Raw genomic sequence first — 144179 nt, 5'->3', positions numbered from 1 at the left:
CTCTTTGTAGCTATGGGGATAGATTTCCTCATCTGATTATGAATTCATCTGATGTTGCCCACATTTATTCTCTGTTATGATTAATGGCATCCATAATGGAAAATTGAGGTTATAGGTGTAATAAGGGCCATAAAGCAACAAAACGTTCTCCGGCCTGCCCAGCTGTGACCGTGATGTGCTTAGCACCGTGTATTGGCCACAGGTTTACGGGCTACCTCTTATAAAAAGCCCATATAGGTACATCTGTGGTCTTTCTATGGCAAAAAGAGGCATATCGTTTCATCTACTGAGAATAGTCCTCTAAAGAAAACTCACCATGTTATTCTTGAAAGATAATTGAATTTAGCTTCCACACATCAAATAATTTGTGGTTGTGTCCAAGTATATGAAAGACGTGAGTTAATATATTCTGGAAATTATTGCCTAGGGAGGTAAGTGTAAACAAATAAACAGTTCAGCTCTTCGCTTCAGGTGATCCCTGTAAACTAATTTATCCACGAAAACAGTTTGCTCCTGTGGGAAAACAATGCACGAAATCAGATTGCTCACCTGTGAGAAAAGCTCATCTATGAGACAATAGCTTACTCATCAAAACCCTTACTTCCCTGTGCCCTCCTGTCCTAATCCGTTATGTCACACATGCTGACAAATGTCAGTTGGTTCCCGGTATTAAAAAATCAGCGCTGTGTCATTGGAGCTCCTACCCTAAGCTCTGTAGATAGCCTTCCTTGAAATCTTCCTTCTGAGACACTGCGGTTGTTCTGCCAAGGCGGTGTTCTTCTCTGTCACAGTAAATCTACTCAAGTTAGCTTTTGAAGAGTTGCCAGTCAACAGGAGGGAGAAAAAGGATATTTACTGAGTATGGGTATAGATGTTTATTATGTGTCAGACGGTTGTATGTTGTCATCCATGTCCTGTGCTAATTTGTATAGAACACATTTAAGTCGGTGCTAAGTTATGCTGTGACTTGTAATAGGAGAGAGTAAAGCCTTATGTCTAGTTATTTATTCTATTCATAATGCAAAGCCATGAAGACTTCTTTACCATGAAAGAGTTAAAAAACATGGAAAGATTGTGAGGCCTGAAGCAAGCTGCCGCTTTGCACTTTCCACGTGCGTCTCCATGTTCCTCTACAAATGTTGTATCAACAGAAGTGGTGTGGGAAGCTTTGCCTTTTCACCCTGCTCCTGCCCAATGCCCACCTCTCACAGATAGCTTCTATTGCTATTACCTTTACTCAAAAAGCTAGCACGGCCCCATAATTCTTTGCTCAAGTCCAATGTTACAGTTTGAATTGTGACCCCCTCCCAAGAAAGATATGTCAAAGTCCTAATGCCCGGTACCTCAGGATGTGATCTTATTTGACAATGAGAGTCGTCACAGAGGTCATTAGGATGGGCCCTCACCGGATATGATTGGTGTTCTTATTTTTTACAATAAGATAATCAGGAGACAGAAAGAGACACACAGAGAGTGCAGGGATGTGAGGACCCTCACAGAGAAGACAGTGAAGCATCCACAAGCCAAGGAAGGCCAGAGATCACAGGCCAACGCCAGATCTACAAGAGGCAATGAAGGTGCCCCCTGGAGGGGCTGGGGAGAGCGTGGCCCTGCCCGTACCTTGGTTTCAGACTTCCGATGACCAGAACAAGTTCTGGCGTCCCCAGCCACGCAGGGCCGGCGCTGTGTTACAGCGGCCCTGGACAACTGACACACCCAGAGTCAACGTATCAAAGGAAAGAATGACTACACAAAACCTTTCCCTGCTTTTGTTACATGTGTAATTCACTTTCAACTGGTGCGTAATATGGTTGGAGGAAATGATAATGGGTAAAAAGAACTGGCTGATGGTTACCTAGGTGGACTTTTTACATTAAGTCTTAGAGAAATCATTTCCCTTTATAACTCTTTTTGGAAATAAACTATCTTTTCCTGAAATGTGACTTGGATGGATAAGGTAGACCCTACCTGGGTCTACTCCAAGCTAGGTGTTTCACATATATGACTGAAGTCATGGATGCAGTTATTGATGTAGTTAATACCTCTTTCAAAGATAGAAAAATGAGTCATTGATGTAGTCAATACCTTTTCTGAAGATAGAAAACTGAGTTTGAAAAAGCTAACTAAAAGCCTAAGGCCATATAACTGATACCTCATAAAGTCAGTCATGCTTACTAATGCCATCTTAAAGCCAACTCGGCCATTTCCTTGTTTCAGAAACTAAGCACAAAGATCAATGCACAGTAAGCGTTCATCCTAGGATCCATGTCCGACATCATGGAGGAGAAGGACTGTTTTGGAAAAACAAGATGTCAGTGGCCAAGATCTTTTCTCCAAACTTTCAAAGAAGAGTGTGTATACGGTTAATCTAGAAAGACAGATTAAAATCTACTAGGTGTCAGACCCTGAATTAGATACTTTCATAGATTAAACTTTCAACCCTTACACCAACAAAAAAGTCTATCACTGTATATTAAGATTATAAAGCGTTCATGTTAAAGCAACACAAATTAAACCTTACTGACAACAAGGATACTTACAATGTCTTCACCTTTTCCTCATTTGCTGCTAGAGATGGGTTGGATAAAGTGTTTTAAATGCTCCATGATGGGCTTCCTTGTGTAGCTTTCTTTAGTCTAGCTTGGCAGCTGTCAAGCTCTGACAAGGAAAAGGATTACCATACAAGATATGCATGACACTCAATGAATGCTAGGCTCCATGAGTCATTTGAGTGATTTTCAAAGATAACTTTAATTGCACGTAATTTTTGCCTTTGTGCTAATCAAACCAGGGGGTTTAATGTGCAATTTAATAGCAGTGGTTGTGATTAAGCTTCACATTTTGCACTGATTTTCCAGTATCCAGTGTAACAGGGACAGCATGGTCATAAAGAGCCCTAGACTCCAGTGTGTAAAGGCTGATGGGAGGGCCCAGAAGGGGAATTAGCGCTCTCCAGCATGGATGCAATTAGTGCGTCTTCACTGGGAAAAGTCTTCCCACATAAACTTCACTAGGTTTCTAAGTCGGTTGACCAGGAGATCCATATATAGATCCGAATTTTTGCCAAGCAGTTTAAATAGGATCTCATAACATCCTTAGGACAAAGGTAAAATGCAGGCTGAGTGATCATAAGGGGAGTTTCTAACGGACTGGAGGACCCCCTCTGAAGGGCGATCAGCTTCACTTTAGAAAGAAGTCACTGGTAGCAGATTGAAAGTTTACCTGACTTTTTGTTGGAAAATGCTTAAAGGTGACTGATATGATCAGAACAACATACATTTGTCTCCTTTGCAAATAATGTGATTCTGGGAGGAATAGCCTGTGCCCTGGATAAAAAATGGAAATCTGAAAAGAACTCAATAAATTAGAAATACAAGTCAAACCAAACACCATATGATATACTACAAATAAGTATAAATTCTGCTCTAGGATGCCTAGACCAAATATATAAGAAATATGAGCTTCTGTGGACTTCTTTTCTTTTCTTTTCTTTTTTTATTTTTCTTTTTGGTTGAATCATTAGCAGGAAGTGCATGGAAAACAAGGTGAACTTGATCTTCTTAGGGATAACCCAGAACAAACAGAGGATCATCAGACCTCTCTGACTGTGCCTGGGCCACTCCTCGACCAGTGGCATCATTTGAGGAAACAAGGTCTAGCAGAAATGGCAACAAACTCAAACAGACACAGGGAACAGCAAAGAGGAAGGTGAGAGCACTGGGAGTCATGCCACACAAGGACCCATCTGGAGGAGGTCCATACAGATAAGAGGGGAATTGGAGAAGGCACGGCAGCCGTCTTCAAGTATGTGCATGGCTGTCACCAAGAAGGAGTAGTCAAATCCATCTGCATAGCCCCGCAGGACAGAATCAGAAGCTGCAGGGAAATGTCACAGGGAAGTGGACTCCAGTTTGAAATTAAAAAGCTTCCTGGAGTTGCCAGGAATGAAGCAGGCTGTCCCCCTGCCCTAAACAGATTGAAGCAAGGCTGAGTGGCCACTGATTGAAGAAATCTGCCATCACTCACAACTGCCTACTTAGTATCCATCCTCTACTTTCTCCCTTTATAACCACACTTCAGTTTTATTTGCTGGTGAGCAGACAACCCAGTTCTAACCTCAGAGTAACTTAGACCTTGGAGAAATTCCATGCTGGGGCACGGGAGTGAGCTTTTGATTTCCTGATAAGAAGGAACAGATGAATGGCCTGCAGCCACCTCCCCACTGCCTTCTGCCTGAAGTGAAGGTGGGATGATAAATGCTGCAGAAGTGGTTTTGAATCCCGAGGACAAGGCCAAGGCAGTCAGGGAGAAGCTGACCTTCAGGTCTGACATCGCAGACTGCTAAACCAAAGGCAGCCACTGCTGGCTTCCAAGGACCCCGCTGTGTGAGAGAAATACGTTCTCATTTGCTTAAGCCAGCAGCAGTCAGATCTTCTGTTATTTGCAGCCAAATGCATTCCCAACTAACCCAGGAAAATGAAAGGCAAATAATAATGTCAGGGGGTTAGATGAACTCTAGAGTCCTACCAACATTAAGATTTCCTTTAGACCAAAAACTAAGTTAATTCCCTAAAGTTTTCTGTATTTCCCCAATAAGTATCCTTCTGAGTACTCACTCTATAGGCGGTAGTACACTAAGAACATGAAAACGCTCCCTTAGGTATATATAGTACCGAAACCTCTAGCTTCATGGCAAGAGTTCAATGGTACATAGGAACCTCTCAACAATGCCACTGTAAAGAGAGATGCTTTTATCTGTGACTGAGTTTTATGTAGCGGTTCCTATACAGTATTGTAACTTCACACTCAAGTCCATGTTTGTTTCAAGTTCTCACTGCCTGTGGCATCCTGGGATTTATGCTCCTTAGTTCAGGGTCTGTAAGGAAGGCTTTGGAGATTTCCAGTAGATCCCACACATTTGGGTCAACATCTCCCCCTGCCAGGAGGGAGAGAACGTGCTATATGGGAACTACTGTGGAGGGGTGTCCTGAAGAGACAGAGGTTCCCTAAGCTAGGAGGAAGTCTGTAGGCATTGCCCTGCTTCGGGGTATGGGGAAGGAAGGCTTCACAGAGGGTGAGTCTCAACCCCGGCACTTTGGATGAAGACTGCCCACGCCCACCCCCCCTACCTCCCCCAACACGCACACTGACTAGCTTCCTCTGGGGATGGCATAGCCATTTCTCTGCAGCTAGACCAGCACAACCCTGGTGCGCTGAAGATGAGGAGCCAACCCTCAGATTGAGGGGTCTTCTACACACCAGCTTAGACTCAGAGACACAGTGGACAGTGGTGACCCAGGAGCCCAGGGTTCAGTACCACCTCCGAGAGATGGTAGAGGCACTCGAGCAGGTGCCGGCCAGGGTCAGCAGTGGAGACAGAGGGGGTGAGTCTGGTTGATTGGAACCAGAGCTAAGGCCGATTTTAACCACAATTGGAGTCCAGTACCGACCTGGTGGCTTGGTGGTGTCCAACCAAAGAAAGACGAGTAGAAGGCACAGTTATCCTGGGGATGCTCATGTCTTGCTTTGCCAACAACATGGGTTTCCCAGGTAATTTGGAGGAGGGGAAAGAAACCACATCCCATTCTAAGAAATGGGAGAAAACCACCAGAAGCATAGCTGGGAAGCCTAGTTCACATTCCAAGACCTGTGGTGTGGGCTTGAGCTGAAGAAAGCCTCCATTGTAGCCCAGTTCTGCAGAGCAGTAGCAGCTGTGGCCTCAGAAATGAAGACGTTCCATATCAGATATCAGGTTATTTAATAATACTTTTCAAGCTGTGAACTGTGAGGCATCAGTGAATCATGAAATAAACTGAGTGGGTGTCTAACATTTAAAATTGATAAATGGAGTAAAATAGACTGTATAGAAAATATTACTGCACATCGCCTGTTGTAAAGGTAATATGAAACCTTTTAGAAGAGTGTGTGCCTGTACACGTATCACCAGATTTTGATGTCAAATATTGATGTATTTCTTCGTGTGGGCCAGGGTCAAAAATGTTTGAAAGCCACTGATTAAGAGGTTCACTGCCTAGGTAAAGAATTCATTTGAATTATATAATCTTTGGAACACTTTGTATCCTGTTTCATTTTTATGATTAAATGAACAGGAAGTAAAGTGGTGTAGGACATTGACCGATATTAATTAAATGAATGTCTCCTGATTTTGGAATGACATGTTCTGTTCTTCTGGCTCCTGCAAATCCTCATACTTTATTCAGCAAGAGGATTGTTTGTTCTTTTGCTGCTTTTCTTTCTTTCTCTCTTTCTTTCTCTCTCTCTCTGTCTCTTTCTTTCTTTCTTCCTTCCTTCCTTTCTTTCTCCTTCCTTCCTTCCTTCCTTCCTTTTCTTTCTCATCAACAGTGATTTATTTCCTGGAACATTCTCTACCTCTATTTCCATAATTTTGATCATTGATTCCAATATTCTTCCTTTTGATCTGATAAAAATTCTGTTTTTAGAAATTACACCATCTTTTCTCTTGAAATATTTTAAGAACCATGGAAGTGTTTGTTGTCCTTCCCTTTCTCAGCTGAGCAGGGTAAGGACCTTGCTGTTCTCTTTGATTTTACTAAGTGCTTGTGAAGATGTATCAAACGAGAACACAGCTTCCAGAACCCCCTGACAGATGCTGGTTCTAGAGGGGAAAGATTCTGAGAAAGAGGGGAAAGAGGTGTTCTGATCGAATGCATATTGTTTCCAGAGAAGTATCACACACTTTGAAATAGGTAGAGGACTCCTACAAAATGAGGAGATCTCAAGGGGCCTCCTAACCCGTCCATCTCTGGTCTGGAAGGAGCACAGGGAAATCCTGGATGGGTAAGGCCACCAATGCCCACATAGTCCCAGGTCTTTTAAAACTTGGTGCAATTTCATGGGTGGGACTGATAAGAACTGATGTTATCTCTGATACAAAAAAAGAAAATCAGCAGTAGAAAGCAAGCTTCCATCTGGCCACAAGACTCACTGGTCTCTAACCTTCCTGAGATGTCAGACTCTCAAGCCCAGTAAGACTGTCAGCTGTTGCTTTGGGGGTACTCAGTGCTGCGTCCTGCCTCCCCCTCCCCAAATTCACATGTTGAAACTCTAACCCCCAAATGTGATAGTATTAGAAGGTGGGGATTTTGGACGATTAAGACATAAGGACAGAGCCCTCATGAATAGGATTAATGCCCTTGAAAAGGGACCCCAGGAAACTCACTTGCCCCTGAGCCATGTGATGGGAAGTGACTGCTAATGGGTTTCTTTTGGGGACGATTACGATGTTGTAAAGTAGATTGTGATGTAATGGGTACACAACTCTTCGAATACGCTAAAAACCATTGACAAATAATCTCATTGATCTAGTCCTCAAAGAACAGGAAAGAAACCCTTTACCGGCTGACCCTGGATGTATTCAGAAGCAAACCCCTATGCCCCAAACTACTTCTTTAACATTTCTGATTGGATTTTAACAAATTAAATTAGTGCAATTTATTCCAAAGTAATGAAGCATACTATAGTTTAATTTCGAAGTCAGTCTTTTAGAATCCTGGTTTCATTCTATCTTTCATCCAGTAAAAGTGAAAGCTCCTATTTTCCCACTAAGAAATGGCACCTGCCCCTAACTTTAGAAATACTTCCTTACAGTTGATTATCAGCTGTATGTTGATCTTTTGTTCTCTGTGATCCATAGATCTGTTTTACATGTTAAATTTTGAGATGGAGACAGTGAACTACCTCATGAATATTTCTGAACGAGGACATTATCTGAACAAAAATGGCCCTTGGTGAGGACCGCCTTTCCCTTTGCTCACGCCCAGGCCTTCCCACTCCCCGTGGTAAGTAGGGCACTTGCTGCCTGCCGCCTCATTCGGGCTGGACTGTACGGAACAAAGGCACTCGCTCTGACTGGGGACGTTGCGCCTGGGCCCGCGTGCTCCCCACTGTGCACATTTCCGTGTGCTGCCCACAGGAATTTCTGCCAAGTCTTCAACAGTTGCAGCTGATGAGACGTGAGCCCCTGATGTTCACAACTTCTGTTTGCAGTCATTTCTGCAAACAGGCCCTTTCTGACAAGTATGAAAATCAAGGCCAAACACTGTCTTCCCATCTGAGACGAGGTTGCTAAGCACTTGCCCCCGCCTTCCAGCCCACCGTGCCTACCGCCTACCGCTCACAGCAGATCCGGTAGCCAGAAAGTGGCACTCTGGCTTTGACCGGAGGATTCTTCTGGTTCACCGCAGTCCTTCTCCCTTCCCTGAGTACAGAGGTGTCTGCCTTACAGCAGAGAAGGTGTGGATTCAGCACAAGACTGCCTGAAGACATGCAAATACAAAAACGGAATGACCATTTGAACAAACATATCGAGTCAATAAAGATGGAAAGAGGATGTTTGAAGGATTAGCGGGGGCAGGAAAGCAGGTCACCCGTGGAACAGAGAGAGAGGCAGCTGTGTTTTTCTTCTTGTAAAATCTGTTGCTGTTCAAAAAGAAAATTTCCCACTAGTGCGTAAGAATTCCAAAACGTGAAAAATATGAACTCATGGTAGACACTGCTGTGTCACTTTTTGGAAGCCCTCTTTGTTTTCTTTATTTCCAAAACAAAGCTTCCTTCTCCTCCTTCTCCTCCTCCTTCTCTTCATCCTCCTCCTTTTGCTTCAAGAAAATTGTATTTCCACACACGGTCAAAGTTGAAGAGGCATAAAAACAAATACTGTAAAATAGTAGGTCAATAGGATGTTAACTAGACTTATTGTGGTGATCATTTTGCAATATATACAAATATCAAATCGTTGTGTTATATACCTGAAACTAATATAATGTTGTGTGTCAATTATACTTTTTTTGCTTCAATTATACCTTAATTAAAAAAAAAACAGAAAAAAGTGCCAAAATACTTTCCTGGAAGCATAAAAATACAAAAATATTATTTAAAAGTTTCTACCATTGTCGTCATGCCCCCTTCCAAACACAGTTGCTATTACCAGTTTCTTGTGTAGACTCCCAGAGATAGTGTGCCTCAAGTGCATTCTGACATGTTATTCTGAGCCCTGCAAAGACAAAACAAGATTTGCCATCCAGTGAAAGACCATTCTTGTTTTTCCCAAGGAGAAGAGTGTGGTTATTATATGGATTATGTGAGATCGTGAGGCTCCCTCCTAAATTTTCTGACCCCTGCAGAGCTCCCTACAGCAGGATTGTCCCTGTTTTTTGATCTACAGGCAAGAAGACACTCCACCCCTGCTTAGGCTGGACATCCTAAAATAAGATCTCATTCAGAGTACCTCTGGTTCTAAATGGCAGGCTGCAGATGAATAGGTTATTTTGCCAGCAGCATCTAAATGGAGTCCACCTTTGGCCTGGAAATGTAAATCAGGCTCTTAGTGTATTAGCTTGACCGTCAAAACAAAATACCGCAGACTGGGTGGCTTAAACAACAGCCATGTATTTTCTCACATAGTTCTAAAGGCTGCAAGTTCAAGATCAAGTTGCCCACAGGGTTGGTCTCTGGTAAGACCTCTCTCTTCCTGGTTCACCTTCTGTTGTGTCCTCACACAGACACGGCATTTTCCTGCTGTCTCTTCCCCTTCTTACCAGATTATTTTTATAGATTTTATCCATTTTATTAGACTACAGCCCCACCCTTAGGACCTCATTCAGCCTTCCTTACTTCCTTAAAGACCCTGTCTCCAGACACAGCCACATTAGGGCATCACCTTACAAACTCAGTCCATACCCGTTAGCAATAGTGACAATTGGTTTAATAAAATAACAACAGCTACTATTTATTTAAGTACCTGCTGTGTGTCAGGCAAAGTACAGCAGGCTATCTGCATATTATTTACAGTTCTTAAAATAACTCCATTATTATACCTAGAGCGATGCTCAAATGAACAATGGATGTGGTCTGAGTGCTGGCCAGTCTGAACAAACATCGGCTGCAAACAACTGGAGGGGCCGTCGTTGCAGCGATTGCAGGCTAGAGACCAGCCCCAGATAATTCCATTCCAGGTACAGAAGGGGAGGTCTGGGCAGGCTGAGTGAACTGTACAAGCCCACAGCTGGTAAATGGTGGCGCAGGGACTGGAAGGCACGTCTGTCTGACTCAGCATCGTTATGTCTTGTTGTGGCCTTGCCGGGAGCTCTCTGCCGGAGATCCTCATATTCCCCTGCCTTGGTGAGCCTTTGAGTGTGTCCCAGCATGCCCACAACTTCATTTCAGTGCCTGTTATAAAAGACGTCGGCTGGGTGTGAAGGTCAGTTTGACTTCCGGCTGGTCTCTGAGCTGACCCAGACCTTGGTGCAGGGGTCTTCCTCGACACGACTCTGTGGCTCACATCTGAGAAGGTTTCTGAATCTGGGCCTTTGCTCCCTGGGTCTCTCCCAAAAGATGTGTGTGGGTCTCTGGTGGTCGTTTGTCTCCTTCCATGAATGTGGCCTCCACGCTCTGCCAGGTCAGGTGTGTGCTACTCCTACTCATGGCACAGATTACACATTTATCTAGTCCAGTCTCAGGGCCAGGACTTCAGTCTGATTATCCATCCCGAAGTACTGAACGCCAAATAAACTGCCTTCTGAGCGCTCCGTTTTCAGGCTAAATCCTTTCTTTGAGTAACTTCCACTCCAGCTGCAAATGCATTCCTTCATCGGCTCTTCTCCCTCTCCCCAATAAACTCTTCTTCCCATTCTAGGTGCTTCTCATTCTCTCCTTCTTTCTTTCTTTTTTTCTTTCTTTCATCTTCTCCCTTTTCTGTTTTCCCTCTTATTTAGGGCTGTGTCTACACATACTCAAATAAGCAGCCTTTACTCTCGATATTCAGGGCTTAAGAACATTCCTATCTCCTGAGCTGCCAGGGGCTCAGGTATCCCTGGGACATTATATAGAAGTCTCCATCCATCGGTCAGTCAGGGATATCTACAAGCAACCCAGAATTATCCCAAGTTCAAGGCCCTTTCATTAAATGTTAAAAAGCGGCCTCGTTCATCTCAAATTTTACCACCCTACCCCCAAAGGTCACTTTGTCCAGAGGAAAAAGGGAGTGCCCTGTTATTGGGGAATTTGCCAACACATTCCAACCTTACCTGGATGCAACCTTCATTTCTTCAACAAAGACCATGTGGTGGTGTCCTATGGTCCTACATCTTGCTGTGCACCTTGTTACTAGCATGTACATTGGTAGAGCAAGCAGAACTCGGCTCTGTAGATAGACCCAAAGGGCACTTAGTGTTCTAACAAAGGGGAAGCCATCTTTTCTTAGCTGCCTTCTGTTTGATGGCCCCTGGATGTTGTCTTCCGGGTCACGCACACTGTGCTGGCCCAGAGCTCCTCAAGATAAATCACCCCTTGGAGATGACTCTAGATTGCCTTTTCCTCCCTGAAAAGTATCCCTCTGCGGCTCCACAGTCCTGACCACTTTTCTTTTTTCGGCATAATCGACAGTGAAGACGCCAGCTTCACCGTATTGGAAAACTGCCTACAAACAGGAAGGTGTGGTGCTCCTGTGCCAAAACACCCACATGGAGGTGTGTTTTGCACGCTCAGACCTCAGAGGTGCTCCTGGGAGAGGACTCATTTCCCACATGTGCACTGCTGTGGTTGACACCAGAGACTGTGGGGCGTCTGGGAAAAGCAGTGTAGGTCCTGAACCGGAAACCTCAGAAGTGGTCCCAAGCCGTCCAACAGCTGCTGTTCACACCTTCATTTGTCACCCAGTGAACGTTAGCCGAGCGCAGCCCATGCGCCAGAGCCTGGACTGGGTGTGAGCGTCCAGCAGTGGGCACACGGGCCTGAGCACTGGTCTCAGGAGGCTGACAGTGTTCCATAATGTGCCCTTGGCTCCTTGCTGCAGCTTGTCACCTGGGCCACCGACAGGCAGTGGCGTGAGCTGCTGAGCTCATTACTGGGCTTTTGCAATGCCCAGCAACCTAGCCCCAGGGAGCCTCCCTTGGCCCCTGAAACACTCACTGTGGGTGAACCTCAGCTTTCGAAATCTATTCATTTTTTTTATCAATTACAGTTTATGGTCGATATTATTTTGTTTCAGTTTTAGGGGGCCTTGTCAAAGGCCTTGGCTATTTCTGGTTGGGGAAACTCTGACAGAAGCTTAAAGCAGGCACCCTCAATGAGCAGTTCTTGCTCCTGACATTACAGGAAAGACTGATCAGAGTGCGTGCTGGCGAGACTGTTTTTTCAAGAAGGCTTAATCCCGTTAGGACAGATTCTGTGACTCACGCTTGCTCTTCAAACCCTGAGCAAGTAAATGCAGGTGACATTTGCTCAGGTTAATGCTACCCAGATCAGTGCAAGAGTCACCGCCCACAAGCTCCCTTCCCCTGCAAATCATCTTTCCTGCAGCTTACCTTCCTTGGCTCCGGGAAATAAAAGCTCCCATTTAAGTTGTTCTTCCTTTTGAACTTAGTGCCATCTGCCTTCTGTGAAGAATTGTCCTAATATTGCTTTTGAAAGGAATTGCTTGAAAGCACTAAAAGCTAGCACCTCTTGGCCTTGTTTAAAAGGAAACAAACAAACAAACAAACAAACAAAAAAACCTCCGTTCAGTAACCAACCCTCTGCCTATTTACCACTACTGTTTATTTGCTTTCAAATAGTTATAATTCTTAAAGACAAGAAGACTTAGGCTCAGAAAGAGGATGATTAATGAATCATTCTAACTCTGGTGACTAAAACACAGTCAACTTCCAGTTTCTGAGTGGTGCTTAGAAATGTAACTCCTCTTCTTTTTTATTATTTTGATTTTCTAGATGATCTTGAAAGAATGGTGTGATCTTTAAAGAATAATATTCTACTGGGTCCCTCCAGATCCAAGCTGGTCTATTATCCAGTAAATACTTTTAGTCGATGCACTGAGAGGTGATTCAGTGTGTTGACAGGGGACTCAGCATTTCACCCACCTCTGCTTATACCTATGGGTCATGGGAGCTCAGGAATCCATGAGCACTTCTGGAGGTATAGCTGGGGCCCTGGATATTGCTTATTAGGCCCAGGTCCCCCTTAACTGGCCGGGTTTGTTCCCATCAGAACTGATCTTGCGTGATTGGAGAACACTTCAGCAGGAAGGCACTCGGGTCCCCAGTTATGTCCAGTCCACTCCCCAGTGCCCAGAGCCTCAGGTATGAGGTGGGATTTGGGTGCCAGGCAGGATGGGCCCATGGTCTAATGAAGCCTGCCAGCCCTCATCCTAGGTTCAAGGGTTTACAAAAGCCTTTTGCATTCCATCGTAGCCAGCACCCTAGGTTCTGGAATTGAAAGCTATGCGCATGGCCAGTACATCTCTGAGTAGTTTCCTCTTGAAGTGATGGGTAAATCGGCCTCCATGGAAAAATTCTTTTCTGCCATCCTAGTCAGGGTTTCCCATTTCTGAAGTCAGTTAACCATATAGCTACACCTTAAAATAACTTAATGATTAATTAACTTAAATGTTACTTCATTTTGTTGCATGGCATTACCAGTATAATCTTGGAACTCACATTCCCGTATCAAATGATTGTGTCCTTAATGGGGAAGACATTTCTAGTAGGTCTTACAGGCTGTCACAGTTTAATGCGACTTTGTGACTACTTTCTAGAAAGTTTTTATTCCATTAAGAGAAAGGAGTTATTTTCTTCATTTGAAGAAAGGCTAAGATGTTTATTTAAGGAGAAATAATAAATATTTTTTGATGTTGTAACTTTAGGGGTACAGTAAGCTGGTTATAAAGGATCTACATGGGAAATCTGGACTATTTTCTTAGTCCTAGTGAGAGTTGTGGGTGGTAGTGGGGGCAAGGGGTTGGAGAGAGCAGAGAGAAGGTCAAGTATAATTCAATGCACACGTGGTCAAATCTAATAGGACTGGAATACAAGCCTGTTTAGACTGATCTGCATGACTCCGCCCCTTAACTCACACAGTTGGCTGACCATGCTTGACATGTGGCTTTTATTTTCCTGAAAGAAGGCAAATCATATAGACAAACATGCATTATACCCTTTCACAAAAGGCACGTGCTAAGTAAGCTCTTTAGGTGAGTACAAACAAAAGATGCAGTCTTTGCCCTCTTTAAGGCCTTGCATTCAGCAGGAGTGAAGTTAAAACACCATTAGAAACAGCACTCAAGATGTCCGTGGTAGCAGTTAGGGGGGTCGGCAGTGGCGTTGGGAACGGTCCCCTCCCAAACCTCTCCTTGCGCTTTGTACATGTACTCAAATGAATGGGAATAGAGTAGCTAGTCAGTCCCAACATACAAAGGGCCCCTTCTCCCCAGGGCAGAGCTTCTCTCACGAGCAGGGCTTGGGCTCCGGAGGCTTAAGAGAGAAAGAATTCCCTCACCTGCCTTCCTAGCCTTAGTGGAAGGCAGGACACACACACGGAACCAACTCCAGGTCCGTGTCCCAGCCCGTTACCAAAAAGGAGCTGGACCGGGGAGTCTGAGGATGGCGCTCTTCAGAACACAGAGAACACTGGAAGGACTCCGCTCACCGCTCTGCCGCCGGGGCCAGGCACGGAGCGGCATTCAACAGATGCCGTTCACACGAATGATCCCATGAACGGACACATTCTTATTTTACGCCAAGGAAAAATGCAGCCTTATTGTTTCTTAGGCCAAACGTTAATTAGACGAATATTCTTGCTGCATTTATGTCACGGTCGCTGCAAAATTAATTTTAATTTCAGAAAACATTTATTCCCATTAAACCATAAAAATGTTTTTGTAATCTGTTTTTCTACAACCCTAGGAGGTTCATGTAGAATAAGTGCATTAACCAAGGAGACAAAATTGGGGTAAACTATTATTTTTTTAGAAACTCATCTTTGGATAAACTTTATTTTCTGTCACTTAAAAAAAGTAAGTATTTCTAATAGAATGTTCATAGTTTGGGACATGAAGTACTATATGCAACTTGAAACTTTAAAATGAAGAAACTTTGTTGCACTATGCAAATGTGAAGAAAAGAAATCCTGACAGAAGCTCTCAGATATTTCTAGTCGATTGTTTTTAGTTTAAGAATTGCCTCCTTGTCACTTATCTTAGTTGTATATCAGAATCTAGTAAACTGATTCATTGAAACCATTCTGCAGAACTAATGACAAGAAGTCGGTCAGCAGAGTGCCATGTCTAGCTGTTTAATTTATTCTACGCATGGCTACGCACTGGAGAGGAGGGGACAAGAAAGAGAAATTCGGTTTAGGGTGAAGACCATTTGTGTTAGAGACCAAGGATTCTTCCCAAGTCTGTCTTGTGAGGTGGTGGCTGTCTATAGCTACCTGCCCACTTTTGTTTGTTTGTTTTTGAGGTTCCTTATCTGTTTTCTAAGATAAAATATCTTTACTATTTTTTAGGACAATGTAACAAATTATACTAACTATGAAAATTCAGGTTAAGTGGAATAAAAAGTTAAAGTATCTTTACTCTCCAAAGGTAATCATTGTGAAGAATTGAATATGTCTGCTTTCTGGTTTTCTTTTCTGAGTGTTTTAGAAAAAAATCATAGTTTTAAAAAGTAACATAACATAGTACACATCAGGGGTGTCAAACTCATTTTTGCCAGGGGCCACATCAGTCTCATGGTTGCCTTCAAAGGGCTGCATGTAATTTCAACTCCTTAACAGTTAAGGAGCAGTTACATTTATACGGTCCTAAGATTATTTCAGCCCTTCAAAGTCAGCTGCGAGGCTGATGTGGCCCCCAGTGAGAATGAGTTGGACACCCCTGATATATGACACTCCTGACACTCCTGATATTTTGCAGTATTCTTTTTTCATTTATTATTTTTCCATGTCGATTTTGTCTGGAATAAATATATCATTATAAGTTATTTTGCAAGACTCAGATTATGGGCAAGATTATGACATTTGATATGAGCACAAGCAGGAAAATATTTCAGACACAGTAACATTTAGACATAAAGACAGAAATTACTGCCAATTTTCCCTAATCTAAGAATGGTTACTTTTCTCAGACCCTGTTTGGATAAAACAGACCAATTAAATTAAAAATGACAACAGTATCTTTGTTTTAGGTCTGCCTTTCCCTCCACTAATGGAGTTAAGTGGATACAAGTGACTTTTATGTAAGGGTTAATTTTATATATTTCATTTTCTGGTATTTATGAATTTTTAAAATATAAAAAATGTTATTACTATTAACAATTTGTTTTATAAAAGAACGTACTTCCTGTCAGTCTTTTAATTCCAATTTAACAGTGTTTTCGACTATCCTTATTAGAATATTTTTTCTTTTTTTAATTTAATTTTTTATTGTTGTTCAAGTATAGTTGTCTCCATTTTTTAAAATTTGTTTTTCTCTGATCCTAACATAGTGGAGTAACTGGTCAGTTTACTGAGTTGTGGTCTAAGAGGAATGACAGGCTTTGATATGGGAAGTTAGTGTTTCGAAGACAGAGAATGCAATGAACCACCCAAAGAGACACATGCCAAAAAATAGATCCCAGGCCATAGTTCCAGAACAACTGTGCCATGTTTCTACACAGTTGCCCTCCCCAGCTGGTACATCTGAGCAACGCCGTGCCTCCCATCGGCTATGACAGAGTAGCATATGGCCCCAGATTCTGATCCGTCTCCATTGTGGAGACGGATCTGAATCAGTTGAAAGAGCTGGGATTGTGCTAATATTTTGAAATCTGTGAAGGATGACTCTCTCATGTAAGTGTGGCAGGCAGCAGAACTCCACTCCCGCTTCTTTACCTGCAAAGCACTGTCTCCAGGTGGATCTGTCCCCTGTACCTCTTGCTCTCAGGTCCCTTCCTGGTCACATCAGCAGACCTGCGGTGATGGTCTGTGGGTGCTGGGGATCCTCACTGCGCTGTTGTGCTGGGGTCCTTGTGCAAAGGCCCAGGAATCAGAACAGAAGCTGAGTGCCACCCTCTTTGGAGCTCAGGGGCACGTGCTCGTGGGGACAGTCCAGCAGTTCATTCGTACCCACAACGACCCTTCTCATACTTCTGGCTGTGACTTTCACCACCATGTTGATGAGACCAAGTGCAAAGAGATTTCCTGTTAGAACAAACAGCCACACAGTCAGGACAGTTTCATAAAGCTGGCTACCTGGAAAAATGTCGTGCATCTGCATAATTTAAAATATTGTCCCAAGATTAAAAACAGTACTGGATGTGTATGTCGGCGAAACACATCATATCAAAATTAATATTCATAGCTAAAAATTTCGAAGATACAGACATTGTAGCTACATCTATACCCTTCCCACCTCTGGGTGAGAACTTTTATTAGTTTCATGCATAACTTTCCAGTGTTTATTTATGTACTAGCAAAAAATAAAAGGGCATATTTTATTGTCTTCATTTCCTATTCAAAACACTGCCTAATAAATTGAATGCTCTGCACTTTGCTCTTTCATTCAATATATCTTAGAGATCTTTTTATATTTCAGTGTAAAGAGAACGTCCTTATTCTTTAAAGAAAACAGCTTTATTGGGATATAATTCACATATCATACAATATGCCCATTTGAAGTGTATAATTCAATGGCATTTAATATAGTCGCAGAATTGTACATCCATCACCACAATCAGTTTCATAGCATTTTCCTTACTCCCCACAAAGAGACCTGTACCCCTTAGCTCTCACGCGCCAACCTGTCTACCCTACCTCCTTGTCCAAGTCGACTACTGATCTACTTTTTGTCTCTATAGGTTTGCCTGTTCTGGCAATTTGCAACAAGGATCTGGTCATTTTAGTACTGATGGTAATACTAAAGTTGTATACTATTAATCATAAAAAGTGGTTTTCTCATAACATGCACATCAAGAGGCCTATAACTTGTTTATTTACAAATTAGTTTGCTCTTGTTTTTTAGGTTAATTGAAGAAATTATGCTCTATTAACAATGCTTGTTTTCATTGGCAATGTGACTGCATTTATCATGGAACTGCAATTCACACGAAATAAAACGTCTATTTATAACCCGTTGAATCATTTCATTATATGTTAGGTGCCTGTCACCAGTCCCATTTGGAATATGCCAGAAAAAATAATCTCTAATACACCCTTAAAAAACGATGCCCTTCCTTTGAATATTTTCCCCTTTTCATTAGACATTTTATCATCGAGTTTTTTCATTTGAAACTAAAGTTTCTTTAAAGAATAAGCGAATCTATGTATGTTTTGATTAATTTACACTTAATATGTTGAAATTTGGAGACTTCTGCAGAAGATATATAGATCTATAGATCTATAGATTTCTTCTGCAGATATTTATTTTTCATATATATATCTCTATATAAAAATATAGAGATTTTTTTTATTAGCAGCAAGTCATTTGTCTCTCAAAGAATGAGGTAGGCATTGTCTAGTGTGCGTATCTGCCTAAGGCATCAAAGTAGGACAGCAGAAATTCTTGAGGGACTGACTCCAGATCTCCTGAGTGGAGGAACAGTGAGAGCAGGATAGGTGGCCAGGCCCTCAGGACCTTGCCATGAACTCTCAGAGCAGAACCAGAAGCAAGCCCGCCCTAATGTGTAAAGGGACTGTCCTGGTGCTTTTCAGGCCAGAGGCAGGAGAACTCCATCTAACAGGACTCAGGGGCTGAGGCAGCGATGAACTGCTAGCAGGCCTGGAGGTGCTCTTGAGGGTGCAGAGGGAGATATGGTGGCTTCCCAGGATCCGCAGCAGGAAGACATGTAAACTAAAGGTCAGACCCTCTTGTACAAGCCTAAAATCTAAGCTGGAATTCTCCAAGGGGCCGCACCATTTATTCTTAGGCAATGACAACAATGACAGCCACAACAATAATACAGTCCATCTTACTTATTTTGTGATGGTTGGTGTAAACACTGAATTAGCAATTACTACAAAGTTGCTGCAAACACTGAATTACTGAACACTGAACCATTGCTCCTAGCAGCAATGCAGGGTTAGGCTCCTGTGAGCCTCCGGTCACCATGGTTTTGTTAAGTAACTAACACAGAACCCTGCTTTATGAGTGCAGGCACCCACACTACTGTAACCCCAGGCCGAATGAAACTCCTCGAGTGTGTATCTGCTCAGGAACGCACACCATGTTCTTCCTGTACGTAGGAACACTAGATAGTGCTCCCACACTAGGCTTGGGGGCTATTTAAACAAGAACATCACCAACAAATGCACAGAAATGCCAAAGACGTGGACTTTAGTAGACCGTGGTAAGGACACCTGTTTCTAGTCTGAGAGCTAAAACAAGAAGGTTGAGTGTCACCTTATTTGACCTCAGCTGGAAATGTTGAGGAGGACAACACATTTTTTTTCTGGTCTGCACATGACCATAAATAGGATAAGAGCAGGGAGTATTCGTTTGAGGGTTACCATACATTGTAAGAGTAGGCATATTTGCAGGTAGGGAATTGGCCAAGAATGAGTTGTGACCGTTAATTGTAATCATTGAGACAAACATGTTCTGTCTTTGAGAAACATGGCCCAGGTGGCCAAAGCGGTGTGGCAGGTAAGCCAACCTTTGAAGAGAGCAGCAGAGGGGCCTTGGGTGGCCCCGGTGGCCCCAGCTTGAAGTCTGATGCTAATTATCCAGGGACCTCTGCAGACAGGCTGTGGAATTTCATTGTGCCTCAGTTTTCTCAAAAGCAGAACTGATATAATTTCTAACCTACTTCCTTCAAAGAGAAGTTTTGATGCTAAAATGTGGGAAACCCAAGGGACTGAGTAAATCAGAAAAAAAATACAGGGATTCACAGTGGTTATGTAACCAGAAAAGACACTGGCGTTCAGGCTGCCTGTCACTACCAAATCCTATAAGCAATGACAGTGATTGAATCTTTTATGGGCTCTTTATTCAGATGGCTGGCGATCGGAGAACATGGCAGGTTCATACCCTGACAAACCATCTTCCCTTTTCTTTCCTGCCCAGATCTTTTATAAGGGGGTGGGGGAGAACAAACTAGGTGCGGTGAGGGCTTTGAGATTCAGAAGCTGCAACATTCCTGTCCCGGGCAGTTAGCTGTTTCCGAGGGGGAGGAGTGGTCATCTGCTCTTCCTGGAACAAAAGTTTGGATGTCCCCAGGTGGTAATCTTCTGTCAGTGCCCCAGGAGGTTGGCTGCTTTTCCCAGAAGCCAGAATGGGCCTTATGTATAGTTTCTGAAACAAAAGCTTAACATACACATTACTTGCTAGACTTACAGCTTTTTACCTTAAGCTAAAATTTTCCAAGTCTTGAGTTCCCTATCAGTTATTTCTGCGTGACAGAGGTAGCGGTCACTTAAATTTTCTTCTTTGTATCTCTTTAAATTTGTCACAGTGATCACCATTGAGTATGATTCCGTTTCTAATCCAAAAGAAAAGATCTTTAAAAGGAAAAAACACCCATGAGAATAACATGAATGTGTGTGAAACGGCTTTGGAAAAGAATGGACTCTCACAGATTAGGTGGCGTCATTTTGCATGACATAAATCAATATGAACAATGGGGCAGTGAATGGAGGTGAGATTCCAACCTGTTCTGTCCTGCACAGAACAAACAAGTTTCACCTGGCTTGTGCGGTGAATCTGTCATCCGAGTCTTGTGGCTCAGGTCTGTGAGACCGTTAGGGAAGTTCCCTGCACCATGAAGGCAGACCCACTGTGCCCACCTGCCTGGTGAGGCTGCCAGATCCTCCCTGGCCTTCACCTGTCCTGAAAGAAAGAGAAAGGAGGCGGGTGTGCTGAATGAGTTCCCCCTCCCAACAGCAACACAGAATGTAAACTGCGGAGAGAGGGACTCGAGGACAATTTATGGAGACGTCAGCATGATGATTCACCTTGACGCAGTGATGCTGTTTTTCACATGCCACACTAGTTCCTCCTTTGGTGCCAGGAACTACTTTGACCCATTGTTTTAGAAGCACACACTGGATTTGGCCTTGTGAGCACAGAACAGGTTTGTTTGATTCAAAAGTACACTGCCTTCCATAAACAGTCGTTTTCTCGCCTTCAGATTCCTGCCTGTCCTTTCAAAAAGACATGAGATGCTTTTTTATTTTCTCATCTAAGCTGTCCTGCAGTGTGGCTGAGGGCAATGCAACAGCTGTGATGCTTGATGACAGAGATGGTCGGCTCTCCAGGCTAGGTAATGTGATCCTAAAATAGATTAAAGAAGAAAAGCTAAGCCCTTCAGCTCTGACCTCGGGCTTATGTAAAGCACAGACCTGGTTAATAGATTTTATCGATTCCTAAACAATGAGGTCCCTGCCAAATTCAGCAAAAGCATCACTGTTTGCAAAATGGAAAGACAACCTTGCGGAAATGATAAAGAATAACCACATAGTTATTATTTAGGACGAAGACATATGAAGTAATTAGTGTTCACTGAAGTGAGCGTTGTTTTAATATTAATTCTGTTTGCACGACGAACGTATTGTGTTAGGAGGGCTCAGAACATCCATGTGTCCATGTGGACTATCACATAAAAGCCTGTAGCTTCACGATTATCTTGCAAAAGGTCACTTAAAAGGAGCCCAGAAATGTTAGTTCACATGATGAGGGAGTAGAGAACAGTGGGAGTGTGGAAACCGGAAAGGCCAGTGTTCATGCTGCCCGTCACCGACCAGACCCAATAAGCAGAGGCAGGGAACGAATCTTTATGAGTGCTTTACTCAGATGGCCAGTGACCTGAGAAGATGGCGGGTTCATGCCCTCACCAATGGTCTTACATTCCATTTTAAACCTATTTTAAACCTACCCTTTTTATAAGGAGGAGAATAGTATAGGTAAGGCGTTTGGAATTCAGGGGAAAAGTTAATCAGGTAGAAAGCTGCAGCATTCCTTCCTCTGTGTCCTGGGCAGTGGTCTTTATCTGTGTCCTGGACAGTGGACTTGTCGCCCTGGGGTGCAATGGCTCAGATCCCATCTTGATTGCTTGCAGTCCTCCTGAAGCACAAAGGTAGGACTGCCTCTGGGTCTCCTGGAGTCAAGGTGAGTGAGTCATACACCCAGTTCCTGAAACAATAGCTTTGTACGTACATTGACCCCTAAGCTTCTTAGCCATTACCTGAAACTAAAATTTTTCCAACACTTGATCGCCCCATCAGTCTGGAGAAATTTATAGCCTAGATGACGTATTTTTGTATCCCAGACAGATTATTTAGAGGAATCTTGACAAGATCCACTCCTGGAGCTATCAAATGCATGAGACTTCGGGTGAGCCATCCGTAATTTTGTATCATGGGTTAATTTTGAGAACTTTGTTTTCTACATTTCTCTTTTGGGAAAGTAAGGTCTATTATTATGGTGCTATTAGAGGATCCCTAGAAAGGTTACATGTGGGAGGCAGTTATTCCTGATCTGAAAGAAAGAAATTTGGTTGTGACATCTGTAATACCCTTGGAGGGAAAGTGGGTTGGGAATGAGCCAAAACTGACGACGACAACCCTGCAGGAAACCAGTGTATTTTGACCTTTCAATTACTTTATATAGAAAGCCTATTTGAAAATATTTAGTACAATCAAGGTATAATTTCAGCATCTGAAAAGAGCCTCGAAGGCTATTGCACTCTCAGGCTGTTGGAATTTCATGAGTGAGGGGGAAAAGAGAGAGAGAAATAAGTGAAAATTAAGTAAATCAGGGGCCATCAGACAAAGATTTGGTTTCAAGGAACATTCACATACATATGCAGGCAGAGTCTCTTTGCTGACAAGTATAAAACGTACCTTTGTGTTAAAGCCTGGTGTCAAGAAGAGATCAAAGGAGGTAGCGTCTTGGGGTGGTCAGGCTTGGAGTGACCCCTGCCACCATCTCACCAGCCTTGTCATCTCATAGCTGGGGACACTGGAGTCCCAAGAATGCAGCAACTCGCCCAGCTGAGGATCTGTCCTCCACGCCTCCCTTCTCTTGAAAGCAAACACCTCGAAGATGTCAGTGGTTCAGAGAACCCCTCTGCGTTTCTTCTGTGGCCCAGACCCAAGCTCCCTCTGTAAATTTTTCTTAAACTTTCATGCTGTCTTTTCATCTCCTCTCTTCCTCTTATTGTCTATACTAATACTATTAGTGACTAAGTTTCCATGCCCAATAAGAACTGAAATGAACTTGAGAACGGAACATAAGGAACTGTTAAAAACTACACAAGATACGTCCATATTAAAGAAGAATAAATTAGCTGTTGAAATTTTAACCCTCCTGGCTGCCATAGCTCAGTGGATTGAGTGCGGGCTGAGAACCAAAGTGTCACAGGTTCGATTCCCAGTCAGGGTATATGCCTGGGTTGCAGGCCATGACACCCAGCAGCCCCACATTGATGTTTCTCTCTCTCTCTCTCTTTCTCTCTCTTTCTCCCTCCCTTCCCTCTCTAAAAAATAAAAATAAAATAAAATATTTTAAAAAAAGAAATTTTAACCCTAATAAACCTATCATCCTACCAAAACTATGTTGATTAGGGTATATAAATTCTAACCTGCTGAAATACGCTTCTTGACCTCAATGTCGCTAACATTCATTAGCAGGAGGACGGGGGTCTACAAGCATGAAAAAATAATTAAGGAGTCTTTGATTTTGTGTCTACTTTGTTGTATGACCTCAGGCATGTCACTGTACTTTTGTTGCAGCTTCTTAGTCTTTATAAAGGATATGAAAAGTACTTCCTGACATAACTCAAAAGAGTGTTCTGATGATTAACGAGTTCATTATGACCTACCCATCTCGGCTGAAAGGCAGTGTATACAGTGTAATGCCATTGTAGCTGTAATTACTGCTATTGTTCACACACAAGGAGTAAATATGGGGGCTGGTAGTCTATCAGCCACAGCTACAGAGAACTGCTCAAGAAAATGAAGGAGCTTATTGATATATTTTGGCTTCATTTGCAATTTGTTTTCAGGGATCATTATTTGAGTAGGATACACACCTTCACTTGAGTGACTGCTGCAATGAAGCGTTTTTAGAACCTGACATCCCAGGGGAGGCTGTGGAACATGTGGAACGTTCTCGTAGTCGGGACATGGCTCTCATGGCACCCATTGCATCTCAGCATCCACGTCTATAGAGTCCAGTTGTAGGTCTAGGTGATCGATCTCTCAGTGTTCTGCTCATGCTGAGAGTTCATGTTTCTACCACTCCAGAAACCTCCCAGGTGAATTCTGCAGCTGACGGAAAACAGAAGCCCCAAGGGCCGTCGCCATTACCCATTGGGGGAGGTCGGTTCTGGAACTGAGCAGCACCCTGACCAGGTTTCTGCAGGGGTCGGAGTCCGAGAGCTGTGCAGAAGTTCTTGTTCTGCCTCTTTCATTGAGCTTGTGGGCAGGTCTCCTCACCTGAAAATGGGGCTCAAACGGCTCTTCCTCTGTGCAGGGGTGTCTCACCTTTTGGCATCTCTGGGCCACACTGGAAGAAGAGTTGTCGTGGGCCACACATTAAATACATTGCCACACGTAATCACAGAAAGTTCTCATAATGTTTTAGGTAAATTTACGCTTTAGTGCTGGGCTGCATTCACAGCCATCCTGGGCTGCATGCTGCCCGTAGGCCTCAGGCTAGGCACCTCTGAGCCTTTGGGAGGGGTAATGAAAGGTGGAGAACAATACCTGTCACACAGAAACACTCAGTCCACATCAGATACTATTACTAAGCTCCAGGAAGTACACAGCACTGACATCCCTCATTTCACAATTTAAGCAAAGATTTTCTCAGGAATAGTTTGAATTACTATATTCATCCATATTATTGTTCTAGGTATTAGAAACTGTAGTGAACCCAAACACGATGAAAACATATTTCACGCTCAGGGCCAGGGCTACCAGAGAAGCAATAAAGATGGAACACAATGGAGAGGGAAAGAGACTAGGGGGCAGAGAGGTGGATATTTGCCCATTATGGGGAATTTCATACTGTATTTGACCTTGGCAGAAGTAGTGCCCCATCTCCCTAAACATTCAGCTCCCTACTCCACCCCCACTTGCTTGCAGTCACTGCTCAGGACAAGAGATACAAGTGGCTGCTCCTAGTAGGGATTTTGAATATCAGGTCATAAGGCAAAGAGGAGCTGGCTGACTTCATTGGCAGTTCCGGGGGCGGCGGGGTGGGGAGTGGGTTGGTGAGCAGCAGCACTTTGCTTTCCAGCTTGTTTCTGCTAAAAGAACACTGTTGTGTGTCCTGCTTCGTAGCTCTGGGGAGCTGCCTGAGTTTCTGGATTTTTCCAAGTGTGGCCCTCTGCCCTCCCATCGATGCTGGGAGCCCCTGCTCCCTTCCACTAAATTTCCTATTAGGATCAAAAAGAAGAAGGAAAATGAAGGACAATAACAGGGCTGCCACCCTGTTAGTGGTTCCTTATGCCAACCAGCACTGCCATCACCAAGGAAAGTATGTCAACCCCAAGAGGGGACGTTTGATTGAATGTGGATTGGTATATTAGGTGTTTTATGACATAACTCATTTTCTTAGGTATTTTTAATGGTTTTGTGATCATGTAGGAGAATATATTTATTCTTATGAGTGGTATACTGAAGTATTTAGGGCACCATGATATCTGAAATTGAGTTTGAAATGATTTAACAACAACAAGAAAAACCCCACCACATATCATATATATGCATATGTATGCTTCTGTGTGTACATATATGAGGTCTGTCCAAAAAAAGTCCAGCCATTGTTAATATAATGAGAATGGTTTGTGGGACATTGATGTAACCCGGCAGCCAAAGACGGTGGACTACAATGTATAAGCGTGAACAATGACGACTTCACTGTACTAGTCAGTGGGGGCGGTAGACGCTGCTGAGTGAGCATGCGTGCTGTGTGTTCCTCACATTCAAAATGACTGAGCGAGTAGAGCAATGAATCTCCATCAAATTCTGCATTAAGCTTGAACAGTCCTTGGGAAGCTATTCAGATGATTCAGAAGGCTTTCAGGGATGATGCAATGGGTACAGTGCAAATAAAGGTGTGGCACAAACACTTTAAAGACAGCCAAGAATCTGTTGACAGAGAGCCACATTCTGGAAGGCTTGCAACAGGCAGAACACCTGACAATGTTGAATGTGTACGGGCTGCAATTAACAAAGATCGGTGACTGACGGTGTGAGAACTAGAAGCTGATGTGGGGATTCTAAAAACTACTGTGTTTGAGATTCTGATGCAGGATGTTGGCATGAAATGAGTCATGGCAAAATTCATTCCACGGCTTCTGCTACCAGAGCAGAAGGAACACCGTGCTGCAGTTGCTAATGACTGGATTCAAACCACTACCAATGAACCAGACTGGTGCCCTGTGAGTTCTGGCTTGTCCCAAAACGAAAATCACCTTTGAAAGGGAAGAGATTTCAGATTGTTGATGAGATTCAGGAAAATACAATGGCACAGCTGATGGCAATTCCAACAAAGGATTTTTCGGAGCGTTTTGAACAGTGGAAGAGATGCTGGGAGAACTGGCTAAGGTCCCAAGGTGCCTACTCTGAAGGGGACTGAGGTCTCATTGTCCTATGAAGAATGTTTCTTGTATCTTGTATCTTCTTCAAGAAATGTCTCTATTTTTCATAATACATGGCTGGATAATCTCTGTATAGAGACACACACACACACATATACACATACATCTATCCATCTGTCATCTATCTATCTAGAGGGCAAATTGACAAAATGTAAACAATTGATGAAGCTAGGTAGAAGCTATACAAGTATTCATTCAACTGTTCTTTTGATATTTCTGTAGGTTTGAAAAGTTTGAAAATAAAAAGTTGGGGAAAACAAACTATAGCATATTGCACATTAAGAAAAAATGTTTCTGGGCTAATTCCTTATGTAAGCCAGGCCTCCCCAGATCTCAGCAGCTGGCGAATATAGCATATTAACTGTAGTAACTCACCGTCCCTAGCATGTCATTGGTACTCAGTGAATGAATACACGAGTGGGCATTTCAATGGCTCTTTGAAAGATTTGCCGCCACCCAACACCAACTCTTTGCGAAGTGCCTTCCACCTGCAGTCCAGGTTGGCTTTCACACCCACGTGCCTACAGCCATGGCCTGTTCTCAGAGTTGTCATCCGGCCATGGATCCACTCACCTGGGCACTCACTCGTTTATCCAACAAGAGCTTCCTGAGTCCCTGGAGCACTACGTTCATTGCTATGCGCCAAGACACAGTTTCGAATAAGACAACTCCCCTCAGGAACCTCCAAGCACATCTAAACTGCTTCCTCTGTCTTCTCCTCCCCTGGACCCCTTTTGTTTGTCTCCTGTTGCAGCCAGGGACCTCCGAGACGACAAAGCTCCCAAACCGGTGTTCATTTGGAAAGTGGAGAAGGCGCTCTCCTCCTCTTTATGTTGGCCACGGCTTGGTGCGTGTGACAGTGTGGACCGTCCTTAGTCACGACAGACATCACCTACTGAATGGTGTTCTGTGCCAGCCACGAGGCCAAACGCATGCTTCCATTATCTCATTCAATCCTACCCAACGAGGCAGGTGGCCCTTTTTGCCAGATGAGAAAATGGAGGCAGAGGGAGTTCCAAGTAGGTTGTTCCAGGAAGAGTAGGTGATCGAATTGGCATTTGGGGGGTTTAAAACCAGAAGTGTTTGGCTCCGTGTTGTCCCTTTGTCTCATGGAGGCTTTAGTAAAATGGTCCTTTGGATTTTACTTCGAGTCCCTTCTCTGCGCACCCCTCCCCCCTTGTCCTATAAGACCGATGGTCTCTGTGGAGAGGAGCTAGACACAGACATGAAGGACAGACTTGGGGCTGTTCTGGGGAACACTCCTCTTTCCTCTCTGGGGTTGAAGACTTGGTTCCCAGGTCACGCCTTTTGGGCAGGCACGGCTTCCTCTTTCCTCAGAAGATGTTCTTTCCCAGGATGCTCCCGGCCCTCCGTGCAAGTGGGCCTCCGGCAGGCAACTGCAGTCCTGGGCTGATATCACTGCCTTGCCCCGCCCAATCAGGCTACACATAGAGGTTTGAGGGATCTGGGTTTTCACTAATTCTAATAAGGATACCAGCAAAACATCTTCTTCACTACTGAGGTGAAAAAAAAACCCATTAGGTCACATTCCATTCCATCCACCCACACTGATTTCCTTCTTTTTTTTTTTTTTAATTTTTTAACTTTGTCTTCTCTGGGCATGACCTCTGTATGCATGTCTGCAGTTTTTGGGACAGATGAACAATTCCTTTCACCTTCCATACCCAGGTGCCGAAGTAGCAGTTAGCTTATATCAGGGTTGTGTCACTTCACCCCCTCTTTCTAGTGGCATGTATATATAGATGGGTTACAGAAAGCTGCTGTTGACTGGGAGAGGGAATCTTTCCATACTAAAGGGGCAGGCTTAATAATGTTCAGGCCAGCTCATGGTCCTGTGCAAAGAGTGAGTCAGAGTCAGCTTCCTTGTATCATAAATGAATGGGATTATGGCATCTGGCCTTTGCAGATTTAAAAAAAATCCATGTATATATAACTCACAGTCAAAGGCATACAGAGTAGAACTGAAGTATCTGTCTTAGAAGGAAAGTGACATCTTAGTAGATCTTAGTAGAATGCACCAGAGGTGTTTGCCTATGACTTCCAAGTGCCATACAGAAGCCAGAGAACCAGAATCCATCCTATCTGGGAGGAGGAATTGACTATTTTGGAAGACATGGACAAGTGCCTTTCCATTAAAATGTCCTTACTTCTCAGACTGGGAGCTATGTGCACCAAAGGTAGAAAGTGCATTTAAATCAAATACAAATTTTTAAAAATTGTAATAGAATAGGAAACAGTGTTCATAATCCATGTTAAGTGTAAGTGTTCTATGAAAACTCTGTACGTACACATGTGTGTGTGCGCTGGGTTGCACACACTCCTTTCTGTGGGAGGCGGCCCAAATGTTTGCAAGTCACTGCCAGTAACCTCAGTACTGACCCAGGCTTTTAAAGAAGTTTCTATTGTAAATTATTGTCTTGTCCCCCAAATGACCTTGGGCACAGATTAGCTTTTGCTGCTACCCATACTGGGTTTTTTCTTTTCTCTTTTTTTCCCCTCCATTTTTAACCAATATAATTTGCTAATGTTCACTGGTGGTTAGGGACTCAAGTTTTTCATTTGTGAGCAATGATTTTCTTTTGAAAACTCATTAAAAAGCTATATATTTTAACTGAAATACATAAAAGATGTGAACAAAAGAGAGAATATATCAGATCCTTAAATGCAAAGACTTAGCATTTAAATCTATTGCAAATTGGATCTCCATTTCTTCCTAAATAAACTCAGTTTTTATTTTTGTCCATTCAATCTTTCTACTGATACTTGGTTATTGTATTTAAAAGTCTCCCAGACTGGGGACTAAATGGTAATGGGTAAAAAAAATTTTGAAAAAATAAAATATCCCAGATTAGTAGTTATTCTTTTCTATGATATGCTTTCAAATCTTTCTGAAGATGTTAATTTATTATAAAATGTTTTTTCCTGTGTAACTGTATTTTCTCAGGTGTTTATTCTTTTGTTTGTTGCATTTGCTGCTTTTTTATGGTAGTGATTTTCCCCTAAACACTTAGTGATGCTTGGTTTCTTATTGATCTTTGTATTGAAAGTTTGTGGTCACCTGCCACTTATAGCTAATATCCTGGAGACATGTGGGAGCGGACAGAGGAAGCTATGTCGGCAGGAGGAGGGGTCAACCTTCAGCTTCTCTTCTAAGTATGGAAGCTTCCCGTGACCACAGGGATGCAAAATTCCCCAGATCTTGCCTCTCCAGTACCAGTGCTCACACACAAGGCTTTGTCCATGAGCAAATCCCCCAGCTCTCCAAATAACCCACCTGCTTCTCCTTCATCTCTCCTATTCGTCACCTTCACTGTGTGCTGCTTCTTACACCCATTGCCTCTCAGCTGAGTGCTCTTCTGGGACTGCTTCCAACATGAAGCTTTGTTTTTCTTTGGTAATTAATCTTGACCCTGAGTGCTGACCCTAAGGGCCCTCTATCATTAATTTTCAACTTCTCTGATGCATTGAGGACACCCTTGTGTTCCAAGGCTAAATTAATTCATTGCTGGTATAGATCAGGCTTAAACTTTTTTCCAGTCCCCAAAACTCAGAGTATTACATCAGCTATGTATCTACTGATCCAGTCTCTTATCTGTCTCTTTGAAGTTTAATATTAACTTTTCATGTTATAAACCATGGCCTCTCATAAAGTGGGTAAATAGTATTTTTATTATCAGTCCTCTCCTTTGAGCAAAGCGATAATATAGGTTTTTGCTTAGAAAAAGTAAAGGGGGAGGCCCCGAGTGTATAGAATTATCTTTTTCTTGTGGAATTAGCTATATCATTAATTTAAGCTGGGCCATTAAAATAGGCTGGGCCATAGTTAATGATTTGATATTTATACATCCATATCTCCCTCTGGTATTTTCTAGGTAATTTGTATAGTGCCATGTGACATGGTAAGTTTCAAATCCAGTACGTTGGTTTTTGTCTATATAATAGGTTTTTATAATGGGTGTCATTTTATTTTCCACAGGATTCTCAGGGCAGACACCTTTAGCAGACTTGCCTTTTACTGCTCCCCCCTCCCTCTAGTAGACAGAAACAAAGAAAGACTATTGAAGAAAGGGGGTCAAATGCCAAAAACACTTGTTTTCTGAAGGTTCAGGGTCCTTGGAACAGGGCTGGTTGCCTTCCTCTCTGTATTTCTGCAGTCTCTTTACATCTTAGCTTAGTTACACAGATGACTACAAATATCTCATTCAGGCAGAAAAGATCAAGTCTCTGACTAAAATTAATACTGACCTAGAACCAGATAAAAACTTCATATTGATAGGAGACCTCTCCCCTTACAGGTCAATAAGCTCAATCAACAATTGAGTACTTCCTCCAACCAAACAGGAAACTCCCTCGACAGTGAAGCCCATCAGAAACAAGTTTCAATAGGCCTAATTCCAAAAAATAGGAGATGACAAAGACCAGAGAAGCCATCAAGAAACCACTGTGGTGACAACACAAGAGTCATTACAGGAAGGATTTGGGGACATTTGCTTTCATTTCTCCTGGCATGGTAGATAAATTAGGTCCTGCTTTTCTCTGCAGCCCTGTACACAATAACCGTCTTACTTTTTTAGGTTGAGTGGATTTCACTGTGGTTTTAACCCCATTTGCTCCCACCTGAAAGTTACGGCTCATTCGATATATGTAATAGCCTCACTCTTTCATTTTTCAGGGGCACAGAACAATGGGAGGGACGGAGGGAGGGAGAGAAGGGCGGAGGGAGGGGGGGAGGGCAGGCTCATAAGGGGAGGTCTGAAATATGAGATGAAAGATACTAATGTTGGCAAAGAAACACAGGCTTTGCCGGACTGGTTTTCTGGAACTCCGTCTCTCTCTGCTCGGAATGTTGTCTCCACTCCATCTCAGCTTAAAAGTCATCTCCTCCGGGCAGCCTCCTCTGACCCTCCAGACTAAACATACCCTTAACTCTCTGTCTTTATCCTTCTTTATGAGCTCATGCAATCATGTCCTTTACTGGACCTTAAGATGACAAAGACAGTGTCTTTGTTTTGTTTGCCAGTGGTGCTGCTAAGATATCACAGAATGAAGGCTGGGGACTCAAACATTCACTCAGTGAGAGAATGGCTTCTCTCTTCCCCATTTTCTAAACTGAAGTTCCATTTGGGGGTGCGGGGACCCTGAGTCTGAGGTGCTGGGGCAAGCGTGCTCCCTGGCACTCTCCAGAATATTCTGCTTCTTCATCTCATCTCCACTTCTTCTCAAGGCTGGCTCCGAAAGTGCTAAATACGACTTTGATGACTTGCTGAAGGACTCGTGGCTTTTTATTATCCTATTATCTTCCTCACCCAACATCAGTTTTCTGTGTAAAAAACAGTAAGAGCTCAGCTTAGAAAGCCCCTTGGGTAAATGGGCTATAATTTTTATAAATTGGAAATGCAATATTAATGACGTTTGTGAGGTCAGTCATATTGCTATCACTGCAGAAAGTCGTGTCTTCTGAACTCAAACTTGTGACTTAGGTCTTTCAAAAAACCAAAATCTTATTAAAAGTAATATTACTAAAAGTAATTAGGAAAAAAGTTTTAAATGATAACAAAAAAGCCCAATCATCATTCAAAATAAAAACTGTGCCCTGGCCAGGTGGCTCGGTTGGCTGGAGTGTCACCCCAATATGCCAGCGTTATGGGTTCAGTCCCAGTCTGGGCACGTGAGGAAATCAGCCAATAAGTGCATAAACGGGGAGCAAAAAAGCAAAAAAAAAAAAAAAATCCCTGCCTCTTTGTCTCTCCCCCTAAAAAGAATTTGACAGCCTGATCATCTAATGTGTTCAGGTGAGGCATTATTTTTACAAAATACTTAAAATTGAGGGAAAACAAAAAATGTGTTTTCTCAGGAGCAATTTTTACCTGAGATATTTATTAAGTTCAGTGAGTTAACACCAAAATTTTTTTTTAATTTTTAAAAATTTGCTCCAAATGCTAGAAATGAGCAATATAGAACACTTACAGAATAACAGATATTGAAGAAAATTGATTAAACTAATTTTTTAAAGATTTTATTTATTTATTTTTAGAGAGTGGAAGAGGGAGACAGACTTCAATGTGCAAGAGCTATGTAGATCAGTTGCCTCTTACACACCCCCAAACAGGGACCTGGCCCACGACCCAGTCATGTGCCCTGACTGGGAATCGAACTGGCAACCTTTCAGTCTGCAGGCTGGCACCCAATCCACAGAGCCTCACCAGCCAGGGACATGAATAAGCTAATTTTAAGTTAATAATTCTGTTGCTGTAAAAGTTGGTTATAAGCATTTATTCTATTAACATCACATTAATAAAGTTTAAATTACCCTTTATTCATATTTTAACTCATTGTGATTAAAAATACATGAGTGCTATTTATTTTTATATTGAGATATAGTTTTGTACTGCAAAAAGAAATTTCTAGAAGCTTCTACCCAAGTAAAGTTCCCATATAAATGCATAAAAGAAGTTAAATAAGTCAATTTAAAGAAGTAGGCCATGATTAGTTTTATTTTTAAAGTTTGTTTTATCTGCTCGAAAACTTAAAATATAACTTATTTAGTTAAAATAAAAACATTTGGGAGAGAGAAACATTAAGGTATAATAATATAAAGATAGTATATATCACATATCTTTATTAGAGTTAAAGAGAAACAAATGTAAGATGTTGGTACTTAGTAGGACCAAGTCCATATTTAGCTAAATGCTAACGGCTTTCCAATGTAGTCTGCCCATGAGTACAGAAGGGCCAGTTGTATCTGAGTAAACAAACCTGTTTGGCCATTTATGGATCTAGAATACTGATAGCTGAAGAATATCTAGCACCTGCTAAGATCATAGCATTATATTATTTTAATAAGTATGGCTTGCTCTATCTTGTTTGACATTCAGATAAGCTCACGTCCCCCATAACCAAATAAAACATGGGAGTCCTCCTTGTTGTGTAGGAAGCCTGCTTTCTCCCTTGGGCCGCTCCCTAAACACTAACAGATTATGAAGGCCAGAGAGGCCACTTTTGTTCCAAACACCTTGCCAACAGAATCTGGAGAACCGGATTAGCCCACTGATGGGTCTCGTATTTGCTGAAGTTGTTGGTTCTGTGAATGCCCCTGGTTTGGGCTTATATGTTCAGCCACAGCTCCCCAAAGCACAGCTTCCGTGCCAGGCTAAACTGCACCTTCTGCTGGAACCAGCTGTCAATAATCCAAATCCTGATATTGGGCCTAGGCGTCCAGGCCAACGAGTCCTTTCCTTCTTGGCAAGGTTCCCCTTGAAGACCATCTCAAATCCCTACTAGAGAAGCAGAACTCCCAAAGGGCAGGGATTATACAATACATCTCTCTCTACATGTTCCCCAAGGCTCCTACTTTCCCACACAAATTTGCTCACCTTCACCTCACGACATACCCCTCCTGCATGCCGAGCCCTTTGGAAGGTGCATACTTTGGTAGACGACTGAAAACAAAACAACTCTACCCAAAAATAACAGTGAAGGAGCAATGCTTTTTTCAAACCAAGGCAATGTGCTTTAGATTAGATGCTGCTGCAATCTAAGCTGAGAGGTGAGCAACATTATTTAAACGGCAATCTCTCTGGGTAAATTTAAATTGGTTGCTAAGCCATAAAGCAATAACCAAAGTACATAGAGTCGAAAACCAGTGTATTGATCCCTTCTTACACTTCTTCTAAGAAGTGGGGAATCTTACACCTCTTCTAAGAAGAGGGATCTATGGATCCCTTCTTAATTTCTTCTAAGCTTGTGGGTAAATAATCTCTATTTTTGAAGAAGGAAAATTTTAACATCACTCTATAAAACACACCGACAAAAACCAGGGCCACCCTTACAGCTTTAAAATATGTATTTCATGGTACCTACAGCCAAGATAGAACTTAATTTTCTCTTTCTTATAATTTCACTTCCTCTATTTTTAAAATCCTTATTTAACTTCAAAATCTCTCTTCTTGGAAGAAAATTAGAAATCAAATCTGAGTTATCTGACTAAAATACAGGAAGAAATAATATGAATTTATTTCAGGTGGGCTACAATTTACTTCCTTCATGTTCCGCAAACCTTGGCATTCTGGACATAATCAGATGCAAACTTAATATCTGAATTAAAATCAAACTAAAAAACCTCTTTAGTTATCTTTGTGGCAATTTTTGACTATGATGTTTTTAGATTCTGCATCTTTGTGGAAGGGCCTTTAGATTTAAAAAAAATTTGTCTTTATTCTCTTAAAACTCATGCTTGCCCTCTTTAATCTTCAGAGCTGGAAGTTATTTTCTTCTACATCTTACAACTTAAAATTTTATTCGTGGGAACAAAGACTTTATACGTCTTTCTGGTCATCTAAGGAGTCTCCTTTTGGATTGCAAGAATTGAACATTGCTGTATGAAATGTACATTTAAACAATTTCTCATTGAAACCTAGATGTCTCTAGATTTCGATGTAGCACTAAAGACTGTGAATACATTAAATACAGTGTCTAGTGATATGTTTAAGCAATATTTATTAAGTAATGAACTGCTCAAACTTGAACATTTTTCTTAGGACTTGACAGAAAGCCACTCAGGGTAAAAACTGCCCCGGTAACTAAGTTTATCCTAACAAGGTCTTCTGAAGTGTTTTGGAAGCTAATTTTCAAGGGCAGGATCCGGTGTATATGGTACTCTCAGACACTGCCTTTGGCGGGACCTTATGCCAGAGTCAGCACACTAGCAATGCTCCACCTGGCGTGGAGGAAAGGGGATCCTTTGCATTAATTCATGCTTTCTGCAAGTGACCGAAAAACATCTCCAACGAGTGCAGACAATGAAGGGGATGTATAGGCTCATAAAGTCCCAGGACAGATAGGCTCCAGACAAGGTATGAGCTCACAGTTCATACAACCTCGCCAAGAAGGATCATCTTCTGGTTCTCCAGGGCGTCTCAGCTCCCTGACCCCGCAGCTCCGGGAGGCCAGATGGCGGCAGCATCCTAAGACCTCACATCTCCACATCCTACCTTCCAAGGTGGCTGCCCCTTCACAAGCCTGGGATTCACCATTTCTGACCCAAACTGGGTAACCTGTCTATGCTTGCATCAAGGGGATGAAACACATCCATAACCTTAAATAAGTCAGCTGCCACCACCCACCCCACCCTACTCCCCTTCTTAGAGATGAGGTCGATACCTGGGGCAGGGGGAAATTCCTGCGGTACCCTGAAGGCAGGAGATGGGTGATGGATGTGGAAGAGGCAGCCTTCAGATGCTCGGGACACCCTTCCTCTCCGTGCTCCTTTCATTCCCATTGCCGTTTAGAATGATGGGTGCAGGCAACAGCTAGCCAGACGTTGGCACCCTATCTGACTGCTTTCACATGGGTGTCCTCCAGTGTAGCCTGTTGTGTCTGGCCACTCCCACAGGGCAAAGGAATATTTGTGCTTCTTCTTGTGAATGTAATTTATTCAGCCATCCGCGCATTACTTTGCTCCCTCGTGGGCTCACTCGGTGTGTACGAGTACTTATGCACCAGGTATTGTGTTTTCCTTCCCATGTCTGCTTTTTGGACGGAGTGCAGGTGCTGGGCCCGGCTGGAGGAGTTGAACCCAGGTGAAGTCAGTGTGCTCAGAGGTGATGAGCGCAGAGGGGACAAGGTTTGAGTCATTTTCCCTGTTAATGCGGAGGACTGCCAAAAGCTTTTCTTTATGAGCTTATCACTCCACACCCACTCTTACCCAGAAATGCCTGGAGACTTTCAAGATCGTTAATTAACTCTTCGAAGATAATCCTTAGGAAGCTCCTATTTTCAAACCAAGTATTTTTCCGTGGTATTTTTAAATTTTTCCCTTAGATAACAAAGGTAATCACTGCTATTTATTGAGCATCTACTAGGCAGTACTTATTCATTTTATTTACACTATTTTATTAAATCTTGACAACAAACCTCCAACATAGAAATTAGGGTTTTCCCTAGGACAAAATGAAGGCATGGAGAGGCCTAGTGAATTTCTCAAGGTGGAAAGTGATGAAACCAGGATGTAAACCCAGATCTATCCAAGGCCAAAGCCACTACTTAGTCCTTGGGCTTCTCTCCCCTCACTGCCTCCTGTGAGTAAATATCTTGTTTTCCTTGCGCATCAGGTCACACTTAACCCCATCTATCATATCAGTGTCCACTCGACTTTGTAGATCATTTTGACACTGGTATCTGGGCCTGGAACGGATATACAAGACCATGCGACGAAATTGCACTGTACTGGGGCCTAGGAGCATAGCCTGGGTTTCCTGACCCCCCAACCCATAATTGTTTCCTGGATCCCCCCCGAAAGAAAATGTGACACAGACCCTTTCTGAGCTGGCCCTGTAGTTGGGAAACAAGACTTAACAGAAGACAAGTCTGTGCTTGGTGGCCAAAGCAAATTGCACGAATCCAGTGAACGTCCAACGGAACGCTGTCAGCAGCTAGAACGGCAGGGCGGACCCAGGGTGTGCGCTGCTCCTCCACCTTACTTTTCACAGGTGTAGGGAGAAATCGTCCTTCTCCTCGCCTCGTTGTTCCACACGGAGGAACTCCCACCAGAACAACGTGCCTGCATTAATTAGAAGCAAGTTATCTGATTGGCAGATGGCAATGGTACACGTTTCTGGATTGGGTAAAATTAATGTATTTAAAATCAGCAAGGCTGCAACCACTGGAGATTCATTCTCTCCCCCTCTGGCGGACCAGGGCAAGCCTGTGATCCCAGATAAGTGCCTTGCGCAGGTGCTCGGTCACGTGGTTCAGGCTGCGCCGGCACAGAATGTTAGCCAGATCTGCCCTTCTGGCTGCCCCTGTCATCTCCGTCTCTCAGACTCCTGTGTCTTACTTCTCAGTCCCTTCAGAACTCCACAGGGAAAGAAAGAGGAGTGAGTATGTATTGACCTCTTAAAACTCCCAAAATAGAAAGCATCCACAGCCATCATGGCTAATTGCTGCATCAAAGGAACTCAACATAAAACTTCTTATCAATATTTTCATTTGCATTATAAGTACCCGGCAAGAATTTATCAAGATATGCCTTTGTGAAGCATGTGACTGCTTTTCCCAGGGCCCTTGGCGCTCTGTGGCTGGAGGGGAGGTGTGTGGCAGCCTGTACCACAGCCTCCACCGCTCTGATTTCGTCACAGCTGAGGTGCAGAGTTCCCAGTGAGCTCAGGCAACCCTGCCTCAGGCAGACGCCCTGTGTTGTTCCATTTTCAACCCCAGAGCCCTCTCCCATGCTGGGAGCTGCTTACGAACCTTCGAACACAGCCTAGAGTTGCAGGAAGGCCATGCCTGCAGGGGTAGCCCTCGGGCACCCCAGGAGACGAGACCGCCAGTAAAGGCTCCAGCCTCCCGTCCTTGGTGTTCGGAGCACTTCTCAGCAGGGCCCAATGGTACCAAACCCATTTTCCACAGAAGCAATGGATAACACACACTGTTGTTGACATTTCTTCCTCTCTTGGCTCTGCTCTCTCCCTCCTGTTTCCAGGGACCACCTCTCAAACTACCTGCTCTCAAATGCTGCCTCTGCCTTTTAAATACATAAAATCAGCTGCTCGGGTCACTGCCAAGCTAAGGCAAAGACCAAAGGGGATACAATCTACTCAGTAGACTCCTCCTCCCATCCCAATCTATCGAAACACACAAGACACATACCATCCCCTTCACACACACACGTGTGCCCACATTCACACACAAGTGTGCACATACAGACGCAGACACACAGAGACACAGACATGCAGCCACAAAGACACATATGCACATACTCAGAGATAGATACAGACACATAGAGACAGGCAGGCAGACGCAGACACACAGAGACACACAGAACAGACTTCAGGTCATTGCCTCGGGTCAGGTTTTGCTCTCACCATCTAGCAGTGCAAAGACAGATCATTTCTCCATCAAAACCATGCCCCTGACTGCTGGCTTTTCCTCACAGCCTGGGCTTATCCAGCTATAGTACTCTTAATTTGTCCTGTTCACTACAGTTAAGCAACTGGTTCAAGTGCAAGACGACATCTCATAACGCCGGAAGAAAATGTCAAGGTCTTAGTGGAGCCAAATTACAAATACAGTTTCAAGTTCCCCTGCTGGCTTGTCTCAGCTTCGAACCATGAAAAAATACCCCGAACTCACATTGCTGTCCTTTCCCCATTTGAGCCTTTTCTTTTAGAACCCGACGCATATGTGTTATTCCTGGATCGCCTTCCTCATTCTTCTGTTTGCCTTATTGTTACTGAGTGCCCCTTGGGGTTTTTGGAGGAATATGATTTTTTTTTCCATTTACGTTCCAGAGCTGTTCCTTGAGACGCTGGACGAAACCATTGCTTTGGAAGTGGCTTCCCGCACGATCTTTTCTGTCTCACTGCAGCCGCAGCCCCAAATCCTGCCCCGTGTTCATCCCCGTTGTCGGCTCTTTCTCCTGCAGTCCCCATTCCTGGGGGTCCTGTCGCGGGTTGGGCTCCCCAGAAGCGTACCCTGAGATTATCACATGCTACAAGCTTTCTCAGGGAATGTCCTTGAGATCAACAGCCGGGGTGGGGTGAGGGCATGTCCGCAGACTCAGTCAGTCCCAGGGAGGCGGGCTGCCGCAGACACAACAAGGACTCGTATCTCGGTGACGGGGGAGGCTGGAGGGCCCTTGAGAGTCATCCCGAGGTGGGGCTAGAAGCCGGTCTAGCATTACTCCGCGGGCCAGTCACTGGACCCAGGCCACTCTGGGAGGAGATTGCGATTTTGGGTGTGGCTGGTTGACCCAGTCTGGGCAATTCCTAAAGAGGGCTGACCGTTCAGGGCTGTCAGCTGCCAACATTCCCAGCAGCTGAGGACACGAATCCTTCAGCCCTGAAGGGGGGGTGGTGGGAGGGGCCCGGGCAGCTCTGAGCATCCTTCACATTCTGCAACCGATCCCCGTCCACTCCTCCGTCTCCCACCGGCAGTCAGCCGTTCTCTGCGTCCTCACCCTCAGCTCTGCTGAGAAAGGGCAAAGACCCGGCGACACCTTAAAAAAACAAACAAACCAGAAACCCTTACACACATCGAGGTGCAGGTAGGCCCATTTTCTCACAACACTAAAGTCAGAAGGTAAAATCTTTTTTATTTTTATTTTTTGGTAAGCGGAGGTCTATGTTCCAGAATCTATTTCTGACCTTCTCAAAGGCATTCTTTTCCAGGTACAGCGGACTTGGTGAATTCCATAGGAAATGGAAACTTTATTTCAAAAATAAACCTTGAAGCAATTTGAAAATAAAGAGGACCTTCCTTTTGAACCGAGGCTAGGAGTTAAGTGGGCCCTCAGGCACGGGGAACCAAACTCCTTAAGAGTTCCAACTTTGAAAAGATTGTAATAGCAGATGTCCGGAGTATGTGGCAGGATTTTTAAGTAGCTTGGGGAATACTTAGCAGGCTCCTAGTTAAAAACGTATACTTATTTTTCCCTCCAAATGTAAAATGCGTTTTAAGGCCTTTAGACAGGCCCATGCAGAGGTACAAACAACTTAATATCAAGTTACTGGTGTGGGTTGAGTTGTGTGCCCTGCCCCCAAATAGGACGTGTTGAACAGCGGGTTCCTCAGAGGGTGACTTTACGTGGAGTAGGCGCTTTCCAGGGGAAATTAGGTTATAATGAGGTTATTAGCATGGGCCCTAATCCAATCGGGCAGAAGTTGTCATGAAAAGAGGACTTGGGGACACAGAGAAAGACACACATAGAGAGAAGACAATGTGAAGACGTAGGAAGAATGCCATCAATAAGCCAAGGAATGCCCGAGGCTCCCAGAGGCTAGGAGAGAGAGGACAGGGACCTCATTCTCGCTCACAGCCGTCAGAGGGCACAGGCGCCACTCAGTGATTTTGGACTTCGAGACTCCAGGACTGTGACACAATGTGTTTTGCTGTGAAAGCCCCCCAGCTGGTGGTACTTCGTTGTTACAGCCCTAGGAACCAAACACAGCTACTCGGACACAACTTCTCCACTTAGCTCGGACTGTCAGCGGAAGTCAGGTGAACTTGACTCTGGCTCAATCATCTGGGCAAGTTATTTAATTTCCCCAAGACTGTTTCCTCATATGTAAAATAAGAACATTAATAATAGCTACTATAGGGTTCTTTGAGTATTAAATGAGCTACAATAGATGAGATTCTTCCTTTTTAGGTCCTTATAAATTCAAGAGCACAGTATACGGTCAGCTGACTATCTTCTAATGCAAATGCTGATAAATCGAAATCAAAAAACCACTTCACAACTACTAGCTGAGACAAGCCAGCAGGGGAACTTGAAACTGTATTTGTAATTTGGCTCAACTAAGACCTTGTAATTCTTATGCCTCTTAAAGATTCAAGTTGAGCATTCCTTCTTCCATCCAGCAGTACCCATTACAATATTATTGTTATTTCTTATCAGCTTGCAAAAATCAAAGCCGTTATGTCTCCTGAAACAAAATAATTGTCTTTAGGTATTGAGGAAACCATAAACCAGAAAGACAACAGCCTTGGAGCAGCCACCTTGCCTTTCTTGACAGGCCGTTACGAATCAGCCTGGGGACATGGCTGGTGAACGAGCAGTAGAGGTCACGGTCAGGGAGTCATCCAGCCGGGAGGAGCCTCCAGTCTCGTTTGAGCCAGATATGTATTTAGTTCAGGCTTTGTTTTCTTAAAATACTTTTTAAACCAGAGAACCACCCTTGTTTTCTGTGGTACAGACTCTGTGAAGTAATACCAAATGTTACAAAACTTCATATAACCTTTGAACTTTTCGTTAGATTTGATCATCTGAACCGTTTCCTTTCTTTGACAGCGATAACTAAACATACATTAAGCCACAATGAAAAACCACTTCAGAACTACTAGGATGGCAATAATAATAATAATAATAATAATAATAATAGAAAATAGCACGTGTTGGTGAGGATATGGAGATTAGCACCCTTGTCCATTGCTGGTGGAAATGTACAGGACCATTTACATGGAAAACAGTTCGGTGGTTCCTCAAAAAAGTGTAACACAGAATTTCTGTATGACCCAGACATTTCACTCGTAAGTGTATACCCAAACACTGGAAATGAGGACTCAGACACCTGTGCAGCAATGTTCAATGCAGCATCATTCACAACAGCCAAAAAAATAGAAAACAACAACAACAACAACAACTATCCATCAACAGATGAATGGATAAAAAAGGGCGACCCATACACACAATGGAATGTCACTCAGCCCTAGAAAGGAATGAAGATCTAACACACCACGACATGGAAAAAGCTTGAAAACATTATGATCAGTGAAATAAGCCATACCCCAAAGGACACACATGTATGATCCCACTTACATGAAAGACCTAGAAAAGCCAACGCATAGGCCCAAGAAGTACATTAGAGGTTAGCAGGTTTGGGGGGTAGGCTGGAGTGGGCATTAATCGCTTAATGGGCATGGAATTTCTAACTGGGGTGATAGGAAACTTTTGGAAACAGATGGTGGTAACGGCTGGCCCAGCATTGCACATGTAATCAGTACCACCGAATTGCACATATAAAATGGCAAATCCTATGTGTGTTTCTCCTGCAATAAAAGAAAAAAGAAAGAGAAGTCGATCACATAGTCGTTCTATGCTGCTCACGTGAAACCAGGGGCTCCACATACATGGATGACCTCATTTCATCTTCACACGATGTTACGAGGTGGGATCATTGTCTCGATTTGACAGTTAAGGAAATTCAGGCTCAGAGAGGGGCTCATGGCCAAAGAGCCGCTGACTGAACTGGGATTGGATTCACACCCTGGTCCTTCTCCAGCACGAACTAGAAAGTATGTAAATTTCTCTTCCTACAACCTGCCAAGATGGCCCCGCATTGATGTTTAGTCCTTAATCACAGCAGCAGACGCAGGCGTCGGGAAGAAGGCCCCGTGGGCCTCACAGAGAATTTCCTGGCTCTGCCTTCTCAAGACCAGTTGATTATTTCTGAAGATAAGCTTTGCCTTGAAAGGGTCCCTGGAATGTGTCGTGGATGGGTGACCTCAGTTGGCTGGAAGGGACCCAAGGAGCCAGAAGTGAGCAAAGATCACCTGCTCACGTACCGGAGCTGGATGCTGTGTGGAGGCTGCAGGCTTTTTACATGTTTTTGGGAAACCTTTTCTCACCCCCACTCCCTATCTGCTGCTTTAGAGTGGGAAGGGGAATGAGACCGCTTTTCCAAAAGAGAACTGAAAATGACTGTGAAGAGGAGAATCTACCCTTCCTGGTAAGGGAGCCATTCTCCTTTACCCTTCCACGTCTGGCCCTTTCATTCTTGTCTCTTTCTTGACTCCTCTTGGTCTATTGGATTTTTAAATGTTGGTGATACTCAGGGTTCGGTCCTTCTCATTTCTCTTTCCACATTATACTCTTCCCTTGGCAGACCCATCCACAAACATGGCTTAAGCTACCCCTGGTCCCTGATGACACCTACATTCCAGCCCTGAACTTGGGACCATTGCATCAAATACATATCTCCAACTGGATGTCCCCACCCATATGCATCATCATCTTCATCTGAAACACTGGTTTCTGTTGGAATGACAGCATCAACCAACCAGTTACCCAAACCGGAAACCTGGGAACCCTCCTGGACTCACCTCTCTCTTCTTTGCCTTCACTCTCATTAGTTTTACTATCCCATAAGTTCTCCTGTATGTTGCTAATCCATTCCTTCTCCACCCCCATTGTGTTTTGTTTAATTCTTCCTTAACAAAACCTGCCGGACCACTGAGGTACTGAAGTAGACTCCCTACCTCCAGTCTTACCCCTACGCCACTTGTCCCCCAGGGAGCCATTACACAAACAAACACAACCACGTGTGATCATACTTTTTTCCTGCCTCTAAGCTTTCAGGGCCAATGATTGCTTGCAAGATACACTTCAGATATCCAGGCTTGACATGGCTGACAAGCTCATTCATGTTCTTCACAGCCCTGGCTCCAGCCATTTATCGACACCACCCCGAGCGGTGGTTACCCTGGCCTACTTAATGACAAAAATGTGCCGCGGCCCATCTTGCCTCTGTGCTTTGGCATGTCTTGTTTTCTCCACCTGAAATGCCCATGCACTCCCTCTTCCTTGACCCCCCTGCTCACCCTTACACATCCTCAAGGGCATGCTCCCTGCAGAAGCGTGTCCTGACTGTGCTGAGCTGACTTGGAGCCTTCTTCTCCAGAGCAGTTTCTAATCAGCGTATACAGGATTCCATTCCACTCCTTGTCACGTTCTCTTAAAATTGATTTCCTTGTATAGTCTTCTCACTAGTTAATTATCGTAGGCAGGCACTGGGTCAAGCACATGTTTGATGCACAGAAGGGTGAAATATATGTTGAATAAATGCTCCCTACCTGGAAAACTATTCCTTCTCAGCCCAAAACAGGCGGTTCGTAGACAACCCTTCCCAGCACTGACAGTAAACCTCCCTGAGGGCTCCTTGGGACTCCAGGTTTGGAGAGCAAAGACCTATTGTCTGAGAGCGGAAAGTCAGAACATGTTACATAGACACTGGAGAGATAAAAAGGATGGTAATGATAATGAACCTGTATTACTCGATGTGGCTGCCTGTCAGGGAGAGCGGTGGATATCCCTTGGTTTTGCCTTCCAGCAACGTTTTCCCTTTCTTTTAATAATAATAGCTTGGTCTGTCTTTGCGATTCCAACACTCCACCACCGACCCAATCCTGTGGTTCAGGTGGGACTGTCCTCTGCTCCCACTTCATCGGCTGGCACGTGACCTCAGCCAGTCCAATCAGAACATTCTATTCTCATTTTCTCAGCTGTTGGTTCAGAGACAGGCGGCATGACCCACGCCAGATCAATGATGCTACACAACAGAAATTCCTCTGGAGCTAAATAGAGATTTTCTGTTTTTACTGAGGTTGCTTGGTGGAAATGCACGATAGAATTGTCAGCCTGCTGTGACCGGTTGCCCTCCTGGGCTCCACAGAGGAAAAGCCTTGGGAGTGGAGGTCTTCCCATGCACAGAGAAGGAAGAGCTGAGGGCAGAAAACCGAATTGCTGACAACAACGTTTGAATGCCAAATCCAACTTGGCAGGAAGTCACGCCAGTTTTGTTTTTTGTTCCCCCCCCCCAATTACATGAGAAAAGAAATTCTCATTTTTGAATAAAGTAAGTAAATTTGGGTCTCTTTCACTTGCAACCAAAACAGGTTTTATTAATACTGAAATCAGCAAATCTGGAGGGAAAGTGTGAGTACCAGAGGACCCTGGCTCTGTGGTCACGTGACAAGGATGCATTTCCTTTCATCCAGGCCAGTCGCCCAGTGCGTGGCCTGCTAGGCCTGGGGTCATTGACCCTCTGGGCCAGTAGCGGAGGAAAGGGGATCCTAGAAGGAGCTCTGGTCTCAAACTGCTTTAACCGTGGTCCACTTAGACGGCACACACCTATTCCTCATCCCATTCCCATTTGCCGAAAGATGTTTTCAAACTTATTTTGTTGTATATTTATTTTTAACCTCAAAAACCACATAAATACATTCTTCTTGTGAAAATGGAAATTTTATAGAACATGCAGAAAACCTCAGCTTTTACTTGACCATTCCCATACGGAGGTTACCCTGTATTCAGCTTTTATTCTTTCCAGGGCTGTCCAACCCGCGGCCCGCAGGCCACACGGGGCCCAGCATGGCCCAACACAAAATTGTAAATTACTTAAAACATTATGAGATTTTTGTTTTCATGAGTGTTTGTGTATTTAATCGTGGCCCAGGACAACTCTACTTCTTCCAGGGTGGCCCAGAGACACCAAGAGATTGGATACCTCCCACCCTATAAAGTATAGACACACGTAGAAACAGAGGTGTTCGTTTTACACGGTGACTATGCAGGGGTGCTGTGCAGCAAGGAGAAAGTTCCATCGAAAAGCCCCAGCTGCAAAGTTGCTTCTCATTCTATCGTGCAACTCCAGGAATAGCTGAAACTGCCCCTTCCTTCAAACCTTGTCTATGTATTTAGGAAGCTTTGAAAAGCTTGTGAGTAAAATGTGTCCTGGGAAGGGGAGATTGAGGTAAACTATAATCTTCCTCACTTTTCTCTTTACTCATTAGAAAAAATGATATAATTCATGTATAAACAGGTGCTTACTATAAAAGATTCAAAAAAATACAGGAATGCACAAGATAAAGGGTGAAATTGCCCTCATCTCACAATCTCACCTTGTCAGCGACCCCTCATTATCTCATGCACGTTTCAGCCCCTTTTCTGCATTTTCATTGTGTAGACACATGTACAGCAGTGACATATTTCACAAGCTTTTCCGTGTTAGGAAAAACAGAGGCCATAGCTTCAGGTCATGAGATAAGGATGGACAAGTTTGGAAAGGTGGGGAGGGCTGGGCATCTTTGTACACAGGCCTGAGAAGGGCGGTCTGGGGCCCGCGTGTTGAGAGTTTGAATGGGACAAAGCTCTCAGCGGGGCAAAAGCAAACCTCCTGTCAAAAGCGAACCTCACAGACTTCCCGACTTTTCCGTCCCCGCTTCTAAATCCCGAGATAAGGCAGATGGTGGTGTTAGTGGCGGTAATGGAACTCTCTAATTTTTTCTATTCTGAATTGTTACTTAAGACTCAATTTAACCACCCCCCACAATATTTAGCCTTTCCTTTTCAGATAAATCAAGATCGATATCTTTTTTCCTTCTTAAGTACCAATTTTATAATGGAATATGAATAGTCTTTGATGAACAATTCTTGTTTTGAGTTCTCTTTTTTTTAACCTGCAGAAACAACCTTGCTCTCTTCTCTCTTCTTCTTCCTCCTTCTCTTTCTTTATTGCTGTTTACTCTCTTCTAGTAGTCTACATTTTTGGAGGGGTAGGGAGCATTTTCTTTTCATTTTGGACTTTTGTTCAATTTAGACTCAGTATTGTGATTACTTACCTAACACACTAACTGTTTTACAGTGAGGCTTAGAGGATGCCGATTATGCTTCCAGAATATCTGAGCGCATGAACCTTTGGGGGGATACAAACAGACCACCAGGATGATTGACATTATTGCCCGGGGAGCAACGCAGTGCCTCAGAGAAAATCACGAGCTGGGAGTCAGAGCTGTGTGTGGGGCCGGCTCCAAGGAGACGCCTAACAAACTGTCAGTGTTTTCTTCAGTGAACCAGAAGATGCCTTATAGGGATATTTACCAGTTTAAACACAATAATATATGTGTAAACACTGATTCAAATTTCACATGATCCACCCAGTTGACCAAACAGGGGAGAAGACAGTGATTCGGGCAAATGTGCCCAAAAGGAAGCATGGCTTTATGCTTCTCTTTTACGGTGTTTACTCAGAGGCCTGGGCTCGCCTGACCCGGGGCAGGAAGACAAGGAAGCTCTGGAAATACGATTCCTGCTTTACAGAGACAGGATGACAGAGTATAAGCAGAACACCCAGTAAGGGGTAAATGACTCTGTTTCCTAAAGACACAACTGCAATTTCGTAATAGTGACAATCTCCCTTCCTAACATTCAACTTTTATTTTTTCTTCTGAGAGTACATTTATTGTCCCCGTTTATTGTTTCGCTGTCCCCAAAGCTGGGAACAGTGAGACAAGGAAGGGCCTAGGACAGAAGAAGCAACAGGAGAGGGCCTAGGTGGGACTGCTTTGGTTCACTGAGAAGTCAGAGAAAAGGGCTCCTTCCTTCCTTCCTTCCTTCCTTCCCTCCCTCCTTCCTTCCTTCCCTTTGCATAGCTCAGGGGATGGGAGGAGCTTCTGCTTTTAGGATGAGCAACAAACACATGGAACGAACTTCAGATCTCTCCTTCCACCACCTTTACCCCAGCTATTCCTCCCTCAGTGCCTGGGCAGGGGCGTCCGGCCCGCGGCCCGTGGGTTACATGCGGTTCAGAATGGCTGTGAATGTGGCCCAACACAAAATCGTAAATCTACTTAAAATATTATGAGATATTGTTGTGATTATATGTTGCATTGTATTTAATGAGTAGCCCAAGACAACTCTTCTTCTTCCAATGTGGCCCACAGATGCCAAAAGGGTGGAAACGCATATTATGGGAAGCTCCATTATGTCCCTGCTCAGCGTGCCAGGTGCTGGAAATCAGAGATGCTCTGTCTGTTCTCCGGGCCAGCTGTTTCCATTCCGTGCCTGGCTCCCATCTAAGTGGCAAGTATAACTGCGTCTGGTGGTAGATTTATTGGCCATAGTGTTGGATCAGTGCTTCTTGACCTTTTGTGTGCACAGGAACCACGTGTTGTCGCAATGCGGATTCTCATTCAGTATATCAGGGGCCGGCCTGAGAGTCCACGTGTCTAACAGATTCGCAGGTGAAGCAGCTGCTGCTGGTTCATGAAAATACATTTTCAGTAACAAGGTACTAAAGGCACAGGTAGGTGTTCCCCAGCCCTAATTAAAGCTGTTTTGTACCCAGGTGAGATTAAGTAGGGATTCTCACTAGACTTTTAGTTCATACTTGGATACTTCCACATTTTACACCAGCCTGAGAAATACGCTCCAAGCAGTGTGTGGTGACACGATGAACACTGGAGTGCTGTGATTTAGAAATTACATGGAATGTATATGAAACAGCTAATATATAAAACATATAAAATGTGTTTATATTTGTATGAATCCTAGAAATATTTACAAGATCATTAGAGAACCAATATAAAGAGAAACAAACTGGCAAGATGCAAATCAATAACCTTCATGTATAGTTTAGTTTTTGAAAAATTGGATGTTATGACATAGTCTTCATTAAAAAGTTCTGCCCTGGCTGGTGTGGCTCAGTGAGTTGAGCACCAGCCTGTGAACCAAAGAGTAGCCGGTTCAATTCCCATTCGGGGCCCAGGTTTGGGTTGTGGGCCAGGTTGTGTGTGTGAGAGGCAACCACACATTGATGCTGAAAAAAAATCTTCTGGAATAAAAACTATCTTTTTCTAATGGGAAAAATACAAATGATAAAGGTTTTCAATAGTCAAGATCTGAAGAAGCAAAAGAAAAAAACTGAAATGGCTTCTTTGCTTTGGCTTTGACCAGAAATCTCAATCCTGTTTACCTGGTGCTTCCATCTTGGGCTGGAAATAGAAGAGGAAGGGCAGGGGAAGAAGAGAGGAGAGAAAAAAGAGGTGAACAGGAGGCATATTTCAGATTGACTTGCACCTTCTCACCAGTGGGGTAGCAAACATAAAAAATACAGGTCCTGAAGCAGATGGCATTGCATTTTACAAACCAGCATTCTTTCCCCGGATCCGAGGTAAGCTTACTCAGAGTTCTTCCTCACTCTAAGCCTAGATGCTACTGACCATTCTGGACCCCACTCTCAGCTCTCGGGATGAGCCCTGAATAACTTGAGTTGGAATATTTTATCTCCGTGCACCCTGGAGCTGTTTTTGAAGGAATAATAGCAGGTTAATCCTAACATGGTCAACACAGTGGAAGAAGATATCCCCCAGGATTTCTGGAAAAGGGAGCCATGATCTCCTGGGCTTGATTTGGTGGTTTGAGGAAGGGTAGTCTAGAGCTGGGGTAGTCATGGACAGTGAGGTCAACCCATGTAGGAATATAGCCCCAGAGAGGCAGAAAACAGAGGAGCCTGCTGACATGTGACTGGGCGAAGCTGCCCCAGAAGCAAACGCTACCTCCACTGTTTTAATTACATAACTGAATAAGTGCCTTTGTGTATTTATATCAGCCTGAGCTGGGGTTTCTGTTCCAGTGAAAATAAAAATGATTTAATTGACTGGGGTATTCTTGGAAGTGCATGAATAACATTCTTCTCTGTGTCTCTTCATCCACTGGGCCCAGCATGATGCTTTTGCACACAGAAGGTGCTCACTAATGAGCACCTTCACAGTGTAAGCCTTTTTGGGACGGAAGGCAAGATCTGAGCATCCAGTCCTGGTTTTTGTCATAAGGAAAGTGTGACTATGGGCTAATGCCTCACCTGTTTGGATCCCATGTTCTCCTTTGAGACACAAAGGGATTGGACTAGCTTGTGTGTGTGTTCTGGGCTGATATGATGCAAGTTCTCACCAATGTGGCAGTGCTGGTTGTTTACATCCTGTGTTAGTTTCAGTTGGTACAAGGACCTATTCTGTTTGGCAAGCGCTTCTGCTGTGCTGGTTAAATATTTTAAATATCCTTCCTCTTAACCTTACTAATTTAACAAACATTTATTCAGTGCCTGCAATGCACCGGACACTGTGCAAGGCACTGGGATCAGTGGGGGAGTGAAACAGACGTGGTCTATTGTTTTCATTCATCTTACAGCCCAGAGCTGTGCTGATCAATACAGTAGCCACCAGCCATGTGTGGCTCTGGAGCACGTGAAAAGTGACTGGTCCTAACTGAGATGCTGTTAAGTATAAAATGAACACTGGGTTTCAAAAAGTACCCCCCCTCCCAAAGTACCTCATTAGTAATTTTTATATTGATAACAAGTTGAAATGACGATACTTGGGATATATTGAATTTACATAAATATGTTAATAACATTAATTTGGCTTACCTTCTTTGTACATTTTTAATGTGGCTACCGGAAAATTAAAAAAAAATATGTTGGTGGATCCTGTTATATCTCCAATAGAGGGCTCTAGCCTAGAACAAGGGACCAGCATATGCAAATTTTAATGTGTCCATGAATCACTTACAAAATCCTGTTAAAATGTTGATTTGGTTCAAGTAATTCTGGGTGAGGCCTGAGATTCTGCATCTCCTAAAATCTCCCCGGTGGCAATGCTGTCCCAAGGAACACACATTGAGTAGACTAGAAGAGATAAGAAGACTTATGGAATGGTAAAAGCAGATTAAAATATATGAGAAAAAATACAGGGATGAATTCATTGTAGAAAGAATGAATATTAAGATAAACTAAAGATACCACAGAAGAAATAACTGAAGTAAATGTAGGGTGAGGACAGTCTTTCCATCACAGTGTTAAGAATCACTTTGATATCTTGGGAAGGATTAAGCATTCTGTAAGTACCAACATAGGTCGGTGTACCACTGCACACTTACGCGTGCATGAAGAGTATTCAGTCGTTGAATTGGACAAAGGTCATTTTTGAGCTGACCTGGTGCAGGCATTGCATCTCCCAGCACACTGCGTAGACCTGAGGGATGGCAACATGAAGAAGACACGCTGTTGCTTCTCCGACAGCCCGTCATGGAGTTACAGACAGAGATAAACGTAACTGCCTTGAGACAGCACAGGAAATGCTAAGCTCGGGGTGGTGTCAACTGGAGATTTTTTTGCCTTCTTCCTTTCTACTCAAAACTGCACTCTGATGTCCCTATGGGATGTCTACCCCTGCCTCCCAATCCATTTCCTTAGTACTTGTTGGATGTGGGCTGCTGAACTCCACCCTAGGGGCAGAATAGAGAGAACATATGTGGTGTTTTGAATGCACTGACTGAGTAAGGAGGGACATGTAATACCTCAAGAGGAAAGGGGATTTCTGGGAAGAGAATCTGAGTGTCCAGTGGGATAGGAGTCTGCGAGTTCCTCGTTATCTTGCTGGCATTGAGGAGGTAGGATGTGGGGGGGACGGGGCTCAGGATGAAGCAACTACACCGAGGAACCCGGCCCATGCAATGGAGAGTCAAACTGCTCTTTTGGGTTTAATGGAGCCCATATCAAGCTATCCCTGAAAGCAGATCTACTCCCTTTCATTCTGTAAGCCAATAATTCCATTTGATTAAGCGAGCTTAGTTTGCATTTTTCTATTCCTTACAACCTAAGGAGGCATAACCAATAAACCAATAGCATGAACAAACACAGGAAGTGGGACAAGGGCTTAACAGAGGGCATGACATTTGAGTGAAATGCCTTAAAGGACAAAGCAAGATCTAATAAAACTTTAGGTGATAGGACTGTTCCTTGTTATATTTATGGATTCTGAGAATTGAACAGGATTTCTAAAAATGCCAGGTCAAGTTCATGTGATACAAGAACATGTTTCCAGTCTCTGGGAGAGGCTCTCTAGGGCTGGTAGGTGATTTTCCTGCAAACAAACAAACAAACAAACAAACAAAAAAACCCCAGCCCGTTTCTTGTTAGGACTTAGATGGCACCTCGCAGGGTTGTCTTTTCTGACTTTCCTATCCAAAACTCTATTTCCCCTTTCTTCCACTTACCCTGTTTAAATGCCTGAAGAGCACGTTTGATTCTGTAATTATCTTGCTTACTATTTTTATTTATTTATTACAATGATCTTATCTTACAATATAATCTCCTTGAGGGTCAGGGCCTTTTTCTTTCTCAAAAAGTGCCATTTTTTTTTTGCAATGCTTGTGATCTGGTGGCACTGAAATATTTGTGGAATTAATGTTCAATTGATTAGGACATTTAATCCAGGCTTGGCTTCCAAATGGTTTACAATGACATGCAGAAGCTGCAACAGGTCCAGAGAAAAAGAAACAAGATGAGAAGTTCAATAAGGGACTGAAAGAAATTAAGACAGACAGTTGCTGAGAAGAGAAGGCTTGGATTTTTTTTTTTTTCAGAATTATAGGAAGGTTTTTTTTTTTAATCAGAAAAATGTAGAACAGTTGCTCTCTATTGTCACAAACTTCTAAATCAAAGGAACAAACAGGATCACTTTTATTGGTCCTGGAAAGACCCTGAGCATTATCTTGTTAAAGGAATGTATTTCGGTGCCGAACATATTATGAGTTCCATCAGCAGCCTTACCTTTACTGATGGATGTTGGTTGCTTACACAATAACTCTTGTCCCCATTCATGGTTAGCAACAGAACCGTGATTTTATTTTAGAGGGCAATGGGTGCTTTTAGGAAATTTCTGTCCCCATCCACTTCATAAGTGATGACATTCTGATCAATGAGATGTAAGGTGTGATGTTGTCTGGGAAAAACAATTCCACAATTCTTTTTAGTTCCTTAAAGGAATTACTGGGAGTTACATGCCTTATGTAGTCTTCTTTTCTTCCTTTTTTATGTCTGGAATGCAGATGTGATGAGTGGAGCTCTAGCAGCTATTTCATGACCTTGAATAAGGAGGTCAGACATGAAGAAGCCACACATTAAGAACAGTAGAACAGAAAGAGAGAAGCACTTTGGGTCCTTAATGATTTCATGGAGTTGCTGTATTGGCCCTGAACTACCTAGTTGCACACTCCTTTTATATAGAATAAAAACCCTTGTATGTTTTGACCACTATTATTTTGTCTTCTCAGTTCCATGCACCCAAACTGAATTCTAACTGATACATCTAGGTCAGCAATTTTCAACTGATGTGTCACAAGAATTTTTAAAATGTGCGGTACTTGACTATTTAGTCAAGGGCATTTATTTCTTTTTTCTTAGATTATCAAATAAAAAAATGACAAGAGCCATCACAACAATAGCTGCCTGGTGTGAATGAATCAAACTTATACTTATTTTTCTGTCAGATTGGCAAAAAATATATTTTTTGGTGTGCTGCAGAATTTTAGTAATTAGTTTATGTGTGCCATGAAATGAAAAGGTTGAAAATCACTGATCTAGCTTACCTCTTTTTAATCAAATATATCAAGTCTGTTCCAGAACGTCTGTAAAAAATAATAAAAAACCAAATACCCTGGAGAGTTTAATATAGTGCTTGAATTCAGAGTTCTTTATAGACAGATATAAGATGGAAAGGAGATTCAAATAAGTTAATACATTACAGAGAAGGTTTAATGAAAATATAAAAGGCTGTCTATGCAGAAACTCACACACAGAACAGTAATCAAACAAGCCCAACAATGGATTTAAAGAGGCTATTAGACATGTAAGAATGTGTAGCTAATAAATGCTCACTGCTTTCACTGGAAATTATCATTAATCCAAATAAACCATGAATGAAAAAGTGTGTGCTATTATGACTAAAAACTAATTGATTTTAGGCTTTTAATGTAATTCTGTTGGGTAAGGGCTGGGAATAGATTCTTTTAATATATTTTACAATTGTCAGACCCTTGTTAAAATTTAGGTATTCCGCTTTTGTGCTCCAGATGATGAAGGGAGAGGAACAATAAAAATGATTAAAGAGATAGAAGGTAGGTCATTTGGAAAAGAGTTAAAAACAAAACCCCCCTCAAAATTTGTCTAGCCTGGAAGAGAAAGAGTAAAAGAGGACTTTAAATTATTTCATGACTATGAAAGGTTATTAAAAGGAGGCAAAAAAAGTGGGGGGATGCTGGTAGGTTCTTAGTCACTAAAGTGGAACGAAATTAAATTACTTTAAAGCCAAGAAAGAACATATAGTATGTAGGGTGTTTATGCAACCTGATGTCATTGGAGACATTGAGAATGAGAATCTTAAATCCTAGAGGTTGTTGTATAGTCCAGAGGGGATGTGAGGATATCCCACTGCAGTGTCTCACTCCATGATCAACCAGGTGTGTCCCTCCTGAGGCTGATCCCTGTGGTGCAAAGAAGGGAAGACAGGATCATAGGATTTGGCCACACAACTTTTTAGGAGTCTTCTGATTCTTTGTTGGAAAATTCCTTGAAATACACTCCAGTTTTTTTTTTAAACAAAACAACATATGGCAGCCACTGTTGATTGCGGATGCTGTTGGTGCCTGGTATTCATCCCCATGGCACTTAGGGTCCAGTATATGCTGATGGCACCTGTGAATCTTCAGGGCTTTCCTGTACCAGTGTGTAGCACAGTGCTTTGACCTTACAGGTACTAGTATATCACCTGGGTATGAGTTTGCCATGCCTGCCCACTGACCCTTGCCTGCACCACAATCCAAGGGCTCTCAGAGTGTCTGATTAACCATCACGAAATCTTACATAGTACTGGTCTGCAACCACCAGACCCATTTTATGGCAGAGGAACAATAATGTTTGTGTGGCTATGGGATCCAGGGGTCCTACCAAATACTTCATCATAGAGAAGTGCCATCTGGTAGTAGAACTCTTACAGGTCTCTTAAAGGCCCAGCTAAGCAGTCAGTGAGGAGGTTGTTCTTTTGGGGTGGGGTCCTTCAAAATGTGGTATATACTTTGAAGCAAAGGTCAAATTACACCATGTCCCCAGTTGCTAGAATACCATCCCCAGCCCTAGTAAATGGTCTATAATTGAGCTACGTTCATCAAGGCGATTGCATTTGCTAGTGATTGATAGGGGAAGTGGGCTCAGTATATCTTGGAAAGATGTAGCTCCCTGATAAACACATACTGACATGTAGGAAAAACTGCCCTTCCCTTCTAGCTTTGGATGTGCTGTGTAAAGATAATGCTTGGAGCAGTTACAGCCATCTTGTAACCATGAAGGGAGAGAACACGAATACTAAGAATGGCAGAGTGAAGAGACAGAAAAATCTGCTTCCTCGAAGACAGTGAGTCTTAGAAGTAACCCTGGAATTGCTTTCCTCTGGACATTTCAAGTGTGATAACAGATGGTGTTGTTGTTTAAGCTACTTTTCATCAGAGGTGGGTACTTTCAGGTGCTATCGATTTCTTCCCATGGCTGCTTCCTTGTTGATGGCACCTGCCTTCCATTGGAGAGGCCGAAAATGCTGATACTTTCCTGGCCTCCCTTGCAGCTAGGATATAAACACGTGACCCAATGGGACTTGAGCGGTTTGTTGTGAGCCTTCTGAGAAAGGGTTTCATTCTTAACAAGAAGTGGTCTTCAGGAAACATGCCCCTACTCTTTAGCCATTTACTGGTGTGTTTTCATGTGACGCTTGAAGTGGTGGCTGCTTTCTTTGACTAGGATGATGTAAGGATGAAGCCAAGGATACTAAGACTGACAGTGAAAGATGATGAAAGCTCGGATCCTCAGTGACCTGGCAGAGTCCCTGACCCACCTTGGCCTTGCCCGACCTCTTGAATTATTTTTATGTGAGGTACACAAATGTCATAGTTTAAGTTGTTTTTTGTTCAATGTTCTCCTTGCAGCCAGAGCCATCTTAATGCAAACACATAGTATCATATACCACCTCAGCTTCCCCCTTTCCTCCATTCTGCCGGAAATGAAAAAACAAAGTGTCTGTTAAACTTTTAACATAAGCTTCTCCTGGTTTTACATTACAAAAATTACGGAAAATGCTAGTATTATTTTGCAATACAGCCACAGACTATTTCTTCCTCCCTTAATGAAACAGATCATTAGGTATTCATGAGAACCGCAAAGGCATTTCCCTCAGTACTTCTGTAATTTGGAGAAATAACAAAACAATAAAAGGAACCTGCTGGATATTTTCATTCAGTTCCTTTATAGTTTTGGAATTGAATTTTTCTAAAAAGGAAAATGCAGCCAAATTCTGTAACTGTCAAAAGCTCTAAATAAAAATAAAAGTATACTGAAATATTTTCTAAAAGAAAGCAACTACTCGTGTATTCTTTTTAAGACAAAACATCTAAAGACTAGAAATATTACATTTCTGTTTAGCCTAAGCAAGCAAGATGAGAATTTAAAATTTAAATTCTGAGTAATATTTTCTTTTAAAAATATGTCTCATATATGTACATATATGTATGTGTATATAAAAGGTACATATGTGTACATGTACACACATACATGTATACATACAAATAAATATATTGATTCACACATATATTTTATAATATGGAAAGAAATAGTGAAGAAAAAAGAAAAATAAAATAATGAAGAAAGATGTTAAGATGTTGCTGGAATTTAATAGTCTGCTAGTCAACTAAGGTTCAATATTAGTTTTCTTCTCTTCGAAATTAGTTATTTTTCGAGAGGTTGTTTTTTCCTGGTCTTGGAGCTACTACTTCTAAAATATACTTCCCGTTGCATGCAGAATGGCGGTAGTCTTTTCAGATAAGAAATTCTATATTCCATTTATTGTCAGGGTGTATCCTTTGATAGTGTTTTGGTCGATTAACAAGCAACGGAACATACAGTATTTTCTAGTGGAAGAACAGGTTGCCTGAGTCAGGGATACATTGTTTTACGTAGCTAAACTGGCCTGAGCCCAAGGTAAGAGAGCTTACTTTGCGCTGTGTATCATCACTCCACCTAGTTCAAGTTCAGGCAGCTTCCCATATTTTGAGATTCTCCTGGGAAGTAAAGCCCCTGCTTTAGCCTGAGGCTGGCTCAAGACTGTCACCTTTCACCTACTTAACGAAATGTTTTGCTTCGCAGCATCGAGATTTACTATTCAAGTCGCTATTTCTAGCCCCAACACTACTTTAAAAAAAAAAATCAAAACCCTCCAAATCTGTTTTATTTCCCGTGCTATCAAATCTGATTTAATGTTACAATTTTGGTCATAGACTAACTAAATAATATGTTGGATTAAAAAAAAAAGCCCAAACCTACTGCTACAAGGTGGTCTTTCTTACAGTGCACTACAGTTAGGGTTTTAGTCGTTCGTGTTTTGGTATCTACTTTTTTGTCTGAGGCAGTCTACCTGCTTTCCACATCTTTAATACTTTCTGTGGTGTCTAAAATGAGATATAAAGGCAAACTCTTAATCAGAAACACTTTTAGATTCATAAGAACATCCAAAAACAATAATTTGGAGAGTAAACTTTATCCTTTGAGAACAAGTGCCAACTTTGCATAAATAGTGCATTTAGGGGAAATGGGTTATTTGCTTGGTTAGGTGAAGCCAAAACAAAAGAAATAATAAAGGAACATGTTTTGAATTTTTGAGCCCCTTTCGCTTGTGGCATTTTCAAAAATCATTTTATTTGACAAAAATGACAGAAATTTGTGCAAAAACAGGATACCCACTCTAGTTAAGAATGAAAATAATATGCATATTTTTTCCTGATCTAGACGAATTTATATTTACAGCAGTAAAATTGCATTTTCCGTTCTGGGTTTTTTTTTTTTTTTTTTTTTTTTGAGGGGGGGGCGGTGTGGGAGTCTTTTCCCGCAGGAGGGACGGCCCTTTCCGCAGACTCTGCGGGACCCGCCTCCCTCAGTCCCAGTCCCGGCCGCAAAGCCCGGCTCTCCTCCTCTCGCTGTCGCGGTTCAGACCCTCTCAGCCAACCCGGTTCTCGCCCCGTGGCGGCTGCGGCCGGGTCCTACCCGCGGAGGCTCCGCCAAATGACCCGTAGTAACCCCGCTCCACCCCCGGCAGCCCGCGCCGCCGGAACTCGATAGGCCCAGCCTCGCACGCGCCACCGCCCGCGGGCCAATGGGCGGCTGTCTTTTTGCATATGCAACGAGCGCCTGCCCGGGAAGCGCGTCCCGGGCGGTTCGGCTCAACAGACGCTGGTGTGCCGGCGCCCGTGAGAGGCGCTGCAGTTGTCGCCGCGGCCGGGGCTGGGACGAGGCGGCGACAGCGGACGGGACAACCCAGGGTCGCCCACTCGCTGTGCGGCCGCGGCGGCTGCGCCCGAGTCTCCAGGAGACGGCGCGGGACGTGAGTGTCCTGGTACGCAGCCAGGCCTGCGTGGGCCGGAGGCCGCAGGAACCGGAGCCCGGGCGCCGCGGTGAGCACGGCGCCCATTGTGGAAACGGCAGGGGCCGGTGGACTGGGCGGCCTCCGCGTGCGCCTGGGGTGGGCCCAAGGGCGGCCCCGGCGGGGGTGGTGGGGGATGAACGTGGGCCACCTGGGGGCCTCGACTCCCCGCTGAAGCCGCGGAGCCCGGCTCCGGGGGTGTGCGCGCAGGTAGCCGCGGAGTCCCGAGCCGGCTAGCGGCGTGGGGACAAGCTGCGGGCGGAGTGGGAGGCGCCGCGGTCGGGTCTGGGAAGTGGGTGACGTGGGGCCTCGGCCGAAGCGCCCACGTGAGCCGGGGAGCGGTCGGGGGAAACCGCGGCTGGAGGCGCGCGGCTGTCCCGGGGTGGAAGGATGCACGGGGTCTCCCTGCGCTTTGGGGGCGGGGCGGAGCAGGGTGGGCGCTGGCAACTCGGATTGGATGGGCTCTGACGCGGTCCTTGGGAGAAACTGAGTCCTACGATCGGGAAAACCCTGTTGGAGGGATGGGTGGGGATGTCTTGCTGCAGGGCGTGAGAAGAAATTGGGTGTGTGAGGTGAGTCGACCTTGGTATTGGGTTCGGCTACCGTCTGCGGCGGTGGGACGGGGATTAAGGCTGACCGCTGTTTTGGGGTTGAGAGAGAGAGGGAGTTGATTTACTTTTCTCTAAATGCGTTGTAATTACATACCAGTAATAGAATGTGCAGCACGGAGGGCGTGCTGACTACCAGCAGTCCTGGGGGTAGGTATTATCAGGCCCGTTTCAGAGATGAGGAACCCGAGGCAGTGAGTCATTGAACTGGTTCGCCCAGTCCGGTTTTTAAAAAATGTGCTCTCGGTTACTGTATATATGGCCCCTCAAAAAATAGAAAGGTTGGGACAGTGTCTTTAAAATTATACGTTAAGCAGGTGGTGATGGAAGGAGACTTACTTGACTTGGAGGGTCGAACACACAATACATTGTACACATGATGCATTGTGGAATTGTGCACCAGAAACCTGTATAATTTCGTTAACCAGTGTCACCCCAATAAATTCAATAAAAAGAAAAATTTATATGGAAGCTGGAGAGGGACTAGGCCTTGTGAAAGTGATTGCAACTGAGTAAAATGACAAATAGTTGGCATTTATTGAGCCTTTATTACATGCCAGGCACTGTACTAAAGAGCTTTATGCATGGTGTCTTTGTACTGTTAACAACCGTCCAGGGCAGTGGTTGTTCCGGAGCAGCCGGAGGAACTGCAGTCTGGACACGGACACATGAACTTGTCTCAGACCACAGCAAGTGAGAAGAGAAGGTGGGATTCAGAACATCTGTCTAAAAATCCAGAGCTCTCAGAGTATTCTGCTGACTCTCCTTGGCGGCTGGCTGAATAGTTGCCACAGCTGATTTTTGTTTGGGTGGCCTGGAGAACTGTGGTTTGGTGATACAGCCTTTCTCACTGTGGGATTAGCCCCCAGAGTTGAAGGGTGCTGCTGAGTTGCTCCTGCAGCGTTCCAGGTTACTACTTGAGGAGGTGTTGTGAGTCTGTGGCACAGACTTTATTCTTTTGTTCTGCATCTTCCTGTGCAGGTCTCACCCTTAGGGATGAGTAAGGCTTCTGTAGTCAATCTGGCCTTTTTTCGTCAGACTTGTTTCGTGGTTTCTCTCTTCTACCAAAAGGGTTGGTTCTGTAGAGTGGCATTGTTAATGGAAGTAGGGCAGAGAGGTCGAGGTGACAAGTCACCTGGTGTCTTTTGGTTTCAGTTACTGGATTTATAAGACATTTGGACTGGGTGATTTAAAGCTGAGCTGTTCTGTGAGTCTAAAGAGGTCCTCCTTTCAGGAAAAAAGGATGGAAGAAATGAAGGATGGACAAATTATGGGGAAAATCATGCCCTGTTGGATTTGGGGGAATCAGATCTTAAAGCTCTTTCTCACTGCTTATGTGCTTTTCTGCGGTCGGCTTCTGCTTAAATGGTTACTTCACCCCTCATTCAATTAATTGCTCAGTTAGAGCCTTTAACCTCCTGTTGTATGTCAGGCACCGTGTAAGGTGCTGGGGTACAGCAGTGAACAGAATTGGTGTGATCCTTGACCTCACTGAGGAAACCACAAAACCAACGTGAAGCAAATCATCATATGAGTAAATTGTAAGTTAGGATATGCAGTGAAGGAAAAGTGAATGAAGATTATAATGAGGATTGTGATTTAGATGGAAATGTAGTCTAGGCAGTTTTTTAAACTGATGTGGTGGGATTTCACTAGAATGACAATCGTGCATTCTGAGGCTGTAATGAAGTGTACCTAATGGGTCTGAGAACTTTCGAGCAACATTTCATTTCACAGTATCTGTTCCTAATCAGAATATCACTCATATTGCAAGATGTGAAAATGAGATAGGGACCTTTTTCAAGTAGTCATTCTGCCTACCTTCACGGTACTTAAAGCTTAAACATTCCTGTAATGCTTAAGTTTTCCCCCTCAAAATTCACCTTTGGGAAGCAAGAATCACTTGGGGAGAGGATTTGGATGTTTTCAGCAAAGCAAGGCCAAAAAAGGTGACAGGATTTTCTGACTTTAAATATATAATAAGCATCATAATTATCAAAAGTATCCAGCATAGTTTACAGTTACAGAGTAATTCTCACTTCAAAGGAGATAAAAATGATGACATGATTTGGGAAATAATAAGCTGTTAAATATGTGAATATTTCAGTTGAATATGTATTAAACCAGTACAAATGATTCATTGCAATATATTTACTGAAGATCATTTGCATACAAAGAACTGTGTTAGGTGTGCCATGTGGAATAAATAAAAAAATGAACTTGAGAAAGTCTTACTTTCAAGGCATCTATTTAAAAAATACTGATACTCAGACTAAGTGTTTTTTTTTTTTCCTTTTTTCAGAGTACTGTCATGTTAGCTCATTTGATTCTCTTAATAGCCTTATATCATGAGCGAGAAGATGGAAATTTGGAGGTAAAGTCTCAGACGCAGGGATTAATAGTACAGGGAAGGGAGAAGGAGATGTTATCACTACGTTGCCATTTTGGAGCCATCAGTGGAGGTGATGGCTGAAACCTGGCATGGGTGCCATTGTCTGTGGAGAGACTAGAAAAAGAACAGGAGGAGGCCTGGGATGGAGCCAGCGAGAGGAGGCTGAGCTTGCGAAGGAGCCCAGAGGAGTGGCCAGGGAAGTGAGTGGGCAGCCAGCAGCAGGTGTCCCTGCAGCCGGGGGAAGCGGTTAGTACTGTGGAATGCTCCTGTGAGAGGGAAATCGAGTCCAGTCCATTGGCTTTAGGGACTGGGAAGGTGTGAGTTGAGTGGGAGAAGTTGAGTACAGATGAGAAAAGTGTTACTCATTGATACCAAGTCCCTGAGAGGCTGGGAGGGGATGGGATCCAAAGCACAGGCTGGCAGGGCGAGGGGGGGGGGGCGGGGAGGACGACACCTCTTCCGTAGTAATAGGAGATAGGCCTGTCATTGCACTGTTAGAAATCAGTATGTCATCATGGAGCCCCAAGCAGTTTCCAAACAATTGCCAAGAATTGTTACATTCTCATGAAAATCAGCCCACTGTTAGTTCACTGTTGGCACAGTCATCTTGAACACCTTTCTACAGAAGAACAACTCTCTTCTTCCTTCCTTCATTCTTTCTTTCTGTCCTTTAACTGATACATTAAAATCTGCACATATTTAATGTGTACAATTTGATGAGTTTGGACATGCATACACCTGTGCAGCCATTACCACCATCAAGGTAATAGAAAGGGTCATCACCTCCAAGTTACCTTGTGCCTCTGGGGTTTTTTTTGTTGTGTGTTTGTTTTTGTTTTTTTTTCTGACCCTCAGAAGTAGTGTTTTGGTAAGGAGTAAATTCTGAATCTGGGTATAAGTAAAGCCATTATATAAATAAAAGCCTACATCACTTAAAGAAGACTAAGAAATAGTAACCATTTAAGGACAAGTAGTGGAGTTGTAGGAAGATGCTTACAAGGTGTGGTTAATGTGAGAGCACAGTACAGAGGACAGAGTAGCCAGGGAAAGGTCAGCGGAGCAAAATGAGACATAGGTTGAATTTTAAGAAAAAGTTGAGTTTGAGGAAGGTAGTCAAATGGGGATGTCCAGGGCAGTTGGGGAAGAACAGGATTGATGGGTAAAATTGAGGCATCAGCTGTTTGGGGGGACCAGGGAAGCTGTGAGGATACATCACATCCCAGGAGGGAAGCCAAATGCGAAGGTTAGGTTGGAGGACACAGTTAAGTCCTGGCACAAACTTGTCTATTTATCCATTCCTTCGAGTCACAAAGTAATAGTTGAGTGAATGAAAGGTCCTAGCCTGGACAGCCAGCAAGTGAAGACAACCGTGTGGGCTCTGAGTTGTTACAGAAAGGGCACAGGGGTCTGGCCCAAGCTCTCTCTGATCCTGCTGCTGTGACTGCCGGTGTGGCCCCGCCGTGTGGCCATGTGCACCCCAGGCCTGGCAGTTGTCACGCTCTGGCTGTTTGGCCTGTCTGGAGCTCAGTTCCCTTGTCCGTAGCACTTTCTTGCTCAACAAACTTATCTGCTTCTCCATCAGTGTTTTTCGTCTTCACCTCCTTTTCTACCTCTTCATTTTACTTGGCTCACGCTTTTTGTTTTCTGGCCATATTTCTGTCTTAGGTTTCTTTGAAATTTTATTAGTTAGCTTTGTGCATTTCCCCCTGTGTGTTCACTGATGAGTTTATTACTGGAATTCACTGGGGTACTTGCGTGGGTTTTATTGGATGTTAACTACCCTGCTGCATAGATAGTCTTAGCCTTTTTAATATTATTTTAGTTCTAAATTGGTTTTGTAGGTATATAACTGTTTTTCTGCATTGCTCTTTCAGGGTTTTAAAATATTCAGTATCATTTTGGCTAAAATTATAAAAAGTTCCTACTTTAACTATAAAAGTTTGTTATTTTTAGTTATTTTACTTTTATTGGGATTGCAGTGATTCTCATTGTGGACCTTGACTTCCCGTGTTTTTACTGTAAGACTAAACCAATTGGAAACCTTCTCCTCCCCTTGGAGACTGACTTGATAGCCTCTTGTTTGGGGGAAGGGTGGGGTAGTTACTTCTTTCAATGGTGAAGCAAGGACTTTATTTTAGTTCCACAGAAAACCCAAATGAGTTAATCTTAGAACTTTACTTGACAATTTTAATATAAACAGAATTAACACTAATTGAAAACTATACCAGATGAAGCATAATACATGGACTCATTTTTTACATATTCACAATTACTATTTTCCTAAGTCATTTTCCTTTTGTGTTATAATTTTCCATATTGTTTATGTTAGAGTCTAAAAATCTGTATTCATCATTTACTCTGAAACCTGGTCTGATTTCCAGGCTGATGCCTGCTTACACAGCATAGCACCTTCCTTAGAAATTTAAAATGTTTAGCCTGTGTATCATTTTCTTCTTTCTCCTGTTAATTAAAAAAAATTTTGATTAGAGAGATCGATTTGTTCTTCCACTTATTTACGCATTTATTGATTGATTTTTGTATGCACCCTGACTTGGGATCAAACCCGTAACCTTGGCATATCATCAGGACAGTGCTCTAACCAACCTAGCTACCTGGCTAGGGCCCGTATATCATTTTCTGAGGCATAGAAAGAACACCTGTTCTCTCCGGCAGCATCCGGAGGTGGGTGGGTTGTGGGAGGCAGTGGCTGGCGGGTAGTGAGGTCGGAGAGGCAGTATAAGGAGAGATTGGTGCGGTCCAGAGGAGTGACAGGGGGCTTGCACTTTGTGACCACACAGTTGCTTGAACCCCCAGATCACCTGGTTGTACCTCATTCTAGTTTAATGACCACAGCAAATCACATAACCCCGGAGCTTCTGTTTCAGGGATAAGGATGATGTCTGCCTATAGGGCACCTGTGCTCCAGGGTGTGCGTTCAACCCATCTCTGGGCGCTGGGGGAAAATGGTAGAACTTTTACTTCTTATTTAAAAAAAAAATCTATATTTTGTGCACAATATGGTACGTATACACAGTATTGAAGGCACACATGTTTGGAATGCCAGCAGTTTTTACCAGCAGGGTTTTGTGATCCTTAGAGTTTTGAGATGGTGAGCTTGCAGATAAAAGCTAGGCCCACGCTTGGAGGCTCACTAGTTTGGGGGCAGCTTTAGAGATGAACTGGGGTTGGGATGGGGTGGAAGGAAGGGCTTGGGTTACTTGGCTCTGGGAAATCAACTGAAGGGTGTTGGATTTAGGGAGTGCCTGCCAGTTCGTTGGAAAAATGGTGGGCCTAGTAAAACTGGCATGTATAACGATTTGAACTATTTTGTGAAAGTCTTAAACTGTATGTTCTTGCACTGTATCGTGTGTTATCACACGGTAGAAGTTTGGATGGGACCTAACCCAGAAACATGAGTCAGTATTAGGGAATTGCTCTTGATGTATGGATAGTTTTTCCACAGATGACTGAGAGCTGACTGTATGATATGTTAATAATGTTTATTTATATTGTGTGATGCCAGAGGACAGGCATGTTAACTGTAGGTGATTAGTTTCGTGTTTCCTGTTGATTCCAAATAGCTTTATAAATTACTAATTGTGTTTGCTGTTTTTCTTTTCAGGTAAGTCTAAAACATGATGTGTTTTTTGGGGGGCTTCTTCTGGGGAGAGGAGCTGGTGTAAGGTATCCCTCCACTGCAAAGGTGGCTCTGTGAGGACAGGGACTTTGTACTTTCGTCACGGGTGCCCACCCAGGGCCCAGCGCACAGAAGATGCGATTCAATCATTGCATCTCTGCCACCTACCACAACAGTGGACACGAGATACTCAGTAACTGTTTGTTAAATTGAGTTGAAAGATACGTGCATAATAGCAGAAGAGTTTGGGAAGGCCAACAACCTGTCATCAAAATGACCAGTATGCACTTGCTAGTGGGAACTCAGGAATTCTCTCAGGGTAGGCTTACTGTTGATGAAATACATGTTTGAATAGCTGGCAGGTTGAGTGACGTGTGGGGATACATTTGAAGATTATGTGATCACGAATGCAAAAAAATGATGGATTGTCTCAGGCCAGGCCAACTGCTTGTTGTACTTCCATGTCATACCCACTTGTCATCTTCCTTGTAGCCTCTGACACTCTTGACAACGTCCTCACCCACCCTCATGTCAGTCTTTGGCTTCTAGGGCACTGCTCTTGGCTTCTTTACTTTCCTTAGCTGGCTTTTGTAGTTTGTCCTTAATCCTTAAGTGGGTATACAGTTGACTCTTGAACAACTTGGCAAGAACCCTGATGCACTGTCGAAAAGCCTCATATCACTTTTGACTTCCCCAAAACGCAACTACGAACAGCCTGCCACTGACAAGTCTCACCAGTAACGTCAACAGTTGATGAACACATATTTTGTTATATGTATTATATATGGTATTCTTACAATAAAGTAAGCTAGAGAAAAGAAAATGTTACTAAGAAAGTCATAAGAAAGAGAATATAAGTTTACAGTACTATATGTTATTTATTGAAAAAAAATCCATATGTAAGCGGACCCGCGCAATTCACATCCTTGTCATTTTTGCCGGATCCTGTGGTTTTGGCTTTAATATGGATAGACTCAGAGATGACTCTGAAACCTGCAGCTGGAGCTCTGGAGCCCCAGTCTGCATTTCTGACAGCATCCTGACTACCTCTTCTGGCCATTCCTCACACTTCATAGCCAACCCTCTGCACATGCTCTCTCTTGTGTATCTGCTCTTTCTCCTGTTCCCTCATATCTGTGTAAGAAATGTTGACATTAATCTTCAAAGGTTAATATTCACATGTCCCCATATCCTGTTGTTGGTCGTACCTCGGAAAAGTCTCTGCAGTTGGTCCTGCTGCTTCTCTAAGTACCGCCATAAACTCTGGGCCTTCTCATTCTGCACTTGGGCTCTTGCAGTAACTATATACCTGGACTCCTTTCTGGTTCGTTTTCTGTGGTGACCCAACTAATCATTCTGAAAAAACAAATTTGGTCAGATACCTTGCTTAAAAACCTGTCTCATTCTGTTTACAACATGTTTTTATATTCCATTTGTATTTCTGACTTCCCCCGTATTTCCTGTGTTCCACCTATCTCAAGGTACTTGTGATTTCTCCTTCTGTGCTTTTCCGTGGCACTGTGTGTGAGGCAGGAGTGGAGGGAGGTATCAGAGCACACTGGGACCCTTTAGAGCTGTCTGTGGGACCAAGTAGGACTTCCCGTAGAGACTTCAGCTGAGCCTTGAAGTTCGAGTTTACCTTGACAGTCCTTGTAGCTTCTGGGCAAGTGTGCACTGAATATTCTCAAATTTTAGCCGATCTTTGGATGTCTTCTTCTAGGTAAACTTTGGGATTAACGTATCAAGTAATCATGCAAAATAAGTAACCAAATCCTAGTAGGATTTTGTGGTTGGGATTGTATTTGGTTTAGAGGTTAATTTTGGTGGGATTGTAATTATCCTTTCTACCCAGGAACTAGCCTGTCTTTCCATGTATGCAGATCTTTTAATATCTTTTTGTATCATTTTAAATATATATATATAAAATACATGTATATGTGTACATATGTGTAATATATAGCACATTATCTATACACACGTTAAGGTGTGTACATTGTTTTAAAGTTGCTTTTGCTAGTGTGACTAAGATCTTTTCCCTTTTCATTTTCAACTGGTTATTAGTATATAAGAAAACTACCAGTTTTGAATACATACCTAATATCGAGGTATCTTAGTGGTTCTCCCTGTGGTTAGATAGTTTTTAGATGGGTTTTTTTGATTTTTCTTTTTTTGTCAGCCAGTTAGCTGCCAACAGTGACGATTTTGTGTCTCCGTTTCCAGTATTCATACCCCTTGTTTCTGTTTCTCATTATTGCGTTGGCGAGACCATGGTGCTCTCCTAAAGAAATGCAGTGAGAGCCACGAATGTGGCCCATATATGGAAGTTTAAATTTTTAGTATGCATTGACAAGGAGAAAATTCTGAGATGTCCTAAATTAAATTACAGTAGGCCAGAGGGTGGAAGGCAGAGGCAAGAAGGGGTTAATCAGTTTACAACTTTAAGGCAAAGCCAGCAAAAGACTGCTCACCTCCTGAGTGTCTGCAGGAATTTTAGATGAACTTCCAGGTGACTGTTTCCACAGTGAATGGAAAAGAGGGAGTAACCAGGCCTGGTGGAACCCCAGGAACCTCCTGTTCACACCCGAAGTCACTGACTGCTGCGTCCAGCTAATGCAAACTCCACATGCGCCCTGCTGCGTGGGTCCCAGGACTACCCCCATTTCACTGTCTCCCATCTCTTTGTCAGTAGCTAATGTGAATTCTTTCAGAGCGGACTGCATCTTTCTCCCCCCTCCTAGATGTATAACAAACACTTGCCAACTTTGAGAGAAGGGAGACGTGCTGGCCTTTCCCACCTGGCCGTGCTGCTGGTACTTTAGACTTCATGCCCCACAAAGCTGTCTTTTTCTTACTAGCAGTGGCCTAATAAACCCTTCCTTTTGAAAAGACTTTTAGCCATGGTAGTTAAAATTTCAGTTTAAGAGTCTATTAAATAAAGGAAAAGGAAACAGTAATTTTAATTTATTTTATTTAATTCAGTGTATCCCAAATGTTATCATTTCAACATATAATCAATATAAAAATTATTAATGAGATGTTTTACGTTATTTTTTATTCATACTATGCCTTTACAATTCTGTGTATATCTTATCAGGGGTATCCAAGCTTTTGGTGTCTCTGGGCCACACTGGAAGAAGAGGAGTTGTCTCAGGCGACACATTAAATACACAAACACTAATGAAAACAAAAAATGTCTCATAATGTTTTAAATAAATTTATGATTTTGTGTTGGGTCTCATTCATAGCCATCCTCTGCTGCAGGTTGGATACCCCTGTTAACATTTAGAGCACATCTTAATTCGGACAAGCCGCACTAAAAAGTGTTCAGTAGCTACATGTGGCTAGTGGTTGCAGGGCTGGAGTTTTCCTTATGGTCATAGCCAAATTGCTTATGTTGTTCCTGACTTTAATGGAAATTACCTTTGAGTATGATGTTTGCTATTGGCTTCTGACAAATAGGTATACTTTTATTTAAGTTAAAGGAGTTTCTTTTTCCCTTAGTAAGAAGACCCTTTTATAATTAATTGATATTTACTGTTTTTAAATACTTTTAAAAAAACTGACATGATCACATCACACCTTTCCTCCCCACTTAAACTATTAAAATATAGAGAATGATAGCAATAGCATCCTGTGGTATTCAAAAACACATATGGTTTCTGTCCCCATTTTGGGAACCGAGACCCTAAATCCCCTGAATTTCCTGATAGGATTGTCTTCAGTCAGATTGCAGGTGTCACCACCCCCTTTCCCTCCAAAAGTCCCCGCAGGAAGCGGGGTCTCTGTGGCTGCCATCTGTGAACTGGACTCTCCAAATCATTCTTTTCTGTTAATACCTTGCCTTTGTGTCAGCTAAACAAACAAACAAACAAATGGGAGAACTCCTTCTGACCACATCTGAGTTTATGCTAATGAAGGGATGTAGGGTTGGGGTTCCTGAACAGCTTCAGGATGGGATGGTCACCTGAAAGACTGAGGGATGAGAGGGTTTGAACTGTGTGTCCCACCCGCAGACTTCCCTGAGGAGTGAAGAGGCTGGAGATGGCGCTCTGCACAGCTCTTACACGGTGGACATAGGTCAGCCACGGGCTGGCACACACGGTCTGGCGTGGGGAGGCGGGGTGTCTGCAGAGGGTTGGAGGCTCAGCTCTGACCCCCTTCCCTCCATCCTTTGCCTTATGCATCTCTTCCATTTGTCTGTGCCTAAGTTGTATCCTTTATAATAATTTGGTTAAAATGCTTAGAAAGGCCAAAACTCAAAACAGAGTTTGGAGCGAGGAAAGGTTTATTGACCAAGAAGAGGCCGACAGAGGAGATGGGAGACTCCCTGGTGTTTCAGATCCATCTGTACTTACGAAAGTACAGAGTTCAGGATTCTTTATGTCAAGGGAAGTGGGAAAAGGGAGGGGCTAGAGGTGATTGATCATTTCATTTGTAGATAATCGGGATGCCTGCAAGGGTCGAGAAAGATTGTGCTATAAGATGTGAGTTCAGGGTTCCTGCAATCTTTGATAAACAAACACACTTCGCTTACCTCCTCAAGCTGCAAGCAGAATTCCTGTAACGCTGAGCATGTCTACATGCAGGACTAGGCAGAAGCCCTACTAGCCTGAAGGCCATGGGAGCATTTCGTTTCACCCTTGTCAGCAGAGTTGTAGGGTAAATTCATTTCCGTCAGAACTTTGAAGACACTGTGGCCCTCTGGAGACACCTGATACCAGTAAGAACCAGTGTGGTTCTTATTCCTTCACAGAAAGGGTGACTGTGCATCCCAGTTTTTCTGGAACACCCTCAAATCAGGTCTTCCAGTGTGTGCTCTTAAAAAGTATCATTATTTGTTGATGAGCTACAGAATCACCGTATTTGTAGGCGACCTGATTTTTGTGTTTTGGAAGCTTTTACGATATTCTTACCCCTGAGAATTCACAGGGCTTTGTCTAGAGGGCAGTGACTGTTTCCCCGCTTTATCTGCTCCCACTCAGCGGGCCCTTTCTTTCATCCTGAGTCCATGGGCTCCAGGATATTTCAGGGCCGAGTGCTTCAGGAATCTCTGACTCTTCATTCTCTCGTTTGTTCTAGACCTTCTTTTAGTGGAACTTGGTCTTTTAGAGTAATTTGACATCTTACTTTTAAAAATCTTTTTGACTCCTGTTTTCATTTTTTGCTTTTCTTTCTGGGAATATATCCTCAACCTCATTTTCTAATACATTTATTGGCATTTTAGTTTCAAGTGCTATTACTGATTTCCTAGAGCTTTTTCTTATTTTCGGTCCTTCAGTATAGCCCATGGCATCCTTGTTTCATCCATATAATAGCCTTTCATATTTTGAGAATCTTAATTATATATACATATTTAACGTGTTGCTTCTATTTCCTACATTGTCTATTTCCATTGAGTTTTCTCCTTTCCCTTTTTCTTTTTAAAAAAATTTTACTGGTACTAGGGAGAGAGGAAGGGAGACAGACATAAACTTGTTTTCCACTTATTTAAGCATTTATTGGTGGTTTCTTATATGTGCTCTGATGGGAGATAGAACCCACAACCTTGGTGTATCAGGACAATGCTCTAACCAACTGAGCTGCCTGGCCAGGACCTTCTCTCCTTTTTGTTTTTGTCTTTGTCTGTCATTTGGATGGGTTTTTCCTCACATATTTGCTGATCAAGAACTACATTTTCTGTCTGGATTTTTGGTTTGGATACATCCTCCTGTTTCTAGTGTCTTTTTCCGTTAATGAATTCCCGATATTAGCCTGGGTTTAATATTGTGAAACAGATGGGGTTATTCTGTTCTCCTGTGTAAAAAACCTGAATGGTTCTTCGGACACCTGGGTGATGTTTGAACCGCTCTGCACTTAACTTAGCCTGGCGTGCAGGGCAGTGAGACGCTGTGTTTGTTTCCTAGAGCTGCTGTAACACCATAGGTTTGGTGGCTTGAAACAAGGAAATGTATTATCTCACAATTAATAAAGGCCAAATGTCGAATCAGCATTAGTGGGCTGAAACTGAGGTGTTGGCAGGGCTGTGGTGTCTTCCAGAGGCTCTGGAGAAGAAGCTGTTCTCTTCGGCCTCCGTGAGGGCTGCATTGGCGCAGACCCAGTCTTCCAGGCCAGCATCTTCAAACCCCTATGCTCCTTCTTCACATCGCCCTCTCTGTGTGTGTCAGATCTCCCTCTGCCTGCCTCTTAGGAGGACACCTGTGATGGCGTTTCAGGCCCGCCAGATAATCCAGAATTGCCTACCCATCTCAAAATCATTAACTTAATCATACCTGCCAAGACCCTTTTCCCAAATAAGGCAACACTTCTAGGCTCTAAGGACTGGGGCTCTGATACCTTTGGGTTCAGTTATCAGCCTACTACAAGGACTTACTGTTGTCTTAAATGCCCTTTTCTTGGATAATATCTGTACTTTTACAGATACTGATACTATTCCCTCCAGTTGTCTCACGAGGTTGACTCCTTGGTCAGAAACATAGGGATCCATTCAACTCATCATAGTCACCCTTTTTGACTTCCTCTCCCCCTCCTAGACAGAGGACTGCGTTTACCTTTTTAAATGTAGTCTATGCGCTTCTCCAGTAGCTTTTGAGGTGTCAAAATCCTGTCTGTCTCTACCACTGGAGTAGGAACTTTTTGAGTACCATGAAATGAAAATCATTAGGTATGGAGCTGAGAAGGGTGGGCATTTAGCAAATATTTGTTCAGGAGCTGCAACATTTATTGAGGGCCAGTTAAATACTAGGGCCTGTCATGTTTTGTCACTGCCGAAGTTTCTCCACGGCCCTTTTCTCAGAAGGGATTTGCTAGGTCATAGGAATTTACATTGTCAGCTTTTGGTAGATGCTGCCAACTTGATCTTCAAAGTGGCTGCACTTTCCCAATGATGGCAATAGCTGTCTTGTTTCGTCTTGTTTGAGTTGTTTATTTTTTATTTATAGAAATTCTGTAGATGTTACAGATATGAATTTTTATGTATGTTCTCCCCATTTCTGTAAGATCCCCGTGCCTCCCCACACCCCATGGACAAATTGATAGATGAATAAATGAGTGAACTTGTCTAGAGCAAAGCTAGATGGATAAATGAATGAACTTGTCTAGAGTCATAGCTACTAAGAAACAGCAGGGATTAAGGCCTGTTTTTATTTTTTTTTTGTTTTTAAATATATCTGGCTGCCTTCCAGGGAATGAGGAAATTAATTGACTCTACTTACTAGCTCTGTGAGTTTAGGCTGATGTGAGTACGTTTTTAAAATAACTGTGTTGACAGCTATCTGCTTCCCACCTGACTGAGAATATCATTGAGATAACGTGTGAAAGTGTTGTGTACACAGTGAAATACTGTTTATAAATATTAGTAATTCTTTTTGACCGTCATCCTAATGAGCGAATAAACTTGATGTACTTGGAAAGTTTTGGATGTACATTTAAAAAAAAAATAGACTTTTTGAGAGCAGTTTCAGGTTCACAGTACAATTGAGAAGATACAGACATTTCACATATACTCCTGCCCTCACTTATGTATGACCTCCTCCATCATCAACATTCTGCACCGGAGTGGTACATTTATTATAATTGATGAATCCACATTGAGTCGTCATCGATGTGTCTTTATCTCCTGGAGTCCGTAGTTTACATTAGGGTTGACTCTTGGTATTATATATCCCATGGATTTTGACAAACACGTAATGATGTATATCTATCATGCAGAGTAGTTCCACTACCTTAAAAATCCTCTGTGCTCTGCCTGTTTCTTGGCTTCTTCCCCAACCCATGGCAGCCCTGAACTGTCCATATTGTCTCAACACCTTTGCCTTTTTTAGAATGCCATATAGTTGGAATCATACAGTATGTGGCCTTTCAGACTGACTTCTTTCACTTGATAAAATGCACTTAAGGCTCTGCCCTGTCTTTTCCTGACTTGGTCGCTTATTTCTTTTTGGCACTGAATAGTATCCCATCATTTGCGTGTACCGCAGTGTGTCCGGTTGCCCACTGAAGGACTTCTTGGTTAGTTTACCTTTAGGCACATAAGAATAAAGCCGCTGTAAACGTTCATGTGCAGTGTTTTCTGTGGACATAAATTTTCAGCTCCTCTGGGTAAGCATCAAGGAGCTTGATGGCTGGATCCTGTGGTAAGGGTATGTTGAGTCTGTAAAAGACTGCCAGCTGCCTTCCGAAGTGGGCGCGCCTTTTCGCATTTCCCCAGCGATGAATGGGACCTGGTGCTCTGCCTGCTTGCCAGCATTTGGCGATGTTAGTGCTTTGTGTTTTGGCCATTCTGATAGGTGTGTATTGGTCCATACTGTGCTTTTTTGGTGAAAATTACATGATACAGTGTCATTTGCTAGTATGATGTTTCCAGAAAAACTCAGCAGAAATTCTCCTGGGAGGTTTGGAAGTAGGAATGTCTCCAGGAGAAGGTGGGTGCGTGGCTCTGATTCACCGAACTGCGAGTAGTAATGCTTGTCTCCGTGTTTGTTTTCGCAGGTGTTGAAACAAGGCACCTGTTGTGAAGACGCCACCAGTACCTCCTACCATTGTCAACTGGTAAAATGTTTTAATCACAAAATATCTCTATTAGGCATAAAATAATACTAAGTTCAAGTGTGACTGAACTTAAAGTTAATTATTCCCATTTTGCGATTATAGAATTATGAAGTTACTAGATGGTAGCTTTCATACCAATTTTAACCCCAACCCCATTGGAGTCCCATTGGGACATTAAGCCATGTTATTCAGCAACATTATTTATTTTCCTTTCCTCTGTTTGATTTCATTATGCATCTGTGTAAGAGTTTGGACTCAGCAGTCTCTTTATTTTGCAAAGGTTCATGCTCATGGAACTAGTATTGTCGATTCAACATGTGATGGTCATTTTAAATTTGTGTGAGTGTTATTTTAAGTTTCTAACTGGACATTTTAACAGAAGCAGGTTTAAGGCCAAGAAAAGGACAGTGTGCCTTTTGTTCACCTATAGCAAATTCTGCATGTTAATTATAGTTGTCGTGGGGGTGAACTATAGCAGTTTTATTCTTTCCTTCTGAAGTGAATTAGAGCTTGTGAAATTTGGGGGCAAGAATTTAAGGATCAAGCAGCTTGCAAGGTTTTTAGCATTATGAGAAGCAAAAGACATTGGATAGAACTGTGACCAGGAATAGTCCATGTTGCTGAAGTGCTTTGAAACTATAAAACAATAAATGTAATTTTACCTGCTTTTTATCTAATTTTATCTATTAGAATCAGGATTGTTGACATTTGTCTTGTTTCAGAAAATCATTTCAAAATCTTTGTGCACATTAATTGAATTTATTATTCCCTTATATTTTCTACTGATTTTAAAAAGAAATTACACAAAAGTATGTTTATTATTAAAAACTATAAATAGTGTCAGAGTGTGTAAGCAAAAGGGAAACTTGCCTTTCCCCCAATTCTTTTGCTAGGTACTACCCCCTACCAATTTGGAGTGGGTCCTTCCAGGCCTTCTGTGTGCATACGCAAGGTTACTATCTTTAAATGAAGTGCACATAACCCTAACCTTGTGCAGTGGTGTGCTGTCACTTTAATTTATTTTAGACGTTTCTTTCCTATGTCTTCTTGAGTGATATCATTGGCCAAATGAAAAGTGTTTTGAAGTGATTGAGTAAATACATTGGAACACAGTACTTTCTCTACGAATTTCTTTTGTGATTTGTGGGTTATGGAAATCCCAAACTTGGAATTTCTAGCCAAGAATGGATCAGCAAAGTTTAGATTTACATGAAACTGATACTGCAAATATAATTTACTACATATTAAACAGTAGGTATGGCATTTATGTAAATGACTGCAATTAGTATTACTTTATAGAGGGTTGGCTAGATTGGGGTAGATAGCAAAGGGGTTTTGGAGTTTAGTACATTTACTTAGGGGCTATAAGGCGGTGCCTGGCAATAAAGTGGTGGAGGTAACTATCTCATAATTTTGCCTAGAGTTGAGTAGGCAGCCAAAAAAGGAAAAGAAATTTGTGAGTTTTATATAGGTTAGCAATATTATGAAGCAGAGTGAATTTCATGGACTGTTTGAGGAACCCCGTGTCTTGAATTCTGAAATGTGGAGCCCCTTCTCTTCACATCTGGGAACTGTCCGTATTCCGGAGTCCTGTGGCTGAAGAAACGGTGTGAAAAATGGAACTGATTCACGTGTGTGCGTGTCCTTGGCGTAATTGTTAAAAGGGAACCATTTAAATTCCTTAAACATCTGGAGAAGGGAATTTTGATACAGTTTATTTTAATGCTCCTAGTAGTTCATCTAAAAATGAAATGTAGAATTAGAAGGAGGACATTAACAAATGGAATTATATATGAATAAATTTAAACCCAATATCATAGATATTATACAGTGTTTTAAGTCTGTTACAGATTCACAGCAAGTTCAATATTCTTATTTTTTTCTTAATTATTTTGACTTAAAAAGCATGTTTTGTTATCTGACTTTCCCTGACTGGCTTATTTCCCTTAGCATAATAATCTCCAGGTCCATTCTTGCTATTGCAAAGGGTAAGAGTTCCAGTGCCATATGATCTCACATACATGTGGAATCTAATGAAGAAAATAAACTGATGAACAAAATAAGACCAGAGTCATGGATACATGGAATAGACTAACAGCTGTCGGGGGATGGGGGAGCGGAAGAGATTAGCCAAAGAACATCTATGCGTAGCCTGTGGATGTAGCCAGCATGTGGTGAAGATGGTGGTGGGGACAGGCTGGCTGGAGGAGGGCAGAGGAGGAGAAATTGGGGACATCTGTAATAGTGCCAACAATTTTTTTAGAAAGTACATTCTGTCCATGATGCTAGTAATTCATATTTAAATACAAAGTCGACAAGATTTGATGGCCTCGGGACTTACCTCACTCATCTTGATGATCCCCATGCAGATGGAAGCAGAAAGTGTAAGCTGTGCATAGAGCTGTGCAGTAGAGAGTAATTCTTCTGAGCATTTTCATTTATTTGTGAAAATGATCTGTATTAGAAGTTTGGGAGGAAAGGGGACACGCAGCAGCCTGTTTACTTGGTTCACAGAAAAAGGTTTCTTAGAGTTATACCAAGTATTCTCTTAGCTCTTGAAGAAGCATTTCTTTCTTTCTTTCTTTTTTTTTCGCGCCTTCTATTTTTAAAACACAATCTAGTTTCTGAACACTTAACGGAAAAGCTGCAGAGGCTGGAAAACTGGGCACACTGGAGAATGGAGGACGAGAGAGAAGACAAGTTTTTATCATATGGCTTTGATTCTGAATCCTGTTTCTTCAAAAAGGCCTTATTAGTGGTAAAATAATTGCGAGTTTATGGGAAGAAGAAAATATTTTATGTAAAGAATTAAAAAGAAAAGTAAAATGATTAAGATTATATGAATAAAATATAATAGAAGACTAAGTATTGACTAAAGGGAACAATTGCAAGTTTAAACCTTCCTCTTAACTGTTTAACATTTGGGTAGTACAAATAATATGTTAGCTGTGATGTAGGTGATTTATTTTGTAGTTATATATATTTCCACAATATACTTAAATTTCTAATTAGGTATTTGCTTTTTTTAAAATTTATTTTAACTGATAGGGCAGATATAGATAAGACGGGCTGAGGAAAAGATAAGGAAACATCTAAGGCCTCTTACCGAACAATTTGTCAGTCCTTAGAATTGAAAGAAAAGGTACAGCCTTAGATTGGATAGTTTTGGAGGGACTCAGAGTGCAGAATTATCCTAAGCGCTTGTAGCTCTTACTCATAAATGGAATAAGCATTTTTGAAGTTATCTTGAATATTATAAATAAGATACTTTAATCTCTTTACATCCTCAAAGGCTAAATTTACCTGAACTATTTTTTTTCTCAAGCACAGATATGATGCTCTCATTACAGGCACATTTACTTTTGCTGACAATATTTCATATGTTTGAAATAATTATATTTAGCCTCTGGTTTTTTACTTTTCTTTAATTTTTAAAAATTTTAATCTGGGAAAGAAAATAGGTAAATTTGAAAGTAAAATTGTTAATTCAACTAAAACAACTTCACCTAAAAATTAGGCCTCCTGTTCATTCTCTTAGGTATAGATTCATGCTGAATTAATTACAGTACTTGGCTGGACTGAGTTGGAATTAGTAAGACCCTCAGTACCAACTAGCAGGAGGATATCATTGTGTAATCTAATAGTTCTTGTTCTGAAATGTTGATGTAGTTAGTTCTCATTAACCATGTTGTAGGGGCCAATTGGAATACATAAGTAGTACTAAAGGAGTAAGTAGTCCAGGTCACATTGTGTTAATACAGTCAAGCCATTCAGTGGTTGGCTAGTTAGCACGGACTGATACACATGTCGGACGGCTGCACTAAGCAGGGCTCCTGCTCCACCGTTTGGGTAACGTAATGGTGACTGAACATGCCACTCCCCCATTCTCCTTCCGTGAGTCAGTCCTGAGTAAAAAGCTCAACTCTGTGGCTTGGGAAGGTAAGTAGAAAGCAGTGTAAGGAGCACTAGGTTTTTCCATAGATGAGGAAGCTGAGGCACAATGGCTCAGCACCCTGAGCTCAGTGTTGGGGTGTGTGTGGGGGGAGCGGTTTGCCTGGGTAGGGGGAGTTGGGCATATACCACGTGACCAGGTAGGTCAATGGACTACGGAGCCGCCTCTGAGTGCTTCCCTGTGTGGTGCTAGGTCCTGGTAGGGGGTTGTTATGGGTGGACATAAGACTAAAAACCTTGAGAGTCAGGAAGCCTGTTGAGGGTCATCTATTTTAGATGTGTGGAGTCTGTAAGTTGAATTGGTTAAATAGACTTGGTTCTGAGTTACGTTCCACATGTATTCTCTACCTTTGGGTCTTGAGTGTGATTCGGAAAGTGGGGCTCAACAGTTCTGTGTCATAAAATCCCAGGACATGTGAATTTTACCCTGGGGTACTGGACATAAAAAACAATATGTTTAGTATATGAATTTTCTTAAAAATAAATGTGGAATCATCTAACTGAAGCTTATGGAGAGATACCCGCTAAACTGACTAGTTAAGTAGGGATGCTAAATGGGACAGTACCGGTTTCAAATACAAGATGTGCTAAGTACCATTCTTAAATATTTTACTTACTGTTATTGTATGAGGGCTTCATGGTAGGTGTATGGAGTCTGCCTCCTGTGGCCTCTGAAGTCGTAAATGTATTAAACGTGAATAATAATGGTAGTGGGGATATTTGAGTATTATTATTATTATGAGGCAAGCATTACATTCTGTATTAACTGTTTAATCCTCTTAATAATCTTATGATGGGATATTATTCTCCACATTTTACAGATAAGGCCGTTGAGGTTAGAAAGGTAATTTGTTTGTCTAAGAGGACATTCAGTAAGCAGTAGAACTAAGTGTCAAACTCAGTCTTTTTGGCTCTGGAGCCTGAACTCTCAGTAAGAGTCCAGTTGAATTGACTTTGGTATCTATCAGCAGGATGTAAGAAATAAAGGAAAACAAAATATTAGCATACATAGTTTTATATACACAACAAAATTTTAAGTACCATTAAAACATACATCGTGTTTATGTAGAGTGCTTTCACCTACTTTCCTTATTTGTTCCTAACGGGAGTTTTAGGAGGTACTCACTATTATCACCCCAGTGGTACAGTGAGCCTGAAGCTGGGGTGTTCAGGGACTAGTCCCATGTGACTTGATGAGTAAGTGAAAGGGGCAGCGTCAAACCCAGAGCTTATTGCCGTAGTTCTAAAAGGAGCAAGTTTATTGAACATTTTTTATATGCAGTCAAACCAGTGTTGCAAGTACACAGGACCTTCAGTAGATCACATAAAGTACCTCAGTAAGAGAAGTACCTGTCGGGTTTGAAACTGTGTACGGAACAGGACTTTGTGCTCATTCCAGCTATACTAACTTGCATTTATAATGCTTTTGCATTTTCCCAAAGACCTTTATATCTACTGCATTCCATTTTATCTTCACAGCAAATTTTGTGCATTAACTAAATGGTGATAGATACGTGGAAATAAAGTACAAGAATGCTATTTCAAAGGAAAAGATCAAACTTAACTAATGGTGGGACTCAGGCTACAGTTTGTTTGCTTATTTCGTGAGATTATTGATTGTAGGGTGATCAGGTTGTCCCAGTTTGGGACTTGCCTGGTTTTCGTAGTGAAAGTTCTGTGTCCTGGGGAATCCATCAGTCCCAGGCAAATTGGAGTGGTTGTTCATTCTAATTACATGATTGACTGCGTGTGGGAGTAGGGTAACCATATGTAAAATACAAAGCACTCATGTAAGTCTGAATCCCAGTCAACATTGAATAATTTTTTGTTATATGTCCCAAATACTGCATAGGACATACATACTTTAAAATTTGGTTATTATTAGAAATGTACATTAAACTAGGCATCCTGTATTTTTATTTGTTAAATCTGGCAGCCCTAAGTAAGAGCAAAGGGAAATTCTGGTGTGTAAAAGTCCACCTAGCTGCTTTTTTGGTGAACACCTCTATGTCTTTAAGGAAGCCCCACCTGCAGTTTTCTTCTCTGGGGTCCGACTCTTGGCTTTTCAGCTGTGTGGGCGGGATAGATATCCGAGGTCAGGATGAATATATGAAGCCAGGTTTTGCCTAGAACATCAAGTCTGGTCTCTGAGTGTGTGGGTTTGAAGCTTTTCTCCTTTACTTGTCAAACTGAACCCAGATGTGAGTCCATTTCATCTTTGCTGGACCAGTCTCTCAAAAACCAGCACATTCTCCCAGGCCACCCATACGGCCTTGAGATTGTATGCTAAATAGGTAATTTTGTTGTTGTTAAGATAGTATATTGGTGTGATTCAAAGTAAAAAGGAAGTAAAGGCTTTACCCATCCCGTTCTTGCACCCATTGTTCAGTTACCTTCTATGGAGACCATCTGGTCTGATTGGGAAACATTTCAATTTTTGAAATGGACCTCAGGAGTCTTTTCATTGGATGCTTTTTTCTTTTTTAAAAGTAGGGGAACTCTTCCTACCTCCCTACCCCCTAAAAGAAAGAGTGCATGTGTGTGAAGGGAAAGTACCTTATATAGAAGAAAGAAGTGGGTTCTGTGGGTTATTAAATCCTTCTTCTTTGATGATCATCACTACTCCTAAATCGATCTGGGAGTCCTGAGCATCGGTAGAATAGATTTAGTTGATTTGCATCAACACTAATGGAGAGCAAATTACGAGGTAGTGACTTGGACAAGGTCTCGTAGTAACTAGTGGTGCAGCAGAGACTACTGTCTCTGTGTGCATGTACGTTTCTGCACATACATGTTATAATTCCTGTTCTGTGTCAAGCTGAAAAGGGTATAAGTTTCTTTGTTTAATTTTCTGTTTCCTATTTGATTTTATGTCAAAACCTAGCATGTGTGTGTGTGTGTGTGTGTGTGTGTGTGTGTGCGTGCTTGCTTTGTTTTGTCATTTTAAGAACATCTGGCTTGGAAGTAGATTTAAAAAAAAAATATGCCTGGATCAGGGGAGACCAGGGACCATATTTGTGGTTCAAGGAGAATACTTGAGACTTCTACTGTTATTTTGGCTACTATAATAAAAGGACTAAAAAAGGTTTAAAAGTTACAATAGACAGCTGAAGATTACAGAAAGTTATTTAGCTCTGCTCAGTTGATTTAAAGTTTTTAATTTAAATATATTCATGACAAGAACTTTCTGGCTTTTCTTCTTTTCTCCTCCATTTCTCTGTCCCAATATATGTCTTTATGGCCCAAATTTTATTTTCTAAGGTTAGAATAAATACAAGCTTAGTAGTTTCCTTAAAAAAAACCAAACACCAAACTCACCTTTAGCAGGAACCTAAACAACAAAACAAAGAAACAAGCAAAATATAGCCAAAGACACTGAAATAGAGGACAGGCTGACAGTGACCAGAGGGGAGAGAAGAGGGAATTTCACGGGAGAATGGGAAGGGTTCACAGGAACAAATTTAGAGGACACATGGACAAGAACTGGGGGGAGGGTGGTGATGGGAGGGAAGTGGGGAGGGTTGGGTGGGTGGGCTGGAATAGGAGTAGAGGGGAGAAAACTGTACTTGAACAATGATTAAAATAAAAAAAAACTAATTTTTAAATCAGAGTTTCTAGTTGTGAATTGAAAATTTATCTAATCCAGATGGTGCTATGACTCAGTGCTCTAATAGTGTCTTTAATTGACGTTCTGGTCCAGCATTTCTGGACCTTTTTATATGGAGGAAGTACTTACATGAATTAATGGTCTTGATTTTCCAGCTGTACACTCTAATTTTTATTCATAGAGAGTTGATAGCTGTGGGATCAGAGTTGAAATCTTCAAGATTGTTACAGATTGTGTTAGTACTTAGGGTTTTAGAAAGGAAAAATTCTTTTTTTTTTCTTCCAGTAAAAGTGGGAGTGAGAACCACTGTGTTACATAGTACTGAGTTCTTATTAAACTCAGGCAAATACAAATATTGCAATGAAAATAAGAATATTCACTGAGAGTTTTCAGATTTTGGAGGGGTCAAGTGGGGAGAAAAAGATAAGTGTTTCATTTGTGCTTACAAAGATATATCAATAATTTACCAGATTGCTCTAAGTCATAGATAGCTTAAAGAGAAAAGGTTTCCTAATATCTGGAAAATAAAATATTAAAGAACCAGTACCGTTTCAAATAAAAAGTCATAAAATTATAATCATCCTTAAATTCAGTCTCATTAAGTCTTACTGATCTTAATCTTTTTGTTAGAAATTTTATGAATCCAGTTTTTCAGATTTCGGCAAATCCTTACCCAGTTCAAAGGTATGATCTTAAAATTTGTCAGAAACCTGTTTTTAGTATATCAGAGTCCTCCCCATGAATCTCTGAAGATGAAATATATTTGCAAAAAAGTATGAGTAACACGATGACTCTCTGAAAATGACATGGTTAAAGATCTCTGATTGTATTGCAATTGACAAAGAAATTTGCTTTTCTCTGAAACAGCATTTTCAGATAACAAGTAGAATTACAACTGAAAACATTATATCAAGAGATTGTAGAGTATTAGAAATTTTATATAATTTCTGGAACATTCATTTTTAACAATATATTCATAAAAATACAATATTCATTCATTCATTCATTCATTCATTTATTTTAGAGAGAGAGGAAAGGAGGGAGAAAGGGAGAGAAACATTGATGTGCCAGAGAAACATTAATTGGTAGCCTCTTGCGTGCCCCCTGCTGGGGACCTGTTCTTCAACCCAGGCATGTGCCCCGATTGGGAATTGAACTGGGTACCCTTTGGTTTGCAGGCTGGCACTTGATCCACTGAGCCACACCAGCCAGGGCTAATTATTTATTTGACAAAAATTTCCATGTAATTTTAGCATATCAAATAGACCTAATTAATTTTATTTCCCCTTTTAAGGGGAAATAAAGACAGAGATGTCCTTTGAAATTCTTCAGAGATGTTTTAAAAAATATTTTTATTTGTTGATTTTAGAGAAGGAGAGAAGGTAGGGGTGAACTTGATTGGTTGTTGCACCCATTTATGTGCTTCTTGCATGTGCTGTGATAGGGGAGTGAACCCAAAGTATCCAGATGACGCTCTAACCGACTGAGCTACCTGGCCAGGGCCAGGGATCTTTCTGAAAAATTTCAAAGTTATTTTCAGGCTAAAAGCACAATTTAATTTTTTTATGGGAAGTTTGTCAAATATATCAGAAGTTTTAAAACACTTGGTCAAATAGGATTGTAGGTCACTCATGGTGAATACTTAGTTCTTAATCGTGGTGACAAAGACTTCACAGGCAAACACAGAAAGTTAAATAGTTATAAGTAAAATGTAGCTTTTTAAATATTAAGACAACTTGGTTGACCGGAGTAATCAAAGACCTGATGATATAGAGAGCACAGGATATCATTTTAATAATACACAAAATCTTTACATTCTCTTTGTGATGTCTTATTTAAGAGCAAACCAAAAGGTAACTCAGCTTCTCTGCTGGACTCTCCCTGAAAAGGATGACCATTCAGCTCTTGGGTCCTCACCACAAGTCACCTGACCCAGTTCCAGTACTTCCCCTTGCTCCAAATGAGGAGTGTAACCCCAGACAGGGCTGTAAACACCATCAGTATGCTGAGAACTCCCCAAAGTTACCTTTCACAAAGTTGGACTATGCTTTCCCCAAACCCATTCTCCTGCAGTCTTCCCTTTCTTTCTCAGTAAATGACAGCTCTTTTTTTTGTCTTTCAATGTCTGAAGCCAAAGGCCTTAGTCACTTTTGACTCTTCCTTCTTTCTCACGGCACGTGAGGCTGCACTTTCAAAACAGTCAGAATTGGGTCATTTCTCACTACTTCCTTCGTCCTTGCTCTGGCCTGAGCTGCTGTCACCTCCCATCCAATCTCTGCTCAGGCTCCCAACCAGTGTCCTTGCTTCCTCGGCGCCCAGAGGCACCCTGTTTTTCATGGTAGGTCAGATGATTTCATCCCTGTCAGCACAGCTCTCATGGCAGTTTGGGGGCGCTTTGGCATCTGGCCCCCTCTTCCCCTAGGCTCTCGGACCTCATCTCCTTTCTCTGTCCCCCGTCCTCCCTGGGCTCCGCTGGAACCCCCTCCTCCTAGGTGTCCATGCGCGCCCCTCTCTCACTGTCTGCTCCTGACATGCGAGATGCCTTTGCCTAACCACCCTGCAGAGCAGCAGCCCTCTCTCTCCTCCGCTGGTCTTCATCCTCTTTAGCTTGCCTTGTTAGCGTGCCTTTCCTCAGGATGCTTAGCTGTTTGTTCATGGTCTGTTCACCTCTCATGTTTGGGTCACGGCTGTGACTTGTTCTCTGGAAGAGTGCCTGGTGTGAAGTCTGTGTTCAGTGTTTGGGGAGTAAGTGAATAGCTGAATCCTGGTTCCTGTGTGCTTAATATGCGCTTGCTTTTCTGCGGACCAGGATTCTGAACGTGGGGTTGCAGAGTGTGTGTGTGTGTTTTAAATACTGCCAGGTTGCTTCAGTGGACTCTGGGTATTGCAATCTTTTACACGTCTGTGAAACTGTGGGATGGAAATTGGCAGGGCTCCGGTCTAATCTGGATTGCAAGTTAAGGAGAACATATTGTCAGTATGTAGTAACCATCTGCATTTCCTCTTTTTTGGCTTCTCTGTACACATTTCTTTGCCCAGTTTTCTGTTACTTTATTTTTTAATTTTTAGGGGCTTTTTGTATATTTTGTTACGTTTTTTTCCTGAATATTGTTTTCCTTTTGATATTTTAATTGTTTAATCACAGAAATGTTAAAGCTTCAGAATTAAGGTGGAGGAATAAATCTTTAAGGATTGATAGGGAAATTTTGAAAAGTAAAAGTAGTGAGGGTCTTACCAGATATTTAAAGCAGTAAGTTCTCAAGCATTCGTGTACATACAAATCTCATGGATGCCATTTCAAAGTGATCCTGCCACTTGAGTTTTCAATCTATAGGCATTGGGGAGGTGAGGGAAGGGGATAAGACACGTCTGAGGGATCATCTTTATAAAGATTCTCTAGCATAATTCTGATGCGGTTCGTTCATGGGCCGCAGTAGAGAAATACTGCTCCAGATCTGCTACATTTGGAATAGTGTGGTATTAGCACAGCAGTAGACGGATAGATCCAAGAAACAAATAGCATCCAGAAAGCACATCCAAATGTGAGTGAGAACTTATTGAAGGTGACATTTTGGTTGAGAAAAGGGAGGCTTATTTAATAAATGGTTTCAGAAAGTTCCTTTGAAAGATGAACTTACACTACGTAGATAAATAAACTCTGTTGGTTAAAGATCTAAATGGAAAAAATATGCAAAGCTTATGAAAAATGTAGGTGACTGTTAGTTTAGCTTGGGATGGAGGAGGCCTTCTTCACTATGGGAACTAGAAGCTGTGAGGGAGAAGATGAACAGATTTAATTGTCCGACTTTACCTTCTGAAAGGTGATACTCATTCTAGGGTGTGCCAACATCATAAAGTGCCTATGACCAGTTTCCTCCTCCTCTAGATTTTCCATACCCACTCCAGCAAGTAGGATGCAAAAATTTATTTTACTTAGTCTATCTAAGACATTTTAGATGCACAAATGTCTTGTGTGCATATGGCTGGTGCATCTAGGCTGCATCTGATGCCACTGAACACTTACTCCTTGACTCTCCTCTCCTGTGGCTTTTGTGACACTGTCCTCTCCAGGTTCTTGCTGTATTGTCTTTTCCGTGGGATTTGCCTCCTCTCAGTCTTGGCAGGGATTTCCCTTTCAAGTTTTCTTTTTTTTTTATTTTAAAGATTTTATTTATTTATTTTAAAGATTTTATTTATTTTTAGAGAGAGTGGAAGGGAGGGAGAAAGTGAGGGAGAGAAACATCAGTGTGTGGTTGCCTCTCGAGTGCCCCCTACTGGGGACCTAACCCGCAACCCAGCCATGTGCCCTGACTGGGAATCCAACTTGCGACCCTTTGGTTCACAGGCTGGCGCTCAAGCCACTGAGCCACACCAGCCAGGGCTCTCGTGTGTGTGTGTGTGTGTGTGTGTGTGTGTGTGTGTGTGTGTGTTTTAATCAGTGTGCTAAGACTATTCATATTTATTTATCTATTTATTATTTTTATTCCTCACCCAACCTTTACTGGGGATCGAACCTCAACCTAAGTGTGTACCTTGACCAGGAATCGAACCCACAACGTTTTGGTGTATGAATCTATGCTCCAGCCAACTGAACCACCTAACCAGGGCCCCTTTAACATTTTCTGCCCTTGATCTTGGAGATGTCCTAAAGGTTCTCACTGGGCACTTTCATTTTCCATCTCATTATGGCTCCAGTACGTCTGCTCTTCTGGCTCTGAACTTTTTTAAATTTCAGACTTTATGTATTTGAATGACTCACTGGCATCTTAAACCCATTATTTTCAAGAGTTATATTCATCTCCTTTCTACCAACCATCCAACCACTGACCAAACATTCTGTCTTGGTTGAAAGCAGCACAGTATTTCCCTGTCTTTCACTGCCACTGTGGTCATTTGTGACTGGATTCCATTCAGGACTCAGATACATACAGAAGGCCCTCACTGTATTACACAGGAATGTTCCAGCCGTTGGGAAGGGCTGGAGGAGCAGCTGCTGCCGGTGCCCCGCTCTGAGCCATCAGGCGCTGGGAGTCCCAGCTGCTGGCTCCATGCCTCACCACCACCCCAGCCTGCTAACTGGTGTAGGAGTGAAAGGTTATTTCACTTTTTTTAAAATCGAATTTCCTTGCCTCCAGTTTCTGCTGCCTTCAGGTTAGTTTTCCTCCCTATACACTTATTTTCTAAAACTATGCATCTGTGTATGTTAGAAAACAAATTAAGTTCCTTCCCCAGCCTCAAAGCCACAGCAATTGGACCTTTTCAGTTTGGGGCCTTAAACACCTGCCCTCATCTCCTCACCCCGCCCTGCTCTGCTGGGGTGGCTGAGGACTTCCGGAGCCCCTCCTGCTTCTGGTCTGGTTCAGACCGTGTGGTGCCCGTTACTCAAAATCTCTGTTCTTCTCTCCTCCTCCCCCTCAGCCTTGAAGATCCTAAGTTGCTCTTTGTTCTAAGAAGACTCAGAAAATTGTAGAACTAGCCTCCACCTTTCACTATACTCTTCCTCAAGTGCTGTTTACTCTCAGTGATCAGCACCTAGTTTGATTAGCTTTATAGTTTTAGCTCTTGTATGGTCCACTTGGAGTTAATTTTTTTGTGCGGTATAAGAAAGGGGTGTGTTTTTGTTGTTTTACGTCTGGATATCCAGTTGTTCCAGTACCATCTGTTGGACGTGCAAAGACTGATCTTTCACTGGTGGATTCTCGGGTCGCGTTGCCGTGGGCCCGGTGTCCGCAGTGCGAGGGCTTGCTCCTGGCCCTCGGCTCTGTGGCCCTGGCCTGCAGGAGTGCAGGCTGTTCTCGTGCCCCTGCCGGGCTGTCCTGATCGCTGCTGCTTTACAGTGAGCTTGGGATTCAGCTTTGCTGTTTTTCAAGGTTAAATTTTGGCTGTTTCAGCTACTTGGAACTGTCATACGAACTTTAGGATTAGCTTACAGATTTCTGTACAAAGGCCAGCAAAAATTTTGTTAAGAATTGTGTTGAATTTGTGTATCAATTTGGGGAATGTTGCCATTTTAATAGTATTGTCTTACCATAGACAGGATGCTTTTCTGTTTATTTACATCTTAGTATCTTTAAATAATTTTTTGTGGTTTTCACAGTACAAATTTTGTACTTCTTACTGTAGCTGATCTTAAGTGTGGTAAATATTCTTTTCCTAACTTCATATTATGAATATCCATTGCTAGTGTATAGAAATAAAATATTTTTGTATGTTCACCTTACATCCTGCAACCTTTGTTGAATTCTTTGTTGTATTAGTTTTTTAGTGGATTACTTGGGATTTTCTTTTTTTTAGGGGCATTTTAAAACCTTTTTTTATTATGAAGAAAACAATACAGAAAAGTAGAGAGAATAACATGATGAATCTCCACATACTTGCTCCTGAGATTTAACAGTTATTAATATTTAGCCATATTTGATTTACCGGTTTTAACTGAAGTGCCACGATATAAAATGATAGACATTAGGATGCTTTACCCTGAAGTAGCTCAGTGTGTGTGTCTACTCTGCCATCTTGACCGGAGGGTCCCCTGGGGTTTTCTGTATGTATAATCTTACCATCTATAGGTAAAGATACGTTTTTGTGAGACATCATTCTCCTGGGTCATTAAGGTGCATCTGTTCTTGCAGCTCCGACTTCCTGGAGGTGGCAGGCCCTTTGTTTTCACTGTGCCCTCTTCCTCTGCAGGAACCTTCAGGGGCTCCCCATGCCCTTCATGGCAGAAGCCCAGATTCCCTGGACTCATTGTCCAGAGCACTACTCCACACACCGTCAGAAAGCAGCCTGGTGGGGAACAGAGCCCTGGGATCCGCCAGGACTCTTGGCTTTTCACCAGCTGTGTGTGGGCAGATTTGCAGGTGTTTTTATCTTGTGAGACTGCAGAGCTGGACTTTTAATTTTTTAAAGCATTATTATCTTTAGTTCTTTGAACATATTGTAATAGCCATTCTGACGTTTTGTCTGTTAAATTTGACATTTGGGCCCTTTGAAGGATGATTTCTATTGCCTTTTTTCCTCATGTATAAATGGGTCAGGCATTCCTGTTTATTTGCCTGCCTTGTGATTTTTTGGTTTAAGTTGGATATTTAGATGTTTTATAGCAATTTGGAATTCTGATGCTGAATTCTGATTCTTTCCTTCCCTTTTCCACAGCCTCTTGTCTTGCTGGTATTTGCTTGCTTATTTGTTTAGTAATTGTTGGCGGGCCTGTTGCAGTGAAGTTTATCTTTTTCTGCAGCGTGCATCCTCTGTGGCTCTGCAGAGGGCACAGCCTAGTCTGCGTGCTGCGCACAGTGGGGTTTGTCCCTCTCTCCCAGTGACTGTGTAGGCTTCATGAGGGAGAGGACTCAGACTTTTATTCACTGTTAAAATTCCTTGTGCTTCCAATTGTATCTGACACACAGTAGACTTTCAGAAAATTTGATGAATGCGGAGTGTAAGATGACCAAAGTTTACTGCCTTCTTGCTTCCTAGTGTAGAGGCTTAAATTGACGAATATCTAGAACCACTATGGGAAGTGAATTTCACATTTGCTTACTCCAGTTGGCTTGTTGCTGCCTAGAGGGAGGGAGTGGGGGCTCACTGGGAAAGAACACAGAGATGAGCAGTAGCCTGTCCGGGCCCGGGAGAGGAGAGTGTGGTGGATATGCCAGGTGCTGCCATCCTCAATGTAAAGAGACTGAAGAACAGGAAATGGGTACATTTTTGGTCTCCATTCTTTAGCAGGGCTTCTGGCTTGTTCCCTCCTCACCTCTGGGAAGTGTTTGTGGGTACTTGGGGTTAGTTTGGAGAAGCTACCTGTTCACAGAATGATGTGGGAACTTTTTTGTGGCAGCTCCATTGTTAGTAGGTAGGGTACAGACGAGTCTCTTAGGAATGTCAGGCATGGACAGACTGCACTGGGGCCAGTATACTAGCTGCTGCTTGATGGAAAAAAAGAAACTTCATTTGCCTTCCTAATAAGATTTTTTCTTTAAAATTATTTAAAGATGATTTTGAATTAATATTTTTCTTTCTCTTCCTTCTAGATTCTTATGGAAATCTGTTAGTCCTACTTTTTGAGCACTTATGAATAACCACGTATCTTCGGCACCATCTACCATGAAGCTAAAACAGACCATCAACCCCATTCTTTTATATTTCATACGCTTTATAGTATTACTTTATACTATTATAACATACATTCCATATTATTTTTTGTCCGAGTCGAGGCAAGAAAAATCAAACCAAATTAAAGCAAAGCCCGTAAATTCAAAACCCGGATCTGCATACAGATCTGTTAACAGTCTGAATGGCTTGGCCTCAGTGTTGTACCCTGGATGTGACACACTTGATAAGGTTTTTATGTACGCAAAAAACAAATTTAAGGACAAAAGACTCTTGGGAACCCGTGAAGTTTTAAATGAGGAAGATGAAGTACAACCAAATGGAAAAATCTTTAAAAAGGTAAGGCGATGATGATCCGGTGCCTCTGAATTGTCTCTGTATGAAATGTACTTCGGGGAGTGGCGGCAGGGGACCGGCCTGGCCTGCTCCTGTTGGGCCATGCTGACGTGGCAGGGGGAGCAGCGTGGGAAGGGATACACTGTGTGTTCTTACCTCTTTCGTACTTCCCGGCACTGTGTGTATTGTCCTGCGTTTTCACAGAGACGTTGAGAACACCCCTTGGAGGGGGCACTTCTGAATCTGCGTGCCTCCTAGGTCTTGTTCTGGAACATCTAGGGCAGTTGTGGGCATAAAACCCGGAACTCCTGGTAGTTCCAAAAGCACCTGTGTGTGCTTGAGATTGCTCTGGCTTTTAGGGCGCGTGGGAACCACTGTTTCTGATTGTACTGTAGCCTCCGTTGGAACTCACAATGTCTTGGTTCTTTGGTTGTGGCAGTTGCATGGGTTTTAAGGATGTCTTTTCACAGAAGAACCTGCCCTCATCGATTTGAAAGGGGGTCAGACATCCCCCGGGGCAGTGTGACACAGTGGGTGAGAGTCTGGGCTCCACGGCCAGACTGCGAGTGGATTTGCATCTCAGCTGGTGTACTTACTAGCTGTGTGACATAGTTAAAAATTTGCCTCAGTTTTTTTACTTGTAACATGGGGATCACGATCATTGCTGATGTTTATTAGCACTTCTTCGAGCCAGGCTGTTGTAAGAGCTTTGCATATATCAACTTAGTTAAGATGGACAATAGCTGAATGAGTTAGTGGTACCATCCTTACTTTACAGATGACCACAGGGAGGCACAGGTAGGTCGGGTAACCTACCCAAGGACATTACAGCTGCAGGTGGCGAAGCTGGAAGTGGAACCCAGGCTGTCTCCCTCCTTCCCCTTTAAACTAATCCCTGCTCTCACAGTGGTGGAGAGGATTAAGTGAATGTGTCACACACACACACACACACACACACACACACACAGTACAGTTTGTGGCGTCTAGTGTAAAGGCTGTAGTGTTTATTACTATAGCTGGGATTTGGAAAAAGTATGAGTGAATACAGACTAACATGAGGGGGTGCTGCAGCACTGTGAAGGGTAAGTATAGAAATGGCATGAAAATGCTGTTTTTGAACTTGGATACGTGACTTTGTTATAAGCAGTTCCTGAGGTCCCTGTAAGTAAAAATTGAAGATAAAAGTTTTTTAGAGGCAATAAGGTGATCTGTAGTTGCTTGATGATTTGGTCAGGTTATAGGTTTAATACCTGTTTGGCCAAGTTACCTTGTACCCCCTTTTCCCGAACTACATCCTGACTCCAGCTGCTTTTTTTAAATCAGTCATGAAGAAGCTCTCAGGTCTTGGAGGAAAGTCCAAGTAATCACACTAGGGAATAAAATACTCAAGAGTTCTTCCTGTTACTGCAGGACCAAGGGGACGTTGTTTAACCTAATTCATGGTCCTTTAACTTTGGCACTTACCATATGAATTCCATAGTCCTTCTAACCATAAGAGGTGACAAGCAAGTTGATGTCAGTAACTCCCAGAAGTTGCAAACATTGGTTTAACTCGAGGCAGGCATCTGTGAGTATTCCTCAGCTTTAAACAGAGTGATCTTTTCCCTTGTTCTGCTGGGGCAGCCCTGGTTCATGCTCGTTGTTCTGACGCTGTCGGTGCCCCTGACGGTCTCATAAGTGCTTTGGATCATTTTGTGGTCAGTCCACTTTCAAGGCCTATTCCCTGTTTCTTTTACTGACTTAATTTTGACTCACTTAAATGAATTTTTTCTACTAAATTAACCCAAGTTCTAGCTGGAGTTTATAGCACATTTCTAGAAATTGAAGTCATGTGGTTAAGCATGTTTGATTATTCTGTAGCCTATAGGTTATAATTTGCAAAATGTATTTTATCATAACGATGCCTGGTTTTTGTCATATTTAGTTGCCACTTTTTATGGTATATCAGCCTTGATTCTGTCTCTGAGAGATCTTGGAAGTTATAAATGCTGTTTGAATTCAAAGATTGGGTTCTTTTATTTTAAATCTAAGCACGTTATAACAAGTCATATTAAGTAGGAAGCTTATTCTACACATTATAGGCTTATATGGAGCTAGCACCATTTTTTTAGTCATCAGTCAATACTCATAAACTATTTCCCAAATTTGTAAAAAGGAGAAAAACATGGTGAATATGAAATTTATTCGTAGTTCAGGTATCAGTATCCTTAAGACAAAACAAAACCCCAGCGCTGCCCCAGTTGTTCGGAAATGTGGACGGACACAGCACACCGGACACAGAGGAGTCCTCCCCTGCGTGGGTTTGCTTACGTCTCCGCATGTGGCTCCTTCCGCCTGCTCCCAACCCGGTGCTCTGTAGTCATGGTTTATTTGATGAGCAAGGATTTGAACTCAAGTAGAAAAGTTAAAAGGTGAGGAAAACTTGCTAGTCGGCATTGTTTTCTGTCTGTACCACCTTACCCTCAGGTCTGCCTGCCTGCTGTTGACATTTGCCATCAGGTTCAGAAGTCAATATAAACGGATGTAGAAAGTATCACCATACTATACTAAAACACACTGTATTTTCTTTGTTTGAGATTAGGCTCATGAGACGAGATCAGGCTGGTTCAGGGTTATATGGCCATAGATGCGCATCATTAGAAAGTTATTGAACTTTCAGGGTTCCTGTGTACAAAATGAGGCAGGTATTTTCTGTCAGCCTCCCTTGGTGAGAAAGGGTGCAGTCACCGGTCCACTGAGGCTGGTGTCCGTTGGTCTGCGTGGCAGCCGTGGGCAGGTCTGCAGACTGGACCGTGGTATGTGTCTCCACTGGGTGTTAAACAGCTAGGCTTTTGTGTCCCTCTTGGTTTCTTATTTCCACCCATCGTGTTGCAGCAGTAAACAGCCTCTGCTCCGACAGGCTGATGGAGGGGGACCATTCACAGCTGATGTAAGAGGGGGCGCCTAGGTGGTGTGGCTTCTGCCCGGGGTGCTTGCCAATGTGGAGCGCAGATGTGTTTCTGACAAAGTGTCTTCATTTCATAGTTTCCGTATTTGAAGACAGTCCTTAATTGGGAAAGAAAGCTAATGATGTAGCAATATCTCAGAGTTTCCACCCTTTTGTGAGGGACTGAGCTTTGGGAGTTAACCCTAGAATGTATCTGATATGGTTGAAGCAAAGTTACTCAGACCTTTATTTCCAATTAATAACTCTGAAGCTTTCTGTCCATCTTATTTTACAAGTCTGTTTTGAGCTACCAAGGGAGGGAAAGCAGAAGAAAAAAGGCAGTGTGAGGATTCTTATCTTCCCACCTGTCTCCAGGGGGCACAGATAAAAAGACAGAAGGCAGAGAAGCAGTGGCTGCAGCACTTGAGGCTCAGCAAGCTTTTTCAGGTCTATTGTCACATTATTTTAAGTGTCACCCGATTGCACTGAATTGCACCGTCCAGCATCTGTTGAAATGAAGAGCAGGGAAGTGTTGGCTTCCAGAGCAGCTCTAAAGTACCTGTGCCCGAAATAGAACAGAGAGGCAAAGAATAAAATAACTTTACAGTGGAACAGAAAAAAGCACAAGGCTGGTTCAAACATTATGTTCTAACTGCCAGCAACACTGTAAATTTTTTTCTTATATTTTATACACATTAGGTAGGAGAAAACAGAAGCAGTTACGTAATCAGAGTGCTTAAAAAGAGGTTTCACTCTGACATTCCTTCTAAATTGATCCAAAAAGGTAACAGAAATCCTTAATTCTTTGCTTTCTTTCCTCCTCTGAAAGTCTGCTTTTGTGTCCTGTCTTACTGCAGCGTTGTATTTCTTATCCTGTTTGCATGTGTTTATAAGGTTTATGTCCTGACTTACTAGGACACTGACATCGTAATTAACGTATACAATGGTTGGTCTCGTTGCTGGGTTTGTGTGGTTATTACATCACTCTCCCCTGGGTCTCCCCAACCAGAACTGTGGGTTTGCCTTTCCCTCCTTGTTCCTCTCTGTCAGCCCCCTTTGCTAGAGGCTCCATCTGCACCCAGTGGCTCAGATCAGATAATCGGGAGTCTGGTTTTTTTCCCCATTACACCCACCCTCTCCCCTCTTTTTAAAACAAGTCTCATGCTTCCACTCTTGCCCCCTATTCCAACCTACATACACCAAGCAGCCGAAGAAGCGCTCTGTCACCGCCAGGCCACTGTCCCCCACCCATTGACATCCCAGCTCCCTTCCCTAGTGCAGGTGGAGCAGTGTGATTTAGTCCTTAGTTCCTGGAATGAGTCTGCCCGGGTTGTCGTCTTAATGCCTCACTTGTAATAGCTGTGTGACTTCACGAAGTTGCACTTTTTCTGTGCCTTGGTATTCTCGTATGTAAAACAGGCGTAGTACCAGTGGCTGTCTCTTCGAGTTACCCTGAGAGTTGGGTAAGCTAGTTCTTGCAGCGCACGAACACACAGCAAACGCCAGTGCAGGCTCCCTGCCTTCATCATTGCCATCACCATGACAATTCCCAACCATCCAGGTTTCTCGAACATTTGCACTTTCTGTGCCTCCTTCGCAATAATTTCAGTATAATGATGTTTATTTGCAGAGAGAAAGGTTATATGAAGCCAGCTGTATTTTGCTAAAGAAGGCAGCAAAGTGTGTAATTTTGAACTATTTCTCAGGTTGGGCTCTCAGTTATTCAAAACTTGATCTTAATAGACTGTCTCATTCTTCAGGGTCCCGAATCGTGAAGTATTTGTGTGCTTTTATAGAATGTTCTATATGTTATCTTTATTTATTTTTGTAGTTTTCTTTCGAGATAACAGACTCATTATCAGTGTTATCAGATGTGTAATTTCACATGGTCTTGAACAAGGTAAACAAGTGTTTGTGTCCCAGGCGGTGATAGTCTGAGTGCTAACATTGGTGTTACACACGTGTGTGTCACACCTGTCGTGGAATAGAAATCCAGCCAGCTAGCCGTGAGAGAGGAAAGTGACTGCAGGGATCATCCCAGTCCGCCCCTTAAGTTTACAGACAAGGAAACCGCTCAGAGACTCCACTCCCACATTCTTTTTCCTGACCCTCAGAAAACCCAGCGTACTGGTGTCTCACGTGGGTCACGGCTGAGAACATTTGAGAAGTCCTAGGCAAAGGAAGTGTGCGATTGAGTGGTGTCAGAACAAAAGTAGCTAAATGATCAGACGGACATGGTTTGTTTTTAAAGCATTTTTTAAAAAATGCGGCTGCTGGGGGAGAGAGCAGTCGAAGACTCCCTCCAGGCCCGGAGTGAACTGAAGTTGTGTTCGACTGCACCACCCATTCCACACACTTGGCAGATAATCGCTGAGCACCTGCTGTGCTAGGTACTACTGCGGGCACCGGGGACGGTGGTGAACCAGACACATAGGCTGCTCCTTGTGCGTCTTATTTGTATGGAAGAAAGAGAGGCAGTTAATCATGCGTTTATAGATTTGCCGAGCAACTGTGAAGAAATGAGGCCGACTGGAGATTGCATGTAGCCTCTCTGTGTAGGCCGGGGCTACGTGGAGGCCTGAATGATGAGGAGGGTCCAGGCAATGACCCTTGTGTGCAGTGGGACAGGGCAGTGCAGTGGCTTTAAAGCAGGGGGGCGCCCAGCTGGCTGTGGCAGTTGACGGGCAGAGTCTAAGGAGGCATTCGGATGAGGGGGAGAGTGGGCCTGCTCCAGTTCTGTGCCCTCCGTGCCTTTCTTGTCTCCTGCTAGTTTTGCCCTGGCCCATCCAGCTTGAAGGTCAGAAAGGACAACGTTCAATTCACAGGAAGTGAGTTGGGGCGGAGGGCTTGAGATGAGCACAGGGACACCTGCAGCGCTGGGTCCCCCAGGGCCTTGTGGGCTCGGGTGAGGTTTGTGGACTCCATGCTGATGGACAGGGAACGCACCGTAGAGTATTCATCGGAGCGCTGAGTTCACATGTGTGTATTTTTAAAGAAACCACTTACAAATTTAGCAAGAATGAGTAGTAGGGGAGTAAGAATGAAAGCAGGTTGGCCAGTCACATTCATTAGTTCAGGGGGGAGATGGCCTAGGGTGGCCAGGCCCGGGGATGGAAATTTGGGGTGCTCTTCAAGGCACAGTCCTTGTGACTTTCGCTTTTGTCAGGGACACCTCCGCCGTTGTGGCACCGGAGGGACTCTGCCAAGGGTGTGGGTACAGATGTGTGTAAGTTATTGAACTTGGTGGTAGGAAGTTAAGGGAATTTCTGTTTAATTTCTGATTTCCCGGTGAAGTATGAAACACTATCATCATCTGAAAGTGGAGGAGGGAGGCGGAGGGTAGAGCATGTTTGAGGAGCGAGCAGGTTCCCAAATTGCATTTCAGAGGGTGAGAAAAGGAATATGGCAGGAAGTGTGGCGGGGTTGCCGGGTGGTGGGGTCTGTGATTCTGGGTTTGAGGGGGTAGGTGTTCTTTAGCAGTGCCCAGGGGCACAGGACAGGGAGTAAATGAGTTTAACTTCAGGCGGGGCTCACCCTAGGGACAAAGTTAGGGTTAGAAACCTTTACAGAACAAATCAGATAAAATTATGGGGGTCCTCTAACTGTACTATGCATGGGAAAGATTACTGCTAGAAGATTCAGTGTTTTAAGGAATTGAAGTCAGATTTTGGTGATACTTGAATTAAACTCATGATTTGATTTGTTAGTCACAAGATGGCACCATCACAGGGCTTTACATATTTGGACAGAGTGTCTAATGCCTTTTTGAAGCACGTATATGCTCAGAAAACTATAGAGCCAGTCATTTAGATTCTAGAATCTAAGAGGAAGCTCATGCTTACCTTTGGAGTATAAAATTCTTAGTAATTGTAAACCAGTGCCTGCACACTTCAGCCAAATTCTCATCTGTCTTCCCACCCTCACAGAGCTCCTTTTGAAGTCATTGGAGCTCCCTGTGCTGAGCATTTCGTGGGGGTGCAGAGCAAGGTGAGAGTTTGGGACCACTAAGTTAAATATAAGTATTTTAAGTACAGTATACATTATACTGTACTTACACATCAAGTAAGTATTTCTTAAGTTTGTTACAAAGTAGAACACTAGAGGGCAGCATTTACCCTTTTTCCATTTTTATCTTAATCCAGGCTCTGGAAATCTCTTCAATGTTGTATACATTTTTGAAAATGAATATGGTTAGATAGTTTTAAGGCATGAACATATACTGATGACAAAGCCATGTTTAGGAACTGTCCCTATTTTTTCAGGGAGAGGATCTTTTAATTCAGTTTGTATATAGTTGGGGACTTACAGCCTGATCTCAGGTGGAGAAAATTCCTAAAGACGAAAATATGTTAACCCACTTTAAAAGGAGATTATTAGTAATGTAGAGTCGATGTTACCTGAACTTCTGATAAGCACAAATAGAATGTTGACATTCTAGCAATGCTGGTGAGTATTTAAGGCTTTGACAGAAGGACTTAGAAATATATAACTGGTCCCCTCCCAGTCTCAGAAATAGACTTGTTTGCTTTGCTTCTCTTGGCATCAGATGGAGGAATTGAAATCGAACAGTTACAAACATTTCTATTGGCCGGGGTCTGGCCAGTTCTCTGTTTGTGAATCATGTTTTACTATCTGATATTGAAATTCAGGAATTCATAAGTAAAGGGAAAGTAAAGTTTTGTGTCAGTAATACTTGATACTAGGCTAAACTTTCAGCTAATATACAAATCCTTTAAGTAAATAAAAACTGTAAATGAATTATTAGCATGTGACCCTTGGGCCAGAAAGGTGACTTTTTAGATCCTATCAAACCGTGAGTATTTTTTAAAACAAACAAAAAAATCCCAAAACTCCTCAAAAAACTATGGTTGAAGATTTAGCATAAAATTTGAATTGTTGTAGAAGATATCACAGAATAGCTAATTTTCAAAATAGAATTTTCACTTGCAAGCCACTTTCTGGCTTTTTGTTAAAAATAGTTTAATTACTTGCAAACATAGCTTCCTGATTTGTCAAAATTTGGAACACATCCTAGCTTTCTAGAAATTAGTATTTTGGTTATACTGAAAGCTATTTGTATGTTTTTGTTTGCTTTATCAGGTTATTCTCGGACACTACAATTGGCTCTCCTATGAAGACGTCTTCGTTAGCGCTTTCAACTTTGGAAATGGCTTACAGATGCTGGGTCAGAAGCCGAAGACCAACATCGCCATCTTCTGTGAGACCAGGGCCGAGTGGATGATCGCCGCGCAGGCGTGCTTCATGTACAACTTCCAGCGTACGTGCGTTCACTCCCCCCGGCTGCCCCTGGCTCCCCCGGCTCCCCCGGCTCCCCCCGCCCCCTTTCTGGAACAGTGACCCACGCTGCCGTGGAAGAGATGATGCTGACTTTTGTCGCAAAATATTTCCCTCTTACCAGATTAAAGCTCCCGTGGTATTTTTCACCTTGCATTCGGTCAGTGGAGGGCTTGCTATAACTTAGAGTTACTGATCTGTTTTGGAAAAGGAGCCGGTCGAGGGAGAAGCGGGGCGGTCACTGTGGTAAGGGCACTTCCTGCGTGCAGGGAGCCGTGCCTCCCGTTGCTGCCGTCTCCCAGGGTTTCCCTCTGAAGGCGGGGTGTCATGTCGTTGTGCCGCCTCTGTCAGGAGTAACGGGGGCCTCTGGAACACGTCCAGTCCTCGGACCCAGGTGCTCGGCTGAGCGGCGGCGAAGTTTCGTGTTGTCGCTGCGGGAGTGGTGTCCGTGGTGCTTCAGTCTGGGAGGCTTTAGTCCTGGAGGCGGCGCTGAGAGGTCTTGGTGCCCGAGTGTGATGCCAGGCACAGACAGTGTCTCATCCTTTACATGGGACAGAAAGGACACTGTTACCACATTTCTTGCTGTAAATGCCTTCACTGTGTTTTTTTTTAATTGGCATACCTTTTAATTTTCAAAGGTTTAGGTTTACTAAGTGTTTTTTTTGAGAAGCTTTAAAATAATTATCTCAAAGCTACTTTAAGTCTTAACTCTTGAATTAGGCAGAAAGCAAAAAAAAAAAAACCCACCTATTTAATTTCAACATTTCTAAGAATGTTTTTCTTTAGATTTTCTGCTTTAGAATAAGCAGGGTGACTCTTATTCATGCTCTTTCTAGAATGTGTAATATCTTAAATGTGATCTCCAATGTGTTATGTTATTGGTTTTTTTGTTTTGTTTTGTATTTTAGTACTAAGTAGTTAACAACTAAGATTTCACATTTTAGAAGTTGTATATAATTACTTCCAATATAACAGTCCCACAGAAACATCTGTAGGTAAAACAAAATGAAATTAAACTTTTTTTTATTTTAAAATATTGAGAATCTTGGCGAAAATTAGGGAAGGGTGAGTTGGCACAGTGTTAATTAGTATATTAAAGTAATTTGGGAAAACACAGCACAATTAGATCATAAACTATGTATCTAATGACGTAGGATTCAGTAAGCTCCGTTATTATTCCTGTCCGCTGTCAAAGGCTTTGCTTACCTTTAGCACACCCATGTGAGTATTTGACTTGCCCTTCTTTCCCTACAGTCGTTACTTTGTACGCGACTCTAGGAGGTCCTGCAATTGTCCATGGATTGAATGAAACAGAGGTGACGAACATCATCACTAGTAAAGAACTCTTGCAAACAAAGTTGAAGGTGAGGACTGGAGGTTTTTGTTTTTTTTTTTTAAACTGTCCCATACTTTAGAATTTTCAGTGTCATGAGCTCTATTATTGATACTTAGTTCTTTTATGATCTTTAACATCCTTGATGTCTTTGTAAACTTATGGGACTATCATAATTTTATTCCTTTAGAAAAGAGAAAGTAGATCTCATATATATATATATATATATATGTATGTATAACTAGTGCAGGGAGTCAACAGATTAATTGTTAATAGGCCCATATCTAAGGTGAAGGGATTATAACTTTATTGTGCGCAACCATTTTCAAGTCTATTTTTAATAAACTTGTAAATTTGACAGGTTATTTTTAAACTAGTAACTTTATTTCTGAAGCATCGAGACTATGAGTTTTCAGGATTTTTTTTAATGGGAAAAAGAGAGACTTCATGAAACTACAGGGAAAATAGGTTTCTTTAATTTCTAGACATCTACCTGTGAAAACAGTAATTTCTGATGTTTTCTTTTTTTTGAAACACACAAATCTGTGAGTGCATTCCGTCCCCTTCCCCTCCTGTGTCTTTATTAGCCCCTCATTCCCTGAGGGAGTTTGGCTTCCCTGCAGTTCAGGCAGCCTGTGCTTACGTGCCTGTTCGTGAGAAAGGAACTTGGTCGATTAAGGCTTCACCAGAGGGCAGGGATACCAGCAGTGAATCTAATGCTGTGAAACTGTCATTGACATTTCAGACCAGTATTTCTCTCTCTGAAAAAGGGGGAAAGCCTCTGTGCTCCTTTCCCCCTTTTTTGAGGAAAGAAACTAGTAATTCCCCTAATATGGTGAACTGCTTTTCTTGTGTCCCGGACCGTTTGCTAAGCTGTGTCATGGAGAATAGTGACCGTGACGAACACTGTGTCTCTCCAGGATATCGTCTCTCTGGTCCCCCGCCTGCGGCACATCATCACGGTTGATGGCAAGCCGCCCACCTGGACCGAGTTCCCCAAGGGCGTCATCGTGCACACCATGGCCGCAGTGCAGGCGCTGGGAGCCAAGGCGAGCGCGGGTAGGTGGCAGCGCCCCGGGCCCTGGGTGTTCTGCAGTGACCCTGTTCTCCAGGGTTGTTTCTCCACCTTCGCTCTGGGAGGTTCTCAAGAGAGGTTTAGGAAACAGGCAGACGTTAATTTACGAACGTTCTAACAGCAGTATTTATTTGAAATTACTTTAAAACACGTTTTACTTTATACAGTTTTTCCGTTTCAAAAAAGGGTAAATTTTTCTGATAGTTTTGGATGGTTTTAAGTTAGTTTTATAAATAATGGCATGAAACTTGTCCTGTGAATTATCTGTGAGTATTAAAAGATAGCTGATCCCTCCTTTTACTCCCTGTTCCAACTGCACCTCTTCCGGGGGGTGCATCTTTTTACCTCCCAGCGAGCGAGCACACCTGGGCACGGCGACTGTAGAAGTCCCTCCTCTCACATCAGCGTCAGAAAATGTTAGTGAGCGCCCTGGCGTTTGGGGGTATCTCAGAGAGCTGCTGGGGTGCTGTGGTTGTGTTTCCTTTCTAGTTGGAAGTTAGTGATTAGTTCATTGTAAGCATTGGCTTGGCTCTGGATTGGGGTTATGCTGGCAGTCATTCTGGGTAGATGGAGTTTTAGGTGCTGGTGGGACATTCAGAGGTGGATGTCTAGTGGGCAGTGGCCTGTCTGGACAAGTCCAGTACTCTGGACTTAAGTTTGGAGTTGAGATTTAGAAGCCAGAAGAAGTTTTCTTTTTTCTCTTTTTTCCACCAAGGTTGTAGACCCTCCCACTTTTCTTTGAGGCTTATAGCCACAGCCCCCAGAGGTTACAACATCTGCTTGCTGTCAGCACCTCTCTTTAAATTGCTGCGACAAACAGCTTAGGGGCTGGCAGCTGGGTTTTCATTTCAGCTGTGGAGTAGGCGAGGTCACCCACAGAGAACGGTGCATTTGGATGCCACCCAGGACCGGGTGGAGGGTAGGGAAGGAACTGTGTGTCGGTGAGGTGTGCTGGAGGAATCAGACGACATGGGGACTGCAGGTCCGTCTGACTCGGCACATCTCACTGCCGAGACCGCCGTTTCCAAGAAGGGGGGCTGGAGGCGTGAGTGCACGTTAGGAAGGGAGGGCCTGAAGGAGGACCGCTGTGAGGAAGTGTGTCTGGGCAGGTGGGAGAGAGCGGGCTCACCAGGGAATGTGTCTCACGTCTGCCCCCACTCATTTAAGAAGTCCGCAGGTGGGTAGATCCGGTTGCTGGAATAGCTCTTTGTCTTCATGCCTCTTTTCTTCCCTTCCTTAAGTTACGTAGCCATCACAGCCAAAGCAATCCTGCCCAGGATGATGACGATTCCCTGTAGAAAACAGCATTGCTTCCCACCACAAAGCACAGTCCTAAGCCCTTGGCGTGGCCCCGGAGGCTCTGTGTGACGTGGGCCTGGCCGCTGCTCCACCCTCGTCTCCTGCCCCCTCCCCCTCGCTCACTCGTCCCACCGCACTTCCCGCTGCTCCTCACGCCGCGGGCACAGTCATCCTCGGGGGCCTTGGCACGTGCCTGTTTTCTGCTTGAAACAGTCTCCCCGTCTCGGGGTTTTCCTGACTCCCTTCCACGCTGTCTTCAGATCTTTACTGAAATATTAACTCCGCAGAAAGGTCTCTCCCGATGTTTCCATCTACACAGCCTCTACTGTATCATCTTCGCACCTTGTCTTGCTTTATTTTTCTTCAGAGCTCTTACTGTACTGTAGATTTATGTGTTTGTCCCAACGGACTAAATGTCCCTTATGTGCGGAGACTTGATCTGTCTGGGTGACCTCTGTGTGATTACAAGGAATAGTTGTTGAATTGAGTTAATAAACAAGTGATTATGAAAAAATTGGTGCTTTGGCTGAATTTCTCAGAAGCATGTGTGTTTTTTTCCCTCCAATACAGAACACAAACCTGAGAGCACCCCAGTGCCCTCGGATGTCGCCGTCATCATGTACACAAGTGGGTCCACGGGGCTGCCCAAGGGGGTCATGATCTCCCACAGCAACATCATTGCCGGGATCACTGGCATGGCGGAGAGGATCCCACGCCTGGGGTAGGTCGTTGTGCATGAATAGCAGCGCTTGCGACATTTAGTCACGAATGGTTGAATTAGTCCTGCAGAGTCTGTTTATCATAGGCATTTCCTTTAAAAAAAAAAAGGACATTGAAATTAGAAGATAGTCATAGTCGTGAAGTTTTACAATACAGTTTATACGTATTGTTGACAGTTAACTTTTTTACTTTAAAAGTGTAACTTTTAACTGTGGTCATTTTTATACCCAAATATGTTACAGTTCAGGAGGGCAAAGCGCTTACTCTGTCCAGTCAACGTTCATGGAGGTTCTGAAGACAGATTCCCGTAGTGGTGGGCGGGGGAGGGCGCACACTGCCGCGGGAAGACGGGGTGGGGGTGGGGGGCCAGATGGGCTGCGAGGGGCTGACTGCGAAGGACTCGTTCCCAGAGATGGCGTCAGCTCGCTGACGACTGGCCAGGGCAGCGGCGGGGTATTTTTGGAGCCCTGTGCACAGAAGTTACACACACACGCGCGCACACTAGTTTCTGTGGAATTGAGTTTGGCGGTGGGGAGGGGAATTTCTGTTAGGCATGCATCCTTTTCAGAAAAGAATTAAGAGCAACACTTTCCTTCTTGTTTGCCTCAGTTGCCCTTCCTAGTTCGGAGAGGGGGCAGTTCTTGAAATTTTGAATATATACTTTCAGACACACACCCATATACATTTTCTTATGTAAGGCATCATTTATTATATATAATTTAATGCAGCTCTCAGGACAGGAATCTCTTCTGTAAAATTCCTGGAAGACTGTGGATTCTGTTTGAACTCTGTGTGGTAGCCCAATAGCATTAGAGAGCATTTTCTCCTGGGATTTCTTCTGTCCTTCTCAAGAAGAACCCTTTCATTTCCTTACCCATATCTTTTATTTCTTCTGCCTCGCGCCTCGCCTCTGCAGCACTTAGAATTGATCAGTGAGTGCCCTCCAGTAGGACTGGACACAGAGCAACTTACCTACAGTGTCTGCCTCCTCGGTTTCAGGTTGAGCTGGACTTTTTTCCTCTGACACCCCCAGTGTCAGTCGGTCCCTCTGTCTCTGTCGCTCTCCTCTCACACACACCACCGCCTCGGGCAGAGTCACATGAATGCCCAAGGGCCCTTCCCGTGCCTTCTCGGGCTTGGTCCCGCTGCTGCCACGTGCAGCAGAGAGCGCTCCTGACAGCTGCTTCTGCTCTTCCCCTGTCTTTCAGAGAGGACGACGTTTACATTGGATACTTGCCTCTGGCGCACGTTTTAGAGTTGAGTGCTGAGCTCGTTTGCCTTTCTCACGGATGTCGCATTGGCTACTCTTCACCCCAGACGTTAGCAGATCAGGTAAATGAAATGGTGCAACCTGTGAGACTAAAAAACCATAATCACTTTTAACACATTTTCCCCATCAGTTTGTCAGTATGTTTTGAAGATGACAGTTAATTATCTTAAAATAATCACTTGCCTTTTAATTGTTTTATAGAAGTAAATTAAAGTGATGAATTTATAATATGCTTTTTTTATTCCACTGAGTTTTTAAAATAAGGGTCACTTTATATAGATCACTTTTTCTCTCCATAGTCTTCAAAAATAAAGAAGGGAAGCAAGGGGGATACAGCCATGCTGAAGCCCACACTGATGGCCGCGGTGCCGGTAAGCACTGACCCCAGTTAACACTGCGTTCCCGGGGAGGGAGGGCCGCCGCAGAGCGCAGTGCATGTGGGAGGGACGCTGTGGCCACGGGGGTTCCCGCAGGGTCAGTTTCTACTGGGTTTCTGTGTTGCTTCACGCTCTACGGATTTATTCAGTATTGTTTTACCTTTTTTTTTTTTTTAATTTTCAGCCTCTGTGTGCATTATATTCTCAACTGTTTCCTCTAAAGAGCTTTTTGTTCAAATTATTTTCGTGCAGTTCGTTTGCTATTAGTAGAAACCTGAAGCTCAGCAAGAGATAGGAGAGCGGGTCTAAGAGCAGCATCTTCTTCTCAGCAGAGTGCAGTTACCTCCTGAGTCCTCAGGGCACGTCTGGCCTAGGCACCAAAAAGGGGGAAGAGCAGTCAGTGCCACTTTGATGACCTGCGCACCCTTGTGTGACGCCGGGTGTGGGGAGGGCCCCGAGATCGAGAGCAGTGGGGATGAGCCACAGGGGCTTTTGCTTTTTAGAGCAAGTCGTGTGTGGCTTCTGATTTTGTTTGAAAGTGTTGGGAGTTATGATTGGATATCATCTAAGCATAACTACATGGTTATTCCAAAACCAATGTAAATGACCAACAGTTTTAGAATTTCTCTTGGTATGTAGTTTCCTTAGTAGTACCTTATTTTAAATTTTCAGTTCCTGTAAAGTTTATTATTTAAAGTTGTAGAGGAAAAACCATCTGAAGGCATCAGAGTATACTTCGTAGTAGCCACAGGCCAAGTGAGCGACATGCAGTGCAAAGGACATTTTTCCCGGGCGCAGCACTGAGAGACAAACACCCACCAAAACAACCCCAGAGACTGTCGTACTCTGTAACCAAAAACCATTTCATGTAGTTGTCTGTTTATTGATTTAGTGAGTTTAGTTTTAAATTCATAGTGAATGATGGAAAGTAATATAAAAATCTATATTGAAATGACATGTTACTGCCCCAATGTTTTTGTCATTTTTTTTACTACTCATGAGTATTTAGATACATTTTTGCTATTAAAAATTTTTATAGCACCTTCGTTTTTAAACTAATTTTTGGCTGTATTTTAAAAATGTGTTCCTGATAAAATATCTTTTAAAATGTCTCAGTATTGATAGAAATATTAATCTGATGTGACGCTTTTAATAGGTGTAAGGCAGCTGGTAGCATTATTGACTGCATTAACTAATTTTTATACATGTAGGAAATCATGGATCGAATCTACAAAAATGTCATGAATAAAGTGAATGAAATGAGTGGTTTTCAACGTAACCTGTTTATCCTGGCCTATAATTACAAAATGGAACAGATTTCGAAAGGACGGAGCACTCCGCTGTGTGACCGGTAGGTCAGGGCTGTCCCCCTCGGCCGTGTAGTCATTCTATTCATGTTAGTAGCCCTGTTAATGGAGGTAGTTGTAGGAAACAAGTTTATTTTAAAAAGTCAGAGGAACTCTTTAAAAAACCCATCTTGCATAAGAATATGAGCAGTTTAGCATGGGCTGAGAACCAAAGCATCGCAGGTTCGATTCCCAGTCAGGCCCCCAGCAACCTCACATTGATGTTTCTCTCTCTCTCTCTCTCTCTCTCTCTCTCTCTCTCCCTCTCTCTCTCTCCCTCTCTCTCTCTCTCTCCCTCCCTCTCTCCCTCTCTTCCCTCTCTAAAAATAAATAAATAAAATCTTTAAAGAAAAAAAGAATGTGAGCAATTTAAAAATTATTGCCATTTTAGTTGAAAAAATTTGCACTTAAAATTTTACTTGATTTAATAGTGTGCTTACATTTTATATGGACATGTATGTGATTTTAATTATTTTGAGTAATAGTTTCTCTTTGCTTTTAGACTTATTTCATATGACTATAAAGTGGCAATCAAGTATGATTAAAAGTCTTCTGTTTAAACACCTATTTTTTGTTTTTGTAGTACTAATAGAGTTAAGTAGATTTAATTATAAAATAGTTAGAATTTAAAAAATGAAAGTATGGCATTCAGATTATTTTTTCTGGGAATATTAATAGATGGTAGTTTTCAAATGCTTCATTTTATTTAAAACTTTATACATTTTTCCCTACCTTCTAGTTATCGCTTTAATGAGATCTATAACCTATTTTGTAAAACTTTTAATATATATATTTTTAATGATTGCCATTTGGTCTTTGCCTTTTTCAAAATCACTTAACAAAAAAATCCTTCTTTTGATCAAGGTAGTGAGTAAACTTTTTTTATTAGTATATTTTCAGAAACGTTTCAATTCAATATTTGAAGTTTTTAATTCACCAGACAATTTGTAAATAGTAAACATACTGGAACTTGAATTAGTGAAATTTTTTTGAAAGTTAGACTGCTGTGTAGAAATTTGTACATACTTCTAATGAAGTAAGCTAAAGCAAACAGTTAATTTGCTTTCAATGCTCAGTTTTATAAAGACATAATAGGGTTATTCAGTGTTAATATGTATGTATTATAATGATGTAAAAGAAATTGCTGTGCCCATTAGTAAGGGTTTTCCATTATTATGTAATATTAATCCAGACAATTTTGAATTCAGCTACTAGTTGAAAACTTTTTAAGAGAAGATCATATATTCTTTACTTGGTTGAACTTTTAAAAATTAAGGCTTAAGTAGTGGGTCAAGAGAATCTCTTGAATTGGGTGTGTGGCCTTGGCTAAGTCACTAAATACCAGAACTAGGAGATCAAATGGTTTGGGAAATCCCATTCAGCTTTACAACCCTGTGATTCTCTGATTATTTATTTATTTATTTTTTTAGATTTATTTTCCAGAAAGTTCGAGGCTTGCTGGGTGGGAATATTCGGCTCCTGCTGTGTGGGGGTGCTCCGCTTTCTGCAGCCACACAGCGCTTCATGAATATCTGTTTCTGCTGTTCCGTCGGCCAGGGCTACGGGCTCACTGAATCTGCTGGTGCTGGGACAATCACAGAAGGTCGGTGTCGCCCAAGCGGAGTGTCCAGCCGTGGCTGGGTCACCTTTTTGCACTTTTTGGGGTGGGTGGTTTTCTACAAATATATAGGGGGACGGGGGTTGAGATACTTGTCCGGCACAATAATGGTAAATTCCATATCCTGTGATTACTTGTGTAAGGTTTTTAGAATGTATTAAGTAATTAAGTATGTCCAACAGTAATTCATCTAGAGGAGTGTTTCATATTAAATTAGGTAATATTAAAAAACTAATTAGCATTCTGGAAAAGGAATTTTAGTAAAAAGTAGTGGCTGTATTGTATACATTTGTTACATCAGTTACTAAGTTCTGTTTAGGTAGAAAATTAATGTGTTTAGTTTGTGTATTACATCTCGCATTCAGAAATGCTTCTTGGGGGAGGGGAGGGGTTGTTTGCGGAAGTGTGGAGACAGAAAGTATAGAGGGAGGGGGGTCTGGGCAGCACCGTTTTCAGAGCCTGCGTGATGACGTGGTCGGGGATGTGATCTGCTCCCCGGGAGGTTCCAGGTGAATCAGACAGCACTCATGTGCCTCTTCTGTGGGACGAAGTTACTTTGCTTTCTAGCCCTAGGAAAAGCTGTGTTTCTACTCTGTATTTTCTAGATACCGACAGACGATAAACCCCTTCATGGCTGAGTTTTTCTTACTTGCCTTGAGTGCCTCTGTGTATGTTCTGAGGCATTACTCCTGTATTTTTCTGTTTTCAGTTATGTTCTCCATATTTTATATATTTTTGGAAGCTACTTCTAAGTTTTGTTTTGTAGGAAATAAACAAGTAGTCTTTAAGTACGTGCATATATGGTTCCTTTTTTCCTGAGGATCTTAATTTCTTCTGTATTTAAGATTCTCTTTGAAAGTGTAATTAATCCGTTACAGTTTGTTGTAACTAGATAGAACTCTCTACAGTGTTAAGTAGTGGCGTTGTGTTTCTGATACTTAAACGGCCTTTGAAGGAGGAACAATGCAGCAGTAATTTATAACGCTGGGTTCTTCTCCCAGGTTCGTGGACATTAGCCATCTTCATCTCCAGCCTGGTCTTTGAGCCCTCGAGGCGGGAATTTAAATAGGGCAGGACAGGATAACTGATGTGAGGGAGCTTCCTGGGTCTCACGTGGAAATAGTGACACGTGGGAGAAAGTTGGAGAGCCCATTTCTACTGCAGAGTTCCGTGTCTGATAGTGGAATTAAGTGCAAACCATGCTGCCCCATCATTTTGTAAGACGGGGGCAAGAAACTCATGGACCAGGCAGGTACTTAATTGAGAGGAGCAGGCCCTGTTGTGAGGGAATGCGATGGGCGCGGAGCCTGGGGAGCTGGAGCGGCAGGCCTGTCCATCTAATGAGGACTCCAGTTGTTGCTGAGCTGGGAAGGGGGTTCCTGGAGATTCCACCCGTGTGTGTAAAATGGCTTGCTGTTTTCAGTGTCTGTAATCAAATCAGATTAAAAGCAAAACAAAAGAAAAACTCAGGTGGGCCACGCAGCCTGTGGCTCACCAGTTTGTGACTTCTGCTTTTAAGGATTCTCTGGGGATGTCTAAGATTTAGGATAAATTACTGTTTTTGGTAATTTAGAAAAATGAAGCAGTTTATTACCTGCTGTAATCAGAGACTTCTCTTCTGCACCGTAGTGTGGGACTACAACACCGGCAGAGTGGGCGCACCGCTGGTCTGCTGTGAAATCAAATTAAAGAACTGGGAGGAAGGTAACGGCATTCCAACCACAGCCATGATGTGTCTGGTATTAAGTTACAAAATTAGCGCTGTGCTTCATCTTCTTCTTTGTTTTAAAATGTAAAATACAACTTCTCCTTCTGGTCCCTTACAATGCATATATTTTATCTAGAGCCATATGAATGCATTTACATTGCTTGTTTCAAAGATGATTGTGAAGAATTACAATTGTTTTTATTTTGTTTATTATTTTACTAAAAAAAGTACAAGTAAGTAAATTATGTCAGTCAGTTAGGAATTATAACTTTTATTTTGTAGAGGCAAATTTGTAAAATTTATTCTATGAAACTAAAGATTTTTAGTTCTGTCTTTTTCCTGAGGGCCTCAACCAAGAATTAACAGAAGGAAATTTTTATTGTAATTTCATAAAAACCTATTGTTATATGCCACTTAAACACTGATTACTCTTAAATTTTATTTTGTCTTATTAACATGTACATGTTACCAGTGATTTGTTTGAATGCCCTTTCCTTTCATGCATAGGAGAGATTCTAAGGCTCAGATACAGTTTTTCAGCTGTGAGCAGAATTAGTGAAAATATTTAATAAATTTAAACTTGGACTATTCTGAAATTATCTGTTAAGAATAAATCTTTTAAATATATAGTAATCTGATTTTTAGACTTATTGTTCATTTACTAAATAGATGATTTAATGCTTTTATTAGTTCTATTAGTATAATATTTAAGAATCTCTACAGAAATCTTAAAGGAGTTTACTTGTGAAGTATGTAATTATTTTATATGATAGATGTTGGGTTTTTGAGTGGAATTTATTTTTTAAATGGTAGTTTAAAAGCATAAATTCTGTGGTTAAGTAACTGGAGTTTTGTACCTGGTTTTATTTTGATGAGCTTTGTTAATTTACAGCATCTGCCTTATTTCCTTTGGGAAACTAGAATCGGATTGAAATTAGGTTCCCTGTTTAGGAACTAACAGTTTCAAATTTTCACATGATGTGTATAGGGCATATAGGGATAAAAAATGCTGGATTAACTCTAAGTTATTCTGTTTATTAGGTGGATACTTTAATACGGATAAACCGCATCCCAGGGGTGAAATCCTTATTGGTGGCCAGAACGTGACCATGGGGTACTACAAAAACGAAGCAAAAACAAAAGCTGACTTCTTTGAAGACAAAAACGGGCAGAGGTGGCTCTGCACTGGAGACATTGGAGAGTTTGACCCCGATGGGTGTTTAAAGATTATCGGTGAGCCAGCTGATGTTTTCTTTTGAACGTGGGTGTTCCTGACATCGTTTAATAGAAGGGGTGCTGCGTATTTAGAGAGGCTGTTTAGTAACGTCCGAATCTCTGTTCGTGTGATGTCGTTTTGGCTCATTGAGCCATCCCCGGAATATAAAAGTTTACAGTGGGGACAGTGCAGAGTTGTGGGCACAGCAGATTTACGAGGTCTCGAACTCTGTTCCACAGCGGTGGCGTTTGCACTTACTCCTGGCTAAGCCTCAAAGAGTCATATTCTTTTTTTTTTTTTTAAGATTTTATTCTTAAAAGAATAAAAAAATAAAAAAATAAAATCTGATTCACCTTCCTCCTTCCTTCTGGTCATTGCTCTCTTCTGTGCTGCCGTGGTTTGCTAGTTCGTGGCCTGTGTCTGCAGCTCTGCTCTGCCAGCCTTGGTGCACTTGACCATTGCTCAGTCTTCCCCCAAGACTCGGCTCTGGCCTCGCTTGTAGGAATTCTTTCCAAAACAGCAAGTTGAGAGTCTTAACACTTAGCACTACCCTAGTGTATTGAAGCTAGGCGGTTTCGCATCATGCATCTCTCCGGGTGGAATGTGATCTCACTGGTGGCACTGAGTGTATTCTTTACCTTCCTGGATAACGTGTACCAGGAACATACCTGTTGAGAAGAACGTAACTAAAGCTCTGCTGGGGGTGGGGGGTCCCTTAATCAGAAGCTAATTAAAAAAAAAGAATTTATATAATACTATCAAAATTAAGGCTTAATTGTATTATGTACTTATAATTTTAGCATAACTATTACAGCGATCTCAGTTGATGGCAGATTGCTTAGAGAATGCCAATATTTCTGTGTATCAAAGGTGTTATTAACGTTGTCCTCTAATGTCGTCCCTTCCCGGCCTTTGTCTTGCACAGATCGTAAAAAGGACCTTGTAAAGCTTCAGGCAGGAGAATATGTGTCCCTTGGGAAAGTAGAGGCGGCTTTGAAGAATCTTCCATTAATAGACAACATTTGTGCATATGCAAACAGGTAGGAAAGTGGAATTCATGCAACTTTTACTTAAACCATTTAGTGTGCTATCAATAGCATTTCCTTCCTATATGGGTCTTCTTTGGGACGTTGTACTAAGAACTGTTCCTTCTTACCTGTTGTCTCATTACAGCCATGAACTGATTCTTCCCTTGTCATGCTTCTCCCCCTGCCCCCCAACTTCCTGTGTGGGCTTTCTGCTTTCTGTCTCACCGCAGTGCCCTCTGCAGCTGGGGGGTGGGGGGTGAAGACAGGAAAGCCCTCCTTCCTGCTGCCTTGGTAGCCCTGGCTGCCTGCCCTCTCTCTGCCCAGGAGGCTTCCCAGAACCCGTCCCGAGGAAGCTCGAGTCAAGAAAGAAGTTGGGTTGCGGGGAGGGTCCCTGCTCTCAAACGGAGCCTGCTTGGGACCCTGGCTGGGGCCAAGGGCTTTTTCCTTAAGCTGTTCAGCCCGTGATGACTTAGAGGCAGCTGGGAAGGGGTGTTTAAAGTTAAAATCCCAGAAATGCATTCTTGGAAAGTGAGTTAGAATTTTAGATTGGAGCTCTGATACCTTTTCCCAGCAGTCCTGCGTGGGATGGAGCTGTCCTCCGGGGCTGCTGGTCAGATGTGTCGTGGCCAGTCCAGCAACCTCACTGCAGCGGTTGACGTGATAATTATTCGGGAAAAGTAGGCCCTGCCTTCAGAAGAACCGATTTAGAAACAGACTTGGAGGTGCAGCCCCAGTTACAGATTGATTACATTTGTGTGTGTAAATGATTCGGCCCTTTAATGACATTTTTGTTAGTGATGCCACAGTCCTGGATTTTACAAACTGTGATGTTAACCAGACGGCCCTTCCCTTCCTGCCGCCGCTGCATCTGGAGGCTCCTGCCTTCAGCGGCAGCCCAGCTCCTCCTCTGACACAGATTCTCATGGGGACAAAAGAAGAAAACCAGTACGGTCCCGTTGCTTTGGTTTGCTGCCAGATTTCTTTAGATACAACTTTTTATATTAGCTTTTATTTCTGTTTAACCTGTTGAAATGAATTACCGATTTTTTTAAAGATGAGTTTTCTGATATTTGTGATTTTCTTTTTAAAAATGTGTGCATGACACTATTCCTGTGCATATTCGAAATTGATCATGGGGTGTCAGATCCAGGTTTATTTAGCAGTGAAGTCTGCCAGAGCATCGGGAGATGTGCTGTGAGTCAGACAGCAGCGTGGCTGCTGCGCGGACTCGGTGGGCCACGACCCAGCCTGCCTCCCGCGTTCTCTGTACAGCCGTGCAGGGCTGGCTGCTGAGATGTCGGTGCGATTAGAACTGCAGCTAACCGGTGTGCCTTTCAGTCCCGTCCCTGAGTTGCCCTTTGTCCGTTTCAGCTACCATTCTTACGTCATTGGATTTGTTGTGCCAAACCAAAAGGAGCTGACAGAACTGGCTCGAAAGAAGGGACTTCAGGGCACGTGGGAGGAGCTGTGCAACAGCTGTGAGATGGAAAATGAGGTACTCAAAGTGCTGTCGGAAGCTGCTGTTTCAGGTGAGCGGCTCCTACACTGATTCTGGGAACTGAGGTGGGAAGAGAGTGCGTAAACGTATTTGTCCTGTCGTGTCACAGGGCTTAGGTTACATGGTTTCCCTCTGAGAAAGCAGTCGTGTTTCCCTGCCATTAGTGGAAGAACATTCCAGTCCCCCGTCGAGCCCTGCCACAGGACACGCGGGTCACGGAGTGCTCCCACCTCTGTGGCTGCCGCCTTCTGGGCTGGCCCCTTCTCTCTGTTTCTCCGCTGTTTCCGAGACCCTGCTCGGCGGGCCGGCCGCCCCAGCCCTCACGTCGGCCGTGGTTCTTGCCTGCACTCTCTGTACTGCTGGTGGCCTGGGGGCTGCTTGTACTGACGTGTCCTGTGCCGGCTTCGGGGTTTGGGGAAGGGGGGCGAGGAGACGAGAGTAACGTGTTGGTGTAGTAAAAACCTTCTGAGTCACCAGCGTTAAGGATAATACAGGTACGGCCTTTTGTTCTCCTCTGGTATGTTACTCAAGTGTGTGAGGAATGAAATTGCACTTAACCCGATGGCATCATTGTTCTGACCCTTTATTTCAGCAGTAATATTTGTTAGTGTGCCGGCTTGTGGGTCATTTCCAGCAGTTTTAGGAACTTAAAACTTTGGACCAATGCTAAATTGAGTTAATAGATATTCATTAGAAACCAACATAATTTCTAAGAGAACTCTGAAAGGACAATCAAGCATAATTTTAGATTTATATTCTTTTCTGCTTATTATTTTATTTATAAATTAACAGCTTTATTGAGCTGTATTCATATACCAAACAACTCACTGAGTGTGTACTATTTAGGCAGTTTGTCATACATTCATGGAACTGTGCAGCTGTCACTCACCACAGTCAGTTTTCGCATATTGTCATCGCCCCCAAAGAAATCCCGTGTCCCTTCGCCCTCACTCCCCAGCGTACCTCAGAGCCCGGGCCCTTGGCAGCCCCTAATCTGCTTGGTCCCTATGGATTTGCCTACTGGGGCGGTTTTGTGTAAGCAGACTCATACCATACACGATTTCTGTGACCTGTTTCCTTCACTAGCATAACGTTCATCCATGTGTTAGCACTTCCTTCCCTTTTATTGCCGAATGGTGTTTCACCGTGTGGACATGTACATCGCATTTTGTTTATCCATTCACCCTTCCACAGACATTTGGGGTGTTGCACTTTGGGCTGTTACTTACTGAGTGATGAACACTGCTGAACATTCATATACAGCGTTTTGTGTGGGTATGTTTATTTCTCTTGGATAAATACCTAGAGTGGAATTGCTGAGCCTGTGTTATTAACTTTATATTGGGCCTTTTGAGGAACCACCAGGCTATTTTCTAGAATATTTTGTCCCAGATTATTTTCTGAGACGGTCGCACTGTTTTACATTCCCACCAGCGTTGTGTGAGGCTTCAGTTTCCCTGCATTCTTGCCGACCTCTGTCATTGGCCGTCCTTTGCCTCTAGCCATCCTAGTGGGTGTGAAGGGGCACCTCGTTGTGGTTTCGGTTTGTAATTTTCTGGTGCCTAATGGTACTGAGCATCTCTTCATGTACTCACTGCCCATTGTATATAGCTTCTCTGGAGAAACATCTATTCAGATGCTTTGCCCATTTTTAAAAATGAGGTTGTCTTTTTGTTACTGAGTTTTATGAGTTCGTATATATTCTAGATATGAGTCCATAGTCAGATCCATGATTTGTAAATATTTTCTCCTATTCTAGTTTTTACTTTTTTGATGGTGTCCTTTAAGGCACAACAGTTTTAATTTTGATAAGATACAATTTATTTAAAATATTTTTCTTCTGTTGCTCATGCTTTTGGTATCACACCTGAGAAACTGTTGCCTAACCCAAGTCACAAAGCTATCGCCCCTGTGTTTTGTAGTTTGCACTGTTACACTCAGGTCTTTGATCCATTTGGAGTTCATTTGTCTATGTGATGTGAAGAAGGCTTTCAAGTTCATTCTCCCCCCAAACCGCCATCAGTCAGGGTCTACGGGAAGAACCAGTAGGTTCTGTAGAGGAATACTGCGTGGAGCTGGTGTGCGAGATTCTTGGGGCTGGGGTTCCGTGGGGTGGGCTGCGGCGGGGCGGACCGGGCCTCTCGAGCGTGAGCTGAGTGAAGCTCCTGTCACTGTCCGCGGTGGCACTGTTTCGGGCGGGGGTGGGGGTGGGGCTGTGTCTCAGCTCTGCTAAGAGCTTTAACTGACGGAATCAGATCCACGAAGATGATCTAGAACAATTTTCTTCATGTAAAAATAAACTGATTATAGACTTAATTACATCTACAAAACACCTTCTGAGCTACACCTAGATTGGTGTTTAATTGGATAACTGGGAACTCTAGCCCAGCCCAGGTAACATGTCAACCTGACCGACACAGTCCACCCCTTAGGAACTGGGCATCCTTGTCCGCCTCCTGAAACCACAGCTGATTTCCAAGTGAGGGCAGTGGTCAAGTCAGACGTCTGCCTGACGTGGCACAGCGGCCCTGCCTGCGGCGGAGAAGAGGGGTTTGTGCTCTCCCTTTCCGTATTGCGAGAGTTAAATGCTGTGTTGCAGGGTAAACTCATTAGTATGTATTATGATAACGGGGGAAGAGAACAAAATGAGGAAGAAATAGTTGTTATAGCTCTCATTCCTTTGTTTGTTTTTCTAAAACACTGGTTTGGATCATGGCACTGAGTAAGGCCACAGGGGGCAGTGCCAAGCAGTTTGAAATCTAAGACTTACCTGGTCTTTCCACCCTGGCTTCTCCGTCTCCCCCACATCTCAGGGGTGTCAGACCCCTCGCCCCGTAAGTCCTGGGGTCCCAGCTTTGCTGCTTGGCTCGTGGTGGTTTCCTCCTGGACGCCGCTCCTGGCATTCTCTGTCTCTGAATAAAACCTTGCTTGTTGTCTCTGCTTATGTTTTAATGTATTAATAAATCACTTGTCTCTAAGACACTTGAATGTTTCATTAGCACATTATAGACATGCACCTTATTATGGCTGGGTGTTTACCTGTTTTCCCTTGTTAGGTTGTGTGCCACTCGAGAGTAGAAACTATCCGTTTTTGTATTTTTTAAAGACTTTTTAGTCCAGTGCTTTACACGGTGTGTTTCATTCAGTGCTTGTTGAACGAGTGCTGTGACAGTCAGCAGTCTCACCAGGGAGAGGTGTTTCTGCAGAGCCCGAACAGAGCCCTGTTCCCCGTCCTTCCCTCTGCTGGTGAGGTTCTTCCTGTGTCCGCGTCGGGCACACCGCAGCGGGCGAGCACCCTGTCCTTTGTTCTGGTTCAGCGATGGATTCTCTTTAAACTTGACATGTTTCAGTTTCGGGCATGGTTATGCCTTTGTAGTGAATTTAGAGAAAACAAATAGGTGTGAAGTAAAGAGTGACCATTCCTGTCGTCTTCATCCTGCGTCCAGCCCCCAGCGCTTTATACAGTTTATAGTTTGCTGTGCACCCTTCTTGTCCTCCGCATCTAGCTGCATCTAAGTTTATCCAACATTTAAAAAAGGCTTGCCTTTTTTAACCTAACAATGTGTTGCAAAAACTTCACATATCTATACCATGTAGATGTAACTCACTCTTGATGACTGAATTGCATTCCATTTTATGCCCATAGCATAATTTATCTAACTCCTTCTACTGATGGAGTTAAATTCTACATGAATTTAAAGTTTCTTGCTGTTCTTATTCATATATATTTAACTCATATAGCATTCCTGAGGGATAGGTTGCTTGGAAGTAAGAATCTTGGGCAGTGGGCTGTGCATTTTGCTGGGTATTCAAAGACTGTTTGCTAATAACTTCATACATACATTTTTCATGACTTTGCATTTCTGTTTTTTTCCCACACCATCTCAGCAAGCCTGGAAAAGTTTGAAATTCCGGTGAAAATTCGCCTGAGCCCTGAACCGTGGACCCCGGAAACTGGTCTGGTGACAGATGCCTTCAAGCTGAAGCGCAAAGAGCTGAAAACACATTACCAGGCGGACATTGAGCGAATGTACGGAAGAAAATAGTGGTGCCCTTCAGCATCAGCTCGCTGCAGGGAGCTCGGATCAAATAGGAAAATACTTGAAATGCATGTCTCAGACCGTGAGGCGAACTCCATTCCTCATATGAAACCCAAACTGTTGTTTCTCATGACGTCACCACTTCTGACGGACAGGATGAGTAAAATGCTAAGACAGCAAACTCGTGTCTGTCTCTTCTTTCCTCCTCCCCGCAGTCACGGGCCACCTGGACTGCGCCTGTCAGCATGAGGACTCCTCTTCCGAACCGCGCTGGGGAGCAGTGATTTTAAAACCTCAAGTTTTTAAACATGATTTGTATGTTCTGTATAATGTTCAGTTTGTAACTTTTTAAAGTTTGGATGTATAGAGGGATAAATAGGAAATATAAGAATTGGTTATTTGGGGGGCTTTTTTACTCACAGTATTTAAAAATGTAAGGTTATATGTATGATGTGAAATTATGTAAATTTTAAATGCTTATGAATCAAATCACTGTTGAACAAAAGCTCTGTTTCTGTGTAATTATTGTCCTGTATGCATTTGAGAGAAATAAAATACATCCATACTTACGTTTTAAGAAATCGAGACTTTGTGAATATATGCCTGACAGCGTCTTCTTTTATACACTTATTTTTATGATGTGCAAACGAAGTGTGGTTGGTGCCGCATGGAACAAAGTCGCAGTGGAGGGCTGTGAGCTGACAGGAAAGAAGAAAACACAGCAAAGGTAGCGCCAGTGGGCAACTAGCCTCTGGTAGCTCATCATCGAGACACTCAGTCTCATAGTTAGCTGTTGAAACCAGGAAAACATACCAACTTTTAGAGTTGAAAGCAATTCTAAAAGTTAGATGGGGTAGAACTTAAAAAACAAAGGGTAGAAAGTTAGTTAGTCTTTATTCCACTGGTCGTATGTACATTGAGTTGTCTGTATTTATGATACATTAATTATGGAGATGTATTCTATCCCACTCTCTTACTTTTCATCTACATGTTTAACCTATTTCTCTTCCAAGTTAGGATTTTTTTCCGATGGTTCGCACTCGTGTGTGTGTGTGTGTGTGTGTGTGTGTGTGTATTTGTAGCTTATTGGAAAAGCAACTTACCCTTTCTATCCTAAGCTTTCTACACTAGAAAACGAAATAACCTGGAATGCTTCAGATACTAGTATTCTTACTGATTTCCATGAGAACTTAATTTAATTAGATACGTTTTAATTTGTGGATTTTCATGTCCGCGTGCAACTTATTTGTGATTCTAAAGCATTGCTTGTATGATACACAAAGTCTTCTCACGTGCGCTTCTTGTCTACTGTTTGAGCATTAAGAGTGATACTGTACCAACGAAGATGTGTTCAAATCAAGACTTTAAGAAAACATAAGTACCGTGTTTTTATGTCCTGTTGGTTATTTTCTCGATTCTCACTTTTTTAGGCAACAAAAGGTGAAAACCAAGCCGAAACAAAACGTGAACGTGGGTGTGTGCGGGTGGTGGGGGTGTCAAGGGCCCAGGGGTGGTTTCTGGTCGTGTCACGAAAGTCATCTTTAGAGACATTGCACATGGTGTTTTGTCTGGTTTTGAACTTGACTTGTATTCTTTTATATTTGTATTATGTTTTGAATGCTTTTCTCTTCATAGTTTATCATAAAGTTTGGAAAAACTGCCGAGAATTAAAAATATGAAATAAATGAAATGGAAACTATCAGGATGTTGTGACCCGAAAATTAAAACAGGGTGGGTGGTGGTTCTTATGCTTTATATTCAGGGTAATTGTTGGCTCTCAAAACGATTTTTTAAAAGTTGTACTAAGGAAAAGTAAGTTCATTTCTTCAAAGGAGAGAAGTTGGTGACATCACTGAATCAGAATAAAAGTTGTTTCTTCCCAGAAACATCTCATAAGGCTGGTTTAATTTGTATCTAATTCTATTTTAATCGTTGTTTAATAATTTCAGTCCTAAAACATCAGATGCCAGGGGTCAGGTGTCAGGGCAGAATATGAAATGAAGTAGAATCCCTTTTCAAACATTACTTTCTAAACCAAACCCCCTACAGTGACTTGAAAAACAGTATCTTTTAATATTACCCTTTCGAAAAGAAAAAGTTGGTTGATGAAAAAAAAAACCCACACCCAACAACTGTAATTCTATTATAAGAAATACTGCTTTAACTAGCGGGTACTGGAGGAAAACCAGGACTTGGAGTAAAATGGCCATGTGTAATGCACATCAGTACACGGATTGTGGGTGCTGGGAGGATGGTTCTTGAGAACTGTCTGGAAATGCGCTGAGGGAGGAGTTCTTTAACCTTTCCTGTGTGGGTGAGCTCCGCCGTTCACGGCACAGCCTGGAGGCCATCCTCCCCTCCCTTTCCCACGGCTTCACTCCCCGCTAGTGGTGTTTAGCTTCAACTTTGTCAAAAAGTTCTTGCCGATAACTAAACTTTCTAAGTACTACCTTGTTTTTAAGGGACGGGTTTGATAATCCACAATTTCTCTAAAGTTTGCAACTTTTGCAGTGTTTAAAAACATTAACTTGGCATATAACCTTGGGGCTGAAATTCACAAGATTTTGTAGTTTTCAAACTACAATGAGTCCCTGTGATACGACTTTAAAGCTTAAAGGGAACCCGGATGTGTGGGTTCTTTGGTAAAGAAATGCTGTACATCTGTAATGTGTCAAAGGGGGATCCACTTTTCAGCTGTCCCACCGGGCCACTGAAATGGGGGACACTGTACGTAGTGGTGGTTTACTGTGAGTTCCCTTTCAATGTCTTCTTGGAGATTGCTGTTTTCTGCCTGGGGAAGTGTAGAAGCTACATGGTATGGACTGTTTGTAATTTGAATGAAGTTTGAAAAATAAAGATACATGAAAACAATTCTGATATTAAAACTCATATTTTGTCCTAAAAAGGGAAAGGCTCCCTCCACCAAAAAAAAAAAAACAAAACAAAAACAAAAACCCATTCAACCCTCAGCTGACATTCCCGAAATCCTTGTTGAAAAAGGGAGTTTGGGGGAATTTTCTTCCTTGGCCTAGCCATCCAGTTGAAGGGACATTTTTGTATCCCAGAAATTCTGTTCTTACTCTTCATTTCTCAGCCTTTTTCTTAATGTGGCATATTTTGTGCCAATCTTTAATCATTTGTAGGAGAAAGAGTTCTGTGTGATGTCTCAAACCAACCGGAACAACAGTTTTAAGATCTAGCAGCTTCAGCATGGGTTTCTTGTTTTTTTTTTTTTTTTTTCAGTCCTCACCTGAGATCATGCTTTTTGATTTTAGAGACAGGGAATAGGTGAGAAAGAGAAACATCACGCGGTTGCCTCTTTACACCCCCTGACTAGGGACCGAACTCTCAACCTAGGCGTGTGCCCTGACCCAGAGTCAAACCTGTGGCCTTGTGGTGTACGGGATGACCCTCCAACTGAGCCACACCGTCCAGGGCAGTGTGGTTTTTCTCATCATTTGTGCCTCATTTCTCTGACTTGCCTCATTTATTCTAAACATGGGTCGCTCTTCCGACCACACCAAGTACATGTGTAACTTGGGGATGAAGCAGGTCTGTATTGTCACGAACCCCCAACTTCCTATTGGGGGAAAAATGGAGCTGTCAGGAAAACAGCTTGGAAAGATAGTGTCTTTTGATACTGCAAAGTTCCATGTTCTTCATCAAAACAGGAATGAAAAACCTGCCCAGCTTTCTAAATTTTATCCGGAAACTCCTGTGGTGCCAAGTGCCCTTCCTCACCATTAGAGTTAGTCACCCCCGCCCCCCCCCCCCCCCCGGGGCCCTGTTCTGGAACTTGTCACCTCCCCCACCCCCCAGAAATACTCTGCAATCCCACAACGGGGGCTGTTGCTAACCCCTGGATAAGGGGAGAGAACTGCCTTAACAGGAGGCCTGGACGTGGAGCAGGCTCAGTCTGGCTTCCAAGGAGGGCCGGGGCGGGAACTGTTCCTGCAGGAAATGCCCAGCTCTGACCTCGGCAGTGTGCTCTCGGACGCCTGCCTATGTGGTGCTGAGAGGTGGGCCCTGTGACCCTCAGCTGCCCAGCCTTGCTGTGGGGCTGCTGTCCTGGCCGGCCAGGGCACTCTGCTCAGCTTTGGTCCTGACACCATCATCACCAGCCTCTCTGGGTTTGGATGATTTCTGCTTCAAGAGGAATGCCGCAGCCCTGGCTGGTTAGCTCAGTGGATTGAGCTCGGGCTGCGAACCAAAGTGTCGCTGGTTCGATTCCCAGTCAGGGTACATACCTGGGTTGCAGGCCATGACCCCCAGCAACCGCACATTGATGTTTCTCTCTCTTTTTCTCCCTCCCTTCCCTCTCTAAAAAATAAATAAATAAAATCTTAAAAAAAAAAAAAAGGAATGCCGCAAGACTTCCAAGAATTAGAAGTTTCCACCAATGTCAGGAGATTTGGCTGTTTCATAGCTGTGTCACAGGTATTCAGAATCTGTCTGAAACCTCGTCAGATGATCAGCAGCTCACCTCATTTGGGAAAGCAAGGTGTATCGGGCTGAAAAAGCATTTCTGTGTGTGTTGCCCATTAATTCCACTTCTGGGAGTCTAGGAAATCCCCGACAGATGTGGGCTGAGATTCCTTGCACCGAGACCATTGTGAAGTTTTTAGCAACCATCTGTTGGAAACAACCTAAGAGCCCTAATATCTAAACAGTTAAACGCCTCACTCGGTTGATATGTAGGCAACAAATGTGTTTGTACAACTGTTTATGTCATGAGAATGATTTAACATTATGAATTATTGGGGGGAAAAGGTGGGAATCAAAATTGCATAGGCCCTTCAGGTCATGGAGTGTGTGTGTGTGTGTGTGTGCGTGTGTGTGTTGCGTGTCTTTTACAGGGAAAAGCCTGGAAGGGGATGTACTGATGTGGTGATGGTTATGGAATAGAGGCTGACTTTCTTTATAAAGTTCATGCTTTTCTTACACATTATTTTACTCATGACATCACTGCTGTTATAAAAATCCAAATTTAGGAGAGTGAATTATTTAAAGGTTTATTTTCTCACCCTGCCAAAATCAACAACTTTTTAAGAAAATATGACCTTCATATTGTCCCATGTTTTGGTAAAGGAAGAACAGGAAAGAACGCCTTTTATTTTCTAGTCACGCTGCATTTTTATTGGCTTCCTAGGGCTGCCTAGCGTAATGCCACAAATTGGGTGACAGTCAAGCGGCAGGAATCCCTTCTCTCACAGTCCTCGGGGCCAGAATCCCAAAATCCCACGGTCACTACGACCGCACTCCTCTGAAACCCGTAGGGGAATCCTCCTCCCCTCTTCAGTTCGGCGGTTTGCCAGGATTTTTGACTTCCCTTGGTGTGCAGATGTATCTGCCCAACCCTAGTTCTCCACGTGGCATTCCCTGCCTGTCTTCACATCGCCTTCCCTCCGGGCGGATCTGTGCCCAAGTTTCCCCTTTTCATAAGGACACGGTCCTCCCGGGTTAGGGTCCACCCTCATGACCTGCTCTGTCTGAACCTGACCATCTACCCTGTCTGCAAATCAGGTCACATTCTGAGGTGCTAGGAGTTAGGGTTTCAGCATCTTTTTTGGGAGGACACAATCCAACCCCAAACTGAAATATTTGTATATTTCAGAGGCATTTTTCCTGTGTTAGTATACTAAGTTGATCTAATTAATTAATAAAGCGACCTTAATGGCTACATAGTGTTCCACAACATGGGTGTATCACCATGTATTTAATCATGCTTTCATTGCTGGGCATTTAGGTTATTCCAATTTTTGCTGCCAGAATCCGTGTGACGACAAACGGCCCTTGTGAACATTTTTGTGTGTAAGAGGAAACTCGAGTGTCTATAGGACATTCCCTAACAGCGGCCTAGCTAGACCACACCTTCAGCGTTTCTCAGGCTGTGCAACTGGTACTTTGTTTTGAATGGATGTGTCTTGATGCCTTGCGTAAGTTTAAATTCCTGAGGTGTGACACTTGCGTGATTGTTTGTATTCCCCTCATTTAGTCTAATATATTTCTCCTAAGAGATTCTGAGTGTCTGCTACAGTGTCAGTTTCCTCCATCATCGGTCATTTCGTCCTTCAATCCGAGCTCCACTGCGGGGAGCAAGGGGCACGAAGGTATGCCGTGTGACCTAGGCAGGCCTTGTCCTGGGAGCGTCTGTGGATTCTGTGTCAGGTGAGGGTTTTGTTTGTTTATTTATGTTTTGTTGTGTATTTTCCCCAGCTGTCTCCATCCTCCCGTCCTCCTTTCCTTTTCTTTCTGATCCTAAATAATAATTTCATATGCCTTTAAGTCACCTGCGGAACTGCTGTGTCCCACCCTCTCCCGGGAATACGCAGAGAGGAACAGAAATGAATGCAGCACCATCACTCAAACAGAGGCTTCCGCAGGCATTTGCCACGGAACCTGGAGACAGCTGTGCCTTCGTGGGTCTTTGTTCCCTCCTCCGCAGCCTTTAGAAGCAGTGGCAGGAACGGCGGGCATAATTGATGTTGTCTGCCGCCGTGGGCCACCCACGCCCCTTGGGTGACTCGCCAGCCCCCTGACGCCGCCCACCATGCACGCTAACATTCACCGTTCACCGCCGCGTCTCCCCACGGCAGCCCAGGCGCGGAGCCGTTCTCGCACAGCGCACGGCGTCGTGACAGGCCGGCGTAGCAGGAGACCTGCTTTCACAGGTGGGGAGGGGGAGGGACACAGACCCCCCCCCCCGCCCCGCCAGCCACACACCCGCCATCACGTGTCACCTCCGTGTGCCTCCTGTTGAAACGGATGTTGGATCACAAAAGAAAGGACGGCTTTTGCCTAGCAGCACCGGTAACAAGACCTGCTTTTTGAGTTTGATGACTGGTCTCTCCCTTTTTTTCTCAGAGTCCTTCCTGCTTTTTTTTTTTGCTTCAAAGATACAGAAAAATGACCTCAGTTTGATTGGGAAAACCTCCTTGAGCAGCCCTGTTCTGTAAGACACTAACAATTCTTGTGCTTGCGACTTGTGGAATAATAATAATTATAACAGCTAACATAGAATTTTCCGAGTATTTGGTGCACGTTACCTCCATGAATGTCATGTCAGTGCCATGGACACGGGCGTCCGTATTCACCTGTCTTTGCAGACGAGGAAACTGAGGCCTGTGGAGGTTAAACGTCTGCATGACGGAGCCGGGAGGGGCCCGGGCAGTGGCGGCACATGGCAGACCAAAGGGTGGACTAGCATCTCCTAGACCCCAGGCCTTGCGTTGCTGCCCTGCTGGGCCTGCCTTGTGGACCGGCCGTGAGATCTCCGAGCCTCTCCTCCCCGCCGTGCTGCCCGGCTGACGGGTGATGCCCACTGCACTCACTGTGTCCTTGCTCCCCTGGGCCCGCCCGGCGTCCTACCTGGCCCTGACCACCTGCCCTGCACAGTCCGGGAAGCCCTGCTCAGCTGAGATGTGCCCAGCACGGTGCCAGGTGCTTAAGTATGACCAGGGGTGAAGGAACAAACAGGACGGTCGCTAAATTCTTAGAGCAGCGTTGTGTCAACTTGGGCTTAGGGTGGGCCACCTCGTTAGTTATCGGCTCCCGGCCCGTGAGTCGTGGTGGCAGTTTCCGTTCTGGTTTGCAGACGACAATGGCGCCACATTTTCCATTTGAATTTTCCACCCGGTGGTTTCCCTTTTCTCTTTGTAAACAGCTTTATGGAGGTATAATTTATATACCATAGAATTCCCCCGTGTTAAGCGTGTAATTCAATGATATTTAATAAATTTATAGAGTTGGCCAACCATCGCCACAATCCAGTTTTAGAACATTTTCCTGGCTTCCAAAAGCTGAGACCAGCCCTTCCGCAGACCCTCTGGGGGCTTTGTTGGCCCCTCCCGCCCCCACCCGGGACTGTTTCGTACTTTCTCAGGGAAGGGGTGGGGTGGGATCGCCACCGTGGGCTCCCTGGTCTTCCCCGCCCCACCCCCGTCCGCCCCAGCCGTGTGTCGGGCACCAGTGCTCACCGCATGGTGCTGGTTCTCTGCACCCGGGTGGCTCTCAACGCTGGCTCCTTCTGGGCACCCCAGACACCTGCAGTCTCCCTTGGGGCCCGCTTCACCCAGAGCCGCCCATTTGGGAGGCCTATGGGGACACAGACACCCTCTGTAGCCCCCACAGGGTTCCCCTCAGCCTTTCTGTGGGGACTTTTCACCTCGGTGGGGAGGTTGTGGGGAGGCACAGGGAGCTGCCATGTCCTCAGTTTCCACCGGCAGCTTCTCGGCCCGAGCTTAGCCCAGACTTCCCCACCGAACCCCCCAGCTCCTGGGGGAGGGGGGGTGGTGGGCGGGGCCGCTTCCACGGATCCTCCTGACTCCCCAGGCTGTGTTATTACCTCCCCAAGGCCCTCTTCAGGTTCTGATGACACGGGAGCAGCTTGCCAGCCCGGCTGTGGAGCAGAGATGCTGATGAGATACAAGCACACCCCCACCTCCACTCGGGACAGTCCCGCGACAGCCTGCCATGCTCCTATGCTCCTGCGTCCTTTCCCTCAATCCCACCTTGTGCCTCTGCTTGTTTGCGAGAGATGAGCTGTTGTGTGGGCTGAGATCCTGCCGCCAGGAACGGGGCTCCTGGAACTGAGCTGCGCAGAACACAGAGTCCTTGCTGTCACCGAGCGCTTCATCCACGGAGGGCCTTCCCCTTTTGCTTGGGTCCGTCCTACACCAGTGTCACGTGTCCATGTACAACCCTAAGGTGAGGAAATGGAGGCTCAGAGACATTAAGTAAAATGGATCTAGTCACATGGCATAGACATACACAGACTAGGTCTGACCCCAGATTGGGCAGTAACAGGGTGCAAGGAGGAAACCTGGTATCCAACCCCAGGGCGAGAGTCAGATTTCAGTGGTGGTACAGTCCCGTGAGGGCCTAGTGTGCGGCCATGCAGAGAGAGATATTTCTTTCCTTTTTCCTTTTTCCTTTCCTTTCCTTTCCTTTCCCTCCCTCCCTCCCTCTCTCCTTCCCTCTTCCTTCCTTCCTTTTCTTTCTTTCTTTTCTTTCTTTTTCTTTCTTTCTTTCTTTCTTTCTTTCTTTCTTTCTTTCTTTCTTTCTCTCTCTCTCTCTTTCCCCCTTTCTTTCTTTCTTTCTCTCTCTTTCTCTCTTTCTTTCTTTCTTTCTTTTTTTCCCTCCCCCCTCCCTCCCTCCCTCCCTCCCTTCCGTCCTTCCTCCATTCATCTCTCTCCTATCCCTCCCCTATCCACTCATGCATCCATCTATCCATTTCTGATTGGTATTTTCTTGGGGCATTTTAATCAATCATGTGCACTTGTGTTCTTGTCCAGAGTCTGCTTCCGGGGACCTCACCCAAGACACCTGATCTCCATTCCACCCCTGCTATTCCCTATTCACTCCTCAGCCCATGACCACGTGGCTCCGGCTGCATCACTCCAACGGAGCCGCTGTGACGCTACAGCCCCGGTCCCGCTACGCTGCTCAACTAAACGCACACAGACTGGTTCTCGTCTTCCTTGACGTCACAGCATCATCCGATGCCGTGGACTCGTCTTGAGAAACGACTCCTCTCTGGCACTATTCCCCTGGCTTTCCCCTTACATTTCTAGATCTTTCTTTGGCTCCCTCGGTGTGGGGGTATCTGCCTCTAGTCAAGCCGTTAAAACGGAGCCTTCTTCTCTCCCCAGGTCACCTCCCTTCATTCCCCCAGCACGCCGGTAACCCACACTTGGCCATCCTTAGCTTTGTCTTCCCTGAGGGGTAATCCAGCGTCTCTTTGCTGAATGAACATCTTTACGGGATGTCTCAAAAGCGCCTGAAAACTAGACCCGTAATGACCCTGCACGTGCAAGCAAACTTGGTCCTCCTTTGGCATGCTCTGTCTTAGCGACTGTGGCCACTTGCCCATCCAGCCACGAGCTGGGTGCCATCCTGGACGCCCTCGCACCGCCCCCCCCCCATTCCCAGGAGCCAACCAGGCTCCAGCTCCTATGTACCCTGCCTTCGAAATCTCTCTCATATGGTCTGCTTTCCCCCGTCTCTGCCGTGGCCACTGAGCCTTCTCTGTCGCCAGCACCCGCCTGGCCTGGGAAGGTCGCCTCCCTCCGTGCTCATCTTTCAGGCCCCTTTAACTGTTCCCACGCTGCTGCTACCAGGCTGATTGTCCCAAACGCACAAATCTAATCCTGCCCAAAAAGGCCTTCCTGACATGGAATTCCCATCCTATACCATCTACCCATGTACAGCGCAAAACGCATGCTTTTAGATCTATTCTCAGGGTTGTGCAAACATCTTTGCAATCTAATTTTAAGGATATTTCCATCACCCCCTAAGGAAACCCCATACCCATTAGCAGTTGCCTCTCATCACTCCATTTTCCTACCCCTAGGCAATACTAATCTTTCTGTCTCTATGAATTGGCCTATTCTGGACATTTTCTATAAATATAATCATATAGTATGTGCTCTTTGGGGACTAGCTTCTTTTTCTCAGCATACTGTGTTAGAGAGTCATGCATTTTGTAGCCTGTATCAGTGCCTCATGTCCTTCGGGGGGCACCGAGTCACGTTCCGTCATGTGGGATGCCGCTCACCACTCGCTGACCCACTTGCTGAAAACTGGGGCTGTTCCCGCTTTTTGACTGTGATGAATGATGGCTGTTTGTGTAGGTTTGTGTGGACGAAATTCTCATTTCGCTTGGATATGAGTCCAGGAATGAACTGGGTCGTACGGTCAGTCATCCCTCTTTCATAGAACATTCAGTCACGTTCTGTGGCTCTTAGACAAACGTGGTCCCCTCTCCTTGGTGCCCCAGCCCTCCCCTGTCTCTCTCTGTGTTCAAGGACTCAGTGACAGTGGGCTTTGTGTGTGTGTGTGTGATGTCTTCACTCCACTGCAGGTCTGGAAACCTCTTTGGACCTCCATCCATTCCTCCTTCACTTAGTCACCTGTGTGCAGCTTCAGGTCCCAGTTGTATCAGCGTTTTCTGAAGGGAAGCCATCCATTCCTGAGCTCCCCAGGGCGATCATGCTTCCCTTTCTGCGCCGTAACTGCACCGTGTGTCTAGTCCTGCTTTGTAGCTCTTGTCACAGCCCAGGTTGCTGTCCCATCTGTGTGTCTCCAGCAGCCACTCAGCACCTGGCTCGTATCTGCTGAGTGGCTGGTTGGTTGCATGACTGAAAATGCCATCACCTGCCCTCTTCAGGTGTGCTGGGAGGTTTTTCCAACCACACAATACCTGATTATGTAGTCAGGGGCGCTGACTTTTTTTCCTCTAGAGTACCCCCAAAATGACAGTATCCAGTACAACAGTAGCCACCTGGTGTGAATGAATCAAAACTATACCTATTTTTTCTCATCAGATTGACAGAAAGTATATTTTTTGTGTGCCACAGAGTTTTAGTAATGAGTTTGTGTGTGCCCGTGATGAAAAGGCTGAAAAGGGCCGCTGTGTTTGACTAAGGGCTTTCTGATCTCTGTGCTACGAAAACCGTTTCATCAGCCCAGGGACTGCCAGCACTGTTCCCGCTGAATGTGCCGTGCGCACGTGTCAGCAGTGACACGGTATCGTCTTCTCAAAGACCACGCCAGAAGCCACGTGGAGTCTCCTTAGTGGGAAGTGACTTCTCAACAACCTTTTCGGAAAAAGAACTCACCAGGGATGAGAATATTGTTTCCCACGGAGCAAGGAACCCCCCAACCTACCAGCCCACTCACTGCCTTTCTCTCCGGCAACAGTGCACCCTCACTGGCTTTCTGTCTGAGGCCCCCGTGGGCCGGCTTCGGGGGGATTGACCTTGTTAGATGAGAGTGTGCTGAGCCCTCCGCCCCCTCCGCATGGGCCAGTCGATTGTGTTCAGGGGGCCTCTCTGAGCGTCAGCCCAGGGAGAGGGGTGCGTGGGGTGATGTCTGGGGGTAGCGTCTGGCACCGGCGTGTCCGGCCCACCCTCCCTCCGTGGTTCCTGCGGGCGGAGCCTGCACTCTGGACCTCATCAGGGTTTGGTGGCCAAGAGGAGCTTTTCTTCTCGCACGCATTCCCTCCCCGCAGACTGCAGGCTGCGGTTCCCTCTGAGCTTCCTTCGGACCCGCCTTCACCGTCCTCCATCGTCCACATGGTTGCTGAGCGTCCCCCCACAGCCCCCTTGTGTTTTCTCCACTGCTGCGGGTTTCTGTCCCTGAAGTCTCCTTACCGCCGTTTAGTGGAACTCAGGAGGGGGCGAGTTCAACACCCTTCCAGGAGGACTGAATTCCCGAGTCCCAGCTACTTATTTCACAGACAGTTCAAATCAGGATGGTTTTCTGTTTCTGGAATTCGATGTCAGCATGATGGAGAATGGGGAAGGAATCTCGTTCTGTTCTTCGTTTCTGGGAGCCTCGCCCCCTCCCTGGGACACGGTGGGTGCTCAGGGGTAGTCTGTCAATGGACTCGGCCTTGACGTTTAAGCTCCTCGACTTTTGTGCGTGTTTCCCATTTTTATCTGTTTTTGCAAGTACAGCTCCTCATAGCGTGCACTCGGCCTCGGGAGAGCCACCGAGATCCCCGTTTCACGGCCTTTTCTATTTTCAGTCTTGACCGTGCACTTCTGCAGGGTTCGAAAGAGATGAGAAAATACGGTAAGTGCCTATGTGGTCAGGTTTGTATTCTATAACTTATCTTCCAAGTGATAGTTCCCTTGGCTCACTTTTCTTCCAGGTAAAAGCACAACATGGATATGTTATAATCCCTTGCTTTTTTTTTTTTTTTTTTGGTTCACTAAGAAGAGAAGGTTATCTCCTCTTGTAAGTTCCAGAGGTCCCTGAGTCAGGGGGACCCTGCCGCCCTCCTGCTGCCGTATGGGGACGTGTGCCCCTGCGTGTCAGCTCCCACCCTAAGACTCCCAGAACGATTTCCCCTCCACGGAAAAGTGGATTAGCGATTTCATTTCATCCAAATAGAAGCCATCAAGTGGGGCAGCACGACAGTCCTTAAATCCCACAGGTCACATTTTTGGCAACTCGCTGTGTCCTGTGACTGCCATTCCCATGATGCGCGGCTTACTCACCATCCCATGCATGACATTTTCCTGGTCTTGGAATGTTCCACCTCAATTAAATTTGGAGGGGGAAAAGTCGCCTGTGTCGCAAATGGAATAAAAAAAAGACAAAACAAAACTACAGCGTGGAGCCTTTTCTCACCAAACCATACCAGAAGGGGGATCACCCGCCCTGCGGGGTTCTCCCTGGGGAGACCACTGGTCCGGGGCGGAATCGCTCAGGAGGGAGCCGGAAGATCCCTTTCTACTTTAAATTTTGTACTTGGAAAAATTTATTTTGTCATGTTTTTCCTTTTTGTGCTTTAGTAACTAAAACTATCCCAATTAATTCACAGCATCTATTAGCACAGTTTTTGTGTGTAGTAAAATTTAACAAAGCCACAATTCAACTCTTGGAATTAGACAACATAGTAGAAAAACATAACTCTGGGTAACTGAGCACCAATTTATCATCTATCTATCTACCATCTATCTATCTATCTACCTACCTACCTACCTACCTACCTATCTATTATTGCAGTAAAATATATTCAGGGCTGTCCAGAAGAATCCAGCCAGGTACTGTAAAAAGCAGAGACATTTATTGAAGAAGATACAAGATACAAGAAACACTGTACATAGGACAATGATGCCTCAGTCCCCTTCAAAGCAGGCACCGTGGGACCTCACACAGTTCTCCAAATCGCCATCAGTTGCCCTGTCATATTTTCCTGAATCTCATCAATGGCCTGAAATCTCTTCCCTTTCAAAGGTGATTTTAGTTTTGGGTAAAGCCAGAACTTGCAGGGTGCCAAATCTAGGCTGTAGAGGGTCTGAGTCACCTGGGTGATTTGACGTTTTACCAAAAAACTACATGAGATGTGACGCATGAGTGGGTGCATTGTCATGATGAAACTGCCAGTCACGAGTTGCCCATAGCCGCAGCCTTCTAAATCATCCGAATAGTTTCCACAGAGGAATGTTCGAGCTGAATGCAAAGTCTGATGCAGATTCGTTGTTCTACTTGCTCAGTCATTTTGAATGTGACAGCCACACAGTACACATGCTCACTCAACAGTGTCTACCACCCCCACTGACTAGTTCAGTGAAGTCATCATTGTTCACACATGTGCATTCCAGTCCACTCTCCTCGGCTGCCATGTTAAGTGGGTGTTGCGCAAACCTGTCTCGTTTTATTAACAAAGGTTGGGATTTTTTCCAGACAGACCTCATATTCACAGTTAACATAAAAGTTACCACTTTAACCATTTTTAAGTGTACAACTCAGCTGGACTAAGCACATTCACGATGTTGTGCAACCATTACCACGAACCATTTATACATTTTCATCTTCCCAAACCGAATCTCCACCCAGTAACCCCAACTCCTCATTTCCCCCTCCCCCGGTTCCTAACAACCTCTACTCTATTTCTCATCTGTATATTGACATTGTTTATTCCCTGTACCTCATATAAGTGGGACCATACAGTATTTGTCCTTTTGTGACAGCCTTATTTCACCGAGCATAGCGCTTCTAGGGTTTACATAATCTGTAGGACATGACCGAATTTCATTTTTTTTTAAGGCTGAATCCATTGTGTGCAGGTACCGCATGTGTATCCATGCATCTGTTGGTGGATATCTGGGCTGCTTCTGCCTTTTGGTCCTGGTGAACAATGCTGCTTTGAACATTGGTGTACAAACGTCTTTTTGGGCTTCTGTTTTTACTTCTTTTGGGTCTAGACCCAGAAGTGGAGTTGCTGGATCATGCAGTAATGCTATGCTTAACTTGTTGAGAATTTACCAAATGGTTTTTCCTCTGAGTGTTTTCACAGATAAGAAAATGAGGCTCCAGAGAGGTTAAGCTACTCGTTCAAGGTCACATAGCTGACCTCTAAAGAGAGTTATTAAATTTAGATAAATAAGTATGTAATATGCCTACTTAGTGCTTTCCGCAAATAGATTCCCAAGAAATGTTTATTTTCTTCCATTCTGCTTCTGATGATAATTCAGATATACTGGCCTGAGGTTTAAATTTAGTTCAGGCTGCACAGTCTTTCATTTTCTTTATAGATATCACAAAAACAAACAATTCTAATATTGGCTAAAGTGGTGCAAGAGACTTCTCATACCTCCAAAGTGCAAACTCCTCTCAAACAATTCATGTGCCGCTTACAAGTCCTGGACCTCTGTCTGCAGTTTTTTGCCGGGCATACTTTGGTGACTGTGGTTAATATTGTTGGGGGTTCCTGAGGGTAATAGAATTGCTTTATTAATTATTTTAATGCAGAATTTTCTTTTTTAGAGATTTTATTTATTTATTTTTAGAGAGGGAAAGGAGGGAGAGAGAGAGAGAAACATCAATGTGTGATTGCTGGGGGTCATGGCTTGCAATCCAGGCATATACCCTGACTGGGAATCGAACCTGCGACACTTTGGTTCGCAGCCCGCGCTCAATCCACTGAGCTACGCCAGCCAGGGCCTTAATGCAGAATTTTCGCAGGAGATTGATCTGCCCCTGTTTTCTCCCCAGTCCCAAACACACGGTTGTGCCCGCAGCGTGACCTGTGGCTAACCAGGCTGAACAGGAGGGACAGTGGAAGGCGTGTGACGTTGGATTCGGAGGCCCAGGTGGCTTATCTTTGTCACAGGCCCTGCCCTGTAGTGTCCACTGCTAGACCCTTTTTCTGGGTGAGAAGCCGCCTTTCTTTTCAGCCCTCACCCTCTGCCGCCTGCCTGTAGGTCGGCTATGGGCCATTTAAATGGGTAGGACAGGAAATGAAGCTGTTACCTTTCCCAGGAATAAAAGACATCGTGCAGACTTCCCACCAGACTGGTGGGTGTTAAGTCTTGGGAATAGCTTTTCATGATGCACTGAAGTCCTGCCTCCTGGGCTAGCCACTGCCCACGATTGGATGAAGCTGCTACGCCAGGCGCAGCTTGAGGGAAGTCAAAGCCTCAAGCAGCCTCGGTTCTCTCCTGGTCGGGCCAAGAGGACGTTATTTTTTTCCTGAAAAAGAGTGAGAGTCACCACCCTAACCCACTTGTAGTGAAGGAAAGCTCTGGAAGTCAGGGACTGGGGAGGAGAGGAGGACTGGCCTTGGCTTTGGGGTGGGGAGGAGACCAGTAAGCATTCCACACTTAGGCTGGGACGCAGGAAGACCACTTTCAGTAAGTGTAGTTCCCGAGACCTCCACAAGATGGTGCAGGAGCTCCGCTCACACCGATCCTCCTCGAGGACTGGAGCTTCGCCCCCACTCCTGCTAGTCTGGTTAAGGCAGCGTGATGAAGCCCTCACTGTGGCGAAGATACCTGCGGACATCTTAAGCATTCAGACTGAGTGTTCAATTAAAAATGGATTGAGTTCTTAATAACTAAATGAAATTACTGATGTGAGCCAAAGCTCCCTGGGCAGTGCGTGCCTACACAAGAACGCATGTCAGACGGGGAGAAGAAAAAGGAGACAAGAGCGACACGCTGTGTGTGAGTGACGCGAAGCCTCTCCTGTTCCTGGAGGATCTCGAAGTCCAGCTGGGACTGCGTGCGCCCATCACAGTGGGCATTCGCGGTGCACAGCGCTGGTCTGGGGGCCGGGCAGACCGCAACGAAAACAGTTTCCGGCCTCTGGAGGGCTGGCATCCCGTTGAGATGATTAGACAACAAATTAGATAAGAATGGTCACATGTACTATGAAAAAAATGCTAAACCGGACACATGGAGGAGCAAGGCTGAAATTTAAGACAGTGTGGCCATGGAAGGCCTCTCTGGAGAGACGGCATTTCAGTAAGACCGGAAGGACTAATAGGGAACGCCACGGGGATTTGGGGGGAAGGTTCTGGGCAGAGGCCACACAGCAGAGGCAAAAGTCCTGAGGTGGGAGTGTGTTGGGCAGACTCCAGGAGGAGTAAGGGGGCCCATGAGGATGCAGAGGGTTGGGCAGGGAGGATGCAGAGTGCAGAGCAGGGAGGATGCAGAGTGGAGGGCAGGGAGGATGCAGAGGGGAGGGCAGGGTGGATGCAGAGGGGAGGGCAGCGAGGATGCAGAGGGGAGGGCAGGGAGGATGCAGAGGGGAGGGCAGGGAGGATGCAGAGGGGAGGGCAGGGAGGATGCAGAGGGGAGGGCAGGGAGGATGCAGAGGGGAGGGCAGGGAGGATGCAAGTCAGGGGCGTGTTGTTGGGAGAACATAAGATTTTGAAGCAGATGGTCATATAAAATGCTATAAGATACTGTAAGAGCTTTGGCTTTTATTTTAATGAGAGCACCGAATATTAATTGCTAGACTTTCCGGGAGACACAGGGCTTTTACTTTGGAATGCTAGGAACAATTGAGGATTGTGAGAAGGAAAGGAACATGGTCTCACTTACTTTTATTTTATTTTATTTTATTTTATTTTATTTTAATTTAATTTAATTTAATTTAATTTAATTTAATACAATTTTAATTAATTAAAATTTATTGGGGTGACATTGGTTAATAAAATTATATGGGTTTCAGGTGCACAATTCTATGATACATCATTTGTATACCCACTGTGTACCCATCACCCAAAGTCAAATCTTCTTCTGTCACCATATATTTGACCCCCTTCATCCTTCAGTACCCCCAGCTCCCTAGCCGCTATGGAAAGCAGTATGGAGGGTCCTCAAAGAATTAAGAATAGCCTGGCTTGTGTAGCTCAGTGGATTGAGGGCGGGCTGCGAACCAAAGGATCGCTGGTTCGATTCCCAGTCAGGGCACATGCCTGGGTTGCAGGCCAAGTCCCCAGTAGGGGGTGTTCAAGAGGCAACCACACATTGATGTTTCTCTCCCTCTCTCTCCTTCCCGTCTCCTCTCTCTAAAAAAATAAATAAAATCTTTAAAAAAAATTAAGAATAAAGTTAGCATGTGACCCAGCATACCCTCTTCTAGGTACCTACCCAAAAAACTTGAAAACATGTATTCACACCCCTACGATACATGCAGCCCTCTATTCACTGTAGCATTAGTTAGAGCGGCCAAGACATGGGAACCACCAGAGTGGCTTTGATGGCCAAAGAACGTACATGCATGACCTGCGGGCACAGAAGACAGGGTGGGGGCTGCTTGAGGGAGCGGAGGGGGGCTGGGTAGAGAGGCAAAAGGGAAAAATCAGGACAACTGCAATGGCATGAACAATAAAATATAATTTAAATAAAAACAAAAGTAAATAAAAGAGAAGATGTGGTATGCAATGGAATAGTACTCAGCCATAAAGAAAGATGAAATACTGCCATTTGCGACAACATGGATGGATCTTGATAATATCAGGCGAAATGAAGTAAGTGGGTCAGAAACAGGTGGAGAACCACGTGATTTCACTCATATTAAAACTGAAAGAGACAAATGAACCAAGAAGAAAAGCAACAAAGAGCCCTGGCTGGCGTGGCTCAGTGGATTGAGCTTGGGCTGCAAACCAAAGTGTCACAGGTTCGATTCCCAGTCAGGGCACATGCCTGGGTTGCAGGCCATGGCCCCCAGCAACCGCACATTGATGTTTCTCTCTCTCTCACTTTCTCCTTCCCTTCCATCTCTAAAAATAAATAAATAAAATCTTTAAAAAAAAAAGAAAAGAAAAGCAACGAAGAAAAACTCATAGACACAGACAACAACAGTGTGGTGACTCACATTTTCAAGGGTCACTCCGGCTCCTGTGCTGTGATGGGGGGAGAGCGAAAGCAGAGCGCCAGGCGGGACGGTTGCCATGATGCACAGGAAGAAACGATGGTGGCGTGGGCCAGGGAGACAGCCGTGGAGGCGGAGGGAAGTGGTCCATTTTGGATAGGTTTTGAGCCAACAGATCCGATGGTAGATTGGATGAGTGTGAGAGAGAAACAGAGGGGTTGAGGATGACTGCACAGTTATTTCCTTGAGCAACGGGCAGATGGAACTACCGTTAACCAAGGCGGACTGAAGGAGCAGGTTTCTGGGGAAAGACCAGGAGCTCAGTCTTGCACATGCTGAGTTTGAAGCCCTGGAGACGTCCAAGGGGAGAGACGGCTAACGTCTATGAACCTGAAATCTTGGAGAGGGGTCTGGGCAGAGATCTAAATTTAGGGAAGGAGTCTGGTGGGTCTATAGACATTTGAAGTCATAGACTGGAGTGAGAATGGGTAGGGAGAGGGAGTCCAAGGGACTAAACCCAGGCACTCTCCAATGTTCAGAAGTTGGGGAGGTGAGAGGGATGGTGGCCAGCAGAGGTGACCAGGAGTTGGACCAGTGAGGTTGGAGGAAACTCAGAGTGTGGTGTCTTGGAGGCCAAGGCGGAGGGAGAGATCAGCTGTGTCACAGGCTGCCGCGGAGCCAGCACACAAACCACTCTCCAGCAGGGTTTCCCACCTTAGCACTGTGGACGTTTGGGGCGTATCATCCCTCGTCGTGGGGACTGTCCTGTGCAGGGTAGGATGCTTCACAGCGCCCTTGACCTCTATCTGCTAAGATGCCAGTAGCACCACCCTCCCAGTGTAACAACCCAAAATGTCTCCAGACACGGCCGCCAATCCCCGGACACACGAAATTGCCCTGGTTGGGAACTCCTGCTCGAACTCGACATCTAAAGAGCTAACAGTCAGGGGAAGGAAGGTCTCTTCTAACTGAGGGGAGAGGCAGCATCTGGAGAAGCAGACACGTTTGAAGGAGGCTTTACAAACTCAAGTCAAATCGGAGGGAGAATGCACGAGGGGAGATCGTTGAAGGAGGAACCGGGGCAGAGTGGCCGAAGGCGTCTCAGCCCGGGGAGGATGCCTGACCCTTGGTGAGCATCTCGGCGTGGAGACCAACATCGCCTTTTGGAGCCATGGCAACAGTTATCGTCCTCCTCACTTGTGTTCGGCACAGACAGGGTTTCCATGACATTTTTCTTCCCATTAACCAAGACGGGAGGTTAAAGGATGTTTTTCTCTCTGAAATATGATTTACGGTGGTTTAGGCACAACAATACAATGTTATACCATTTAAAAACTCGGACTAAAAACAAACAAACAAAAAACCCCTCTTCTCTCACCCCCTTCACCTCTCCTGCCTCCTCACTCCTGGAACTTTTCCCAAAATGATAAAGGAGAAACTTGCCTTTCTTTCGGTTTCCAGATACTGGATCAGATTGTTTCCCCTTCCCATTGGAATGCAGGATTAAATTATTGCTGAGCTTAAATCTGACTCAAGATCTCTCTTCTGCAACACACACAGAGTTAAAATGCAACACTTTTTTTTTTTTAAACAGATACTCCATGGGCTCATTAGGAATTTTACTGAGTACCTATTGTAGTAATGATCTTTCTGGACATTTAGCCAATCTGTCCAGAGGGCAAACTCATGTAGCATTTACAAGACTCTCAACAGAAAATGTCTTCAGGGTGCAAAGAGGCTATTGGATTCCACTTTGAGGGGAGGGGAAGTTCCGATATGGCTCAAGGTAAAAGCCAATTTATGTGGAAAGTTTTAGGACTTTAAGGAGGAAAAAACCCCTGGGTAAGTAGACTTATCCAGTAGACTGGCTGTTGACATCATGTTATCTTCTCGGAACTTGCTGGGCAAGCTTCCCAATCAGGTTATAAGGAGGACCATTAATGAGGGCCATTGATGACGTTCAGCCACAGACTCCAGAAAGCTGGGCACGGAAATGGCCTGTTCCAGGACTTTCCCACCTTGGGCATCCATCACAGTCATCAGGGATGCTAAAAACAATGTGTCCAACTCCTGGAGATCCTAGGTCAGTCCTTGCGGGGTAAGGTAAGCTCACAGCATCTGTCATTTGCAAATGTGCCTCCGATGCTTCGGACCAGCCCTGGTCTTCACACTGGCATTTCAGGGATTATTTGCACATTTTTTAAAAAAGATTTATTTGTTTGTTTGTTTATTTATTTATTTCTTTATAGAGAGGGAAGGGAGGGAGAAAGAGAGAGAGAGAGAGAAACATCAATGTGCGGTTACTGGGGGTCATGGCCTGTAACCTATGCATGTATTCTGACTGGGAATCGAACCTGCGACACTTTGGTTCGCAGCCCACGCTCAATCCACTGAGCTACGCCAGCCAGGGCCTATTTGCACATTTTTAATAGAGATTAGGGAGTTCTAGGTCTTAGACAGGAAAAGGTTGTGTGACTTACTGAGCCTGACTTTTCCATTTCAAAAAAGGTAACAAATTGGTATTTATATGAAGATAAGATCAGAGCAAATCTATAGCTGAGAAAAATACTTTTTTGACTTTTTGTTTTAAGGAGACTTCTGTTGAGCACGTTGCAAACTTTTCCCTTCCTTTATTAATTGTTTCACTTCCTCTGGGTCATGAACACTGCCCTCTGTTTGTGCTTTGGTTCAATAAGCCTGGTGTCCAGGTCAGATCAGTCATTGAGACTCAGCTAACCAAAGATATATATGTGTGTGTGTGTGTGTGTGTGTGTGTGTGTGTGTGTGTATCTCCCCAGTGATAACAACATCTCAGGAGACTGACTTCACGGAGGCATGAAGGCAGGAAGTCACATCACTTCAGGTGAATGTGTCATTATACCTATATATGTGTGTGTGTGTATATATATATATCCTGAAAAAGACCGCCCACTGTTAATATAAAGAGAACAGTTTGCACAACATCAGTGTAACCTGGCAGCCAAGTAGAGTGCATATGTGCGATCAATGACGACTTCACTGTGTCGGTCAGTGGGGGTGGTAGACACTGTTGAGTGAGCATGTGCACTGTGTGGTCCTCACATTCAAAGTGACTGAGGGAGTAGAGCAATGAGTCTACATCAGGTTTTGCATTCGGCTTGAACATTCCTCCACAGGAACTATTCGGGTGATTCAGAAGGCCACAGCTATGAGCAAGTGATGATTGGCAGCCTTATCATGACAATGTGCCAGCTCGTGCATCACATCCACAGAGTTTTTTGGTGAAACATCAAATCACACAGGTGACTCAGATTTGGCTCCCTGCAACTTCTGGCTTTTCCCAAAATGAAAATCACCTTTCAGAGGCAGGAGGTTTGAGGCCATTGATAAGATTCAGGAAAATATGGAGGGGCAGCTGATGGCAATTGGGAGAACTGTGTGAGGTCCCAGGGTGCCTACTTTGAAGGGGACTCAGGCATCATTGTCCTGTGTACAATGTTTCTTGTATCTTGTATCTTCTTCAGTAAATGTCTCCATTTTTCATATTACCGGCTGGATACCTTCTAGACAGAGTAATATATCTCAATGTGCATTTGTCATTCCTCTGAAGTGATGTAACTTCACGCCTTCTCTCTCTCTCTCTTTCGGGGTCAATCAGCCTCAAAGAAATGCCCAGCTTCCAAGTGCCCAGATTACCAAGAATACTTAAGAGTATTCTCTTAAGTATTCTTGGTAAACGAAGTTGAATAACTCCATTTACCACCAATGTGAAAAGCCAAGAGTTTCCCAATGAATGGCCATTGCCCCTCCACCCCCCTTTTATTAATAATTATGCAGACTCCGTAAGTCCCACTGAGCTCACAGTGTATTTCTTGAATGGCTGGTGTCTGTCATCTTTACTTTTAGGGCAACATCCCAGCACCAATCCAAGAGATCCTTCTCACCAACAGTAGGAAGAACAGGACTGGTAGAGGACCACTCCTCAAAGATCTTGGTTTACCTCGGAGGGATAAACACGCAACGATGTGCAGTATTTAAGGAGTGTCTCATCTGTAGGATCTTAAAAACCCTTTGTGAGGTCCTGACTAGCCTTGATCAGAGAGTTGTCTTTTCAGCTGGAAGGTAAAAATCTGTACCCATGACTAGCTTTTTTTGTGATTTTCATCTATTAGCGGGGATCTCTTCTTCTTTTCCTGGATGGTGTAAAGATTGCCAACTGGGTCAGACTCTGTAACAAAAGGTGGTTAAATTATAAGACATTTTCAGAGAGTGATGAAAATAATGAGTTGTGTCAGCACTTGTCAGGAACTACATCAGGAACTATGTGCATGCGAGAACAATGGTGACTCCACTGTACTGGTCAGTGGGCTCGGGGGAAGCCGTTGAGTGAGCATGTGCACCGTGTGGCCGTCGCATTCAAAGTGACTGAGCGAGTAGAACCACACTGCACTAAGCCATGTGCATGTCCTATCCCATCAGTTCTTAAAACAGTCATTAGGTAGGTACCATCGCTACTGCGGTTTTACTGATGAGTGGAACCCAGGCTCAGAGGGGTTGAGGAGCTTGCTCGAGGTTGGTGAGGGGCAGAGCTGGGAGCAAGCCAGGTCCACTGGACTGGACTTTATGTCCATGCTCTTCAAACACCTTTGCTACACTGCACTTTTTGAGCTTTTGAATGAGGTCTGTACAGTGAAGGCCTCGTGTCCACCGGTCAACTGGCCAGGACGGATTCCTGCACTTCTTACCGAGAACACCCATTGGTGTGTGAAGACCGCTGACCCCAGCTTGCTTGCTGCCCGGTGAGGGAGCAGTGAGAACTCATGAAGGTAAAATTCTTTATTCTTCCGGCTTTACTGCATTTTCCATATACTGTAATAAAGGATCTACCAAAGGATAACACGGCCAGTCTCTCAGGGCATCGTCTAATCACCCAGGAAGTCAAGTTAAAGATTCATTCTTGCATACACTGATATTATTAGTCATCACCCTCCAGAGTGTTAGCCCATTAGGTACCATTAAAAAACCCAACATGTCATGGATTTCCTAATTAGCAGCTACAGAAGGGAAGAAAAGCTCCCGGGTCCTGCATTGTGCTAATTGCTGATGGAGTCGGGTTGACCCCAGAGGGCACGCTTTGTATATTGTGAAAACCTCAGACTGCCACCAGCAATTTTGCCAGCACAGAAAAGCTCCCAAACATCTTTAAAAGATGTTGCTTTCTTGCAAGTGTTATTCCCGCTAATGAGCCCCGAGGCCAAGGCGACTTTGTCTTTCTCCTTCAGAACTCAGGCTCCATTTTTCTGCCTGCTCTTTCTGTCGCCATGGGACTGTCTTCACGGAGGCTGGGTGTCTCTGAAACACCTTCTTGAATTCTAAACAGTTTATTTTTACTTCTCTCAGAGAAGCAGCAGTGCCTCGGGCTCAGGGTGGTGCGGGCCGTTGTATCTGGATGCCTGCAAGGTGGACCTCCCTTCAGGGTCTGTCTTCACAGGAAGGCGCCGCTCAGGCCCCACACATGGCTGCAACCGGGTCGGTGAGGTCCAGGCAGGTGCAGCCACTGGGCAATGGGAGGGAACAAGATGAAAAGATTCAGTCTCTGTCTTCAGGGAGTTGACAGTCTAATATGGAGGGAAAGAAAAGTGTATAAATGAACGAGATCCGAGGAAGCACATAAAAGGTGTCTGGAAGCTTTTCCCCAAGGTGCTCTGGGAGTCAGCAGAAGGGGATGGTGTTTGCACTCCAGCCGCGCGCTTCAGGTGTGTTGCAGAAATCCTCTAGTTGCAAAGTCGCCTTCAGCACTGTGCCAAATACCCTCCGACCCTGACCTCAGCCGGATGCTGGTGCTTTCCTGTGAGTGATCCCAGGGTGAACAGCTGAAGTCGTTTCACTGAATGAGAGGTATCTGCCAGTACAGCTCGTCCTTCATCCAGCTCCCTTCCTCTCTGCGTTTGGCTGGTTGCCCCTGAAGGTCCCCCCCCCCCCACCCCGTTGTCTGGGTCAGGGTGACGAAGTGTCTTCTCTGGGGAAAACAGGCCATCGGTGGACATTTCTGAGGGGCCTGGAAGGATGGGTCCCCAGTTGCTCTAGATTCTGACTGTGGCACCTGGACATGACTGCCACTTCTGTTCGATGGAGACGTGATGCTTCTCCAGAAAGATCTGAAGTCACCCAGATAACTTCTTTCTTTAAAAATTTATCTAAAAATATTTTCAATGAGCCCTGGCTGGTGTGGCACAGTGGGTTGAGTGCTGGCCTGAGAACTAAAGGGTCACTGGTTCGATTCCCAGTCAGGGCACATGCCTGGGCTGTGGGCCAGGTCCCCAGTGGGGGGGGCACATGAGAGGCAACCAGGTGCTGATGTTTCTCTTCCTCTCTTTCTCCCTCCCTTCCCTTCTGTCTAAAAATAAATAAATAAAATCTTAAAAAATATATTTTCAACAATAGTTTACATCCAGCATTATTTTATACTAGCTTCAACTATATAGCAAAGTGGTTAGAAATTCACGTACTTTACAGAGGGCCCCCTTGATGCTTCACGCACTCACGTGGCCCCACGTGTAACTATCACGATATTATTGACTAAGTGCCCTGTGCCGTACTCTGCATCTCCAGGACCGCTCTGTGACTGCCAGCTGTGACCCCTGCTTCATCCCTTTACCTTTTCGTTCTTGCCCTGCTGGAACTCCACAACTGTATGCACTTGAGCAAAGAAGCGTGTTTAAAACGAATGAGGTTATCGAACCTTCTGCCGCACTCTGCAGAGGACTCTGCCAGTTCCCAGTTTACGCCTTTTAGAGCTGCCACCTTCAGTGGAACACACAAACCTCAACGCCAGCATTACTGTTTCCGAAATAAGGACACAGGGCAGGGTCCCTGGACTTTATAACCACCTAACACCCGGCAGGCACCGAGAGTTCTCTTTAAGTGATAAGGATTCAAGTCCAAAAAATTCAGAGGAAGCACTTAGGAAGTCCAGGTGTCATTATTTTCCGTTCTCTGTAATTTTTTTTTTTTTTTTTTGCAGATGTGGGGTCTCCACGCCCTGCTGTTCAGATTGTATATTAAGCACCTGAGCTCTGTGCTGGGCTCTCATAGCGTGAGAGTCCTTTTCATTTCACATTAATGAAAAGATGTGTATTTTTTTTGCTGCGTGAGGAGGCTGATTCAATTAAATCACGTCTTAACATTTGTCTGATTAGAACCCGGTATCCTTCCAGCTAACAGAAAATAAAGTGCATGCACATGCCCTTCGCCTTTTCCACTCAGCCCCCAAGCCCCGCCCCTCTGACAGCTGGCCAGTCTGTTCTCTGTGTCCGTGAGTCACTCATACAACTTCCAAACCTCACAAAGCGGTATGTCTTTCCTGTGTGTGTGTATGCCCACCAATGAGGCTGGAAGGCCTTTTCCCCCCATCACCCTATTTTCATCCTTCTTCATCTCAAGTCGTTAAGACCCTCTCTCAGCCAGCCTCTGGTCCCTCCCTCTTCTGTTTCCCCTGCCCCCACCCCACATGCCCTTCTCTGCTGGTTGCCCCATCCTTCTCCTTCCAGCCATTGGTGCTGGGTCCCCAGAACGTGCTCTTAGACCCGCTGGTAAGTAAGTTCTGGCCCTGAACCCAGCCATCTCTTCCAGCAGTTTCCCCGGATTCATCCTCTATTGCTCTCCCCATCGTTTGTAAAAAGGGAGGCATAATGTACTGAAAGTGCACACCTCTTCACTGTGCAGTGTGATGAGTTTTACGGTGCGTGCACACCCATGTGGCCACCACCTACACCAAGGGGGGAACATTCCCAGCCCCCAGGAAAGCTCCTGCGTGACCTTCGAAGTCAGAACTCCCCAAGGGAGCCTCTTCCTGGCCTCCATCAACCTAGATCACCTTTGCTTGGTTTTAAAGTTTATATGAGAGAAATCATACAATGTGTACTTTTTTTGCTTAATTTCTTTCACTCATCATTATGTCTGTGAGATGTATTCGTGTGGTGTGCATTAGTAGCTCATTCTTTTTATTTTTTCTTTCTTTTTTATATGTTTTCTTTTTATATATTAGTTGTTGTTTATATTTTAGTAGCTTGTTCTTTTTCATTGAAGTGTGGCATTCTGTTATAATAATATTTCAAAATTTATTTAGTCATTCTACTGTTGGCAGACATTTGGGCTCTTCCCAGTTTGGGCCCGTGCGGGAAGAAGCAGCTGTGAGCATCGCTTTGGTGGACACAGGAATTCTGGGTACGCGCCCAGGAGTGGGTCACAGAGCACACGTGGCTTTTGTAGGCAGTGCCATTCATTCCCCAGAGGGACTGTGCAGATATTCACACGCTCTCCAGGAGTGTGGCAGTATTCCGGTTACCTCTTCTTCTCTCCAACACTAGGCACTGTCACATTTTTTAATTTTAGCCACTCTGGTGGCCACACAGTGATATTTCCTCTGCTTTAATCTGCGACGGAGGGTGTTGGGCGCCTGTTCACATATTTGTTGGCCATTTTGACAGCCTTTGTGGCATGCCTGTTCATGCAGTTTACCTGCTTTTAAATTAAGTTGTTTGTTTATTTTGGGGTTGTAGGAGTTTTTCTTTCTTTTAAAATGTTTTTACTGTATTTTGTCTTTACCATTTAATCCCCCTTATATCCCCCTCCCCCTGCAACCCCCAGACTATTGTCCATGTCCATGAGTCCTTTTTCCTTTTTGCTCAATCCCTCCATCCCCTACCTCACCCCTCACCCCCTACCAGCTGTCATCCTGCTCTCTATGAGTCTGTCTCTATTTTGCTCATGAGTTGACTTTGTGCATTAGATGACGAGTTTTTCTTTAGTGCATATTTTGGATATGAAGGTTATATTGCTTTTAAAATAAAATCCAAAATGCCCTTCAGGCACTGCCTATGACTGCAGCCAGGCCTTGCACCATTTTCTCGTTCTCTTTGCTTCCTGTCCTCTCTGACCTGCCTCTGCAGTCCTTCCTGCCCCAGGACCTTTGCATTTGCTGTTCTTTCTGGTCCATTCTGCTGTCGATAAACATTTAGGTTCTTTTCCAAAACACCCAGTCTTTCCTGCTCTTGTTACCCTGTACTAACCTGCAAGGTCTCAAACTTTACTTTCTCCTGAACTAAGTTGAATTTCTCTGTCACATATTCTCATCCCACTTGTACATAATCTTCCCATTATTTATTGCAAGTTTCAACAGTAATTTATTACATTCTTTGATAGATCTGCCTTTTCAGTTCTGCTGGAAACTTCCAAAGGGTTAGGAGTGAATCTGCTTTGCTCCCTATTGTATCCACACCACTTAAAACAGGGCTAGGCATATGGAAATTGCTCAACACATATTTTGGGGAAGATGCAAAAATGAGAACATGCACAAAGAAACATTTGATCTCAGCTCTGTTGGGTTCCACCATTTGGGCTATTTATCTCTCTTTTTTTTTTCACCAAAAAGCTTCCATTGTTGCTGGGTACTGTACCGGGAGCAACATCTCTAGAATTAGGCGTGGGTCAGAGCTTCTTCGATCCTGAGTGTGAGGCCATCGGGGCAGCGATGATGCTACCAGCAGCGCTAGGGCGTGGGAGAAGGCAAAGTGGGGGAATGAAGGAATGAAGGTAAGAGGAAGGCGCTGTGGTTGGAGTGGAAATGGGAGGGAAGAGGGGAAGAGGGGAAGGGGGGGAGAGAGACAGAGACAGAGAGACAGAGAGAGACAGAGAGACAGAGTTGCAGCTATAATAAGAAGTTGCAGCAGCCACTTCAGTTGCTCCCCACTGACGGCAGTGTCCTGTGAGTGTGAGGAGGTCTGCGGTCCAAGGCACAAGGGGAATTCCAGAATATGCAGTTGCACTTACAGAAAAATATAAATAATGCCAAGTTTGCTGACTATAATGGCTTGGGAATTCAAAGAT

At 43.8% G+C, this 144179-nt stretch overlaps 1 protein-coding gene across 2 annotated transcripts; it reads left to right on the top strand.

The window, feature by feature from the left end:
* Positions 1–57550: 57550 nt before the first annotated feature.
* On the top strand, positions 57551–117396 carry ACSL3 (acyl-CoA synthetase long chain family member 3). Of its 2 annotated transcripts, none has more exons than XM_045854206.1 (16): positions 57551–57737; positions 72889–72948; positions 88534–88951; positions 96975–97152; positions 98424–98533; positions 99423–99561; positions 101447–101597; positions 102805–102928; positions 103166–103237; positions 104455–104594; positions 106020–106192; positions 107837–107911; positions 108957–109148; positions 110057–110171; positions 111531–111688; positions 115546–117396. In XM_045854206.1, exons 3-16 carry the CDS (start codon positions 88574–88576, stop codon positions 115701–115703), a joined length of 2163 nt encoding a protein of 720 aa, XP_045710162.1. In that variant the 5' UTR covers positions 57551–57737; positions 72889–72948; positions 88534–88573; the 3' UTR covers positions 115704–117396. The 2 variants fall into 2 exon arrangements, with proteins under 2 accessions (XP_045710162.1, XP_045710154.1); XM_045854198.1 differs by having other exon boundaries at positions 57551–57795.
* The last annotated feature ends 26783 nt before the right edge of the window (positions 117397–144179 follow it).

The sequence above is a fragment of the Phyllostomus hastatus genome, unplaced genomic scaffold (genome assembly GCF_019186645.2).
Source record: "Phyllostomus hastatus isolate PE091 unplaced genomic scaffold, TTU_PhHast_1.1 phas_contig_137, whole genome shotgun sequence".
Lineage (NCBI taxonomy): Eukaryota > Metazoa > Chordata > Mammalia > Chiroptera > Phyllostomidae > Phyllostomus > Phyllostomus hastatus.
This window is presented reverse-complemented; position numbering and strand designations above follow the sequence as displayed.

Coding starts and splice junctions, on each gene's coding strand:
- ACSL3 (XM_045854206.1), top strand. CDS start 88,574: ATGAATAACCACGTATCTTCGGCACCATCTACCATGAAGCTAAAACAG. Junction 97,153..98,423: donor CTTCATGTACAACTTCCAGC/GTACGTGCGTTC, acceptor CTTTCCCTACAG/TCGTTACTTTGTACGCGACT. Junction 98,534..99,422: donor TCTTGCAAACAAAGTTGAAG/GTGAGGACTGGA, acceptor GTGTCTCTCCAG/GATATCGTCTCTCTGGTCCC.